This window comes from Perca fluviatilis, chromosome 16, assembly GCF_010015445.1.
Source record: "Perca fluviatilis chromosome 16, GENO_Pfluv_1.0, whole genome shotgun sequence".
Taxonomy (NCBI): Eukaryota; Metazoa; Chordata; class Actinopteri; order Perciformes; family Percidae; genus Perca; species Perca fluviatilis.
The window spans coordinates 30509744-30653922 of NC_053127.1; the positions used below are offsets into that span (position 1 = coordinate 30509744).

At 40.7% G+C, this 144179-nt stretch overlaps 1 protein-coding gene across 5 annotated transcripts; it reads right to left on the bottom strand.

Annotated features, from left to right (window-relative positions):
• Positions 1–980: 980 nt before the first annotated feature.
• Positions 981–114651, bottom strand: dscama (Down syndrome cell adhesion molecule a). 5 transcript variants are annotated; one of them, XM_039777637.1, is made up of 34 exons: positions 113796–114651; positions 90247–90564; positions 89948–90097; positions 72619–72642; positions 48672–48818; positions 47527–47805; positions 47004–47279; positions 45924–46220; positions 44359–44634; positions 42869–43147; positions 41819–41938; positions 39284–39463; positions 29445–29641; positions 28150–28246; positions 27732–27860; positions 27327–27494; positions 25472–25542; positions 24011–24254; positions 23073–23219; positions 18874–19029; positions 18302–18435; positions 17352–17505; positions 15771–15888; positions 15480–15643; positions 12514–12612; positions 12216–12404; positions 10447–10737; positions 8739–8915; positions 8615–8645; positions 8390–8505; positions 7730–7888; positions 5613–5810; positions 4777–5079; positions 981–3022 (listed from the first exon to the last, which is right to left on the bottom strand). In XM_039777637.1, the coding sequence occupies exons 1-34, from the start codon at positions 113836–113838 to the stop codon at positions 2643–2645; spliced, it is 6111 nt and encodes a 2036-aa protein (XP_039633571.1). In that variant the 5' UTR covers positions 113839–114651; the 3' UTR covers positions 981–2642. The 5 variants fall into 5 exon arrangements, with proteins under 5 accessions (XP_039633571.1, XP_039633572.1, XP_039633574.1 ...); XM_039777638.1 differs by having other exon boundaries at positions 7739–7888; positions 113796–114650; XM_039777640.1 differs by lacking the exon at positions 72619–72642 and having other exon boundaries at positions 7739–7888; positions 113796–114650.
• Between the last annotated feature and the right edge of the window lie 29528 nt (positions 114652–144179).

Below are 144179 nucleotides of genomic sequence, written 5' to 3' on the forward strand. Positions count from 1 at the left end.
TAAACTATTAGTGGCATATCTAGAAGTGGTGACATTTAAATGTTCACAGACTTTATGACAGGGGACATTTACCCTCAGAGACCGATGGATTTATCAAACTATAATGGTCAGCACATTTTATAATTACATAACACTGAGATTGCCACGAACATCAGTGAGTAAGTGTTTGAAGGGGTCCCAGTTTGTACGTCTTTGGATATGTAATGTCAGACTAGCTAGCTTTTATAGACCAGCAGGTGGAGCTGGGAGATGTCATAGCTGTGTCTTTCTAATTTTATTATTCATACATTATTTTGTCACTTTTCCAGTGTGTACACAGACTAAAAAACATTTAGAATTAGTGTGGATTTGGGGCACAGCTCCAATAGTTACACACCATACTTCACAACAGCTGCATCGCATTCTGTGTTCGGAATCTTTATTGGTAGATTTCTCAGCTTGTGTTGTCCAAACTTGCTCAGTTATTCATTGATTTCCAAGATCTGCTTTCTCCTGGGTTAAGCCGGTTGGAGTTTATCCCAGCATGCACTGGGAAAAAAAAGATTTGTACCCCCACCACCAAAGAACAAAATGTCCCAGAAATGCAGACTGCATCACCCTGTCCTGTTTCTAAAATGTGTTTTCTTTGAATTTGAATTTGATTCATTTAAAGATGAAGCTTTTTAAAGACGTTGGATGAAAGTGAATGGAAGAGCACGGATTAGTGGGCAACATAACTCTTCACAACTCTGCCACCTGCAGGCATGGAAGCTACAGAATCACAGAAGATGATCTGACTGGCCAATATGAAACATTTCTTTTGCCGAGACATTGCTGACTACCTTTAGGACGTCCCGCTGCTGTCATAATGAAAATAAGGCGAAGGATCCGAGGTCTCCACGAACCAACCAGCCAGAGAGCAGAGCCCCGGCCCGCCCTCCGTCCGTCTGCTTCATCTCCACACCACCATCAGTCACTCATGTCAAACCCGTGGAGAACACTTTGGGGAACAGCCTTTTTATTAATCAAATTTGAACTTTGTGTTAGTTTGTCTTTATTCCAGTGCCACCGTGGTGAACACTCATGTTAAAAATAAAAAGTGACATTTTTTTTTTTTTTTTTCCCGTTAAAATGTATAATCATAATGAAGACAGTTAATCATAGGAACTAATCATAGAAACCGACATAATGACCTCACAGCATTTTGGATCAAACTCCTCTCCCTTCAGGCTAACTCAAAAGAAACAGAAAGAACAGAAATGAGCCAGGGTAGACAGGAACAAAAACAGATTCTTACGTATATCCACATTTTTTTTTTTCTTTTTTTTTTAGATATTTCCCATAGACATTATAGGTTTGGTTTGAAGGGGGGATTCTGCTGGATTGTCTCACGTTTTGTTTTCCCTGTAGAGGAGCATCACTGCAATGCAGCAACAGTAAATCTACTGAGGAGAGTGAGAGCCCTGAAGACTCTACCTAGTGCACTGAGAGTAAGGGGATCTATCTGGACACACTTGAGTTGGGGTGTTGTGAAGTGCAAACCATTAGTTCTCTTAACCCTCCCTATTCTAGCTAACATCATTTACCACCCTGGCAAACAAGCAGTGGTAAACTACACCTGAATACATAGCTGGATTGTGTCCGGCCCTGTAAGTATACTCACAACATAGTTATTTTTCATCATTACAGTACAGTATAGAGCAATAGTTTTCATATACTTTTCATATCTTTTTTTCATATTGCACCATCAGAGAATGGGACACAGAGAAAGATCAACAGAGACTCCATTTCCTAATTAAAACGAGATATGTGCAAACATGACTAAGGACTTTATTAACCAAATCAATTCTTCCCTGTAATATCCACAAATAAAAGTGATTTCTCTTTTTATATATATATTTATAGTAATAAGAATAATAAATCTTCACATTGGATCATTTCATAGTGTGACAAAATGCTCGACTGGGCTGTCCAGCCGCGATCGTAATCCTCATTGTCTTTTTAATTGGTCAGTCCCCATGCATCCATAGGAAATAGATTTTTTTTTTTTTTTTTCTTCAAAAAAAGTAACAATTTGAGAGCAGCTGAAAAGTTTGGACTGGTGTCAATTGCTTTCATTCCAAGATTTCTCCCGAGTTTCATTCAGTGTTTCAGAAGGATATTCCATAGGAAAAAAATGACTCCAAATCGTCATCTTCCACTCCAGAAAAAAAAAAATAAAAAAAAATAAGAAGATGTCCGGGTTCTTATGAAAACATTGCAGTAATGGTGAGAATAGATCATTTGGTATTCGATAATTAATGATCATTAATAGCTGACAACTAACAATTAATAATCACTGATTAATTATAAAGAGTTAACAATAATCAAGAATAAATAATGCTCCCTCGTTACTCAATTAGTTTGGCAAAAACTCCGGCTGGAACCGTTTTCCGATGAGTGAATCTTTTTCTCAAGTGAAACAAACGAAAAGAAAAAGAAATACAAAGAAGAGATAAAAGAAAGCTCTAAAATAAATTAAAGGAGATTAGTAAAAGTGACCCCGCCCTTGGAGAGGTGGGGGCTGTATATACAGAACTACGTGGTGAAAGTCAGTTTACTGCACTTGAGTGGTAAGTCCAGTGTTAGAGTGAGTTCTAGTCCCGCCCCAGGTGCCCCTGCTGTTATACCAGCGTGTAGGACTTTGCGTAGGGGTTGCTGCTCTGTTTGAGGTGTCCTCGCGAGTCCAGCAGGGACTCCTGGGAGGTGCTGAGCTTGGCGGCCTGGGCCAGCTCCGAGCCCTCTCTGTGGGGGAGCGTGGCTGCGGAGCCAGGCTGCCACTGGGCCACTGGGTCCCTGCTGGCCTGAGGGGCCTCTGTGGGCGTCGGGGGCGCCATGCGAGAGGGCCGCTTCAGCGAGCGACTCTTCTGGGGCTCCAGACAGGCCTGACCCATGGCCGCTCTCTCCCCGCTAGCTGTCCCCCTGGATGAGCCCGAGCAGGACATGCCTCGGTTTAATAGGAAGTCCATGCGCAGGTATGGAGGAAGGTGAACCAACTCGCCCCCTGCAGGACAACACACAGACATCACAGTTAGGGTCAGGAGAAAACACATGCGCACATTCCCGCCCGACATCACCTCAACTCTCCCATGTATTTTATTTATTAACTTCAATCTTAAATGTACGGGCTGAAGTTTTTCCAGAAAATTTGTGATGTGATAAAAGTTTGTATTTAACCCGACCCTAGGGGTTCCAAGATTGCCTAATCAATCATCGTAATAAGTGGATGTCTGTAGCTTTTGCTGTTGCCAAAACGCTGGAGAGACAGCAATGCTTCACACATTCAAGACTGGACAGATGCACTGTTGAAAATAGCTAAACTTGAAAAGGTAATCTTCATGAATATAGGCTCTCTAGATGATCTACTGTATCATTTCAAGTGCTCATATTATGCTGATTGTCAGGTTCATAATTGTATTTAGAGGTTTTACCAGTATAGGTTTACATTGTTTAATTTTCAGAAAACACCATATTTTTGTTGTACTGCACATTGCTGCAGCTCCTCTTTTCACCCTGTGTGTTGAGCTCTCTGTTTTAGCTACAGAGTGAGACATCTCACTTCTGTTCCATCTTTGTTGGGAGTCGCACATGCTCAGTAAGTACTGCTAGCTAGTCTGTTGCAGAGTATGAGGGCGTGTCCTGACAGTAGCTAGGTAAGGACTACTAGCCAGTCAGAAGCAGAGTATGAGGGCATGCCACGCTAGCAGCTAGGCGAGCATTATAACGTGTGTTACAAAGTGACGAGTGTTTGTCTCTGAAGTAAAGGCTGGACTACAATAGAGCTGTTTGGAGCAGTTGGTGAACAGTGTTTTCTGTTGGAGATGGCTTTTTCACTTTGTAAACATACACAAAAAAATATATATATAACACAATAAAGGAAAGGGAAAAAATCCAAAAGCATAATATGAACACTTTAAGAAAGTTATCAAATTAAAGTGTTATTTTTCAATGAAACATGTAGTCAGTTCTTTCCATTAGTTATGTCATTTTCATGTATTTCAATCTTAAATATAACATTTTCAAATAGCATCAAACAGCAGTTAAATCAAGTCGCTGAAACATGCTAACACTCCACTTGGAGCTGACTCGATGGCTGTGTCCAGAATGAGTCACTATTCACGTTTTAGGGCGCTATTATGTGTGCAGACATTTTTTCTATAATGCCCGAATTGTAATTCAAATTTGTGCGATACATTTCCTACATATTATACTCTGAAGAATATGCTGGATCTGCTTCACTGACAGTCGATGCTGTACCAAAAATGATTTGTTAGCATCTCTATGAAGTGTGGCTCATTTAGGTGTGAAAGCTCAATAACACATGTCGGTAAAAGAAACAAAATAAACTTTCTCATTCCCTTTCATCACAGTAGCCGGTTTCCTCCCTTAGATTTGGAAGATCTGAAGTGACTACTCATGAATCTTTAGTCAGTGGTGTGAAATATGAATAAATTAATATTTCCGGATGTCCTATCGTATGTAACTTGGACTGAATTGTTGATGTAATGCTCCCCCAGCTTCTCTCTTAAAGACTGTAAGCCTGTTTTAACTGAGATAATCATCAACTTGAATGCATGTTGCGGCACTCCGACTGGGTTCACTGTCGGCATTAGAGTCACAGTTAACGGTTGGATATTAATATTAAAACAGGAAGTTGAAGTTTAGGCATTAGTGTAATCAGCACCATAATGAGGCCATTTGTAATAAAAGATTAGCGTGCGGTCGGGGGTTCAGGCCCAGACCGTTCTGTGGCCTCACCCGGTCTGTGGGCCTTGGGCACGGCCATGTTCATGACCCGGCTGACGTCCTGAGGCTTGGGCGGGGAAGCAGTGAAGCGGCAGATGCCTGACTCGGACGGTGTGCTGGAGGTCAGGCTGTCGGTGTAGTCGTTGGTGCCGGCCGTCATCTGCTCAGAGGAGGTGTCAGAGATGAAGCACTCCGTGATGGTGAATTTGGCGTGGCGCAGCTGCTCCTCCATCTTGGCGTGCTCGTAGGCTCTGGCGAGCTCCTCGTAGGTGGAGGACGCGCTCTCCGTCGACACCATGCTGCTCCGTGCTCGGTCTGGACATGGGCCGGGGTTAGTGGAGGGATTAGTGTCAGGAGTTAGTGTGTAACTTCAGCTGTGTTCAAAACCGTTCCCCTATCGCCGAAATAGTTCCCTACATAGTGTGTGTCGCCATTTTGTAGTGGTGTTCAAATTGTCAGCGGATAATTTCATTCACTATATAGTCCACTATAAAATACCCACAATGCACGGCTAATTTCAGTGTACATACGATGTACCCTACATTTTACTCCTGTATACCACAATGCAACACGGTAGTGTTTTCCCGGAGGAGAAGAAGAAGCAGAAGGACTCACGAAAATGTCAGTGTAGTGTCTGAAATCTCGTTTGGTCATTCCCTATATAGTTCACTATGTAACAAACACCATATAGGGAAAATTGAGGGAGTGAATGAGGGAACGGTTTAGAACACAGCTTTTGTTAATCGTCAGACAGCTGAAACTGATTTGATGTTAGAGATGAAGGGTACTGTTACACTGTTGAAACTTTGGGGCGATTTAAAGCATCTGTGTCCATGTATGCAGCTTACCTGTGTCCTGAGATGGGCTGACGCTGTAGCTGTCACTTTCCTTGTCGACAGAGCCTGCAACTCTGGGGGTGGGCAGCCTCCAGTCAGTGCTGAGAGTGTGGGAGGAGACAGGGGGGTGCGGGCGGTTCAGGGTCCACTGGCTGGCGTAGCGGTTGCGAGCGGCTGGGCCGGCTTTGGCTGTGCGGCGGGCTGTAGGGTCTGAGAACGAGGAGGAGAACATGGAGTGTTTATGGAAGGGAATAGAATGGAATAGATATAGATATTTATTGCCATTTGCACAGGTACAGGGCCGCACAAGCACATTGGAATTTTTGTGCATTTCTCTTAGAGTCAGTTCTACAAAAGATATATAAAAAAAAATACAGTTAAGAAAATACAATGAAAATATAAAGCTATATACATATAAAAAGAAATAAATAAAATATAAAGTGTGACGGCTCCTAAAAGAACAATATAAAGACAAAACAGCTGTAAGATAGGTTATGAGTTATAATTGCAAAAGTGCACCGGAAACATACACTGTATAAAAAACTGCTTGTGAATATAAATAAAATAATTGTACCTAAGATTTTTCAAAGTGTTATTGCAGACAGAAAAACATTATTATGATGGACATGACTAATGAACTGGTCATAATAGCAATGGTATGCATACCTGCATCTAATATCAGTTGCCACCAAAATGTAAGATATGCAGCAATGTGCCAGCAAAGGCAGGGAAGATAGAGAAGACTGAAAGCTAGTGAACAATGCAGGATATAAAATAAAACTCAGCTTTTGCAAATGTTTTATGAGGAAATTGTTTTCGAAATGTTTGTTTACAAGAACACTCCACAGGGCACCTTTATGTACATGATCCCCAAGGGTGTACGTTGCAGTGTGAAGAGTATGAGTGCGAGTGTGGTGGTGTCTCCAGTTGCCTGAATTAGCTCGCAGGCTTCGCATCATTTCGTACCAAAGCAATAAGCATACCAGATGTAAATAAAAAGCCACATCAAAGGTGGAAAAATACAAAATAACTAAAGGAAAAAGTGCTTGGAAAAGGAACATATCTGAGAAAACAACAGGCAGGAACTAAAGCACATGTATGCAAACAATAATGTAGAGCGAGCCTGTCATTATTGCAGATTAGAACCCCGACAGGGTGATGCAGGTCTTGAATCAGCCTGAAGGGGTTCAAATTCGCAGTAATGACTCTCCGGCTGTGAGTGAGCTAAACAAGGAGCTTACTAAAGCTCTGTCAGCACTGATGCCATTAGCGCTGTTAGCGCTCCCTGTTAGCTCCACCCTCTCTCTCCCTTTGTGATCCGCTGATCAGCTACATGATCTGACAACTATTTTATTGATTGTCTGCCAGAGTCTATGATCAGAACTCCGTCCATGGCAATAGAACCGTGGAATGCCGTGATTGACCAATCAGAATCTAGCCGTGTAATAATATATTTTGGGCCCTATTTTAACGATCTAAGCGCACGGCGTCAAGCGCATGGCGCAGGTGCGTTTAGGGCGTGTCCAAATCTACTTTTGCTAGTTTGACGGCGGTAAAATGGTCTGCGCGCCGGGCGCATGGTTCAAAAGATTTGTACTTAGTGTCTTCATTCATTCATAGGTGTGTTTTGGGCGTAACATGCAATAAACCAATCAGAGATCATCTCCCATTCCCTTTAAAAGCCAGCCGCGTTTGGACCTTGGAGCATTGCTGTTATGATGGAGGAGTTGCACCGTAATATTTTTATTTGTAATCTTTTGCATGTTTGTGTGCTGCTGCGCATCCCTGTGTGTGTAACAAGCATAGTGTGCGCGCTGTGCATAAGCCTGGGAGCAGTTTACTAATTTGCTGTTAAAATAACAATGAAATGGCCTTTAGACCAGGTTTTTGTTGGTCAATGGCGCGATCACTTCCCGCTGCCTCAAGATAGCAATACGCCCAGAATGCACCTGAACACACCTCCCTGTAAGACCAGCACCATGGGCGCACAGATGGGCGCAGGTGCATTTGCTATTTAAACGACGCTTGACGGGACATTGACGACTGCGTCGGGCTTCGTGGTGCGCTGCGCTGGGTGCAAGATAGGGCCCTTTATGTGTTATGAAGTTTTAAAAAAAAACCGTCCGTACTGGACTTACTGGTTCCTGGTCTGGCATCAGATACATCTACCAGTGGCCCGGTGGCCTGGGACAGGGACTGGTAGTGGACTGTGTGGGTGACCGTGGACGACTTCTGTTTCTGAGTCTCCCCGAAGTCGTTGTCAGTCAGTAACACAGTGGACCTGTCGTCTGTGGGACAGCAACAAAAACAAGGTCAGCACCACAACAACCAGGTTCATTTTCTGTATGCATTACTGTGAAAAAAACAAGTACAGTGTCTCATTTGTAGGGTTTTGATACCGAAACCCGGTTCCATCCTACGCAACCGGTAGAAATCGGACCGGATTAGAAGGAAATTTATGGTTCCTCATTTCGGTTCCACTTAATGTGTCGACTGAAATATTTTCTGAAATATCACCCTTTTCTCTGTAGCTACCGTAAATGTAGGCTACTTTTAAAATGCCATATTTTCCCCTCTGGGCTCACCAAAACGGACTGTAAAAAGCATATTAACCCTTCACTGATCACTAGTAAACATATTACATCTTTGATGTCATTTTTCAGTTTTTCAAGAATCATTTTAGGAATCAAAATCGTTTTAAAAGTACCGGTTCGGCATCAGAATCGTAAAAATCCAAACGATACCCAACCCTACTCATACGGCCGCAGCACACACATTGGTGAGCTTACCAACAGTTTCCATGGTGTCTCTTTCCTCGATCAGGAGCTGGGCTCTGGGGATGTCGATGTGCATGCGGAGCGTCTGTTGCTGTTTGTTAATTGGCTCTGCTGGACGTGTGTTTTTGCTGGAGAGCACAAAACCAAAAAATAAAAAATTATAATTATCAGAAACTCCTGTCGTAATTAATCAAAGTGCTGTGTGGGAATGCTGAGATGGTTAGCGCCCATTCTCACCTCATGAGCATCTCAGCCAAACTTTTTGCATCTGGAAAACAAACAAAAAACATAAGTTTACTTGACACGAGAGAATGGAGGCTAAAATCTGCCACGTTACGGTAGAGGACCTCGCTCGTCTCACCTCGGAGCCTCTTGAGCCTCTGCTCCCTCCTCCTCCTCCTCAGCACCAGCAACCCGATGAAGATCACAACGATGCCCACCAACACGCAGGAAATGGTCACCATCATCTTCAAACCTTCGCCGCCCCCAGAGTTGTCCTCGCTCACATTGGGCGCCTTCACCAATGGTGCGATGGTACCTGTGCACAAGTCGTAATACGTGTCATGACAGATACTGGTGCTTTAAGACATCATTAACATGGACCACAACACTTGTCGGTGTCGTAGTAGAATCCCAACAACAAAACCATTTCATTTGTGCCATTAAATGATAGCTGCTGATCATATTGTGTAAAAGTTGATCATCAGTAGCTTACAGCTTAAGCGTTTATCATTTTATTTCCAAGCGATCACGTACAGTGTTCCAGCACAAGCTGCTGCGTTCTGTTTATATCAGCACTTGATCTTTTGATGGGCAGTAATGCTGGTTTCCATTCTGCCAAAGCGTACTTAAATGCAAATGAACTCATCCTTCATAAAGAAATGCTCAGCGTGATTATTCTCTCCAGCTCCAGTATGTTAGTAAAGGAGGAAGTGAAGCGGTTGGTCTCGAGAGCTGGTAATGGCAGAAAACCTCTGAACTTCTGGGTTGAAATATGAGCTGGCAGCATCCTTCGACTACATCTACACTATTGCGTTTTCAGCTTTAAGCGGCGTTTTGAGACACAATCTCCGTCCACACAAGAGTTTTAGTTCCAGTAGCTGAACTAATCTCCGTCCATATTAACACGTCTGACAGCACACATCACATGACCACTGACACACAGTGGGAATGTGTGCCCGTGTAAACAGGAAGCAGATTGTCTGACGTAACACTGCGGTTGAAAATCATGGATGTGTGAGTTGAAAATGCAGAAAATACTTTGAAGAAAAAACAATAGTGGTGAAAAGTAAGAGCAGGGATTTATTAGCTTGGACCGACGACGAGGTGGAACTGTTACTGAAAGGTGTGTAAGCGAACCTAACCGATAAAACATGCATCATCGTTTCCAAAGGTTCTCCGTTTGTGCCCGTCCAGACTACACAAGCAGCCCCGGAGTTTTCAAACCACATAGGGGTTAGCAGTGTTTCTTAATGTCTCCGTTTTAGGGGCCCGGAAACGCCGGAGTTGTGTGGACGCGAGGTGTAAACGAAGCAAAAGATATTTGTTTTTAAGCCAAAATGTAGTAGAGCAGATGTAGCCTGTATCTCAAACGAGATCATACAACTTTTTAACTCATGTGGTGGCATTCAGTAGGCTTGTGATGGAGGCTTCACAAGCAGCAACACACAAAGCAGCTACAGCCACTGGAGTCCGCATGAAATGTGCTTCTTATTGCCCAATTCATCAAGGGAGTCTCAATCCCCTCCAGCCTCGAGCACTGCTATTAAAAAAAAAAAAAAGTGATTTATTCTGCTTTGCCTCAACTACTTCGGTTAGCCAGACTCAGTATGCTACAGTTACTGGAAACATAGGCGTTTTATCCCAGACTCTGTACTTGTCCAACCGTCAGAGTGTCAGTGTTCCCATTATACTAGCTCTAGAGCAGCCGGTGAATCACGCAGGTGCACTTCCTCGCTACATTCTGCCAGCCATGACAGATATTTCTAGTATAGTTCAGTGACTTTGCTCCCTGCAAAGAAAAAATGAGTTGGAAACGTTATGCCCCCCCTGTTATTGTGTCAACTCACTGCCATCGTAGCTGAGTGTTGCAAACTTGACTCTCTTCTCAGCATAGCCGGCGCTGTTGTAGACTTTCATCTGCAGCTCGTACCAGGTGGCCTCCTGCAGGTCGTACAGGATGTAGCTCTTGGTGAGGGAGGTGCGCTGTGCCGTGGTCCACGTGGGCGAGTCCACGGCCCGATACTCCAAGGTGAAGGAGGTGATGGGGCACCCGCCGTTATTCCAGCCATTCAGGTTGAGCTTGACCCGAGTGGCGTTGATGCCCGTGAACAGCTCCTGCTCTTTAGCATACTGAGGTTCTGTGGAGAGAGGGGACGCCTCAGTGTGTTAAGATAAGATCGAAAGAATGAAAAAAACCTGCAAAACCAGGGCACATGTGCTTAGTGGTAATGATTTAACTTTTAACAATTGAAGAAGAAAAAAAACGAACTAATTAAAATTATTTTAATCTGATGATTATTTCCTCAATTAATCATTTGGTCTAACAAAATGTACAAAACAAATGCCCATCTCAGTCAAAGGTGAAGTCTTCAAATCATTTTTTTTGTCTGACCAACAATCCAAAACCCCTTTGAGTATCATGCAAGACTAAGAAAACGAGCAACGTTTCACATTTGGACCCAAAACTGGCATTTTACTCAAAAAATGGCTTTTACAATAAATTGATTATCAATGTAGTTGCCTAATAATCTTATGATGATTCATTTCATTAATCATTTCAGCTCTAATCAAAACTTACCTCAAAATTGGTTGAAAATGTAAATGTGATGCAACATGTTACGTTAAAGTGCTCATATTCTGCTCATTTTCAGGTTCATAATTGTATTTAGAGGTTGTACCAGAATAGAGTTACATGGTTTCATTTTCAGAAAACACCATATTTTTGTATTACTGCACATTGCTGCAGCTCCTCATTTCACCCTGTGTGTTGAGCTCTCTGTTTTAGCTACAGAGTGAGACATCTCACTTCTGTTTCATCTTTGTTGGGAGTCGCACATGCTCAGTAAGTACTGCTAGCTAGTCTGTTACAGAGTATGAGGGCGTGCCCTGACAGTACCTAGGTAAGGACTACTAGCCAGTCAGAAGCAGAGTATGAGGGCGTGCCACGCTAGCAGCTAGGCGAGCATTATAACGTGTGTTCCAAAGTGACCACGTTTGTCTCTGAAGTAAAGGCTGGACTACAGTAGAGCTGTTTGGAGCAGTTGGTGAACAGTGTTTTCTGTTGGAGATGGTAAGTCCCTTTGGGGGGGACTTTGGGCTTTTTCACTTTGTAAACCTATAATATGCACAAAAACATATATAACACAATAAAGGAAAGGGAAAAAGCCCAAAAGCATAATATGAGCACTTTAACAAGTATCATTACATTTTGCGGTGTCCTGTTCATTGAATAATCAATTACATTATTAGTAAAGAACATAGCAATATGTTTCTGAATAAATTACTTTTATTTTATATTATTTATATTCATAATTAATTCTCACAACAGGCGTTTTTCTTTCCATTTAGAAGGATGTGATATCATGTTTTAAACAATGAGTATACTATGCTGTATTGATCACATGACTACATGCTTACTAAGAATAAAATCTAAATCAATTGCATTGTCAAATGTTGAAGTTTGCTCCCACTAGATATATAAATCCTCCACTTGTAAGGATAATAACATATTGTGAGGGTGCAATGACTTAAGTTAAAAAAAAAAAAAATCACTGAAAATATAAATGATCACCTCTAATATTATGTTCCTCTCAAAAGTCAACTTGTTAGTCTATACCTTTCCCATGGGTCTTTGCTTCGATGATCTCACTGATGCGTCCTGGCCCCACTGCATTCTGGGCTGTGAGCGTGAACTTGTACCAGGTTCCACACTTGAGGTTCTCCAGCCGATAGGAGCGCTCACTGGGACTGATGGGAAAGTTACCCCACTGCTCGCTGTTATCCTCAGAGTACTGCAGAATGTAGCCTGGAAAAGAACACGTGGGGAAATGAATGTTAAGGAACAGGAAAAACAACAACAACAACAACAGGAACAAAAACATTGAAAAAGAAAAACAGGGTTTTGTCTGTCTGACCTCTTATGGAGCTGCCTCCGTTGTCTCCAGGGATCCAGGAGAGGGTTATCGAGGTGGTGGTTGTCTTGGTCACTGTGAGGCGAGGCTGGTCAGGTGGAACTGAAGGAAAGGCCCAGAAATTAGTGATTGTAAGTGCGAGTCCTAAAAAATAAAAAGGTGTAGAACTAAAAGAGTGTGTAAATGCATCAACAGCAATCCACAGGTGCAGTAGGCTCATAACATCGCCTGTGTGTAGGCGTTATACATTCTGATGGCCACTAGTTTTTACAGTAATCTTGGAGATTCTCATTAAAATAACGCCTGTTAAGTCACTATCTATCGCCAAATGAGGTAACACAATGTTTATTGAGCCTATGCACCTATGGTCCACTGATGAAAGCCCTTGTATTTACAGTATTATTACGAACTGGGTGTGTGTGGCGACATTCTCAAGGGTTACTATGGCCGAACAAACAAAGAAAAGAGGATGACTACAGACTATGAAACTTTAAAAATTCAAGTCCAAAGAAAAATAAACATCAATCAGAAGAAGACAACTGCCAACTGACTGACGTCACAGAAGTGACACTGTTCCGATCTCTGGGAAGTGAGATCTAAAAACACACCTGCCATTGTAGCTTATCGCCAGGGGTGCCGGCAAAAAAAAACGAGACCGAGATCTTGGAGACCATGGGCACATTTCACCATATGTTTTGGGAGTGTCCCCCTGTTGCACGGTTCTGGCAGAATGTTGCCTCAGAACTGACGACATTCGTTTCTGGGACACTTCCTGCGACAATACCAGTTCTGCTGCTGAATGACACTTCTTCACTCTGGATTTCTAAATGTCAGAAAAGGATAGTCCTTGCTGGGCTAACAGCTGCAGAGAAAATGGTGGCAGTGCGCTGGAAGCCATCACACACTTTGACCATTAAGCAGTGGCTTCTGACCTTTCTTGACATAGTTTATGTGGAACTTTCAACAACCTGCATCAATGGAGCTAGACACGTGAATGTGGATATGTGGCTTTTAGCGGCAGAGACATTAAAAGGCAGACTGTGACTGCAGTTGCCAACCCACGGGGTCCTGGGGAGGGTGGGGTGATATTGTTTTGCGTATGGGTATATATGGGTATATGATGTGTATATGTGTTTATATATACAGTGCCTTGCGAAAGTATTCGGCCCCCTTGAACTTTGACCTTTTGCCACATTTCAGGCCTCAAACATAAAGATATAAAACTGTAATTTTTTGTGAAGAATCAACAACAAGTGGGACACAATCATGAAGTGGAACGAAATTTATTGGATATTTCAAACCTTTTAAACAAATAAAAAACTGAAATATTGGGCGTGCAAAATTATTCAGCCCCCTTCAGTTAATACTTTGTAGCGCCACCTTTTGCTGCGATTACAGCTGTAAGTGGCTTGGGGTATGTCTCTATCAGTTTTGCACATCGAGAGACTGACATTTTTGCCCATTCCTCCTTGCAAAACAGCTCGAGCTCAGTGAGGTTGGATGGAGAGCGTTTGTGAACAGCAGTTTTCAGTTCTTTCCACAGATTCTCGATTGGATTCAAGTCTGGACTTTGACTTGGCCATTCTAACACCTGGATATGTTTATTTGTGAACCATTTAATTGTAGATTTTGCTTTATGTTTTGGATCATTGTCTTGTTGGAAGACAAATCTCCGTCCCAGTCTCAGGTCTTTTGCAGACTCCATCAGGTTTTCTTCCAGAATGGTCCTGTATTTGGCTCCATCCATCTTCTCATCAATTTTAACCATCTTCCCTGTCCCTGCTGAAGAAAAGCAGGCCCAAGCCATGATGCTGCCACCACCATGTTTGACAGTGGGGATGGTGTGTTTAGGGTGATGAGCTGTGTTGCTTTTACGCCAAACATAACGTTTTGCATTGTTGCCAAAAAGTTCGATTTTGGTTTCATCTGACCACAGCACCTTCTTCCACATGTTTGGTGTGTCTCCCAGGTGGCTTTTGGCAAACTTTAAACGACACTTTTTATGGATATCTTTAAGAAATGGCTTTCTTCTTGCCACTCTTCCATAAAGGCCAGATTTGTGTATGTGTAGTATACGACTGATTGTTGTCCTATGGACAGAGTCTCCCACCTCAGCTGTAGATCTCTGCAGTTCATCCAGAGTGATCATGGGCCTCTCGGCTGCATCTCTGATCAGTCTTCTCATTGTATGAGCTGAAAGTTTAGAGGGACGGCCGGGTCTTCGTAGATTTGTAGTGGTCTGATACTCCTTCCATTTCAATATTATCGCTTGCACAGTGCTCCTTGGGATGTTTAAAGCTTGGGAAATCTTTTTGTATCCAAATCCGGCTTTAAACTTCTCCACAACAGTATCTCGGACCTGCCTGGTGTGTTCCTTGTTCTTCATGATGCTCTCTGCGCTTTACACGGACCTCTGAGACTATCACAGAGCAGGTGCATTTATACGGAGACTTGATTACACACAGCTGGATTCTATTTATCATCATTAGTCATTTAGGTCAACATTGGATCATTCAGAGATCCTCACTGAACTTCTGGAGAGAGTTTGCTGCACTGAAAGTAAAGGGGCTGAATAATTTTGCACGCCCACTTTTTCAGTTTTTTATTTGTTAAAAAAGTTTGAAATAGCCAATGAATTTCGTTCCACTTCATAATTGGGACCCACTTGTTGTTGATTCTTCACAAAAAATTACAGTTTTATATCTTTATGTTTGAGGCCTGAAATGTGGCAAAAGGTCGAAACGTTCAAGGGGGCCGAATACTTTCGCAAGGCACTGTATATATATATATATATATAAATATATACACTCCTTAATTCATTTTAATTTATTAATTTAATTTATTTGTTTCTAATTTAATTTATTCTTAATATTAATATCATTTTTTAAACCATTTTTTTTTTTTATCACAAAAAAACAGAGATCTTGGAGATTGTAGGGGTTGGTACAAAAAAAAAAATGCTTGCTTACCTTGAACCTGCAGGTTGAGGATGGTTTTGTCAGACCCGAAGCTGTTACTGGCCACACAAGTGTAGTTCCCAGAATCCTCTGCTTTCACCGTGCGAATAACAAGGCTGCCGTTACCATGGACGCTGCGCCGGCTGTCGATCACAACAGGCGCTGGGGTTCCATTGCTGAAACGTAGATGTCGTCAGTGTCACACGGTAACTTTGAAGAGACAAATCGAACTACTGCTGGAGACTGTATACATGTGTAGCCATCTATCACGGCACCTACGGCAACAGCTTTTACTGAACTCACATCTCCTTCAGCCACTTGATGGTCGGGGATGGATCCCCCACTGCTTTACAAGGCAGCACAATGTCCCTCATCCAGGGAGTCGTTACTGTCCTGTTAAAGGTCAGGATCCGAGCTGGAGCTGCAAAAACACACACACACACACACACACACACACACACACACACACACACACACACACACACACACACACACACACACACACACACACACACACACACACACACACACACACACACACACACACACACACACGCTTCATCAGCACACAGGAGAGATGCAGTAACAAACAGATGTGTTGCTGTTTGCTGAATGATTTCAGAAAGAGTTTCTTTCATATCGTTGGGCTTTCATTTACTCTGTAACCCTTTGGCTCACTGACCCTTTCACATATGCACTGCAACCCTGAAATAATTTAGACATTGCCCGGCAGAACTGTATGTGAGAACGCAAATGTCTGCATCAGTTGGGCCGGACATTAAAAACCCTCTACCCTGCCAACTCCCTAGTACAAGGCCTGTTGAGCCCATGTGTGAAAACAGCAGGTCATTGTGCAGAGATTTGTGGGCAGGTTGAGGGCCGTTTCTATCATTTGGCGGTGCAAAACCGGAAGGAAACAAACATCTGAGACTGAAGATAAAAGTAATTTACACTAGAGTCATTTACACTAAGACCACAACTAAAAGGTCTAACTGGAGGGACAACAAGGTTCGGGAACTTCTGTCGGTAAGGGTCAACGGTAGACATATTCAAGGAACGGCAAGAGACTCGCTTGTTTATGACCAGCGCCACCCCTCTTCGGAGTATTTCCATTAAGTGAGAACAAGTCCGACACGGACAATCTCCTGTTGTGTGCTACGTGTGAGAAAAGGATAACTCCGGACCTTGTCCTTATGAGGAAAACGGCTGGAGTCAAGGATACAGGCTCAGGGGCCACAGTCTGATGGTTTTCTCTCTCCATCTAAGCAGTGGAGCATCCATCACCTGCTGTAGACCTCAGACAGGTCGTAATAGGAGCTGTGGGTCCTGACTCCAGACACCATGGGGTCTATCAGCATATGCAATCAGCTTATCAGCTCTCAGCAAGCATGTAAAGTGTCGACAGGGCCAAACACAGAGCTATTTACATTCAGCTGATGCTCCCCTACCTGTCTTCCTATAAGGAGATACTGGGGATAAGATCATGTTTTTCACACATCTACATGGGTGAAGTTAGTTTTGGAAAGAGGATAAAGCAGGGTAGTCCCCAACAAGGAATCTTGTGCTGCAGTGACTTTTAAAAATGTTTTTAAAAGTAAAAAATAATAATATCTTTACATTGTACACTGTGATTTCCTTCCTCATTGCTATTATAGGACTTGTGTTTCAAACTGAGAGTCCATTTTGCATTACAGTCCCATCAGGCACTACACTGGGACACCGTTTGCCTCTTATTCAGACATAAACCTTCAGGAGTTTACTTCTCACTTCATTTACCAGTAAATCAGGCAATCTGAATATAGATCAAATGTGGAACGCAGCACAGTGCAGGTATTTCATCTTTATTCGGCACTTCAAACTGTACCAAAGCTCAGCTCCACCTACCCTCTGCCATGGGTTTGACAGTGATGATTTCACTGGCGTTTCCACGGCCTGCAGCGGTGACGGCCACCACCCAGATACTGTACTGGCGGTTCCTGCTCAGGTTGGGGATGCGGTAGAAGAACACATCCGGGGCCGCTTCAAATTCACTGCTCACCTGGCCGAGGGAAGACATTCAGGGACGTCATTCATATCATCATGTTTTCCATCAACATTAAATGCTGACTTAATGTTAAAGGATAAGCCTGGTGACATTCTATATTTCTCTTATTGTCAACACATCCCATAAACACATCAAAAACAACAATGCATGTCTCCTACTAACAAATATTGTGTGTGTATCCAAAGCCTGGTATATCTTTTTCCAAAACTGTAAATGAGCTATGTAGTTCTATTATTAGTGAATCGTACATAGCCTTTCCATCCATGATTTAAATATTGGTTATAGCTGCTTTAAGTTACGTTTTAACCAATGTCCACCGATCAAAGGAACATTCGGTTACACTTTACTTGAAGGTATCTACATAAGAGTGACATGACACTGTCATGAACGTGTCATAAACATTATAAACAAGTCATAAACGTTTATGACATAACGCTTCTTTTAGTTAGTGTCATTCGGGGTTTTTTTTAAGTTATGTTTAGGGTTAGGGCTAGAGTTAGGTTTGGGGTTCATGTGTTCATGACAGTGTCATGTCACTCTTACGTAGATACCTTCAAGTAAAGTGTTACCGAAAATTCTTTAGCCTCGGAGCTGAGAGCCACAGACAGGGTAGGGAAATCAGAAAGCAGTGAGAGACAGACTAACACATTGTTGATTTGGTCTTTTCATAGAATTTGTTGACAATAAGAAAAGTATAGAATAATGCCAGCCTGCCAAATGCTAACTTGTTCATAGACTTTAATTATGGCATAGTACTGAATGCCTAATTTTCATTTTTTATTAAACCTACCGTGGGGTGTGGGTTGGAGCAGAAAACGGTGTATTTCCTGATGATGCCGTTCACTTTGAGAGGAGGAAGCCAGGATACAAACACCACTGAGTTCGATGCAGCTGCTGCCTTCACACCCGCTGGAGGCCCAGGAACTAAAAGGAAAAGATCATCTAGTTGATATATTTTTCCACATTAAGCTAATATTATTCCTCGGAAGATTTTTACGGTGCTTCTTACACTGATTATAAAGCAAGATAACAGATGGCAAAATGTCATATTCCGCAGGACTTCCTGCTACATGTAAGTTAGTTACATTTCTCCACTTAATAAGCATGTTAAAGACCCTACTGCTCCCTAGCCTCTTTTGTTTTTTACCACAGGGCTTCATTCACTGCTGAGCAATAGTCTCAACTTGGCAAAGCTGCCATTTCTCCATTTAATGTTAAGAACAGACATGCTGTAATTCCTTGAGGCCCTACAGCAGCGAGTCAAACTCAAGTCTAAGCATCTCTTTGAAACAGCTTGACTGCTGCCCTTTCACATTACATGCCCTTGTGATTTAATTTGGAGTGGTGACTTCATCTTCCTACCGTCCTCCTTGGTGCGAGTATAGATCTGTTCACTGCGAACACCGTCTCCAGCTCTGGTGAAGGCCAAGACCTGGATGCTGTAGTTGGTGTACTTCTCCAGTCCATCCAGCTCCAGAGAAGGCTTCGAGGTTGTCACATTCCTGATCTCTCCGAGCTCTGATGGACAAAAAAATAAAGTAACATTTAGTGAAGACACCACAGGTCAAAGGCCTTAAAGGTCCTATGACATGCTGCTTTTTGGATGCTTTTACATAGGCCGTAGTGGTCCCCTAATACTGTATCTGAAGTTTCTTTCCCGAAATTCAGCCTTGGTGCAGAATTACAGCCACTAGAGCCAGTCCCACAATGAGCTTTCCTTAGGATGTGCCATTTCTGTGTCTGTAACTTTAAATGCTATTGAGGAGGAGAGAGGTGGGGCAAGGTGGAGGGTGGGGGTGTCACCTTGACCAGCTTTCAGCCATGGTTGTAGCTCTATTTCTTCATGGGCGGGCCAAATTCTCTGGGCAGCTGTGGGTAGTGGACAAAGCAGAGAAAGGGGAGGTAACCTTGCTCCTTATGACCTCATAAGGAGAAGATTCCTGATTGGCCCATCTGAGCTTTCATTTTCTCAAAGGCAGAGCAGGATACCCAGGGCTCGGTTTACACCTATCACCATTCTAGCCACAGGGGGACCATAGGCAGGCTGGGGGAACTCATAGTAATGTTAAAAAACCTCATAAAGTGAAATATCCATGCCATGGGACCTTTAAGCTGCCTACTCATGATAGGCGGCAAAAACCGCTCTGCGCTGGGCTCAAACAATTCCACAACGTTCCTTCGCTGCGCTTTGCCTCTTTGCTCTGCGCCCTACCTCGCAGTTTTGTTGTAGATCGTGTGTAGGCAGCTTTAGCCAATGCAGGTTTCTTATTACAAATATAGCCAGTGATATGACAAGCTGCCACTGGTCCAAACATGGTGACTAATGTATTATACAGCAGGTCACATTCATAAAAGTAGATGTCAGGTCCAAGGGTGTCATAGCCCAGCCTTGGATATAATGTCATATTCAATCACAAAGTCTAAACAACTCCAGGTCCAAGGTCTGCTGTGGTGGCAGGCCTCCACTGGCAACCTGCTACCCTCAGCTACTGGGGTTTGAATTATTGATGTCTCTCTGTGTCACTCCCTGGCCATTTCTCTTCTTAACAATGTTTCTTCACCCTTTTTTTTTTTTCTCTCTCGTCACTTCTCTCCAGAGATATATGAGCCCAGCTGCATCTCTTCTTGGAATTTCCACAATAAAACTTCACTGAGCTTATTCCAAGTGGCAAAGAAAAAGAAGAATTTCAACCAGAAGTGAAAACAAAACCAACTGAGCTGTAAACTTTTATCACTGCTCTTGGTGAGTTTTGTGGCGCTCAGTAGTGCTATATGGATTCGAGACAAAACAAATGTAATATTTTATTGGTCTTTGTTTTGACTTTGCAAAACAGAGTCAGTAGCCTGTATGTGTGGCAGTCCATTCGGATGGGATTATTCTATTACTGTCTAAAATCAACCACTGTGACACTGAGCTGATTCCAACAACACTGGTGCCATAGACATCTATCACTGGTGCACTGATACAACCGGCACCACTGTTTGTTAGAAAGGGCTTGTATCTCCCTCTGCTGGTCAGTCACATTACATCCCCTCATACTGATGAACTGCTCTGTGATTGGTAGAGATATAATACTAAATAGAACAGTTTGATTGCAAAAGATACATGTGAAGTGACAAGTGTTGACCGTCATGGTATATTTACATACAATACAAGCCAAAGCATTTATAAATAATAAAAGTGACATTTAACTTTTAATGATCTCCCACAGAGCTACGGACTGTTACCATGCAAACTAGTTGTGGCTGTCAAGTCTGGAGCGTTCATGTTGTACAGGCAGGCCAACATGAAGTGACAGTGCAGGGGTCAAAGGTAATCGTGCTGTCACAACCAATCCCACTGACAACCCCGGCATGTGACAGTGGCATGGCATGCTGTCTGACTTCCACAGGGCCAGGCAGAGTTTTGGCCAGTACTCAATTCAATTCAGTTTATTTATGAGTATATATGTTAGTCAGATACCCACAAATACACTTGGGTAACTATAAGCTATAGCTTACTCATTAGCATCAACTATCCTTATTACATTAATCGTTATATAAACTTAGCACTACACAGTTTTTAGCTCATAACCTTTGCATTCAGCAGAGATTACTGGCTTGACTCAAGACTGGACATCAGCAGTGAGCAAAGGAAGTAAACAGATCTGATGCAGTTGAAGTATTTATGTTTGCGTTTGACCCAAGGTCCCTCTCTCTGGTCTCCTCTGTGTGGGAATCTGCAGCAGTTTTCTACATTTATTAGTAATAAAATAATCACTGAATTGCTAGTCAAAAAAACATTGCGGTGTGACCTCTAGCTCACTGAGTAGAGTGTGCGCCCCATGTGGGCTGAGTCCTTGGCAGCGGCCTGGGTTCAAATACAACCAGTGGCCCTTTGCTGCATGTCGTCCTCTCTCTCTCCCCCCTTTCCTATCTACACTATCTAAAAAAAAAAATGCACTACCAAAATAATCTTTAAAATAGTATATATTATATATTATCATTAATTGTCTATCTTTTTCCTATATGTTCTTCTTCTATGTAGTAGTTTCAATGATTGGCCTAATTTAGGACTGTCAAACTCGTTTTAGTTCATGGGCCACATGCAGCCCAATTTGATCTTTTGGTAGAACCAGTAAAACCATCGCCATGATGAGTCTGATAGGAGATAGGAACTGGTCCATTTTTCTTGGAAAACCCAACACTGTGTCTACTTTTCTCCTTTTTCCCACCGGTGGCTCCTGCATGAAAAGTAGCCTGGCCTTGACAGGGTTTTGTCAAGTAGCCTGTACGTAAGCACTTGGAATCTATAATATTGTTTTGTTTTTACTATGCAAAGTCATCCAGTAGAACCCTTTCGTGGGCCAGTTCTGGCCCTAGGGCTGTATATTTGAGACCCCAAATTATCCAAAAAGGAACCAATTAGGTCCGAATTGTTTCCTTTTTGGATAATATATGTAAATCATGTATTAGATTTTACTGAATCGTTGTGATGTACTGTATTAAAATCAATATGTTCTCATATAATCCAATTTTTCTTTTTAATTTTTAGAAAACACCATATTTTTGTTTTACTGCACATTGCTGCAGCTCCTCTTCTCACCCAGTGTATTGAGCTCTCTGTTTTAGCTACGGAGTGAGGCATCTCACTTCTGCTCCATCTTTGTTGGGAATCGCGAATGCGCAGTAGCTATGTAAGGACTACTAGCCAGTCAGAAGCAGAGTATGAGGGCGTGCCCTGACAGTACCTAGGTAAGGACTACTAGCCAGTCAGAAGCAGAGTATGAGGGTGTACCCTGACAGTACCTAGGTAAGGACTACTAGCCAGTCAGAAGCAGAGTATGAGGGCGTGCCACGCTAGCAGCTAGGCGAGCATTATAACGTGTGTTCCAAAGTGAACACGTCTGTCTCTGAAGTAAAGGCTGGACTACTATAGAGCTGTTTGGAGCAGTTGGTGAACAGTGTTTTCTGTTGGAGATGGTAAGTCCCTTTGGGGGGGGACTTTGGGCTTTTTCACTTTGTAAACCTACAACATGCACAAAAAAGATATATAACACAATAAATGAAAGGGGAAAAGGCAAAAAGCATAATATGAGCACTTTAAATGGGCCCTGTGGGGTTTTCTTATAAACAAACTTAAGTGTTGTTTACTGTACATTCAGTGTAAGTCAGCAACATGCATCATGTGTATCATTGAGGTCTAACAAATGTGTCGAATGCATCCCACTTGTAGAAAAACAGCTCCATAGCACTACTAAAGGTCTAAAACTCCACAGGGAACTTTGACTCATGCAGATCACAACCACCTGAGTGATGAATGTGTATGTGTATGTGTCTATATATATATATATATATATATATTGTTATGCTTTGTGATAACAATGCCTCTGTTAAATCAATGATAGAGTCAAGATTGTTATATTTCAACTAAACTTCAATGCCTGATTAAAAATACAATCAAGCAGCTTTTAAAATTTTTCCTTGTAAATATGTTAATGACAAAGCGCAGATTCCTGAGGACAATGGTACTGTACATAACAGTTAACGTTTTTAGGAAGTGTGCAGATAGAAGTGTGTACCTCCATCAGGCAGGTTGGCCCAGTAGATGACTCTGAAGCCCAGCAGGTTGCCGTTCAGAGCGTCTTTGGGAGGGGTCAGCCAGGACAGAGAGATGACCTCCGGAGACGTGGCTGTGGCCTGGACGTTCTCCGGAGGACGACTGGGCACTGAGGGGAAAGAAGCAGGAGGCAGACTATAAAAACAGTGGACTCACAGTAGAAACTATAGGACTGACCACGCGTGGCAGCACCCTCTGGTCTCCACTAGGCTGTGATATAACCTCACAAATCTCTCCAAAATGAAACCACGCTGTCTGCCTCTTTGAGAACAGGAAATGCACAGTGTTGTGTTGGCATCACCCATGTTAGGAATAGTGATAGACTGGACTTTTTTTGGCAGTTTGAAAATTATCTGTATCAGTGTATTATTTGCCTGATAACTGATAAAAGTTAATGAATTAAAAAGTGCGCTACTTTGGCTCCTCTACAGCTCTGTGTCTGTCCCTCTGCTTCGGTTTCACTCACCTCTGAGCCCAACTTACTGTCCCCCCCCACAACACTATATAATGTATTAAATAATTACTTAAGGCAATAAGTTTGCTTTACTTAATTTTGACTTATAGATTTTCATTTTCACTGTATATGCATATTGGATCCAAATATCTGTATCGGTTTTATTAACTACTAATAATCGCTATCAGTATTGGCCTTAAAAAAACAGTATCAGTCGATGCCTAGATAGGACACAGTTATCATCAATCCAAATATACTGATCACGTCTATTAGCTTTGAATACTCGGTTGGTTTTTGCTTAGTGTTCCCTTTTAGCAAATGTCTTTTTATTATGTTGTATCCGACTTTCTTTACTTTAATGTTTTCTTGTTATTTTTAGATTAATTCACAATATTCTGTCTGCCATTACACTTCGGTCTGAGTTTGGTATTGTACTCCTTTCTTACCGTCTTCCAGCGTGGTAGCAGCCACCTCAGTGGACGAGGGCCCGGTCCCAGCGCTGTTGCTGGCTTGCACCACGACTCCATACTGGGTGAACTTCTTCAGGTTGTCCAGCACCAGGCTTTCGGCATTGTCCCCTGTGGTCTCCACGCTGATCACACTGAACTGGTAGTTTCCACCGGAGCTGTACTCCCTGAAGCCCACCTGGTAGCCTCGGATGGCTCCATTCTGGAGGTGCTTTTTGGGCGCCTGACAAGGGAACGACGCGGCTTATGTGAGACAATGGGGTTGAACATCTGCGCTCTTTTTATTTGAGTGCAAAAGAATCACATTTTACGAGACAAATTAAATGAGTCAGCGACTGATGAATAAAATAGCACCCTCAGGTCAAGCACAATTTTGGTGGATAAAGAAAACTCTCTGTTCAGTCTCCTATGAACTTATGAATATATTACATTACGTTCTGATATCACAAAGTGAGACGCCACACATAATGCACAAATACAGTATGGTGTTAGCTTGCAGACACTCACCTAGATATATATACTGTAGACCCCTCCCCCCCCCAAGGCCCTCTTTTTAGCTATCTCGTTTGTTTCCCACACGCATATATCAAGAAAATGAGACACCCCCAAGGTCTTATAACCATTCTGTCCGGACAGCGTAGAGCCACTCTCACGTCAAAGAGTGCAAGAGTTATCAAACAGATACATTAATAGTGATTCAGCAATTTACATATACACGTCATGAATTTTCTACCACAGAGACTAAAGAGAGAATATTTCAAATGACACCAATTTGCCAAAAACTCTTATAATATGCTGTTTGTGCTCTTCCTCTGAGTGCCTTGTATAGTCCAGGTTAGCTACTCTCTTTTGTTTTTTCTCTCATGGCCCTGACAGCATCTTGAATTAATGCGATCACATCTCAAAACACAGCCAACACAGTCCTCTTCTCCAGCTGCTTGGCTGAGGGAAAATGTGCACTTTTTTTTCTTCCAGAATGAGAGAGAGGAAGTAAAACGTGATTACAAGTCATCATTCGACGCATATGTTTAGATGCGTTCTGGTGCCACGTGTAAAATGAATACGCCTCCTTTGGATCTACACACAATTTGAATGAGACCAAAGGCCAAAATGACTCTACACATGATGGAAATAATAACTTGCGACGTCACCAAAACTGCTAAATTACTGTATATACACCCTCATTTATTCAGTAACAGCCAACCAAAGAAACCCCTGGCAGCTGACTGGTCCAGCTTCAGTAGCAGGTGAAATGTTGAGTTCAAAGACTCATTGACTTCGAGGAGAGAACAGTGTTGGATTTCTTTGGGGATTTAAAACTTCAGCCACAAGCCAGACCTCAGCGCTGTCATCCCTGATTGTACCTATCTGGACACAGCTACATACTCACCTCATGCAAATATACACACATTTCTAACACACAGGGTCGGATTAACTTACCCGCCAAGTGACTCGGATGCTCTGAGAGGAGAGGGCTTCCAGCTGCACTTCCTGGGGTGGTCCATCAGGAGCTGAGATCAGATCGCCCAACATGTGCATATTATTATTAAGATAAGAAAGATAGAGAAAAACTTTAACATAAAAGATACATATAGAAACAGTGTAAAAAAAAATCGTTGACAGTACAAGCGTGTAGAAATGCAAAACAGTGAAAAAAGAAGCATGGATGTACAGTCTGTGAAAAAATTAGGACACCCATGCTAAAGTTGAATAAAAAGAGGAATAAAAAAATCATCTTTTGGAAATTGATGTTAATGCCTTAATTAAAAAAATGAGGAAAAATCCAACCTTTAAGGACACCAAATTTCTTTTTGAATGAATAATGTTTAAATAAATAAATGTTATTCCTTAAAATACAGGGGGCATAAGTATACACACCCCTATGTTAAATTCCCATAGAGGCAGGCAGATTTTTATTATTAAAGGCCAGTTATTTCATGGATCCAGGATACTATGCATCCTGATAAAGTTCCCTTGGCCTTTGGAATTAAAATAGCCCCACATCATCACATACCCTTCACCATACTTAGAGATTGGCATGGTTTTATTTCAGTTAGCCTAATAGCTGGTTTGATTTGCATTGAGAGATGATTTTATGGAAAGTACCCCATGCCAATCTCTAGGTATGGTGAAGGGTATGTGATGATGTGGGGGGGCTATTTGAATTCCAAAGGCCAAGGGAACTTTATCAGGATGCATAGTATCCTGGATCCATGAAATAACCTTTAAGCCTTTAAAAATAAAAATCTGCCTGCCTCTATGGGAATTTAACATAGGGCAAATTTATTTATTTACGATACATTATTCATTGACACAGAAAATTGGTGTCCTTAAATATTGGATTTTTCCTCATTTTTTTTAATTAAGGCATTTAAAGATCAATTTCCAAAAGATGATTTTTTAATTCCTCTTTTTAGTCAACTTTAGCATCGGTCTCCTAATTTTTTCACATGACTGTAACTGTTGGATATGTTGTCTATGTATGACTGTTTAGTGTGGAATCTAAAACTGTACACATCCGATAACTTTCTCAACTATTTTTTTTAGAAAGGCCGTTGCAAACAACATTTTTGTTTACAAAACCCCACGAAACAAATGTCCAGAAGTGATGAGTGTTGGATGTGGCTATTTTAACAAATGTGATAGTTGTATTTATAGGTGTCTGCTGAGGGTGAGGAGAAGTGCTCTGTGGGGGGGTGGCAGAGTGGGGGGGATGAAGGGCTAGGGGGTGTGATTTGCAGATGGGGTCCAGCCTCAGTCTATTGACCGTGGTGTGACATTTACTACTGAGCCTGCTAATTGAAAAATTCTGCTTTTAGTGTGGGGTCAGCGTGTGTTCAATAATGCAACAGAGCCAATGGGCAGATGTCACCGGGCTGTTAATGAATTGACTCAGTTGGCCCTTTACCTCTTTTTGCCTCTCGTCTTTCACTCTCCACCCTCACTCGTGTGTTTTTGTTACTCTGATTTGTTGTCATAGTAACAAATTACTTTTCTTACTGTAACTGTATATGATTTATGTACATGAAAATAAGAGTGAAAAGTGAGTGTCAGGAACATATATATATATATATATATATATATATATAAAACGTAATTTGCACTAACTCTGAGTCTGTAATAATGTTGATAATGTTAATGTGTTGTATTCTTAATCTACTGAGTATGTGCACTGTTTATTGGAAAGCAATGACCTACATTTCATTACATACTATATGTGCCTGCCCATTGTGTCAATGACTATAAAATTGAATTGAATTGAATTCAGAATACAACACTGACTCATCCCTCTCACCTGCTTCGTCAGTGGTGATGGTGAGCTCGTTGCTGGCCTCGCTCTTGCCGATCAGGTTCTTGGCGAACATGCGGATGTTGTAGGTGGAGGACGGGTGCAGGTCGATGATGGTGGCCTGGTTGAGCTGAGGGGACACGTCTTTGGTCTTCTGAGCAGTATCCCAGGAGGCTGTAGAGGGGACAGGGCAAGGTTTATTGGGGTTGCTAAAGTCAAGGGGAGAAGTCAAAGCTAAGTGCATTAGGACAGGCTATGTTAAATCATAGTGCTGAGACAAAGTGAATGCTGGGATAATCAACCAAAACACATGATTCGCTCTACACATTTGAACCAACGCTTTGTGTAAAGAATGTGTCTCATTGTCCGATCATACCATCTAATCTTAAATATACATTTCTTTTCTTGTACCTGATTTGTTCTTGCTTTCAATGTCGAAGCCTGTGATTGGGCTGTTGCCATCAAAACCCATAGTCCAACGCAGTGCAATGGTCCTGTCCTTCACTTCTCTGATCTCCACCTCTGGGGGGTCCGGGGGCTCTACAAGGCACAACGTTAACCAACACTTTTTTTAGTGTTACTGAACTTTTTTGAAGAAACAGCTTGCACATCCAAAAATTCCTCAGTGCAGGTGCGTCTGGAGGGACCGAAACGTAGTTTTTTTTGTAAATAAACGGTGATGTTATAGCAAGAGCAGAGTGCAGGATTTGTTCCTTTGTTTCCAAGTGTTACTGAACTTAAAATGGCAGGTACAAATATGCCATTATCTGCAATTGCTCCGTTACAGCCTTTTTTTTTCTTTGAACAGTTGAAGCAGGTGAAGTTTTACCTTGCACTGTGAGCTGTATGATTCCTCTGTCTTCACCAAATGAGTTGATGGCATGGCAAGAGAAGAAGCCGGAGTCCTCCCTCACTGTGGGCATGATCTGATGGATGCACAGGAATCAGAGGAGTTTCAATAAAAAAAAATACTATTCAGGTGGCTGCCCACTGGTCACTGGTCGTGATACTGATGTCATCAAATTGATGCCAACATCTGAAATTGAATGCAGAGGTATTCTCTCCAGTTGTGGTTCCCACAGCGTTTGACTTGTGATCCAATGCAATGAACCACCGGTGTGAGCCCTCATCACACTTCATGGCCTTAGTGTAGACATGAGTGGTGAACAGTTCAACCAAAGACTCTCTCAAACTATGTCATTAGAAGGATTTCACTAGCCTGACGTCGTCATACTCAGATTCTAGTCGGAATATGAGTCTGATTCCGCTCCATGTGGGGCGTGTTTCAACCGAACCAGGAAAGGAAATGCCTCTGCACTCAATTGGATAGACCAACAACCAATCAGAGCAACGGAGACAGAAGTCACAGAAGCTGCAAGTCAAAGGCGTTGCTCCACAACGGATCAAGTCCAGACCGAACTTCCCGACCTCAAATGTTGTGGGCGGGGCTAAGTTCGACTGGCATCCAGGCTAGGATTTCACAGGATGTCACGGTAGAATCCATTTTAGGATTGTAAGGTTTGTTTTTAAGGCCGTTAATGGCCTGGCCCGGGCATATTTGGCAGAGATTTTAACCCTTTGTGAGCACAACAGGTCATTTTTCATCCAATCAACTTATTTTAGAAGTCCACACGTCGCGGTACAAATGGTTGGCTGGGTTAGGGCCTGATATTAGCACTATTACAGATGTAGCTCTTCTGAAATCTAACCTAAAAACTTATTTTCGTAGGATGTTTTTTAATACATAGTAGTGCTGGGACATTTCTTTCTTTCTTTCTTCCTCCTGCTTTTCAGTAACCTTTTCTGATTTTACTGTATGTTATGTTTTATTCTTTTCTGATTTTACTGTATGTTATGTTTTATTCTTTTCTGATTTTACTGTATGTTATTCTTGATCCTTGATGTAAGTAACTTTGAATACCTGCTGGTTCCTGTTAGGGCTCTATAAATAAATGCTGATTGATTGACTGACAGGCCTGAAGAGGTGAAAGTATCCCGCATTTAACAAGAAAAAACAAGAAAAGTCAGAATAAATTAAGAGAACACATTTGCATGCAGTGACTTTATATACTAAATAAATATGAACAGTTAGATTGTACACTTCCAAGTGGCACAGCCTCCTACCTGCAGGGTGGAGATGACTTCATCTCCCACCTCCTTGACAGAAACCACGTAGCGGCTGGTCTCGGGGTTGATGATGCGTTCCTCCTTCTCCCAGCGTACCATGATGGGCTTCTCACCGTGGGCCGTGCAGCTCATCTTCTTCTCTTCTCCCTGCGTGGCCAGCGTGGTGTTGGGGTAGGATGTGATCATGGCAGGGACTGGTGCGGAAATAAGGTAGAGAAAAAGAGAGGAAGATATCTTGTTACATTTGTTTTCTAGATGAACCACATTGGTACTTAAGTTATGACAGATAGATGTATTGTTCAAAGAAACAACACAAGCAAAGGACTTTCTCCAACTCAAATAACCTTTGATTAAGCCAGTATCTATGGAGCCCCAAAGTGGTCGATATTAAATAATTAAATAAGACATTATAAAATAAATAATCATATAAATAAATAGTCAAATATATAAACCAATGAAATGAAATGAAATAATGGAAGACATTATTAAAACTTAAATCATTATTATGAAAAAATTTAATTAAGCATTTTTATTTTACGATGCACTTTTTCAAAAGTCCGCTTTTTGTCCCGTTTCCTGACACAGTGTTCTTTTAATGACACATTGTCATCACTCTCCCCCCCCTCCCACCCCCCAACTTTCAGCCAATCACAAGCCCCTCTTTTTGTGAGCTCAACAACAACAACAACAACAATCTAGCTTAGTTAGTTAGCTAGTTAGCTGGCAGTTGCTAAAGGTGCAGAGAGAATATGATTGGCTGAAAGGTGAGTGGTGAGAGATGACTGGTGAGAAATTCACTGTCATGAAAAGTGACATCATGAAATAAAATTCATTGTCTTTGGGAACAATAAAATACAAAGAGGCTTTTGAGAAAGGGATTTTTGACAACTAGAGTGTCTACAAGGAAACAGACATGGACACCAAAACTACTCAGCATCAAAATCACAAATGTATTGGTTCTATGACATACATACATTATTTATTCATATCATATTGACTTAGGAAACCTTAAGGAACATGATTTTGGCCCTGTTTAAGCGATATCCAAGTATGCTAAACAATCAGAAGCAATGCTGGCATTTTAATCACCAGATGTGTCGTAACCGTGTCAGTTCAGCTATTTATCTCGCTCTAATGCAAAAATGTACCAACTGTCTTTCGTAAAATGAAAAGAAAACATTTTATATCAACTGCGTGGAAATAAAACTTGCTTACATCAGATCCACAGATAATTCCCAGCATTGTTAGTGTACTGTAATTGAACGTACAGCTTCTCTATAAAGTCTCTTGCATCTGAGAGTCCTAAATGGTACAGCGATGCTGTAACAACACTCTGAAGACAGCACACTAAACGCACACTAACGACATACATGGCTCATTACACCCACAGCAGAGTGTATAACAACCCTCTGTCCCCAGATGCTCACACACACACACAAACATTCACACCCATGTACACACACAAACACAAACACACAAAGCGTGACTCCAGTGATGTGATAGGAAGTGTCAGGCAAGAGGTTGCAAACATTTAAGCCTCATCTCTTATTCACTCTGCAGCCATTTGGGGCTCGGCGGTGAAAAAAGAATGCTGATTTATTTTGCATGAAAAATATGAATTTTTATGTGAGACACATTTGGAAAAGTGAGGGGGAAAAAAACAAGCCCAGGCTTTATTTAAACGTTATCGTTTTAGTGCACAGCTACTTTCATTTTGCATTGTAAGTGGCTCAGAGGTGGCCCACTCCCGGCAGAGCGGGACACTGCGCTCGCCTCGGTGACAAAATGCAAGGACGGTGAGAAGATCAAGACAGCTCTCCGTCCGTTAGCTGTGTGTGAGAGAGGATGTCTGTACTGTAGGCTTTAAAGACATGTCAGCGTCTTGGATCTGGAGGGGAAATACATTAAAGCTAAAACACATTTGTGTAGACAGCACATTTTTGCAGTTCCCATTTATTTTTGTTACAGCGCAAAATATACTGTTATTGATAGGCTGATACAATGGGTAAACATTAAAAAAATAATGCACTGGTTCAAAAATCAAAAAACCTAATACGAAAAATAGGATTTAGTTTTTAAAAGGAAAATATTTAGTAATAGGTAGTGTGATATTTGATGGTTTTCTGCTCTAATAAAAAAGTGACACCTCAAAGGGGCAAGTCTGAGCATGAGCCGCTGGTGATGTAGAAATGCAAACCAACTGGACTGGACCAATCATCAGAGGGTTATGTGGAGGGGATTGAGGGGGTTGCTTTTGATCTCACAGCCAATCAGAGCAGAGGCTGACAGCCAGTCACGCCCGAATACAGCTCTTCAGTTGGGAGAGGGGCAATAGAAAACAAAAAGATTCTATATATATATATATATATATATATATATATATATATTTTTACAATTGTGTATTGATTGAAATGCAACACAATCATATGATGTCTGTAGATTCAATCCACATCTGAGAGCGTTGGTACATTTAAGGATGCAAAAAAGCACATATGTATTTTCAAGTTCACTAGTAAAAGCTGTGATAACAATATGTGATTAAGACATTTTAGAGGGGACAGATTCATTCATAAATAAGATACTTTTTATTCAACTAATGAGGGAAACATTTATTTCATGTTGCATTATTAATCATCATCCCTGTTCATTTGTGTTTCTGAATCATGTTACTGACATCAGCATATAGAAAATCAATTTGCAGATTTGTATATTATTGTATATGTGATCCTCTGACTACTGAAGTCCCAGTTTTGAATGTTCTGCAGTTAACATGTTGCAAACATCAAACTAAATCTAGTTTACAACACGGCATCTTGATATTGGAAGAGGGCAGAGACACAAAAGCAAACAAATGGGAGTGTCTATGCAACATGAAGAAGGCTCAGAGATGAGGCGCATGAGGTCTGTACGCCTGTGTCTCCGTGTGTTAAAACACACATCAGCTCGTGTCTATGTAAATGCATGTGTGTACAAACGTGTTTGTGTGTGTGTGTGTGTGTGTGTGTGTGTGTGTGTGTGTGTGTGCAAGCAGCCCAGCTGAGCCAGCCCTGAGGCACAATTTGTGGCCCTGTAATTGTTGTGTTGATGTATTTCTTTAATATCCAGTGGAATTATGGGAACAGGACTAGGGGGGACGAGAGAAAAAGAAAGAAAGAGAGGAGGTGAAGGAGGAAAAAGTGAGTCTCCTGTCTCATTAGGCATCAGCTCCCCTGATATCTAATTCAGCCTTGAACACAACACATGGGGCAAAGCACATAGCACACATCCATCCATCCATCCATCCTGTCTTATATCAATCACTTTGAATCATCATTCATCACTCATTCATCTTACCACTGAAATCTTTGTTTATGTGTCTCGCTGGATTTCAGTTTTAGTAATAACTTGCTGTATGCACTTAAATCAATTATATAGATGATTAATCTCTCGATTATTTTCTCGATTAAACAATGACAGTAGTTGTTTGGTCTGAAAATGTTTCCCGAAGCCCAATATGACGACCTCAAATGTCTTGTGTTGTCCACAACTCAAAGATATTCCGCTAACTGTTACAGAGGAGTGAAGAAGCAAGAACATATTCACATTTAACAAGCTGGAATCAGTGTATTTTTTTTTTTTTTTTACTTCTTTTCATAAAAAAAGTTTTAAAGCGATTAATCGCCTATCAAAATAGATGGCGATTACTTTAATAGTTGACAACTAATCGATTAATCGATTTCTCTTTGCAGCTCTTACACGGACATGCTCAAATGAAACATAAATAGTGAGCACTTTAATAGACTAAATGGTGCTCACTGTCTTTCTCACACACACACACACACACTGCTCCTCTTTAGAAACCAATACGATGTGATGTGTTAAAGAGGAAGAGGGGAGGAAGATGGCAGAGAACGCTGTGAATGTCGGTGTGTTGCAGTCCTAAACATGTCAGTTTTTCATCCTAACATTATTCCTCGAAATCCGGTGCAGTATGTGTAGCTTACGTTAGTAAAAAAAAAGAAAAGAAAAGAAAACATGAGCATTACAGCTTTCAGAAAGTGTTGAGAATAAAAAGCAGAGTGTGTAGTGTATGTTTCCTGCACAGCACAAAGTGTCTTTTATGTGGAGGTGAGGAGAGCCCTGTTCCTCCACAGCAACCCAGAGGGCAGTGATGATACGCTTAAGCCTGCAGGGGATTGTGGGGGATAGGCTGGCTGCTGATAGGCTACTCCCGTGAGACAAAAGCCATCCCCCCCTTCTCCCAGGCTCCCTTTCACCTGGCCAGGTTGCCATGCCAACCGGCATCGGACAGTCTCTCCTCTCTCTCTCTCTCTCTCTCTCTCGCTCTCTCTCTCGCTCTCTCTCTCTCTCTCTCTCTCTCTCTGGTCTCTACTCTTAGAAAAAAAGGGCCATTTCTAGTAGCCAGGAATAGAACATGGACCTGCCATTGATTTTCACAGGAGTATGATGATGATTACACAATCACGCCCTGAATGTCGCAATGCAGGGCCAAAAAAAAAAAAAAAAAAAGAAAGAAGATACAAAAGGAAAGTGTTTCTAGTGTCTCTAACTGGTGGTGCCAGTGATGTGGAAAACACAGTTAGCCAAATGGATCACATAGTTATAGCCGAATGGCTACAGTACGTCAGTGTGGGGCTATCCATCGATGATCAAAGAGAAAGGAAGCAGTGAGACCATCTCAGAGGTTCAATGAGATGTGATGATTTTTCAGAGGCATCATTTGAGCCAGCTTAATTGTTATTAACAACAAAAAGGAAAGGACTGAAACATCACGCTCCATAAGAAAAATGTGCAAAATAGAAAAAGGTTGATGATGATGATCATTCGGTCTACAAACTGAGGTCATGAGCTTTCTGATGTTTGCAATGTACTAAACTGTATGAGTTGATGTGATGTCATTTTCTTTGGGCTGTATCTGAACTGGGCTTGTTGTATCCAATAAATTATTTTTCTAAAGATTTTTCAAGTGCCGAAAATGTTTAATTGAAAAATAAAATAAAAATAAAAACTCTGGTGTGCTTTCTTCTCTCCAGATGAGTATCACCCATGCCGAGAACACTGGGATGCCAGTCTACATTTCCCTCCACACCGTGTCACTGGCTGCCCGGTGTAAGCCACAGGGCACCCTGGCTCCACGGGGCCACGAGGGCCAGACAAGACAAGACGAGCTGAGATGTGTATTAGCTCCCTGCCCTGGAGGCACACTGCAAGTTTGCTGGGGAGGGACGGTAGGGGGGGGAGGGAGCTCTGTAGCGCAAAGATGACTGGTTCACTGGCCGCCTGCAATGTACTGAAATAATTCCCTTAGCTGCACAATTGGCTTGGACATGGAGCATGAACCGATGTATGCTTGCAGACTGGGTGAGCTTCTGTGCGGGGGTTGGGAGGGAGGGAGGCGGGGGTGGGAATGAGGGGGGGGCTTGGATGCAGATGAGTAAATAAGATGAAAGAAAAAGAGATCAGAGGAAGAGGGGACTTCCTTATGGTTGTCTGAAGGACGCTGTGCTTGGGAGACTGCAGTGACCACAGGAACATTTAGCTCTTCTCTTCAGCGGAGCCTCATTAAGTGCTCTGGCCTCATCACTGTGTCTGCCAACATTATGATGTCTAATAGGCTTGATTGGTCTTAATTGGCTCTGATAAACAGTGAGTGGCTGTTGACTGAGTCTGATAGCATCCGCCGTGGACTGGTAATGAATTGACTGAATTGCATCTGTTTTGGAGGTAGGAATGCATGACTGGATATTGCATAAAAAAAGCCTCCACCTGCAACCAATGTCGGGACAGAACCAAAAGTCATTACTAGGGAAGTAACGACTCATTTCACGATTCGACACGATTCACGATTCTGCTGACAAATGACTAAAACACATTCCTTTATTTACAGTATATAAACTGTGCAAAACAACAGATGTGTCCTTTAATCAAAAGTGCAACTGAAATTGTATTTTATCTTAAATAACAAAAATCTATAACAAATAATTAGATTTTAAAACAAATCCAAATCGAAATAACTAAATACATGGGGAAAAAAATCTCTTCAAACAAATGTAGTGTAATGTAGTGACATCTGCAGTCAAACAAGAGAAATCTAAAGTAGGCTACGCACCAGACTGTTTAAAAATTGCATCGCGATTCATTTTTTAGCTCAACCGGTTGTAATCTTTACACATTTATATCAATTTTTAACCGATTCACGATGCATGGTTGCATCCCTATGTACACACTCAGACATGCACAACCTAATCCTGTTGCAGTGAGTGCAAGCAATTTCTACTGGCCGTTAGTGCATTGGCGGTGTTCATGCAGGATGATGCATGGTGTATTATGACGAGACATTAGCCTATGCACAGACACTCATAACAATGAAAGTGCCAAGCTAGGACATCACAATAGCTGCGATTCATTTCCTGGGCAGTCCACCACAATAGCCTGGCAGAGTGGGATCTATCCAAGCACTGCATTAGCCCATTACTCTTAAGGTAATGGCTGCACTGTATCTGCGCCTTTACATTGTGTCTTTGCATAAACGTGTGCACTGCTTTGTCTGTCTCTGTGTGTGCTAATGAGCTTGTTTGCTCACCTGTGTAACATGGATGACCCTGGCCCGCATATTCCCCATGCGTGTGTCTGTGCTCTACATCTCAGAGTTTCGGATTGAATCTATTGATTTTCCACTGTTTGTTTACTGATACATCAAGCCACACTTGGACAGCCAATGATACACGGCGAAGATCATACTATCCATCACATGAGTACTTCAGCCTGCGTCAGCTTGTGTGCCTCCCTAATTGGCTCCTAAGCCTCTTAAGTAGCTGCCGCTGCTCAAGTGGTGTAGGCTGGCCTGGATAAAGAACATAAAAACAGGACAGAGTGTACAATCACAGTGTCCAACATTACTGAGCATTACTGCCTCGGACGTTATAGTGCACTGCAGAGGCTCAGCACTGTGCCCATTATGCACATGGAGAGGCAGGGACACACGCACGCGCACGCACACGCACACGCACACACACACACACACACACACACACACACACACACACACACACACACACACACACACACACACACACACACACACACACAAGGGAGATAGGATGAGGTGTGGCTCCCCTGGCGCTCATGGAGATTTGGGTTACTACAGAGAGCAAAGAGACACAAATCAGGACAGCACAACTATCACAACAACAGCCTGACTCTTTAGAGCATGCACCTGAGGGACTGCTGACACACCCACACACGCATACGCACGCACACACACAGTCGGTGTATGAAGAAAAAAAAAAAAACAGGAGTCTGGTTGATATAGAAATCCATCCCAGCAGTGAAACTAGTTCCTATAAAAGGTGTTTTTCTCAAAATGAGAATGCAGATGCAGTTGCCTCCACTGGGTGACCAAAGGTGGACAGCTTTTAAGACTGTGAAACCTTTGCCTGTGCCAAACACTGTCTGCCCTTTTAGAATACATGTGGCTTGTTTGGTCTGACCAAAAGAGAATGATATAACACAGAGAAAAGTAATAAATCCTCACATTGAAAAAATAAACAAATAACTAAATGTCTTTTTTTTTTGTCTCCAAGTTTGGGAGGCTGCAGCCTACTCGGTAGGCTAATTCATGCTAATAATTCTGTGCATGTTACAAAGACATTTTTGCCACAAAGAGCCTCTCTACTTGTTCTGTGGTTTACCACTTTGCGGCCGTTATTGGGGGTTTTATTTTCTTTGTCAAAGCAACAATGAAATACTACCTCTGAGTGCTCATTCAGCGCTCTGACAGTGTGTCAATTTTACGAGAAATCTGACATCTCTGATCAGCCTGCAGACCACATACGATGATCTTTTAGAATTTTGTAAAATGAAAAAAAGGAGGACAGGAATTCAATCTACGCTCAGCTATATTATGTTTTTAATGCAATTAAGAATTGGAATCAAGAGGGCTTGAAGAGTGAAAACTTATCATCAGTGGGTATCAAAACGATAACTTCAAATGGATATCTTCAAGGATATTGAATTGTAAATCACACTTGTATGACATAAGGGACTGCGCTGCGAGTTGGTGCCTCTGTGTTTGTGCGCATGTCTGTTTGTCTGTGAGGCAGCGTGATAGTGCTGGAGTCAGACAGGAGGGCTCGTGAAGGAGTGGTAGCTTATTTGGCTGTGGCTGGCAGACAGAGAGACACTCAGCAGGGAGTAGTGTGCTCTGGCTTGATAAGCGCCACGGGGGCATAAGCCTCATCTAGCAGTGACTGATCAAAATGAGAACCCAGCCACAGCGACTGGCTGGAGATCACACTCACACATGCAAATCCATCACGTGCACAAGCAGGAACTCACACAGAACTGTGTATTTTATGTGGAGTTCAGATATATACTTTATTTGTGACATGGTTGCTTGTCACATAAGAAGAATAAGTATATGGTATCAAATCCCTGTTTTTACTGTAGCATCTCTCTTTTTGAGAAGCTATGGTGAATTATTAAATCATGTAGTAGATGCTCATGGTTTATTTTTTCATCCTGAAGAGGGCAGTATTCCTATTAGGGGGGGAAAAAAAGGGTGATATTATGATAAAAAAACACTGAGCAGTAAGCAAACAGTGACATGTCTGAGAATTGCATGAATTCAAAGGAACTCTGCCAAAGAAAGTAATTAGCTTCTGTCTCACGTACGTAACGACTGTGTTTGTGCAGGACCTATCGCAATAATATTACCTGAACAGTGATTTGTTGGTCCTGGTGATGATCTGTAATTGGTTGAAACTTGATAAAAAAAAAAAAATCCATAGCTATGTATGTGTGAGCGTGATGGGTGTTAGCTCCAATCCTTTGATAACGTCAGGGAGATTGAGAACATGGCAAATGTAATATTGGTCAGGCACAAAGGGAAGGACATGTATATATTGTAAGCAAGGGTTTGAAAGAAGAAGACATGGATAACCCATTCAACCCCCTTTTTTTCCCATCCCTCAGCCCTCTTTTCCACATGGCAGCTCCTGCCTGCATGCAGAATTCAAGGCTTAATGGAGGGGAGCTAAGTCCCTGGCCACACAGCGAATACGTGCTGTACGTTCTCCAAGAGATGCGGTGGCGGTGGCTGCGTGTGTTGCTTTCGTGGGATTGATTCAGGCACAAAGCGCGGAGCCAGCGCCGTGACGGCATCTTGCCGGTGGCCTGACTGTCACAGACAGAGCCGAGTCCTGTTCAACTCACTTAACCTTTGTGCTGCAGTGTTCACTTTTTTTTACTTGTTACCAGCAGCACTTGGGCTGGGTATCGCCAATGATTTCCCAAATTGATTCGATTCCGATTCACAAGGTCCAGATCCAATTACATTTCCGAGTCGATAATAGTCGATATAAATTAGGTTAGGCAAATTTCAGTTGCAATAGCGAATTTGCTTGGATATAAAAGAGCTTCTCAGAGAACTTATGCTGTAAATTGTACAAGCAAGAAGCAACACTCTAATGTGTTATTTTATTTACCAGGTTACATTAAGAATTGACCCCCCAAAAGTTTGTAAAATATAAGGTACTTTTCCATTATGAAAAGACATATATTAAAAGATCAAATTCTGGTATTTATTAATCAACATCACATCACTCAAACATCAGTTTAAAATGGAGAGTTGATTTTAACGCAGCCATAAGCAAAAGGAGAGTTGACTAGATAAACCAGGTGTGACTAATAATTATTTATGGAAAGCTGACAATAAGAGAGTAAACTGCATACTCTCAACACCCTAAATACAGAGATAATCTGTCTGCAGCACCTTAGATGCCCATTTTAATCTCACATTCATATCGTTTTAGGTGGCGTTTTCTCATTAGACTTACTTTTGACGTTGAGATACATGGACTTGCTGACATCAGCCCCGACGTCGTTGCTGACTCTACACAGGTAGAAGCCACTGTCTTCTTCCAGCACGTGCTTGATGAACAGAGAGCCGTTGACCAGCACCTCGATCCGAAAGCCTGAGTTGAGGACGATGGGTTTGAACTGAGGGACCCCGGCGCCTGTCAGAGAGCACAGAGTGGCTGTTGATCAGACTTAGACCAAAATACAGGAAAACAAACACTGGCTAGTTAATACGTTACTCCCTTTTTACAGAAATGTCTGAAAGTTTACAGCTAGCCCAATCACAATCCCTGAAGTTCAAACACTACTACAATATGTCTGCTATAAAAAAAAAGGGTGGTGCATCAATTTTCTATGAGCTTATGCGATATGTCAACACATGGTCTTAAATTAGCGTGGGGAAAAATACATTGTGAGGGGTTATTGAAGAACAACAATGGACCATATCATGTTGACATACACAGCTGTGTGTGAGATAACTCACATTTCCTCACACATTACAATATTGCACTATTATGCTACTTGCACACTGGTTACTTCATATTTAATATTTTACATATTTTATTTTGTTATATATACTATGTACAGTAAGTAGGTTGTACATTTTATTCTACACTTGTACAAATGTACATTCTACATTCAAGTATATATTTTTTCAATAGTTGCTCTGGCATCTCATTCTTTATCTTATTTATTATTTCTAGTATATTTCTTGTTTTTTTCTGTATGTGTGAGAGTGAGTATGTGTGCATGCAAGTAACTTGCTGCTTGTAACCAATTTGGGATGAATAAAATCCATCTATCTATCCATCTATCTATCTATCTATCTATCTATCTATCTATCTATCTATCTATCTATCTATCTATCTATCTATCTATCTATCTATCTATCTATCTATCCATCTATCCATCTATCCATCTATCTATCTATCTATCTATCTATCTATCCATCCATCTCATCATCAGATAGGGACTGTGAACTTTTCTTGTATTTTCTTTGTCCATTCTTAGTTGTCTTAGTTATGGTTAAACCTACTGTAGACATTCATCTTGTTTAAAAAAACAAAAATGACGATACCAGTAAAGTAATACTGATGCCAATAATATTGAAATGGCATTTTATGCATTTATTTTATTAGACGCCACAGGCGTGTAGTATAGTCATACTTTTGAACATTTTGGTGGCATCTCAGCACACTGAACTGCCAGCTCCGTCAAATACACCACCCTGGACTTCACCACACCACAGACTGTATGGGTTGTAGCTGCTGGGGTAGTGGGCCAATCACAAGTCGCATAAAAGCGAAGAATGCTTGAGGTGATTGGCTGTGAGCAAAACCATAGAAATTATCTTTTTAGATCTGGGTACAAAAATGATTGAATGCAGGTATCATTTGACTGGAGAAGTCGTAATACCACTCAGTACTGGGTTATTCGGTCCATACCTTCAAGGTATTGAGTAACGATTCCCAGCCCTAACTGTCCCAGATGCCAACATTTATTTATTGATTTATTTTTCATTGTTTGCTGACAAACTTCTAAAAACTGTTTCAGCACTTTATACGGTTACAATGTATTCATTAGTGGAGATACAGGGGTCTGTGGGGTGGGTTGAGGGGGTGATGGATGTCTGCAGCCATGCTTTTGGCTCTGTGAGCCTGAAATCAGACACAGTGGTGCTTCGGACACAATGTTAATGTCAGCATGCTAACATGATCAACATGTAATGCTAATAGCTGATGTTTAGCAGGTATAATGTTGGTCACCATCTCAGTTTACTGTGTCAGCATGCCAACATTTCTTATTAGTACTGTAGTAAACACAAAGTACAGATGAGGCTGATGGGAAAGTTATAAGTTTTGCAAGTATTTGGCCGTAAATCAAAAGTATTGGTCTAATTAAAATTTTGACCTGACGATGGTGCTAGAGGAAAAGTCAGAGTATCACCAAAGTCATCAAGATTAGCTTTAGATAAGCATTGTGTTAACAGTTATAGTGTATGAGCCTCGGTCATGAAGTAAGCAACGAATGAAAGCAATAGATATTCATATCCATACAGATCCTGTTTGTTTTCAGGAATCACTGTTATTGTGTCCAGCCAGGATGGGATCATGTAAATGTAGCAGTTACATAATCTCCCACCTATTTCCTACTTCCAGCGGAATGAAAAGCTCTTCCTTGAACTGCTGCTGTTTCTCGTCTCACAGCGCTCGTTTGGACTTGAGGTGGGTGTTGTTATGCATTCAAGCTCAGGGCTGTGGACATTATAGTTTGTTGTGTTGGCATTGGCAAAAAGATGATCTAGCACAGAGAATACGCTTGCCGCAGGACAAACAATCTTAACATACCATTCAGCATGGTTGTCAAAAGAAAAGACAAGGCAAGTTATACAGTTCAAAGTCCTTGTAAACCTCTAACACTTTCACCGAACCTGGAAGGGACAGTGTGTTACTACAGTATGTAATATGTGTGTATGCACATGCATATTAATGTGTGTCATGCTGTGCGTTTACCTTTAGAGTACTCCCACTGGATGGTAGGAACAGGATAGCCTTCAGCTGAGCAGTTTAGTATCACTGCTTTTCCATAGATGCCATCCTGGTCCTTAGGTTGCACCACAAATTTGGGAGGAACTGCAAGTCAAGAAGCCATTAGATTACAATTATTAATTTCAAAATCAAACATATATGTCTACTGATCGCTACCAGCTTACATTGAAAGAAATCTCTCAAGGTCTTTCACTAACCAATCGTCAGTGGGAAGAGTATACATTTTGGCTCATAGCATTTTTTTATTGTATCCAGGGAGAAAGATCAAGGACCAATATTACCATACAGATAACAGTTGGGTGAACAACTTCAAGTCATTTAAAGATATGATACTGACACTCACCACTATCTTAACTGTCACCAGAATTCACTTTGAGTGAGTCCCTAAAACCTTTAGTACAGTAGCAAACAGGGCCTGAAATTAACACCCGACCACGTGCCAAATGCGGGTGAATTTTGCCATTGGTGGGCTGAACTGTCAGTCTACCTGCCGCGTTGGCGGGTAGCCAATGAGAATTGAGTGATTCATTAGTTGTTTTTTGCCTCTGTTGTTCTTTAACATTTCAACCAAGTCCTCCAAGTTTCCTTGGAGCAGAGGTGGAGGAAGAGGAGTGTGTCTGCTGCTCTTTTGTGGACTCAGAATAGCAGTCAGTACATGATAACTGTCTGCGACAGGGGAAAGCAATAAATAAAAAGATGAAATATATATTCTAAGAGTCATTAATTGCATTGATTAATTTGTTAATAACTTGACAGCACTTCAATGTGTATTCTGTGAGTTCAAGAACGATGCTCGTGCATTTCCTGTATTTCACCCGGCTGGTAAAAAGGTTGCTAGTGGATTTTATAATCCATTAGCAACAGTGGCTGGTTGCCAAAAAAGTTAACTAAAAGGCCCTGGTAACAAATCATATAAGACACAAAGATCTCTGCTTGTGTATTACACTTCAGTGCCTTCTCTTTTCCCCTCATCACCTCCACCCCCATATCTCTCACCCGTCCCCCCTTTCTCACCTCGGACGATGAGCTGGCTCTGGTGCTCTACGGCGGCGGCCTGGTTGCGTGCAATGCAGGTGTAGTTGCCGTTGTGCATCAGTGTGAGGTTGGAGATTCGCAGGGAGCTGGTGAAGTCGATGTTGTCTATGGTGACGCCCAGGCTGGCTGCGATTGGCCGACCGTCCTTCTGCCAGGTGATGAAGACGGGTTGGTCGCCGGACATGACCACGCAGGGGATGAAGACTCGCTGGCCGATGGAAAACCGAGGGAACTCAAACGGGTGGATGGTAGGTGGAACTGGGGATGAGACAAATTCAAATTCATTTTCACGTCAGGAGGTTTACATTAGACCTGTGGGTTACATGCCTATTATTTAGGATTAACAACCGCAAAATGATCATAGCATTTACATACAAAAAAAGGCAACATAGGCCTATGGCTGAGTACTTTATAAAGCACTCCCATAGCAACTCATTATTCACAATTCTCTCTTTATTACCTTGTTCCAGTATATAAGCATTAGTGATTTTGCAGAAATGAGAGAAATATTTCATTACCTCTACCCACGTAGAGCGGAATTCTCACTCAAACTGCATGCATATAACATTCTCTCTCACTGTCTTTGGCTCTCTGGGGACACTGTAGCCGCCGTGAGAACCAGATGCTTTGAAAAATTAATGATTTAAAATAACATTGGAATAAGCTGCACTTCAGCGCTTATTTAATTCACAACAAAATAGGCATAATGGGCTCCTGGGGATTCCCTCTCGGCAGCGGTGGAATGCTAAGCAGCCGAGAGGCAAATTAGCCGAGGCGGAATGGCGGCATAGCTTTGTCTACGCTGTGTGATTTCCCCCTCGCACACTTGTTAGCACGTCAAGACCCGCCAGAGAGAAAGGGGGGGATGCCCATTCGACATCACAAATTATGCAACGTCATTGAAGAGAGAAAGCCATCTGAGGTTATCATCATCTGACTCAGCTCAGCGCCGCTGCATATTCAGATGAGCCCCTGATAAACTGGCTGGGATGATGGAGATGGTGCTTTGCTATCAGTGATGTGAGTGTGTTTTTTTTTTGTTTTTTTTTTACAGGTTGTGGTTTACAAATTTCCCTCTGCATATCTGTGTTTTCTGCGACAAGGAAAGGTAGATACTGAGGTGATGTTTTCATGTATCTTTTAAATGCGACGAACAGCATGCACGCCAGATGGAAAGACAGAGGGTAAGACTGATAAAGTGATTCTGTCTTAGTATCCACAGACTGAGAGATTAATGATGGAGTTGCCATGAATGTACTGGAGTATGATACAGTGTGTATGTACATCTCAAATAAATGGCCTAAGATGCTTATTTGACACTTGAGATCCTGATGGAGTACCCGTGATTACACACAGCTACAGTGCCTAAATCTTAGGCAATTTCTCTAAATATAAAGTCCAGGCTTTACAATCCAGTGTTGAGTCATGAACTGCAGTTATCAGAAGACAGATCAGATTGAGGTTCATACCTTTCACAGTAACATAGACGCTCTGGTGTGTGGAGAGCTGCGGCTGCACCAGCACGTTGCATGTGTATTCTCCTTCATCCACATCCTTCTGCACATCAAAGAGCTTCAGGGTGCCGTTGTTCTCAAAGGCCCGCTGGCGGTGGTTGTATGGCAGCAAATTGGAGTCCTTGTACCACTTGATGGAGTAGTACGGGTAGCCAATGACACGGCAGTGGATGTACATGTCCCGCCCAGCGATGGCAGTGAGGTTCTTCATTGGTCTGATGCTGGCAGGCCCTTGAAGGACACATTGGAGAGACAACTCTCTTAAAATGATTTTGAGGTGGGGGGGTGGTATAAAATATCGCTGTGCTGTGTTGTGTGTGTTTCAAGACATCACAAGCATGCCTTTTACATGCCTTGATCAATTCTGATAGGAAGAAATACAAACATTGCCAAGATGTCAGACTGTCCGATATCCTTGTAGTAACTCAAAGAACAGGAAACCCGGCTCAGAATCATTACCAGCGGACCCATTCTGCTCAGTTTTTTTGCCTTGTCAGAACCAGGGACTTGTGTACCCTTCTATGGGAGCTTGTAGTGAATATTACATTGCGCTCCCACCTCTTCTGGGCCGGCTGTGATTGCCTCTGACAAGCATTAGAGTGAAATGTTCCCTTTCCCCACTCATGAAGCTATTATTGAAACCATTACTCATGTTGCCAGCTTTCGCACACACTTGTGAAAAACCAACAGAATAACCAATAGGCTTCCATAGCTCAGTGTCTATCAGGGAAATGGACTATTAGGCTTCTCTTTAAAGCACTATGAGGCTCCGTAGTGTACTTTGAGCACAAGCATATCCTAGGTTGCTACTCTCTTTAGCACGATTAAGGAGCCAACGATGTGAGAAACAGTCATTACACTTTCTCTGCAACGGCACCTGTAGAGATTTATCTTCATTGCTTAGCTGCATTCGGCATCCATGAACCCTCGCTTAAGGGCTAGAGGATCGCCTTATTTAACCTTACAACATGCAAGAATGAACACAATCAAATTAAACCAACCAGTGTACAGAAAGTACCCTTCCCTCTCCACAATAGAGAAATACTAATAGCCTTGCACCAAGCACAGAAAGCTTGAGTGCCCCAGTGTTACCGCTACATGACAACAGCAAGCCAGCCAACCATGTCCCTGTAGAGAGCAGATAGAACTACAGTCATACACTGGAGCTAACAGTAAATCAGCCTAATGGCATCCCAATGCAAAGCTATCAGCAGGTGTTGGGTAGGAAGTGGGCATTATAAAATGTAATGCTGACAACGTTGACGGATGAGTACAGGATGCTGTAGAAGTATCTGTTGTATTATGAGCACTAAATCTACAATATCAGGTTTCTAAATGATAAAAAAAAAAAAAAAACTAACACATCTGATCGCTAACAATAAAACCTGGTTGACAAACATCTGCACATCCAGGCACTTTTAACGTAGCCAATTGAAAAAGGTATATAAAAAACAGAATAAATCAAGACATGTTGATGTGTATATGTGATGGTGTGTTGGAAGAGTTGATCTGACAAGCACCTCTTACGTTTATTCGCGCCTGGTAGGAGACTGTCCCGGCCGAGTTGTTGCAGATGCAGCGATACACCCCTCCGTCGGGCACCTGGGTCTGGCTGATGTTGAGGTGGCTGACCACATGGCCCTCGCCGTTGGTGTAGTGGGAGATGCGGTGGCGGCTGTCCCGTACCACTGGCTCGTCGTCCAGAGTCCACGTTATCCGGGGCTCCGGCGTGCCCTTTACCGTGCACGACAGCGACACAAACTCATTGATGTTGTAGACCTTCTCACTGAATGAAGCCAGAATCTTGGGAGTGCCATCTGGGCAGTGAAGGGAGATACACATGGCAATGTAAATTGTATTATTCTGCACGGATTAGTGTCATATTAGATAATTTTTCAAATGAGAATCTATTCTGAATTTCTTTTCATCGCAATACGTTCATGTCTGCTGTATAGAGAGAAGAATCAGAGTGTAAAGCAGATAAATACAGTGCCTTTCTCTGGCTGCACAACATCATTGATTATCAATGTTCTCCTTACATTGGCGTGGTCATGGGAGGCAGACACTGCAGCAACCCAGCTTGTGGAACAGTATGCAAGCCTCTTTCAGAAAATCTAATAAAGCTGAGCTGTACTGCAGCACTCAATCCCACATACACAGTCTGGATTTGAACACGAACACACAGCCACATAGTTTGGATTCACATCAGCATTAACAAATACATGTAAACACAACATAACAGTGTATTTCCTAGGTTTGTGGAAGGCTTAAGTGCACGTATTTGGACAGGGGTCCAAATATAAAAGTGTAATGTCAAATAATTTTGGACAATTATTATTACCATATCGGTGTCTAAAAGGTTGGAAAAGCTTGAGCAGATAATCAATAAATATTACTCAAAAAGCTTTTAGACAAAACTTGCTAAATCATTAGATCTGAGACAAGTCATTTAGTTACATAAAATTGGCTTAGGTGGTGCCCAAAATGGCTCGGGTGCTGTGCCTAAGCCTTATAATGATAGGGAAAACCCTGCACATAATGTAATGTATAGTAACTGCTCCCACCCACACATCTCCAGTGAGATCACTGTAATTTCTGACCTTCCAGTATGACTTGAACAAAGTCCTGGGCGGACATCTTGCCGTGTCTGGCGAAACACTGATAGGCTCCTCCATCACTCTTGGCCATACCAGCCATTACCAGGTTCTCCCTGTTTTGGCCTGTCATGCGAACGCTGTTACTGGGGTAGATGAGCTCTCCGTTGCGGTACCAGGACAACTGGTACTCCTCAGAGCCGGTTACGCTGCAGGACAGCGAAACTTGGCTTCCCACACTGCCCTTCACCTTCCGCGGGCTCACCACGACTTTCAGGGGCTCTGTAGGTTAGGGAAGTAAGAGGTCAGTGGCTGGTTTTTGAAAGAAGATTGGAATATTTGGCCTCATTTGTTTTTTTGTAGTTTTATCATCAGTATTATTTTGCCAGTGAAGGATTAAAAACGCTCTGTGAAGCATCTTAAACATCTGAATCAGCATCTTTAGATTCCCAACTTGTCCCTGTTTTGAGGCAATATACCACTGATAAAAATGAACCCGATGACTAAACACCAGCCCATGGGCACTGACCTTTCACCAGCAGCCTGCCAACCACTTCAGCATTTCCATACGCATTCCACACCTCACACACATATGTGCCTGTGTCGCTAGGCTGGGCCCTCTCTATCAGCAGGCCTGTCACACTCTGTCTGAAGCGAGTGTCGGGCTCTAGCGGCCGGTTGTCCTTTAGCCAGCGGTATTTGGGTGCGGGGTGACCGGAAGCCTTGCAGGGCAACTCCACTCGATGAGACGACATCACCTCACGACGCTCAAAGCTGTCCAGGATGTGGGGTGCTGAGTTGGTGGGATCTGCATGGGGGAAAATAGGGTATAGTGAGAGAGTTATCCTTGTTGTCACTTCTGAACAATTTCCAAAACCACATTTTGACGCATACTGTATCACATACCAAAGGGAGTTTAAACTGGGATGATTATTTATCCCTGAATGCTGGTTTTCTGTCTAAAGCAGGGGTCTTCAACATTTTTTAAGCAAAAGACCCTTTAACTGAAAGAAAGACGGAGCAGGGACCCGCTACTACATATATTGTATAAGTCGTATTTAAAAACTGGGCCTACAATAACGTGTAGGGTGGCCTAAGGCCTTTAAAGATACCTTTTTAGTGCATAGAATACTAAGCTATTAAAATAATAATTGTTGGCATCATTTTATAATGTTAAACATCCATGTGGCACAGAGGTGCCACGAGCATCCCCCAATCCGAGAGATACTCGTGATGGGTATCTGCTCAGACTTTAGACAGCAACAGAATACAATATATTGTGTTTTGCGACATGTGAAATCGGTCCCTTTAAATGGTTTGAGGTAAGGGAGGGCATTTTCTGTCCTGAAGCCGTCCCCACAAACTGTGTTTGCACAGTTCTGATGACCTTTATCACATGTCATCCCCTCTTTAATTCATGTGTTCTTCCTGTCACTCTCTATTCTATTCACTTTATCTAGATCCTTTTCTACAAGCACAGATTTATTTCCATATGCTCCTCTGTCACTTTGCACTATTTTTGAAACCGACCAAGATCAACAGTATACCCAAATGTTACTTGTGTTGTGTCATTTACAGTGAAGAATACAGTAAATGCCTTATAGATACAGCTATATGTCAGGATTTGGTGCTGATGCACAATTTGAACGGTGCACAGATTGGTGTTCCTCTTACCTGAGACAATGAGGCGGGCACTATTGCTCTGTCGGGTCTCTCCTGTGTACCGATGGCGAGTCATACACCTGTAGTTATACAGCCCGTCTTCCATTTGCACATCCAGGATATACAGGGCTCCCGTGGATGTGATGAGAAACCGTGACACTGGAAATAAATAAATAAAATATATTAGGTCACTGCACTTCATTGATGTACAGTAGGGTGCAATTTTAAACAGCTACAGTACAGCTCTTAATGAAACCAACAATGAAAGCAAAGTAACATTTCAAAAATGTTGCCCCACCGCCCCAAAACCAATCAATGTGATCCTGAAAATGCCCACTTGGATGAAATGCACTGTGTCTCCATGTTTTTCCAAAAGCGGTGTGTGAAAACAGTGTGTGCAACACATGAAATGAACAAAGCATCAGTTGCCTCCAGATTTCATCACAGGAGACAACGAGCATTTTTACAAACAAACAATATTCCCCAGTCATACTGTGTGGATTCATTCGTATGCGCTGGAATCACTACCTTACACATTCTAAAAGAAGACTATACAGAAAATCCAATTTTAAAGTCTCTTAGCAAATATTTGCAAGTCAAGTGAGGTGCGCGGCTCTGTGTGGTTGCAGTCACCAAACATCTGCTGCAGCCCATTTAGCTCAGCACAGCTCGGAGGCGCTGTGACAAGGCTGTGTGTTGTGTAGCAGTGTAACACAGCTCGTTATCATGTAGCTCATCGCTTCGCTCTCTCTCTCTCTCTCTCTCTCTCTGTCTCTCTTGGGAGAAACTCTCTCTCTCTCTCAGTTTCTCCTTCTTTCTCTGCTCCAGCAAAAGTGCAGGGAGCCGGGGATCACAGAGCGCTTTGATAGGGCATGGCTGCGCAGGTCGGTTGTGCTAATATCATGCTAATGTTATGCTAATTTGCGTGAACACATGGAAGTAGAGAGAGGTAGTCAGTGTTTATGAGGAGTGATGTGTGCTGTAGCCGGTGGCTGCCGGGTATTTCATGTCACAGATGATGGAGAAGCCAATCTGGGATGGGGATCAAATGGGGCCGCCGTACGGCAGGGGATTCTGGCAATATCGGTAGTGATATCATAATGCAGACTTTATGGAGTGTTGAATTACTCTCATTTAGTCCTGTCATGACAGTTTAACACAGATTAAGGCTGCTGGTACAGGGCCCTTGCATATTGCATGCAAGGATAATGGAAAGAGGTGTAAAGCGCAAGCTATGATCATTGTGTTATCTGCAACATCTCAACAATTAATCATTAATTAACTGCAAACATCTTCAAAATGACATTTGGTCACTGCCGGCCTCGTTATGTTTTGAAAATCACAAGTCTTTCTCTTTAGGGAGACATAACTATCTTTTAAAATGAGCTTTAGAGAGATTTGGGGAAAACAATCCTCAAGCTTACAGTCGCAGGCAGCTGATGGAGTGAATGACAGAAGATGACTTCCAACGTGTTTACAGATTACAGTAATGGTGCAATGAGAAAGGATGAATGAGAGGACAGAGAGAAATGGGGGGAGAAAACAGAGAAGGAGGAATGCACAGGGGAGGGTGGTGAGGATTGTGAGCAAGTGATGACCTAGTTAGAAAAGAGAGACCACGGATTTGATATCCTGAGGGCTTTCTTGAGCTTGTGGTCGAGATATTCTCGTGTGTGACAACCAATGGTAAAAGGAGGGGGGACAGGAGAGGTAGTCTGTAGTCCTTAATCACATAACCACAGAGACAAGCAAGAATATTACCAAATTTGAATTTAGTTGGTTGCAAATGCAGTTCATTTTCAAGAAAGGAAGCAATTAAGAGAAAGCAGATATCAAAGGAAAACAGCAGAGCAGGCTGTCTCTCCTGTCTTTCCTTTCTCTTTTTTCCATCTTCTTCTCCCTTTTTTTTCTCTCTGAAAGTTGTCTGGCATCAGAAGTTGACAGGCTTATGAATGAGAGGAGCTTTCATTAGAGCAGACTGGCTGTCACTGTGACAAAAGGCCAGGGTTGGGAGACAGGAGTATGCCTGTGTTTTAAATGCACGGTCCAACAGACACGTATACACACTCACACGTTTACATGCGTACGTGTGTGCTTGTCTCTTGTCTACCGGCCAATCAAACTGGCTCTGGATGATTAGTAGAATGGGGTTAATTTAGTGGATGATATGCTGGCCTATGTTTAGTATTGGAAACATTGCACTTTTCACTATTACAACGGAATAATATGGTATAGTTTAGGAAAAAGGAATAGACACTAGACGCCAAAGGAGACTTTAAGCGTCAATAACAAAGCCAAAGGCACATGACCAAGCGTCCGTATTTGATGCGATGGGAGTGAGAATGTGTTGAATACTTATAGAGGTAGGAGATAGTTAGCATAGCTTAGCATTAATACTGGAAGTGGGGGGAAACAGCTAGCCTGGCTCTGTGAAAAAATACGTCTGCCTACCCACCAGCACCTCTAAAGAGATATAACTTGTGAATTAATGAGCTTTAGAGGTAGATTTCTTTTACCATTTCTAACCTTACCAGACTAGCTGTTTATTTTGGTTTCCAGTCTTTGTGCTAAGCTAATCTAGCTGTGTCCTGGCTTTAGCTTTATATTTAGCGTACAGACATGAGAGTGTTATCAATCTGTTCATCTAACTCTCAGCAAGATAGCAAATATGCATGTATCCAAAAAACGCAACCGTGCCAAACATCCACCTGTTTCTTCACTTCATTACTTGACTGCTTAGAATAGAGTTTGACACCTTACACTTTTAGTAATGTATGCCCAATTCCCTGAAGTAGCCCAAAGTAAAGTAGCATATTGGTACTGTGTTTTTCATTCTACCCCCTCTGTGCAAACACAGCACATTATTATCAAGCGTATGAACCTAAACTACTACGACTACTTCCTGAGCTCAACTAAATGTGTACAGCTTCTACAATAGGTCTGCTGTAGTTGCTGACCAATCTAGAAGTTTAGTGAAGACGACACTTGTGTTTAGAATGCTGTAATCTGAAATGTTAAGTGTCACCATTTGGAAAAGTTGCTAATAGACCCAATCACAATGTTTGTTTCCAATAACTTCTGGGTAGAAAACCCCCTGTGTCATGTACATTGTACATACAATTGAATGGCTCTGGGCAAACATGGATGTGGAACAACTGGATATACTCTCGTCTCCTTCATCTAAAATGCATTTTTGATGTTTTTATATGTCAACACTTTGGTTACGTTAGCCTGGAGAGCTAATGTACCTGTTAGGCCTGTAAATATTATATATACAGTCTATGCTTGGGCCGTACACTAAAGAAAATGACACCACCCAAACTAGAAATGGTCGACAGGTTGGACCTCCGTGTTTAACTATATATCTTTAAACTAACGGCTGAAAATGAAAACAGAAATAAACAAGTTTAAAGAATCCACATATCTCCGCAATTCAAAACAACCAGCCATTTGTCATACCTGGAAGTGATTTTTGTGTTAGCGCACACAGTGATTCGGTCTATAACAAAAGCAATCAGAGCATCTTTTCAGCAGGAGGTAAATTAACATGTAAGTGAAACAGATGGTGCATTTTTAGACCACTGCAATGAGAACAGGAGGTAGAAGTGGTTGCTGTTCATTTAAAATATAAAAAAAAATGTCCAGGGCCCATTGTAATTAATTACATTCTTGATTCGTGGGTAGAGTCCATTTCTTTCTTCCAAGCTCAGACAGGATCGATTGTCTCACACAGAGATACAGGCCTACAGGACTGGATTGTATTTGCATGTCCTTGTAAGCTGAGGGCATTTCTGTGTATGCTCCTACCACTGCAGTTATGTCAAATCCCACTGGCTTGTGCACCCGCATATCAAAGTCTTTGCGTGCGTCGACATACTGTATGTGTTTATATGCGTGTGTGCATGCGAGTGAGTGTGAATGTGTTAATGCAGCATACTGCTGCATGGAGGAATGGTCAATAATAACGATCCGAGGCTCTCCACTACGCTTTTTCCCTGCTCCACCTACTGCATACTATCACCGCCTGAGAGACGGCATCCACTGTTCTTGCAGTGTTTGTGCGTGTTAACATGCTAGACATATGAGCATGCGTTTGTGTCCACACCTGGATCTATTAGTGTATATTTCTAAAACTGTGGCTTCGCTTCATCCCAGGTGGCTTGCTGGACCATCAGTCGTCTCCTCTTCCCTTCCTTGGGCCGCCCAGCTGCTTTGGCATCGAACACAAGTCCCTTTCTGTGGATCCGCACTAAATAGCTCCAATTAATCCCCATATAAGCCCCATATGAGCCTGTGAGTAGACTCTTTGGTCATTCAAATTGGGAGACTTTGCAGTTTTTCACTGAAACCTGAATTGCGTGCGAGACATAATAGAAAACAGTGAGAAAAAGGCTGAAGCACATCCATATTGCAACGCAATTGTTCCACTTTGCACCAAGGACAGTTTGAACTGGTGTGGATGTGTTATCGCTGGACACACAGGTTAACGTGTGACAGGGACTAAGAGAGAAGGATTTCCGATAAGGTTGAACACAGTGACACATGGTGACACAGCTGAGTACTTGACCTACGCTTGCTGGGCGACCATCTGCCCCAAAACAGCTGAAAGAGTCACTGCGGTTGCCTGAGTCATTTCAATATTCTATAAATGAGACATGAGTGGAGGAAAGATGAGATGGGAGGAGGGGGAGGAGAGAGAGAGAAAAAAATAAAGGATCAAGAGGGAAAGAGCACCTCTGGGATACAACCACTCTCTGTCATCTAAAAGGAGCTACAAATTAGCTTACAGCTATGCGCTGCCAGGGATGGAAAAAAAAGAAAAAGACACAACTTTCATATGTTAATTCAGATCATGGCTAGGAAGAGTAATTATCAAAAAAAAAGTCAGCCCTGTCTGTCTGACAGATCTCAACAAGAACCCACTACCCCTGTCTGTTTCTTACACTGTCTGCTGTCTTCCTCAAATCCAGTACACTTTTGCAAGAGCAGCACTGAGCCTAACACGATGTAAAGATATTGTGACAGTGACAAACAAGAACATACTTAAACTGAACACTGTGTATATATTTGCAGCTCTGCATGTAGCACAATGCTCTAAGTTTATTACTTTAACGATTTTCATTTATTATTTTCATTGTCGATTAATCAGTCCACTATTTTCTCAATTAATCGATTAGTTGTTTGGTCTATAAAATGTCAGAAAATTGTGAAAAATGTGGATCAGTGTTGCCCAAAGCCCAAGATGACATACTCACATGACTTGTTTTGTCCACAGCTCAAAGATATTACTGTCACAGAGGCGTGAAGAAACTAGAACATGTTCACATTTAAGAACCTGGATTTAGAAAATTCAAATTGATTAACCCATTCTCAAACTAGTTGGAGATTAATGTAATAGTTGACAACTAATAGATTAATCTTAGCAGCTCTAAACAATGTGCTGTTAAAAACATGAGAATGTTAGGGCACACAGTGCTCAGATGTACACATAGACTGTACAGTACATTTCCCCAGCAGAAACTCCATTTGTTTACTGAGAAGAGACTTGATTATTTTTCTCTTATGACCTCGAACACCTCCACCTGCACTCTTCTGACTCTGAAGAACTTTGAAGCGTCTGAACAATCAACACCAACAGTCTGGACGCCACTTACAGGGAACTCATGGAGTCAGCTAAACAATGCAGATAAAAATTGCTTCCTCATCGCTCTGCTGGCAGTGTCCCCGCTGTGCAACTGTCTTGGAGTGTATTAGTGAGGGGAGTGTGCTCCCTGGAGACAGTGTCACCGTAACCTTGGCCACTCAAAGTCATACAGCTTGACCAAATAAATAAAAAATAAAAAGATAATGCATGCCGCTAGTACAGTTGCACACTAACAAAGCAACACCTATAATATAAATAAATCTTATTGCGGTGGTAAATAAATAGGAAAACAGAATGTGTGTTGGGTGATTGGGTGTACAGTAGGTTCATTTTAAATATGTTCCTTTTGAAAATGTCTTTTAACTTGAACCCAAAAAGACATGGAAGCCAATTGTGTATAATGTGTAGAGTTGTTCCAATACTGATACCAGTATCTGAAATGCCTCTGATATTGCCTAAATGCTGGAATTGGTATTGGCAAGTACGCAGGTCTATGCAGCGATCCGATACTACGTAATTTAGCCCCGTAAAAAAACTACTTTGAAGTAGTTAATTTATGTAATAATTTATATGGTTATGACCAGTGGCGATTTTAGACCCTTTAGAAAAGTTTGTCTATTAGTGACAGAGGACCAACAATTACAGGTTCAAAGAAACAGGTTTAATATCCTGTGTCGCTGCCGCCAATGCTATGCACCTGTAACCCAGTCAAGGAAAGTAAATGTAATGTTTTATTTATTTATTGTTTACACCTCATTATCATTTCATTTGATTCTGGTACTCCTTTTTTCATTTGTTCAATAAATTGCATTCATCCTCTGTTATAATAATAAACACAAATATTCATTGCTATCCAGTCAAATTACTGATTTAGCAGGGGGGGTAAACACTTTCACAAGGCACTTTATCTGTGTCATATTCTCATTAGGGGCTGAGCCCCCCCTAAAGGTCTGATCCTAGACTCGCCCCTGGTTATGACTGACTGTCAAACTAGACAATAAAAAAGTTCCATGGAATTCATTTTCTGTATGTTTTTGTTCATAAAATCACAAAGGCTTTAACCTGAGCCAGCCCCATACAACAATTATAGCAATCATATCACCTCCATACAGGCTTAGTAGTACACTGCTGTGAAAAAAATAATAACGCACACATATATACACATATATATATATATATATATAAATATTTTTGCTTTGTTTTACACACTGGTAGTGGATTGGTACTTGGTATCGGCCGATATGCAAGTTCAGGTATCGGAATTGGTATTGGGAAGGAAAAAATGGTATTGTAACATCTCTAATAATGTGTGTAATATTAAGAAATAGAACAAGACGTGTGTTTTGGGTGGAGTTAGGTGTTGCCGTTGCATTTTCGGTTTCCATTAATATTCGTAAAATTTTCACTGACATTGTTTCTGTTACGGATCATACAGGAGAACAAATGTATGAAAAAAAAACAGGGGTTAACAGTCATTTTTTATTTGGTTTAGCCTATGTAAACGGTTACAAATGTACCAAATGTATTCTTGAAAAGCACTGTCAAATTGAATTCGCATCTAGTAAAATGGAAACCCTGCACCTGTTTAATTATGTGAAAGTGTAGCCATGATACCGCCATATGAGACGCCACATTGTTTCCCACTGTGGAAATGTCACACAGTGACTGGCGCCAGAATTGCCTGTGTGTAATCTGTGAGTAATAATGAGTGTATGATGAGCCCAGGAGGGCCCGTGTTGTAATTAGGCCTGGTCAGAGTTATTGGCACAGTGACTCCAGTTTGATCAGGCTGGGATAAGCATCTCTATGGAGAGGGAGATCCCTCCAATTTAGAGCCCCTCTAATAAAAATCATTTGTCATTCTTACAGGAGGCACACTGACAGCTGCTGGGGTTGGCATGGCAACACACGGACCACCATTCGCTTACCAAGCAATATTCCCAGCATTGTAAATGGTGGAGAGGTGGATACACACACACACACACACACACACTCACACACACGATTGTCCATAGTTAACTTGCGATTAATCACAACTTAATTGCACATTTGTTACCTGTGCGAAATGTACTTGAAAAGGGAGTTTTTAAAGCTCAAGTGGTATTTGAGACTCAACGTACATCGACAGTACAGTACAGACAAATACCTTTAGTCTCGTGGCGAGAACCATCTGAAAGGGCTTTGAAACTCAACTTACCATTCAAAAGACCCTTTTCTGTATCCATTTCTGCTCAAAAAATGGTTTGTTTCTTTTCTTTTCTCTTTCTCCCCGGGATGTTATCACGGAGCACTTCATGGTTTCTTCTAGCCATCTACAATGCTACTGCTGCACAGCTTCCTGATTTCCCAAACTATGGCACGGGCCGAGGCCCCAATCATCATTTTGACAGCCTTAATTAAAGATTATTTTTTGGGGCTTTTCCACCTTTAATTTTTGACAGGACAGCTTGGTGAGAAAGGGGAGAGAGAGGGGGAAGACATGCAGGAAATCGCAGGTCGGACTCGAACCCTGGACCTCTGCGTCGAGGTATAAACCTCTCAGTACACAGTACAGGCCAAAAGTTTGGACACACCTTCTCATTCAATGTGTTTCTTTATTTTCATGACTATTTACATTGTAGATTTTCATTGAAGGCATCAAAACTATGAATGAACACATGTGGAATTATGTACTTAACAGAAAAGTGTGAAATAACTGAAAACATGTCTTATATTTTAGATTCTTCAAAGTAGCCACCCTTTGCTTTTTTTGATAACTCTGCAAAACCCTTGGTGTTCTCTCAATGAGCTTCATGAGGTAGTCACCTGAAATGGTTTTACCTTCACAGGTGTGCTTTGTCAGGGTTAATTAGTGGGATTTTTTCCCTTATTAATAAAAAAGCAAAGGGTGGCTACTTTGAAGAATCTAAAATATAAGATTTATGTTTAATTCACTCACTGTTAAGTATGACATATTTCATTCATGATTGCCTAGGAGATCCTCTAACAATGTAAATAGTCATGAAAATAAAAAGGAAACGCGTTTGGATGAGAAGGTGTGTCCAAACTTTTGGCCTGTACTGTATGTGCGCCTGCTCTACCACTGAACCAACCCGGCCACTTGACAGCCCTAATTAATACAAATAATAAATTGTGCCAAAATGTGTATTATAGGAATTGTACAGTTTGTCCTTCTATTCTTTATATATTTACAGTCTACCTACATAATATTGTCATTCAAATGTTTTTATATATCATGTTACTATTATTATTTCAGTCTACTCCGTACACGAGTGCATCTATTGCACTGTCTATCCATGCTGGAAGAGGGAGTTCTTCTTCTTTGTTGTTTCTACCTTTTTTCCCCTGCTAAAGTTTATTTTTTCTGGAATCTTTCCTTGTCCATAGATGCCGTAAATCTCTCCCTCCCTTCCATAAAGAGGTTGCAGTACACTGGGACCCCATAAGTACACAAATACAGTACTGCAGAAACACACACACACAAACCAAGCACCTGCCCTAATTCCTCATCACACCTGGACTTCAAACTTGATCAGCATATCTGGGTCTAGACCCTATCTGCTCGCTACAGAGTTGAGTCAGAGAAGAAGGCGGAGATTTTTTATTACCGCTCCTAATCAGCGGCAGCATCCCTCTGCTCATTAACCAGACACACGCTAGCCTGAGGCTAACGGCCTCATATGTCAACCACAGATAAAGATGTCATCTTCTGCTTGACTGAATAAACCGCTATTAAAACTAGATGCAAATAGACGTTGAACGATATTCAAATCAGGAGGCAACAGGGAAGCTTAAAGCCTGGGGCGCTTGGCCTCAGCGTTGCCCCACATTCTCTGTCGTGTTAAAAGGAGGAGAGATTTTAGATACTATCTGTCTTCAGAGTGATGTTCTACAAGACATCCCGCATCGCTACAAAACTATTCAAGGAGATGAATAAAAAATCAGTAACGATACATGATAGACAGTTTGAAAAAGCAACTGTTCATCTGTGTAGGGTTTAACATTTGAAGGCCACAATATTAAACAGAATTGGAGTTCTTTTTAGGGAAACTTTGCTTAAGACTACATTTTGGACACACCAGGGGACACCTGCAATGTCAATCCAATATGAGAGCCAGAGTGACGGCTGCGAGTTAAAACTAAATAAATAAAAATGGATCCAAATCGATGCAGCAGAATCAGTGATATCTTTTTTATTCCACACATTCTGCTTTCATGTCAAACCCTGCTTCCTACATTAGCCACAAGGCAACTCGCTTTGCCCAGTTCTTTTCACTTTGCAGTGACGAACATCTGTAAACTTGTCGGTGTAAAATCGGTGGAGCTCAGCATGATGAAATACTGCTCCTAAGTTCAGCAAACTGTCAGTGGTGGAATGTAACTGAGTACATTTACTCAAGTACTGCACGTAAGTACACATTAGAGGTACTTGTACTTTATTTGAGTATTTTCTTTTCATGCCACTTTCTACTTCTACTCCGCTACATTTCAGAGAGAAATATTGGACTTTTTACTCCACTACATTCATCTGTTACAGCTTTAGTTACATTACAATTTAAGATTGTTGCACATAAAACACATGCAGTTTATAAAATAGGATGTTATATTGTAAATTAAACTACCCAACAATATAACGGCCTACAAGTCCAGCTGAGATGATTAACAACACAACTGGTTGGATCCTTTACACTTTTCTACAATGGGAGGACTTTACTGCATTGAGTACTTTTACTTTTAATACTTAAATTACATTATCCTGATGATACTTACATACTTTTGCTTAGGTAACATTTTCAATGCAGGCCTTTTACTTGTAACAGAGTATTTTTACAGTGTGGTATTAATACTTTTACTTAAGGATCTGAATACTTCTCCCACCACTGCAAACTGCGGACACACAACTGGCTGTGTACACAGAACAATGCAACTCTATCTCATCTAAAAGAAACAGAATCAAACAATGGACAGTGTACGAATAGGGTTTATTTGTACAGGATTTATTTGGCAGACATTGACATACTATGACAGCATGTCTCTATTCTCCCCCAGACTGTTTCGAAGGCAGCTGTGCAAGCACTTTTCTTTCTACCAGACAAATGTTTGTCTGCTGAAGTCACAACTGAGGAGGCATATCAGCACCACAATAGCTTTGGAATCAGCGCCTGTGTGTTTCTATCAGCAGTGTGTGTGTGTGTATGGCTGTGTGTGCGGTGTAATTAGCCAGCACTGGAGTCGAGCTATTAAACCCCTGATGGTTGTATGTTTACAATGCTATCATTGGCCTCTCTCTGGCCAACACTAAATGAACCAGTGTTGAGCCTCAGCTGTATAATCATGAATATTCATCACTCTGTCTGTGAGAACCTCTGTGTGTGTGCGCACGCGCTGCACTGGCAGGCATTAAGGAAGCTGTTACTATCTACTCAATCACAATCAGTCACTTTGTCTGGATGATAAGTCAAGCTGACAACAATTCTACTTATCGCCAAAGCCAAACACAACCGCCTTTTGTTTTTTGGGAGTGAAACACAGAGCAGAACCTGTATCCAGCCCTGCAAGCTTTTCACTTCAAAGTGCAATGCGGCAGGTCAGGGGTATCTTAGTGCCATACAATCTTTCCTCACGGTTTTGTTTCTTTAGACACATGCTTCCCCTCTCACTCATGCTTGATGAAAGCTCAGGATTGAAGACAAACAAAAAGGTAAAGATTGAATACACTTTTTGCCACCTGGGGGAAGAGAAGTAACAGCTGCAACCTTGACACACTCGGAAATTATGTTCGTGCACACACAAGGGCCATTTTCAATGCAAAGTAATGTGGGTTTCATGCAAATGTACACATCTCAATGTGGTTGTTTAATTACAGGCCCTGAGTGAGAACGAAGCAACCCTTTAAGCACATGCTAAACAGTGTTAAAGAGTTACTCCCATAGTGCCGTTCCCTTGGGACTTCATGGCACCACATTCCTGCTTATGGAAAAGGACTTAAATACAGTGCTCATTGGTGTTTAATGGTAATTTGCGATGGCAAGTGGAGCAGGCGATGCCGCTCTGTGAGTAAAGCAGAGGGGGCAAGAGGAGGATTAGATAATCAAACAGTGTGACACTTTAAATAATCTCTGGCTCCTCTGGGGGAGGTGAGACTTAAAGCCAGAGCCCTTCTGATTTAATTGTCTGATTTCCCCGTCATTACAGTAGAGGGCCTCAGTAATTCAGGCTTATTAAATATTCAGGAGCCACACCGAGGAGGGGAGGGACGGAGGGAGCGGTGGGAGAAAGATGAAGGTGGAGAGGAGTGAGAGAAAGAGAGTGGGAGGAAGTTGTGGCAAGACGGGATCCTTTGTGCACTGCTTGACAGAGATCTACTTTGATCCCCACTGTGAAGAAAGACCTCTCTTTTGTTTCTTAAGGAAGTCTGTACGGGGAATGTTTTCGCAAGTAATGATCGGATGTCTTAACGTTGGTGTGGATTTGGGTAGATGAATTGTTTCAAAGGATGGTGTCATTTTTACTGTTGCCATGTTTGTGCGTGTCCGGTAAAAGCTGTAATGTAATCATTAGTGCTGGGTATGGCTAATAATTTCCCAAATTGATTTGATTGCGTTTCACAAGCTCCCGATTCGATTATATTTCTAATTCAATATCAATTAGGTTAAGGAAATTTCACTAACAACACCAATTTAGCTTGGATATAAACAACATTCTTAGAGAACTTAGGCCATAAATTGTGCAAGCAAGAAGTTACCCTCAAATACTTTTTATAATGCACCAGGTTAATGTTTCCATTAAGTATTGCCTCCCCCCTAACTTTTGATTAACATACTTTTCTACTGATACATTCACGGTAAAAAGGCATATATTAAAAGCTCGATATCAGGATTTTATGAATCGATAACAGCTCATTCAAACTTAATTCAAACAAAAGATTGATTTTAATTAGTGAATCAATTACTGTAACCCAGCCCTAGTATTCATGTTAGCACTTATACAACTGTGTATATTGCTAGACTAAGAAAAAATGTCCCTGCCCAATTGGCAGTTATAGAAAAAATTTAGTAATTTATTTAATATGTATTGATCTAGATTTAATTTTGGACTTTTTGTTACTTTCAAGTGATTAATTTTATTATTAACATTGAGCTCAATAGACAACAAAACAAAACCTCAAAAGCACCACAATTTCCCAATATAAAATAGAGAACTATTTTAGTCAAACTGCAAAGGGAAGATGTAAAAACTAATGCTCAAAATGAAATGTTTGGCCAGGTGACTCATTCTCTTTAGATGGGAAGAGCCTCTACCCCCTTCATATTCTCAGTGGATTAGAGAAGTTATGCAATATCTTAAGATAAGATACTCTCTCCAAGGGTCTGTTTTGACATTTCATACTACTTGGCAGCGTTTCGTGACATTTGTAGAGAAAATGGAAGCAAAGAATGTAACCCCATAATACATAGTATATGCCTATGTTATTGAGTTCACATTATTATTATTATTTTTTTTAATTTTATTCTTCTTTCAGTCATAAAGTGACTAGCTTTTATTTAGAAGTGTTGTAGATGAGTTAGATGTTTGGGATTAGTTTTGATTGTTTGTATTTTGTTCGTATCTTGTACACTCTGAAAACATTTAATAAAAAGACCTTGATAAAAAAAAAAAAATGAAATGTTTCTGTGCAGACCCCCCCACCCCCTGCCCAGACTGCGGATGAACCAGACTCCAGTGCACCTCCTTATGAACACATTGAGAGGAGCTCTCCATGGTGCTGAACTACGCTGCTGAGCAACAGGCGATAGCTGGAACTACCCAATGTACACAACTGTTTTAATATACATATATAACTTAAAACAGATTATTCAATGAGAGTAAGGACTGTGTATAAGCTTAGTGGACAGGAGACATAAAAACAAAGATAGAGAGTTAAATTACACATTAAATGTCATTCACACATTGGGAAATCCATCTTCCTCTGCTCTGTATTAAACTGACAGTGCTGACAGACTCAACCTGTATTTTTACTTACTAATGGAACTAGTGTAAAATTCTAAAAAGAAAGCCTGACAGGTTAAAACCACTCTGACATGCTGTGGGTATGAAAGTGTACAAATGAAAAGAGTGCAAACCACATTATAGTGATTGTGAAGAAGGAAGTGAAGAGACAGAGTGCAGCTCTCTAATGAGTCACCCTGTCTGGTCATGGCCTGGGGCTACAGCCTCCATCCACAACATCACACAAACTACATCTGAACATGACATTTAGCATTCAGTCCGTCAGTTTGTTCATAAAATTAGAGTCTGACAATGGAGCGACATCATTTTACTAACCTCGAATGCTAATCAGCTTGTTTAAAAGGATTTTCTGGAATCAAGTGGCATTATCCTGAGCCCAATATCTCGGTGCATTATTCAACTATTGTCATTTATTAATACATACAATATATAAAATATATATTGTATGTATGCAAGATGCACATTTCCAGGATAATTTCCTGACATCCTGATCATCGGCTCTCTGTGTGTTGTCGTTATTAAACTCTGTTCGATTTGGAAAACAACAACAAACTTCAAATGGCAAGCGACATGCTGAAAATGGCAAGTTTAAAAAAAAAAAAATTGGATGGTGCAGGGAATGATTTACAAAGAATATGTTTACTCCCTAACTGGGACGCTTTTGGGAGCGATTGGTGGGACTGCTGTAGACAACGTACACACGGCGATACAATGGTAAGAGCTAATGACTTTTAACAATGTATCCAGCTGATTTAAATAGCTCACCTTACTGTATTGTGTGAACAGTTCATTTCATTTAAAATCAAATATCACAATATTTCTGACCAAATACATCAATGTTGATATTGTAGTGATATTGTAGGGCTGACAATTGGTGCTCTCACAAAATATTAACACAATCAATGAGAGTTTTGACAAATAATCACCAATAATGGGGATACAATGACGTGGGAAAAGGCAAACAATAAAACAACTAGAACTCGTGGTCTGGTAAGTTCAGAAAATGACATCACTTTAATGTAATGCAGCATTTAAAACCAGGAAAAGACAACACTTGTGTCGTAGCACAATATTACAATATCCAAAATGTAAGACAATATCTAGCCTCATTATCGATGCTGATATAATATCGATATATTGCCCAGCCCTAATGTGGCGTTTTCTTTTGCAGGGTGCAAATGTTTCACCAAAACAACTTTCTCCCCCAGAGTCCATTTTGCGTCGCTGCGTCTGGAGCTTAGTGCCGCCAAAGACAACTGGAAATTTGAATACTCAAGTACAACTACAGCTACAACTGTAATTAATGATAGTACTTGAGTAAATGTACTTTAGTGTAATTACATCCCACTTCCGGCAAATCATGATAAACACAAACCCTGTGGCTGACTCACACAGACACCTTAAATCCAATTTCCTCTCACCAACCCCTTAAAATACAGACGTAATAATAACATTTTTCAGTTTTAACCATGTGGTTTTATATGACTACCCCAAAACCCCAACAACATATAAATATAAAAAAATATCAATAATATTTTACACAGGTAAAAGCTCATTTTTAAATGCACAGCTGCAATATAGACTAAAGGACTAAATGATTTAGTGCTTCACAATTCACACATGCACTCTTGTCTGTGTAAGCTTATTTCATCAAACTAATGTACGCATTTTTCTCGTACTCAGAAAAAAAGTGAGAAAGCAAGACAGAGACAAGGAGGAGAATGATTAAATGAGCATCTCAATCTCAAAACAGCTGATTATCAAGCTTATTATATTGTTTATACAAACTGCTGCCTGGTTTACCTACCTGCTGTTTCTGATTAATGAAGACAAAACCTGTAGCTGCAAAACATTCAATATTTATGAGGATCTGCTGGGACATAATTGCATTTACATGTTGGAGTAATTATGGTTGATGATGTAAACTGATAAACTCCTTACAGACAACACATTATGAATCTTCTGGAAAGTCCACAAATAAAACGTGTTCTCCATATGCACAGATAAAAGGCCTTCGAGTAGATGCTCCTCTCTCAGCAGGACTGGCTTTGGACCAACTTCCTTGTAAAGCTTGCAGAATGTTAGATTACGAGGTGGTTTCACTGAGACCTTCATTCATTTATTAGTCCAGCTGGATATTTAGAAGGAACTGCACACTCACACCAAGATCTGGTGCACATTAGTGGAAAAGAACAGGGTTTTCAGGGAGATTAAAGCATCTTATACACTAGACGCAGCCCAGCTGGCGCGTACAAATGTGACGTCATGGGATCGCCGTGAGTATTTATACCCGCGCTGGTGGTCGCGAGACTAGTTGCAGTCTTCTCCTGAACAGCGGTGGCGCTAATGAGCAAAGGCTACCGATGTTGCTCTTTCTACAGACTAGAAGAAGAAGAAAAAGGTAAACAACGGCAGAACTGGCAGCAGCATTGCCGTCAATGCTTCGATTTGATTGGATGACCTACTTCGTCGGATCAAGCCTTTCATTCGCCATAAAAGAGCTCATCTTAACCCAGTAGGTTTACATGAGAGACCTGTAGTCACTGTGAGAGTCCTGACATCCGGTTGTCGGCTAATTCAGTCAGGCCTCCTGTTTCCGCTTTGTCGCGCGCCGCTGAAGAAAAAAAAAAAGAGCCGTGCGCGACCTCAGCTCGCGAGGCCATAAATCGGGCGCGCCGGCAGGATATTGCATCATTTTGACATCACGATGGCGCGCGCCACCTTGGATGCGTCTAGTGTAAAAACCCCTTTAAGACATCAACAGGTTTTGGACTAAGGCTTCATTCACACTGGTCTGTTGGTCACACACACACATTCACACACACTTTCTTTCTCTCCTGTGATCTAAAGCTGCCTTCAAGTGCGGTCGGACACGTCGAGATCTATAAACGATCAGACGGTCGATTGTGGTCTAATTGTGAAATATAAAGTTTACTGCTACATTGGGGGGTTAAATAACACAACAGGACGTCTGTAAAGTGACACTCCCACCGCCGCACAACCCTGCGACAAATCGCCGGATCGCTTTTTATTTTGGTCTGAGCATGGCTTAAGAAAAGCTGAGGACATAATGTTTTGTTATTTTCAATTTGGACATTTTCATATCAAAGAAAAGGACAACATGTACAAAAATTGAGTGGCATCTAATACAAATTCACATTACAGTAAATTTAGGCCAAGGGCTTCAGGCAACTACAGTGAAATTGGAAAAGAACATAAAATATATGCAATTAAATCATCATTTTAACTTCATTAAAAGAGCATGAACCAAACTGAAGAAGTCTTATAAGAAGACAACCTGACTCCACACACCGTTGATCCCCTTTACACCTCAAGAGGAGAGAATGGAGACACACGCCCCTCTTTTACGACTTGACTACCATGTAATCAAATTCTCACAGTGGCCTCTACTTTTCCTAGAATGGCTCAAAATCACAATAAAATATTACTCTCCTTCCCTTTATATCATGGCTTTTCAATTTCATCTCCCTCATCTCCCTATCGCCTTCTTTGTCGTTGTCTCCTTGCTTTTCATCTCTTTCCTTTTCCTTGGTGTTTTCCTCCCCCACTCTCTCCCCGTACAGCATTAGCTTGCAGTGGTCAGGCCACTTGACAGCTGCTCCACCTGAAGAATACCAATCAATGTTGCTGTGGAGACAGAATCACACTCCCCTCCTTTTATTTTCCACCCTTCCATCGTCTTGGTTTTGCATGTGTTTGTTTGTTTCTCTACAGTGGAAATGTGATCATTAAGCTCACACAGGGTGTGAATATTTAGATACTATTTAAGGTCTTCAACTGATCTATTACAGCAAAAGGTGCTAAAGTGCATCCGCTGCTAATTTATTTGAGGTGTGACTAATTGAGTTGCGGATGCAAGCCCCGCGATGTCTTAGACTATCGCTCCAGATGAGCCAGGCAGACAGGCGTGGGATGGAAGTGTCTATCCCTGCTAACACATGACACAAGAGTGAGCACTGTACAAATCATGCTGCTCAATATAGGAGCACACTCAAACCGCTACTAATCACCATTAAGGGCTCCTCTGTTCATCCATGCAGAAAACAAATTTGTGTTGAAATCCCGTTGTTATATATTTCTGTTTTTATTTTGCTATTTATTAAACGGAAAGCTCAAATCAAGCAATCTGATTGGTTCAAAGCCATGATATAATATTAATATTCAACGGCTATGACGTCTAATTCCTTTGGACAATAAGTATCAGTCCCCACTGAAAAAACAAAGACGTTAGACTTACGAACCGATAACTGGTGCCACGAAGGGAAGCCATTTATTCGCACACATGACAAAGAGCTTGTTAAAAATCTGCAAAGTATTTCTTTAAGTGTATGCTATATTTAGAATATATTCCTTTATGACAGGGAACTGGAGCTGACCAGACTCCATTGACAAAAACAGTCATTTTACTTCGCAGAAAACGGGAGTTGCTGTTCTACCGCTACCTCGATCGCTTCGTTGCTGGTTAGTGTCTGGAATAGTTAGTGTTATTGTGCGCCTTTCTTTAGGGTTAACCAGAAGCTAGCTGCTAGTGTAGGCTAGGTACCTGCGCTACCGTTCATACTGTAGCCACTGCCTTGGTATGTGCAGGCACCCAGCCCAGCAGGGCCTATTTTATTGTGAACATGGTTATTTATTAATAAAAAATCTATTTAGATTGGAATTAGACTTTCATATTGCTGCACTTCATGTGCCCATTTTATAAAAGCAATAGCTCACTTCCGCCCTGTGATGAGCTGTTGCTTTGGCTTTTGTTTTGAAACGCAGTAACCAAATTGTTTTTATAAAAACATAAATCCTACTACTTTGAAAATAGGTTTTGATTACATCAAGCAACAATTCCTCCTTGATAGCCAAACTGTCAGGAGACCAATCACATTCTTCCCTCTAATTGCTCCAATCTACCTTCCCATACACTCCCACTTTGAGCCTGTCCCCAAACATGGCCCCAACCCTGCTGCTACACATAATACTGAGCAGTGAAATGGCTCCCCACAGACCCATCGTCAGTGGCACTACTGCCAGGCCCGCCAGCCGAGGGTTAAGTAAATATTGGGCAAAGCAGCTGCTCTCAGAGTGCCATCGTCTGCCTGTGTTCCTGCCTGGTCCCAGCCTGGTATAAATCACACACAGCAATTAGTGCCACGCTGTCCCCCTGCCCTCGTTAAACAGCCCTGCCTGCTGACGAAGCCCATAAACACCAGACACCAGCCTGCATGGCTGGAGAAAGGAGGGAAGAGATGGACGGATGGCTGGATGGATGGATGGATAGATGGATAGATGGACACTTAAGAGAAGGATCACTGTTTCAGAGAATTCATTGCAACATAAACCAGTATTTACTCTGGTGCTAACACCTTAACAAGACTAAAAGTCTGCAGCCGCGCTAGCAGCTCTGACAGCCGTGCTTGAGCTAAATGTTAATATCAGCACGCTAACATGCTCACAATGACAATGCTAATATCCTGATGCTAAGTGTCATTAGTTTAGGTATTTGGTCGTAATCCAAAGTAATAATGTAAAATGTTGACTGTTGACATGCTGCTGGTTGCACTAGTGAAAACGTGACGGGATAGCCAACGTCTTTAGTATTAATGCTCCGGGGACAATGGAAGTATGTTCCAAAATGTGTGCCAGTCAATCTTGTAGATGTAGAAATACCTTTCATTGAATACAGGTGAGCGAAAGTTAGTTTGGCCTGATGGTGGCACTATTTGAAAAGTCAGGGGATCACATAAGCTTTTAGGACACATTGTCTAAGCACCATGGATATTTGTACTACATTTTATGACAATGTTTCAAGTAGCTCCTGAGACACCTGCTGGTGGTGCAAGATGTCAGGGGGATCAAAGAAGTAATTAGGATTTATCCTCAGAAAAGCATGAATGTCTGTCATGACCATGCATCCAACTCAGTAGCTGAGAAGATATTTCTTTCCTGACCAAAGATGTTGTATGGCAGACCAGCAGACCAACATCCATCCTTAGAGCTACTATAGCTAAACATCTATGATGTCTCGTCACTGTCTGAGGCATTATTCTAAATTCTAATGTAACAGGTCTGAAGTAAATATGTTGGGTTAGGAGAAATCCCAATTCCTTGCAACACTGTTTCTGAAACCACACTGTTGCTTTTGACAAGGCAAGTTCACTACTACATGGACTTTGGCTGGATGTGTCTGGATATGACCATTAGAGACGACTAAACATAGAAAAGGACCTTAAGGAGGAGCTGATTCTGTAGCAACAGTTGGAAGACTTGGCAGCAAAACCAGTGACTGACCACATCACTGGTTGTTTACGGAACACAACAGAAACACTCATATGACAGGATAGTTGGTGTCTGTATTTTCAGTTTTAGGCTTGGCACACCAGGATTTTTTATCCAAAAAGGAAATAAAATGGGACCAACAGGACAAGATGAAGGATAACTGAATCCAGCAGCAGGTGATTCTTCCGTGGCTATTTTCTTTCAGACCCATTAATGTGTGAGGCCTTCATCGAGGAGGAGAGTGGTGTTTGGCAAAAGATCAACTGTGCAATTAAAGCATTGGTGTGTGGGCAGAGTGGCTGCACTTTGTTCACATCAGCGCGCTCGGAAAGAAACTGGACCAAATCAGGAAGGTGTTCTGAGACAACAGGAACACTCATGTAGCCAAAGAGAGAGACAAAGACAAGCATAGGCAGGTGCAGCTGTGACACTGAATGGATCATCTTTTTTCAATTATACTGTCATTTGTTACAGTGAATAGAACCATTGCAGTGTCAGATCAGAATTTTATGAAACGAAAAAAACTGAAATTTGTTACAGTTTAAGAAGACACTGACAAGTGATGTCGTCCTGCTGACAGGTTCGTCAGACAACAACGTTTTCATGTTAGAGGGCATTTGTGTTGTTTTATTTGGAAGACTTGTTCGAAAGAGAGGGATGTGGCGACTGGATGGAGGCTGCATAGCTAAAAACATTCCACACACCAAATGAATATATACATCATAGTACAAGATGTGATGGACTGGGCAATATATCAATATTATATCGATATCAATACATGAGGCTAGATATCGTCACATATGACACACGTGTTGTCTTTTCCTGGTTTTAAAGACTGCATTACAATAAAGTGATGTAATTTTTTTTAACTTACCAGACTGTTCTAGCTGTTCTGTTATTTGCCGTTACCCATTAGTCATTGTATCCACATTATTGGGGATTGTGTATCAAAACTTGTGGTAATATTTTGTGAAAGCGCCAATAGTCAACCCTTCAATATTGCCGCAATATCGACATCAATGTATTAGGTCAACAATAATATTTTTTCCATATCGCTCAGCTCTAGATGGACATCTAACTTTCCATGGAACACAGAAACGCATCCTGCCTTGCAGATTCTTTACGCCAATGGCCATCAGTTAGTGTGATCCGAAACAAGCAACTCAATCTCATTTCAAAAGGACAACAAGGCATTAGAATACGTTTCCTCTGAGCTGTGTGCAGTCTATTGTATTTGTATTTATTTATTTTACAACTAATATACTGTGTATACACTATAAACTGTGATCAGTTGAGAAGATTGTCTTAGCTTGGCAGTGATAGCACACAGATCGTGCCTTTAAGAGCAAGTGTGCCCTGCTATTCTTACTTAGCTTATATGAATAAAACAGCATGAGCCAATGATGGTCTAATTTATGATACATGCTCTGAAAAGTGATTATCAATGATCACTGAGCTGATTTTTATAATTCATCAACTGTGATGCCCGTGATCTATAATAGCCAATTAAACCTTCAATGTAATTTAGCTCCACAACAGCAAATGAAAGGACAAAACCAGCGTCTGGTGAGAGGAGAAATAGCCATCAGCACCCCTATTACCATATTCCTCTAAATTGCTACACTCACCGCGGGAGCATTTAACATGCCACCACCCAGTGAAAAAAAAAAAGGCCCACAAATAGCGTCAGAACGAATGTAACTGATTTACATTCGGCTCTCTTTGTGATTGTGCTACCAGTTGCTGTTGTGTCCAGGCTAATTAGGAGGTAATGAGGGTGTAATTGGGCATTGCATTGGGCACATTTAGAGACAGAGGGATGACAGACAGACACAGACAGACAGACAGACAGACAGACAGACAGACAGACAGACAGACAAACACACACAGACAGACTCAGGTGCTGAATGACTCGTCTAAGGGATGACGCTATATGGGCAGACTCACCACCACCACCTGAGTGCCACTCACAGACGACAAGGCAGAGGAGAGGGGGATGAAGGAGGTGGGAGGACTGATATGGAGGAGGGGGATGGGGAGATATGGCTGGAGCAGGTGGGGAATGCTGCTTAGCAGGGGTGCTAATGGTGCTGTAAATGTAAGAGGGTAAATTAAAAAAAGGTTGTCATTCTAGGACCGTTGGGTTTGTACACATGTGGTCTCCCGGGTATTCTTAGTCAGAATTCTCTTTTATTTCATGTCTTTATTCCCTCCCGTTTTTCCCCCTCGTTCTTTTTCTCTCGCCTGGCCTTGTCTGCTCTGTGGTGCGTGCATAGATAAGAATTGTAGAAAGGAAAGGACAATTGTGCAACAGCATTCTTTCTGAAATATGTGAGCTATTTTTTTTTTTTTTTTTTTCTGGTGGGAAAAAGTGGTGTTGGGGGGTTTTGGTGGGGAGAGAGAGAGAGAGAGAGAGAGGTGAGCTGGTTACTGTGGCAACCAGGAGAGTGACTCTTAGGCAATGGCATATGCATAGGGGGGGGAGAGAGAGAGAGAGAGAGAGGAGAGTGCTGGTGAAGGGATGTAGTAGAGGGAGGGTGGTGGTGGCGTTGGGGTGGAGGAGGTAGAGTGCAGGAGGCAGATCAGAGGGAGGTGTCAGTGGGTTACTGCGCAGAGAGATTCAACCTCTCTTTCTACCCTGGCAGAAGAAAGGGAGGCAGAAACAAAAGGAGCTGTCTTTTGAATGGTCGCTGTGCTGGATTGGACTGTCAGCGCTTCCTCCTAACAACCTCACTTAGCTTGCTGCTCCCACTCCCAGACACTTCCTTACTCTATGTTTCTGTTTCTCTCTCTCTCTCTCTCTCTCTCTCTCTCTCTCTCTCTCTCTCTGTGTTTCTCTTTCAGAACACCACACGCTTCAGACTATTGCAGGTTATTCTCGGATTGAAATGTACCGCTGATAAATGTTAATTGTTGGGACTCTGCTGGATTTGAGCATTAAAAATGATAAAATATACTCCACACTTGCACACATTTTGTCATACACTTGATTGTAAAGAATTTCAATTAGGGCTGCAACAAATGTTTATTTTCATATTCAACTAATCTGCTGATTACTTTCTCAATTAATTAATTGTTTATTCTATAAAACATCAGAAAACCATGACATTTTTTTCACGTTTTTCCCCGAACCCACGGTGGCGTCATCAAATGTCTTGTTTTGTCTCACTAACAAACCAAAATTCAAAGATATTCAGATAACTATATGTTAATACAAGAAAAAACAGCAATTTCTCACATCTGAGAGCCTGGAAACATCAAATGTTTTGCATTTTTGCTTGAGAAATAACTTAAAGCGTGCCTAAGTAGCTTTTGAAAGAAGAAATAACACATTCTTCCTCTTACAAATGAAAAGTCGAACTTAATCTTAAATGCACCATGGCTCAATTCAACACATTTCATTTGTTTATGGTGACATTTGTCTACTAATGTCACTTGTGGCTACAGTGGCTGCTGTAACAAAAGTTACATACTGTAGTCTCTCTTTGAAGTCTTTGTAACTTTTGCTGAACAGCAGCCACTGTGGCCAAGTGACAATTGTGGGATAATGTTAAATATTAAAACATAGTATAACACTAGCACAAGTAGAGAAGAGTCATCATGTCACCAAACTGGCTCCGTAATGTCACTTACACAGAAATATCTACCTAAACTTTGCTAACATCAGCTAATATTAACCATGATAAGTTACTGGTGAGTACCAAGTGAGTCTGTAGCAGCGGAGTGCACTGAACCGAGTTTTGTTGCTTATTAATTCAACGTGTGTTGAGTGTGTTATTTTTTCCTTCAAAAGTCACATAGTGCCACTTTAAATGATTCACCGATTTTCAAAATAGAAGCCGATTCATTTATCGATCTAGTAATCAAATAGTCGACTAATCGCTGCAGCTTTAATTTAAATAATCAATGCAAATCTTCTGCATGCAGGACAATTTGATCGCAGATTTTTTCCTTACCTGTCATGTACCCTTGCCATTTTTTTGCTTAGATAAGGGCAATTAATTCGGAAACTCTTACCAGAGGCGTTCTGACTTTGTCGGCCTGGAGTGAAGACAAGAGGAGGATAATAGTAAGTACCCTCTGACCTTATGACAGGAGCCCACAGAGAAACAGACTGCCAAAGACAAACAGAGCCATGGGGTGGGTGTAATGAATATGCTGCCCCCTGTGGTGGGGATGACCTTATAAACAACAACAAACTGTCACTATGGCCAGGCCTGCTGGGAGCTGCCCTCTGTGCAAGGGCAAATGGCCTGGACAGGCAGGACTGCCAAGGCTCACAGAAGAGACTCTTATTGGATGGTGTAACACAGGACAAGCTTTTCGGCTGCATGGATTTATTGTACACCGGTTTTAACAATCAGTCAATCGTTGAAATTCATCCCTCGCTCCTAGGTACCTTTGTGCTGGGGAGAGACGTGTATTCATTGTCTATTCTGTTATTATTTCGTTGTATGGTCTTTAATATTGTAGTTGCTGTGTCATCTTTTCGTGATGACGAAGGGGGGCTGGGGGGATTTGTTATGTTACAATTTGTATGTTTTGTGTGTGGTGTTAAAGTAAAATAGAACTTACATTCAGCCCTCAACCAGCTGATATGACCACGTGAGCTCTGTGTGTTGGACGTGGTACGCGTCAGTCGCGTTTCCCTTTCACGACAAAACGTTTTTCCAAAGCGAGGATGGCACATCGTGAGTTATTTGTCTTTTCGCCCAGGTGGATCATCAGACGTCTCATCGGTGCCGCTGTGGTATGAATGCGCTCCCACTGTGTCGCGTAACGCTAAGTGACTGCTTTTATTATACACGACAAACGACGCTCGCAATCGCTGTGATCTCAGCCAGGCGTTGGGAATCAAACAGCAGAGGAGAGACATCCTCGCGTTTCAAAGGGGGACTTTCATGTCACCATGAAGGAGACGGGAAAGGGCGGCGGTGGAGGGTTAGAAGTCAGAGCGAGGCATATGGCATGTCGAATTTTTTGGGCTATGAGAACTGACAGGTTAACTGAACATTTGGCAGGGGGTAGCGAATGGTAGGGGTGCACAGGGAGAAGAAGCGTAGAGGAGAGGTGGGGAAAAGAAGGTGGAGGATGTGTGTGTGTGTGTGTGGGTTCTTCTAGTAAATGTGTGTGTGTGTGTGTTTTGGATGGGAGGGGTAGGTGGGTAAGCTTGCTAAACACTCCCATCTGTTCGTATCCCGAGGCGCTACCAGGGCAGTTAGCTACTGTCTTATGCAGATGAGGTGTTGCTGTGCTGGCTCCTTCCTCTAACAGCAGATAAATAATGATATAAATATATAAATATATTTGAATAATAGGAATGGCAGGATGGGGAAACAAGGAGTAGCAGGGTCAAGCGGTTTCCTAGGGAGCGTTTGCTTTTTACCATGCGATGATCACAGCTCTCTCAGGATGTGTGAGCGCCGTTAACTATGTCCTCATTAGGCTTTGCCTTCCTCACTGTCCCAGGAGAGAGCTCTGCTTAACAGGGGTCCTATATGCACATTGACATGCATTATATGAGCTATGAAGATATGGTGGAGTTTTAAGCAATACTGATAATGTCACTGTCGACTTTTGTGCTGCGATTTTTTTCAGTTGATATCAGTGTTCAAAGTATGAGCATACGGTACTTTCTTTTTTACTAGATGTTAATATACTGGATATAAAAACCTGTTTTCTTTCCTACCAGTGATACACCGTGACCCAAGGCTGTCTTAATCTATTATAATAAATCTGTAACCAGTTAATTCAACCATTTACATTCATTATTATAAACACTGGGTAACTGGTTGGCCTTTCTCGGGGGGAAAAACACATCTGTGTAAATATACATTTTGGGTTTCTGTTAACGGATAAGCAGACGAAGATGGATGGATGGGTTTCTGTTAACAGTGGCGTCTGGCTTCTTTAGAAGAAACAGTATTAGATAGTCAGCGCGAACAGTGACAGCCAACACGTTGAATAGGAAAGAATGTCACCGACATCGCAATATAATAGAACACAATTTTCAAATCTCAAAAGCTGTGATAATAAAACAAAACAAGGCCAACCACAGGGCTTTTAGTGATCAAAATGTGTTCACACCATGGTCAGTGTGCACTTTAGTTTCTGTGATTTGTTACTGTAACTGACTGGAGATCAGTAAGATTCATATTTTATTTTTCATATATTAATGTTCACACCAGGCCTGTCGTTCTGCAGCGCTTTGTTGTTCCTTTTTCAAATTTTATTTAAGTTAAGTCATGATGATTGTATTACATGTTTACAAGGCTTGAAATCACAAGTTATAGCATTCTTCTGTGATTGAAGGTTTTTACAATTCAATAGCTAAATAAAAACTATTTATTCATATCAATTTGTACGTCAGTTCCTCTTATTTCATCATAACATGTAGGCCTTCATGAAAGAGCAGTTAATATGTTGAATGTATCCAATGTTGTGTTGGTCATTCTGTAGAATGATTTATTGCTTGTATATAGTGAATAGTACAGAATGAACTAAGGAAAAAAATCACATGCAAAATCGCGATCGCAATACTGGTCTATAGATAAATCCCAATTTGAATATGTTTCCATATCGTTCAGCCGTAGTGGTGATTACCAGTTTATAAAATGGAGTTTGCTTTATAGACCCTCTGATCATTAAACTAGTAAAATGTAATGTAATATAATTTTTATTTATATGAACATACAGTGTGGCAGCTTGTAATTTGTTTATTTATTTCATGGGATTATTATAAGTTACTAATCTTCCTGTTTCTCAACATGTCTATAGTCCCTTAAACTTTTGATTCCAACCTACACTACGGACTTTTCAGATTGAATGGGGTTTTAAGGGGTAATTAAGTGAGATTCTTGCATCACCCACGTCTCTGTTCTTAGATACAGTCATGTTATCCCGCTGAATGATCGCATATTCAAACGAGGATAAGGAGCTTTTGATGGAGTGAGGGGGGATAGGAAGAGAGAGAAAGAAGAAAAAAAGAGGTTGAAGAAGTGGAGGAAGGAAAGCAAAGCCCGGACTGATTTGAATCTGGTAAACTGTCAAAGAGAGGGATTACCCCCACCAAATCCCTGGCGAAAATAGAGGCCCCGAGTTATTTACTAGCCTTACAACCAGCTGCAAACCATCTGTACTTAATTGTAAGACACAAACTTTATGGAGATCAACTGGGGATTTGGCTACAAAGCCTCTTACGCCACTGAATTGGTGTCCCTGCTTCGAGGGAGAGTATGGGAGGGCACTCGAGACATGTCACATGTTCTCCAAGAGACGGACTCCACTGTTCTCTCTAGTATCTATCAGGGCCCCGTCCTGCTATATCCATAGACAAACCATGTGGAATAAAATGCAACACCTCTGCTTGCTTAGACAAACCCCTATACAAGACAGAAACGTGTCCGCACACATACACTTACACACACAGATATGCACGTGACTGGCCATGGCCTGCATCAAACCATTTAACTGGCTTGAGCCTGAATTTCTTTTAGCATTAGGCCAGTCATGAGATCCCGATTAGCTGCGTAATTGACCTAGTAACTTACACTTAGCCATGGAAATTAGCATTGGGAAGACAATACCTAAGCTACAGGCCCCAGTACAAAACCTGCATGTGGCACATTGTTTAATGTAGGTCGCTGTGCTTTATGTTGTTCCTGGCAGCCACCTGAAGACAGGAGATAAGAAGTCCTGTCCAAGCCACTGAATGGCAGGTAGCCAGCTTAATCCTATTTAACAAGATCTGGGCTGAATCTGGTGTGGGGAGCGTTGGTGGGGTCACACAAGGAGCCCGTCGGGGTCAGGCTGTGGCTTTGTGGAAGGTTTGGTCCCGAACATTGTGCACACCACGCTTCTCTGCCTGTGCTCATCCCTAATCACTGAAATAAATGCCTATCGAGTGCTTGTGAACAAGAACAGTTTTAGTTGTTACTTTGCTGTTAAGTGGCAAGAACTAAACAAAGGGGAACAGGCTTTCCTCCACGAGTGCGTCACTCACAGAAGGGTCACCCAGGAACAAATACCGTGGTATCTAAGCTGTTGGCCGCTTTAACTCATTTATTTTCTTCCACTGCGCTAATTCCTCCCATCTCCATATGTTAAGGGTGGAGAGGGAGGGGTGGAGTGCGTGTGTGCGAGTGTGTTGTGTATGGGCATCGGGGGTGGGGGTGTCAGGGATTAGGCCATCCTGTCTGGACATATGTCTTGTGCAATCACGCTGGAAGGGCTGGTCATTGTGCATCTCTGTCCAGTCCAGGTCTGTGGGCCCTGAATGCCCCCCCCAAAAAAAAGAAAAAGAAAAGAAACACTAACATAGGATGTATTATGTTGTAGAAAATAGAGAACTATCCCAGCCTAGGTACATGCAAATATAAAGTAGACAAAGACGCTGTGAAACTTTGTCTCATGTAGCATGAATTCAGAATTATTTTTGTGTTTCCATGTTGTTTTAGTGGAAATTTGGGAATGATATGTGGAGATTTGCTAATGCTGCCATAGGCAAGCTAATGAGAGTAGTACTAATTTCTCTGCAACTCCCTTCAGAGTTTCACAACAAAGCAATCTGTATCACATACACTAGGAACTATAAGGGGAACATCCCATAAATCACAATAAACTCTGTTCGATATAAACCAGAATTCATGAACTGTCAACACATGCAGTCCCATGAGTTCAATGAAGGACCTGTAGTTTTGTTTTCCACTTGGTCACATCATAACTATAATAAACCTTCACCCCCCCCCCTCTACCCTCCATCCTCCACCCCTCTTCATTAGTAGGTATAATCCCTGATGGCCCATCTGCCAGACGCCAAAGCCACAAAACACAGAGCAAACAAGGCTGGAAGAAGCTGGCCATTATGGGGCCTCTCTGAATGGGCCGAATGATCACTTACTGTACATAGACGGTGTGTTTGCGAAGGCCCTACATGCGCACTCTACAGCGTCCCCATTGTCACACGGATAAGGAACTATTTGAGCTTCACTACAAGGATGGTAGCTGATGGCCAGTCTCTGAAGAGGATAGGCATGTGTGTGTGTGTGTGTGTGTGAAACTAGACTGATACTACCCAAGCATTCATCTGCACTTTGTGCTTTTACTTTACAGTGGGCTATCTAAGGGGCCTCCACCACATTAATAATTCAAAGTTCAAAATGTTCTCTTTCTGAGCTCAAAAAAAAAAAAGCCTTGGTTAGGAATCATCTTTTCAATGTTAACTGAGAACCAGCGCTGTTCTACTGTAGCAACGCAGACTGACGGACACAAAATGGCTGCCTTGGACTGAAAGAGGCAGTGAGCCAGAGCTGCAGCAGCCTAGACAGAGGGAACCTTTTACTGGTCTCTCTCTTCCCTCACTCTTATTGAGAGAAGATTAACAAATTGCCAGTAAACCATCACTTGATTGCTCCCACCACACACACCCCCACCCTCCTCCAATATACCCACATTTGGGGGTTGCATTGTGACCCCCAGGCCGCCCAACCCGCATTACATTGTGGGAATTTAATCCTGGTTTGTGGGCTAAAGGGATCAAGGCACTGGAAGACACAATGTAATCAGGAAGGAACGTCTACACCCCAAGAATCAGACGGCAAGATTTATCCAAGCAGAGCTTTATCCTCAATGTCAATTAGAACATATGTTGGGACACATTAATTGATGCCTGACACACTTACTGAATGTCGGCCGCTCACGCATGCCGAAGACAACACACACATTTTGAAAATGTATCCTTACATTTGTTAGTAAGTGCAAGTGTGTAATTACACACTACTTTTCACAGTCTCATCCAATTATTCATTTCTTTTTTAAGAAAAGGAAGAATTAAAGATTATATATCTAGATTTTTTTATTTCATGGTTGCAAATCGTAGTTTTTTGTAGGAAATGAAAGAAGGCTAATTTCAAAAACATTTTATTGAACCATTTACCTCAGACGAAGTCAGATGAAATATCCTCGTCACTTATTAAATAATTGTAAAACCCACAGACACACATAAAGGTTGACCAATAGCATTGATTTATGAAGAAAATAGTTCTAATGAGGAAATATGGAGATATGCGGTTTCTGCCCGATGGAAAACGATATATCTGTGCTCACAAGTGTAGGAGGGGGAAAAAATGTGTAAACAAAGCTGATGAACTGAGGAAAATGTTTGTGTGTGTGTGTGTGCGTGCGTGCGTGCGTGCGTGTGTGTGTGTGTGTGTGTGTCGATCGTTGTGTGTCCCAGATGTGTCTGACAAGCTGCTGTACCTGCACACATGCACAGCACTGCAAAATGGAGACCAGGGAAACACACACACACACACACACACACACACAGAGCTGTTAGCTACACATTGAAGAAACCTACACCTCACTAACACTGAGAGCACAGAGGTGACAGCTTAGAAAAATCAAGTCAAAGTGAAAAGCAGCAGAAACTGGCTAACATACAGTGAGCTTAATAGCTGCTGAGAGAGAGAGGAGCTTATCTTCCCACCACAGCCAATATGAGCTGCTCAATTAGATGAAAGGCTCTCTCCCTTTCTCTAATTTTTTGTTCAATTTCTCCAGGCAATTTATTTAGGGTGGGGGGAGAAGGAAAAAATAGGAGCTGAACCCGAGCAAACCGTATTGGCCAAACGCACGACGAGTCATAGCAAGCTCCAGCCAATCAGGCGGAGCTGACAGCGTCAACTCAGGCCCTCAGCAACAACATGACTATTTACTGTGTGCAAGGGAAAAATCTATTTGGGGTTCATCACTGCTCGTCCAACAAACCACACACACACACACACACACACACACACACACACACACACACACACACAAACATTTGTCTTTTTACATGAATTTCATATGTTTATTTGATTTTAGTTGCATTTTAAATCTGCACAATTTGGGAAAGTGCTATGTTAAAACTAAACCTATAATACATATGTAATACATGTCATACATTGTTCATATTACATAAGCCATATTTATGCTGCTCTTATAACAATGCAGTATATTTCTTGTCCTGCCTATGCACCACCTGTCTATACTGGAATATCACATTGCACTTTTCTGCTTTTTTGCACTTCTGGTTGGACGCAAACTGCATTTCGTTGTCTTTGTACTTGTACTCTGCACAATGACAATACAATTTTATCTAATCTAATCTAATCTAATAGTAATATTATTTCTGACGGCTGCAAAAAGAGCAGTAGCACCGAACATTATTAAACATGTTTCCTTACTGTAGCTTTCAGAAGGCAGTCAGAGCTATTTTAAGACAGTTTACTCTGTATTCTGCATTATGGATTACTGTAACTCAGATTATGCAAAGGACCCTTCATGCGTTCACTTATCTGTTTAATTTCTTTGTCCTCTGAATAATTTTTACACAGACTCCCTCGGTATTGTATCTCTCTCTATTGTTGCAGAGTGGAACTAAAGGATTATCCAAGCATTTCCAAAAAATTCCGTTTCCTCACATTAGACAAAATAATGTAAAGAGTTGGTTGGCAAGGCCAATAGAACCTTTTCTTTTAATGATTTATTTAATACCAGGAGTTTGCATGTAGAACTAAATTCTTTCCAGCCATTCAGTTCAAACATATAAATATATCTTGAACGAAATATTGCATAATTATTATTTTTTAAATCTGGCATTTAAATAACAGGAACGTCTTGGTTATTATCACAATATGTAGCACTAGCATAAACCTAAATCTACCTGTTTTAGTTTTTAATTGTATTAACAGAAACATAAAGATTTTATGATTTAATACATTCCTAAAATATTACAATATTTTACTTTAATAAGTCAGATGAATCCTACATTTTAGAAAAAAAAAAAAAAAAAAAAAGTGGAGCTTTGCAATTTCCTTTTTGGCCTTGAACATGTAGCACATTTGCTTTTCATATTTTTTACAAAACATTTCTCAAAAATATCGAAACTTGTATTCAGATAGTAAATTCAAAAAAATCTTTATTGTGTGTGTAATTATGATATATCTTTTAATTCACAATAACTAAATAACTAAATGAACGTAATAAACAAAGCATCTACTGTCTGTAAGTTCAATCAGTTTAGTTGATAAATGAATACCATAATGGTGGAAAAAACCTTAGATAACAAAAAGATAAAAAAAAAAAAAAAAGATGAGGAATATCTTAGATCCTATATCTTCCTTTGAATCACCTTTAATAAACACATGAATGGCCTGTCTTGTCTCTAGGCTTCCCAGACCTGCTGATTCTTAATCATCCCTTCTCACCATCTGCTCCTCCACTCTTTTTTTTTTTCACAGTCAAGGTTACACATCACAGCTCCAAAGATACTGCTGCAGGAGTGCAGCGATACATGACAGGGCACCTGGGCAAAGACAGGCAACGCTTGCAACATGCATTGCTTTGGGGATGTCACTTCCCTGGCTGCCTGAGATGTCCATCTATCAAGGTGATTTCCCAATGGCGACTCGTCTTGGAAATACCTCTCCACAGGTCACCTTTACACCTCGCACCACTGAATTAATTCACTTCATTATTTGTGGTTTTGATTAGCATCACCGTGGCAGGGGGAGGAATCTTCATGGCTGTTATCTTCTGAATGACTTGTGGGACAAGGCTAAGGTTGGTGCCTCCTTGCAAATTCTGCTCCTAGTTGCTTATATCTAAATTCTTATGCAATACATTCTTTTATCGAGCCTACTATCTTACAACTAAGGTGATTTTGTGCAGAGAAAACAATCTGATTCAAGTCAAACTGAAAGAAAAATATCCTGCTGAGCTTTCCAACGTAAACAGCCGTGATTTATTGAAATGGTAAAATGTCCGTGTCAACAAAGGGAGGCACCGGCGTTCCCCTGGCACACACAATCACATTTTTTTTTTTTTTCTTTGGGGGTTTAATGAGGGCTTTTGGTTTAAATTGAGGCCTGCATGTCATGAGTCTGCATTAAAGCTCAAGTCATGGTGTTTTCCCCTCTTTCTTTTGCTCACTTCCTTGCTGTAAAATGCAGCACAGACTGGGATAGAAAGAGAGAGAGAGAGAGAGGGAGAGAGGGAGAGAGATGGAGAGAGAGAGAGAGAAAGAGAGGGGGAGAGAGAGAGAGGGAGGCTGTGAATAGGCAGAGTGAGTGGCATGCATGGACAGCCCCTCTGTCTCTCAAAGACACTGCAGCAGCTGCATGCACGCGATAAGAGCAACCATTCACAGTCAAACCCCTCCTTTCCCTCCTCCTACACACAAACACACACACACACACACACATACACACACCAATACACCCTTCTTCTCTTCCTTTCTGTGTCTCTACCACACACACACGTTTATATGCACATCCGCCTCCCTGCAGGTTCCTGCAAAGATGCTGAGATTTCAAGCAGCATTTGTCGCCAGTCAAAGGTCTTCCCTGCAAATCATTTTGTTTTTGTCAAAATGTTCTCTGACGTCAAAGTGCAGCAGGGTTGAACATGGATGAGATGGAGAGGTGGGTGTGGGGGGGGGGGGAGGGAGGGGAGGGGGAATCACCTTTCTTTTTTTATTGCTAAAAGAGAGCAATCACGTAGCGCTCAGCAGGTAGCAACACAGGTGTTTCTACAGCGCTGTGACTGACGCTCATCTAGCTGTCCGCCACATCCACCGGCTGAGTCAGATTTCTGATTTCTTTAATCTGGGTTGGCTCCAGTGATCTCACATACAAAAGAGGATTGGTCAAATGCCTGAAAATCACTGGCCAATAATGACAGCAAAATGTTTGAATTACTATCTGTGTTCTGTACTTGAGGTCCTGTCATCTATGTCTGCCATAATTTGCCGTGAAGTGGGTAAAGATCATTGTCTCTGCACCAAAACTGCAACTTGCATTATGTCACCTTGCATTCCAAAGATATTTAGGCCTGAATGCATCATCCATGTCATGTTGCTTCCTCCCACCCAGACAGAAAGTGTTCTCTATGGACTAATATCTAGGGCTGCAACTAACGATTGTTTTCATTGTCGATTAATCGGTTATTAATAGTCGGTTATTTTCTCCATTAATCGATTAATTGTTTGGTCTATAGAATGTCAGAAAATGGTGAAAAATGTTGATCAGTGTTTTCCAAAGCCCAAGATGACGTCCTCAGTTTACTGTCACAGTAGTGAAGAATCTAGAACATACTCACATTTAAGAAGCTGGAATCAGAAAATTGTTACTTGTTTTTCGTAAACAAATTATTTAAACCAGTTAATCGATTATCAAAATAGTTGACAATGATGTAATAGTTGACATCTCATCAATTCATCTTTGCAGCTCTACTAATATCCCTCCATAAACACATACAACCTGCCTCAGCCCACTCTGAGCAATCTAATGTCCAGCATTCAGGCTTGTGCTTTACATACAGCTGGAGCATCAACGCCTTATCATACATGCAACATCAAATCCCCCCCAAAAAATTCTCTCCAATATTTGACACATGAATATGTCTAACCAGTGACATCAATGCCAATCACTTTGATCAACCGATAACATCCAGCCCCAAATCCATACAGTCCACAGAATGTCTAAGTGCCAATTAATTGGTGGCTCCTTCCACGATTAGCTCATGTTGCACTTATAGCTAATCTGTAACTTGGCAGGGAGCCACGCATGACCTGGCTTCCATCCAGGTCTGGGAGCCGCGGAGGAAGCAGCCATGAGCTAGCCCAGCGCAGCACTGAGCAGCCTGGAGAAGATGTGCCAAACTGCAGCGGCACAAAGGAGACCTCACTGTTTATAAAAGATTAAGCAGTGTTTAGTATCTCTCCCCCGACCCTCCTCCTGCCTGTGCTCATATATATATATATATATATATATATATATATATATATATATATATATATATATATATATATATAATATAACAACGCACCTACACACACACACACACACACACACACACACACACACACACACACACACACACACACCCACCACCACCACCGCCAGCTCACACCCTAATTGTTCCCAGCCCTGAGAGTTTAATAAAGAACATATGGGGGTTATTGGTGAGCAAACAGCACAGTACGGAGGTGGGGGTGTGATCATTGCAGTGCAGTAAAGCGACAGAAAGGGCATCAGCCAATTTAATTAGTATCTCTGTCAGTCTCAGGCTAAGACTGGAGAAGCAGACTGTGCGGAGAGAGATGTAGTGAGCACACCGCACAGAGAATAATCTAACGCTGATGTTTTACAGTGTTGCCGGACACATTTCTTGTGATTCTCACTGCAAAATCATATATACAGGCACGTGTTCTACCTGTGATGTTGCAACTAAGCATGCATAACATTGCTTCACTGCAGTGTAAGGTCTGACACAATCATATTAGCCTGATAGCAGTCCAACCATGACTTATTAGACGGTTCTGAAATGACTACAGCTGTTGGGGGTAATTGAAGAAAAATAATCATTACTTATGCTCTGCTTGCTCATATTTTATTTGTGGAAGGGTGGACAGTTACAATTATTACATAATTTACCCACTCAAATTCACACATGTACACTAGCTGTAGTAATATTACAATACAGTATCTTATTTAATCTTGTTAAATATAATACTACTACTACTACTACTAATAATAATCTTGTTTAATCAATTTGTAACTTATTTTTAGTAGTAACAATTATTTTTGTATTTTTATTAAGACAGTTTTATTCTATCAAGCATTAGAATTCATATCCATAACCCATTATTGCAGCTGCTGCTAGTGGTCATTCTTACAAAAATGGTTTACAAAAAAATAGCTGTAGCAAATAAATACGTATATCTATCTATGCACTGATTGATGCATATCTCATCTTTTAAGTAACATCATTTTATATTGTTTTAATGAGGCTATTTTACCCTGTAGCTTATCATGCTGCCTGCAACCTGCCAAGCCAAAGTGTATGTACCGTCATGTTCCCATAATGCTTTGTGGCAGCTGCAGCCAGATTCATGCACACAGGTATTGATTTTCTTCCCAGTTTTTTTTTCCTTCAGTGCAACCCTTTATTTATCTCGCTAAGCCCCTGCCGCTGGGTGTGAGGAGAGAACCAGCGTGCAGCTTGTGAGAGGACACAGTGAATCCAACATGAGCGACGCTTTGCCACATAACCTGGATTTATTTCCATGTGTATGTTATTTATCTATCTTTATCTAGTATAATCCTGCTCTGTGTGGGATCCATGTGTAGGTATGCATGTGTGTTTGTGTGTGTGTATTTGTGCTGTCCGTCTATCCGTCCACACAAACACTCTCATTCTCCACAGGCCACCTGACCCATTTTTCTGTGTGAATAACAATAGTTCAGCCAATCATGGGCAGACAGAATGGCAAATGCTGGAAAACAAAAAAGACTCTACATCCAGCCTGTCACACGTTAGAGTCCCAACCCTGCCTGTCGACAGAGCGAGGCAGGGATGGAGAGAGAGGAAAGGAAAAAGAGAGAGAGAGAGAGAGAGAGAGAGAGTTAGTAATCCTCTCTCTTCTCTCCCCCTCCTTACCTCCCCTCCTTCTCCCTCCACATCTCCACCACAGAGAGACCAGTAAAACCATTCCCCACCCACCCCAGCCCGCAGCTCAAGGTTGTGCTGCGCCAATAGCTGCGCTTCCTACATAGCATGCTAAGAAAAGGGCAAAACCGACAGCAAGCGAAGTGCGAGGCTGCTCCCAACAAAAGACATTCATTATACCACACTACCTCTGGCTACAACACACAGTACATACTGTAGCAAATGATTACCTCCCTCTCTACCCTCTAGACAAATGTTTACAGTAGGGCAACAGTGAAAGTGGAAAGTCACTATACATCTAAAAATACACTTTAGCTTTAATGCAGGAAAGCAAAGCATTTAAATGTAAATACATAACCTCCCTTTTATTTTCATTTGTGCTGCTATTACATGTCGAAATGAATTCAATATTTATGTACACTCAACATTTAACACAGTGTGGCCAAACACTTCTGCCTCAGTACATCTCAGGGTTGACTGAAAGCATCCATCGTGACAAGGAAGAGTTGAAAATACACAGGTCAGCTTAGCTGTGCGTCCATCAACTGTGCAACCCCAAATTCACAGACATCTGCATGGCTCCGCAGCAGCCCAGGCTTTGTAACAGAGGAGAAAGAATGGAGGAGAAACTGTGGGCACTGTGGAAACACATGATAACGTCCAGCAGCTGTTCGATAGGAACTCTTGATATTTACTTCAAGGGCCCATTATACACAGCCAATTAAACCGACATAGTGTGGCTGGCTCTTCTCCCTCTCGGCAATGGCCGCGGGCATCGAGACTGGCTGCAGAAATAACTGCAACACACATCCCAAATGTCAACAAACATGAAAGAAACTGTGAAAATGTGCGAGCTGGCTCAGCAAATCGCTACACTGAAAGTGTTCGAGCAATCTGCAAAAACCCTTAAACAAGCCTCTACACCCAGCAGCACTGGGGATGGCTAATATAAGATATTAACTGGGTAACCTATAATCACTCAGAGTTCACGAGGAAGAACTAAGTAGATGTTAAAGGCGTGTTCACCCATGTACAGTTTGTATGTGTGTGTATGAGATAGTGATAGAAACACAGGGCAAAGCATGAGCAGAAAAAAAAAGACAAGCTTGAAACAGCGGAGGGATGAAGGAGGACTGAGCAGAGCAAAGAGAATCTGTGTGATGGCCGACGGCCCTTGTGCTCAGCTCGTGTGCTGAATGAAAAGAAGCCTGTGTGTGTGCATGTGTGTGCGTGTGTGTGCGTCTCTGCAGTAGTGCTGGGGGGTCGGCTCCCTCTAAGCCCTACTGGTGCTGAATGCAGAGCAGGCAGCATCAGGGCCAAGGCAAATGACTACAAGGCCTCCTCAGTGACTGCAGCGCAGGCTGCACCTGGGGAACGGCCCTGCACAGCAACACAGCCGCAGCCAGCCACAGGCCATCACAACGCATCCCAGAAAGCAACCCTACAGGAAGTACACACAATTTCACCAGGCATGGTCCACAACTAAACTACAAGGTTTTAGATTGAGGTGATTTTTAAATGTCTTCCTGCTGAGATATGGAAACGATAAAGCTTTCTTATCTTTTTTAATTGCAGACAGTGCTACTATACTACTAAATACTACTATACATGTAGTTATTTTAAAGGCATGCCAGCCATTTGTAATTTAGGACATCCATCCGACAACAGGACCCTTCACACAGACACACACACACACACACACACCCACACACACACACACACACACACACACACACACACACACTGTCTTCCTCCACTTGTTTCCACCATTACCAACACCAGCCATTTCAAAACAGCTCTGGCGAATTCCACACATACCGTACAGGACACAGTTTCTAAGCACCAGTTTAACATAAAGCCAGTGTTACGAATCAACACAATTCTGCCAATTTATTTTCTAGCCTATATAACTCTCATCTCAAATTCATTCCTGCCAATTGGTTTTCCTTTACGGCCTTAAACAAGAAGGAAAAAAAAAACAGCTGTTCACATGTACATTATGTGTTTCCATACGTCCTCATTTACTTATTGTATGACTGACAGGTTTGATTGTCCCACAACAAATCCCCTGCTCATCCGCCTGCTGTGACGTTTTGGGTGTCAGAGTTTGCCACAACCACATGAGCACACCATAAAGGTAAATCAGTCTGAGCTTTTAACTGCACTACCTCAGCAGATCGGGAATATAATCAAAAACAAGATGTCCACAGATAAAAGCTAAATAAAGCTATCTCACACGTTTCAAAATACTACATCAAGTTTCATAATGTTGGGAAATAGACAGGAAACAACCCATCTCACTGCCTGTTTCCTCACTGATCCCTTAAATTCTCTTCTGGGCCCTGAATTCTGATCACTGTTTCTGATCATCTCTGCTGGTCAAACAGGATGCAACATTAATGTTGGGAAACTGATGTGTTACTGGTGCTTGTGGTCTGGGCTTTTGATAAGCCACACGCACCATGTTTACACCAACAATGGTAGAAATAGTCAAATTATTACAACACGTTTATATCATGCCAACAGAGATATTATATTGTCAGTAAAGTAAGTATAAAGTATGCATAGGTGGCGCCAACCATAGACAACAAGTTGGAACTTTGCCATTTTCCTCCCTCCTGACGAGGGGCCTTCTTTAAGCCTTATTATACAATGACATACTTCCTTCTATTGTGTCCATAAACCATAGTGAACCAGTAAACCCATCATAATCAGACTTGGTCCTGATTGGCTGCTCTCTCTAAACAATAACCAAAATCCTCTTAGTCAGGACAGTTTGCAGCTTTTAAAATTGTGCATTGGCCCAACTTGTCTTGATATTCATTGAATTGCCTTGAATACAGATGCTAGTAGCAAATGACACACAACTGCTTCCATAGTTAGCCACAGGCAGCTAAGACAGACTGGTCATTGTATACTTGGTAATTTATTTGGACAAAGTGATTTATAAGTCCTAGAATCTAGATTATAGCTGTACATTCGTGGCTAACAAGAGATTACCCTTATCCTGGCTTCGACACATTTAGTTATGTTGCTGCACAGAATAGAATACAAAACTACAGTATATCCATCTTTATTAACAAATGGTTTAGTTTGGTACTGTAATTAGAAAAATGTGTCCAGTTCAGTGACTTAATTAAACTTGTTCCTAAAGCAAATCAACTTGTTAAAAAGTTTCTTGATTACAGATATAAGGGGAAATACATAAGACAAATGAAAATGTGCTGCCTCATTAGCAGATGTTATCTTTTGGTTCAGCTGGTAAAACACGTTTGAGTCAATATTAGAGCATGGACTGGATATTTTCAACAGTGGTTCTGTTAAAACCCCAGACCATGATAAAAACCACTATGCAAGACAGCTGTACTACACTGTTACTTTTATTGGATGTCCTGACTGAATGCATTTTTCATCATAATTTTCCATTTTTTTTCTAATGGACACCAGGGCTCTTTAAGTGGTTCTTTGTTAATCTAACCTGCAACAACTCAAAAAGGTCTGCGTCCAGTGAGACTTACAGAGGGCCTGTCTGACAGCTGCTGCACATCATGCTTCACCTTCCCCAACTAAAAAACAGCTCAATTATTCATGGCAAAGACAGAAAAGCTATATTTCACATATTTTTGTTTGAGTGTTGATATTATTTTTATTCATTAAAAATTTAAATTTCGAAGCTCGGTCATCGAGATGCGGGGTTAAGCCATCTTGCAGTGAGCTGTCAGTTACTGTGCATATAGACTCACAGACATGGACACACATAGTGCACTTAAAATGTGTGTAGTAGAGGATAAGGGGAGTGGACGGTGCGTCAGTAGGATGCGTGCACTGAGACGTGAATAAAGACCATTTGCTCGTGCATTCATAGGCTTCCGTCATCCATTATTTAGCATGGTGAAGAGCAGTGGATTGGTGGCTGGATGATTTTTCTGACAGCGTTTACATGGCTGATGGCTACAGATGTGACGATTTTTTACGGCTCAAGATAAACACTTTGTTTTGACAGTGCAGAAACCTTTTTTCCCCCTTAAAGATCCAGCATTCGAAAATACTCAGTTAAACGCTGCAGCCATACTGTAAAACTATTTAACAATGCAGTTATAAGTTCAAAAAGTCCAAACATACAAACGTATTCAAAATGAGAAACCCTACAGTATAAATTCCATCCTTGTAGGTACCCATATCTGAAAACACGCTTGCGGCAAATCCATTTATGGACAATTAAGAGATTGCTATAGATTTCAACATGGCCGATTTCGCCTCAGCGGACAAATGTGAAACGTCAACAACAAAAAAAAGAGTCGCTAGCCAGCATTTGCCCTCCATCCAAAAGTAAAATGACATTAGCTCTTGTCTATTGAGTTTGCTAAATGTCCCACATAAAGTGAATTTGCCCCCCAGGGCTGGGAAACAATCACGCAGGCGAGCGTTCCATTTAAGTGATTTGAATGATCGGAGTGCTGCAGTGCTTCCTATCAACCAGAGAAATGGGTCAATACACTGAGACTAAGTGACATGGCTGGGCAGCCTGCGCTCTCGTGGAAGACCGGGCAGAAGAAAAGGGAGCGGGACCTCACTGTCATTGGGTCAGACAGACAAGGATACACACACACGCACATTGAACTGGCTAGCTGGTACTAGCAAGGCCTTTGTGTAGGTTCATGCCAGAAGATCCGTACAGTTAGCTCAGCCCACACACACCTCTGCTGTCACAAGGCTCATCACAACTCAGCACAGAGGCCAACAAGATCCTCATCAGCGACTTAACACTGATGCCAAATTTTTAACCATAATTGTTGATGCTGACTTTTAACTTTTCGCAGTAGTTACTGTAGTAAAGGAAGATGCCGTGACTTACTTTCAGCGTTGATTGACATTGTGTCTTTCTCCCAGGAAACAACAGTGATGTAGGCCTCCACTGAGGCAGGGATAATGCACTTGAAGACCGCCACATTGCCTCTCATGGCTTTCTGGTCCTCCACCCGGACAGTGTAGGGCTCTCGTAGGACTGGGAGGAAGGGACAGAGAGGTGTTCTGTATCAGACGGAAAACTGCTAATACTGAACTAAGACATAAGCTGCTTCTCATAATGGACCATGACTGTTTAGACTGCAACAAAGCAACAAAGTGTAGACATTCATGTGCAGAGAAACTAACCGGCCTTAATGTGGACATCTTGGCTCCTGATTCTCCCTGAGGGGTTCTCCGCTGTGCAATAGTAGGTGTTGTCGTGGATGAGCTTGCTGAAGCTGGAAGGGGGGATGTGGAAGATCTGAAGGGTGCCATTGGGGTGCACATGGCGGATCCCTGGCACATCATAGATCTCCTCGCTGGTGGCCAGGTACCAGCGCAGTGAGATAGGGGGCACGCCTGCGGCGGAACAGGGCACCGATGTCCCTGTGGTGCTGGCAAACACTACCTCTTGCACAGATGCATTGACAAAATATAAGCTGGAACGTAGATCTTCACAGAAAACTGCATGGAGAGAAATGAGAATAAAAACAGAAATGTTAGACAAACTTTTTTACTTCCTATCAAAACTTTTACATTCCATTGGCAGAGGTTTTTAAATAATTAAACTGGCAATCTCTACCCGCTATTGTTAAATGCCACCACATACAAGAATAACTATCATATCTGACACAATTGTGCTATCCTGCATCGTTGTTTTTCTATTTAGTATTTAGGCCGAGTGTGTGACCATTGTGTTTCACTGCAGTAGAGGGATGTTGCAGGAGTGTGTCTCTTGTTGTCTCTGAAAAGACATTGCAGCAAAGCTCTGGGAGAGCAGCTATGGATGTGAAATAAAAGAGCTAGCAGAGCGCCAGACCTCATGCATGTCTGTAGCCACACCCTTCCTCTAAGACATGCACATCTGTGAACACTAGAGCTCAAACGATTCATCAACTCCATTCACAGAAAATGTACCTTTTTTGTGAAAAAAACGCTCTCTGGTTCCAGCTTCTTACATGACACGATTTTTCTGTTTTTAAATAATTGTAAACTGAATATTTTGGGGTTTTGGACTTTTGGTTAAACAAAAAATGTAATTTGACAGTGGCAGATTGGGTTTTGGGAAGTTGTGAGAGTATTTTTTAAACTATATTTTGACTGTTAATAAGCTAATCGATTAATCAAGTAACCATATGATCTGCAGACTTATCAGCCCTACAGAACACCGGTGTTTCCACTATAGTTGCACACCAACGGGAACCCCAGCCAGTTCATTGTGTTTCCCCTATAGGCCGATTCATTTTGCAGCGCACCGCCATAAGTCAATGAACGAGGCAACTGTCTGGGGTTAGTTCATGTCTGTAACAGCAGGACAGTCGAGTGTTTTATCTAAACTGACTAAAGTCAGTTGAACAGGTAAAGTGAACATAATGTTGTCGGTAGACTAACGGTTACAAAAAGACTCGGTAGTAAATGGTGGTAAAGTAAGAGCTAACGGGTCCGGTGTTTTTGTGTCTTTAACGGCGCTGGACTGGAGAATATTCGATTAAAACAGATCAGTGTTGCTGTTCTGCCCTCATTGTTCTCTTTGAAGTTTGCTGGAAGTGATGTAATGTTTCATGTGGCGTGAGCATAAAAAATAGTTAAATAGTACAAATGCTATATTGTAAGGAAAAAAGGGAGTAACAGGCAAACCAGCTTAAGAAGTGACACATTTTCCTTTAAAAAAAAGTGCTGTGCGGAGGGTCCAATGCTTAATATTAACTAATCCATATTTAAAGGATTTAACTTTAAAGTGTTAAATACAACACCCATCCGCCAGGCTAAAGCAGTCAATCTAGGTAAACACACACACATATACACATCCACAATCCTTTTTTGCACCAACCGAAAAGCTCGAAGGGCAAACACAACCCAACAGAGTTCTCGGAAAGCCAGTGAGGTCTTGTTGTCAGTGGCCAGGGGTCATTTTCTATCAATAGAGGCATTTCTTGGTAAATGTATGTAGGAAAATATCATTATCATTCAAGCTTAAGTTATCATTCTAAACAAAAATAGTACATGTATGCAAGAAGTAGTTTCATGTGATAATGTTACAATAATGTTTACAAGATATTTTGGTGTTTCCAAGGTTTTTTGTCTCTTTTGTCTGTTTACACTCACAACCAAACGACCATACATTCTCTCCCGACAAACTAATTTGCATCTATGCTTTCATCAGAATTAAAAGCTGTCGTAGCTTCCGTTCCCTTCAAAAGGTTTCCTCTTGGATCTAAAAAGGTAATCTATCATTGTAACAGTTATATTGTTGCTGTAGTGTCAAACACTCACTGAGAATCAGTTTCCATAATTACAATTTGGACATTGGCAAAGAAATGACCCTAAAAGCTGGTATGCAGTCAATTTGTCATGTTCATCTACACAGTGTGCAGCAGAGGATGTTTCCAAGTCATCTTAACTAATAAAGCAAGTCAATGTAATGCGATGCACTTCCCCTGTACTAAGTTACTGTGCTGGATAAAAACTGACAATGCAACTCTGTGCTTTAATGGACAACCCACACTACTGGCACCACGCCAGGATATATAAACTGGCTGGATCCCAAGGGGTGGTGGGGGCTTTTTTAAAATATATTTCCTGTTGTTTGAGTTGTGGGGAAAATAAACAGTTATAGTAGTAGATAACTCCGGCCCCCTGTTAGTAGCATATTACTATTGAAGATTCTTTCTGTACTATTGTTGTAGTTAATATCTGTATCTGTCTTCAGGACAATCTTAAATGTCTCTACACTTTCATCTTTTCTTTACTTGCCTTTGGTCAGTTGTTTTGTATTATATTTTGTATTATTGTTTGTTATGTACTTTTTATTCATGTAATGTTATTGTATCTGTATTGAGGTAGATTTCAAATCATCTGCCTTTATTGGGAAGCACTTTGAATCAACTTCTGTTGTTTTAAATGTGCTTTATATATAAAGATAACTTGACTTTCTGATGGACAGATAACTAACTCATCAATCATTTCTGTATCGACTAACTAAATTAATAGCTTATCAATCATTATCTCTAAAGGTGCCAGTACATCCAACCACAATAGTGTTGTACCTATTGGTTTTAAGGAAAAAAGGCAAAAACAATCCATGGTAAACAATTAACCCTCGCCCCATTATTGTAAAACAACCATTACTATATTGCCTGTGCAAAATATCAATATTATTACCTTTTAAGAACCTGCATGTTATTCTCGTAGATTTTTCCACCAGTCCTATCACCAATACTAATTCATGAATGAATTGCTGAGATCTGAGGACCTTAACATAGACAGGATGTAGATGAGTTAGTAGACTGTATGTCAGTTCCACTTGCATTATAAAGATCAGCTCGACTGTCGAACAACCAGACTCTGGTAAATAACGTTGGGGTGCTTTCACAGCGGTCTGGCAATTCTATGGTTTATTAGTACGGTTAATCTCACAGCATGCTACTAGTAGCCTCTGAGCCAAGGTGCTAGCTGCCACTGAACTGAATGAATCGTGTCAAAGTGAATTGTTGACGCTGTGTCACGCACGACTTTACGAGGGGGACTGGAGGCCGCTGGTCTGTGTGCGCTCTGACATTACATTGTTGATTTGGGAGAAAAAAATTTTTATCTACCTGGACGGGTCTCAATCTTGCCCAAGCAGAACCTACGTATGGGAAACACTGCAATCATACTCATGGGCCCAAATGTAAAGCAGTGTCTACTATAGCACTGGCATCACTTAAGATATATTAGCTATTAGGCTGGTGAGTAAAATATTGTGGTTTAAAATATTAAATCTGACTGAGTTCTGTCTTTGTAAGGCCATACAAGGACAATGGTAGCCTGACAAGCCAGACCCACATCAAGATGTTGGGTCTGGGAACTAACCATTGGCAGGGCTCAATCCAAGAGGCGGGATAAATGGTTGTATTTCAAATTCCCTCTGCACGCCAATAGGATAGCGCTACAACCAACCAGAGCAATGCTAGTTGATAGATTAAACTTTTGCCGTACCCAGTCGGCAAAACTCTGAACACATCTTCCTTTTTTAAGAATGACTTCAGTGCCGTTCTTTGTTTTTTCTCAAAGAAAAGCTTAACTGCAAGTCTTCCAGAGTCGCAGCCAAAGCCGATTCCAAAGACCGCTGTTCGCCAGCAGCAGCAGCCATACACCCATCCACCGACTCTATGCACGATATGATTTGCCCGGCCAGAGTTTGGTTTTTCCTGCTAGCAAGCCAACGGAGAGTTGCTAGACCACCCTGGCTGCAAATTACATTTGCTGCTGCTAGGGTGCGTCTATATTTCTAGGCTAGGACAATGGCAGATTGGTACTGCAATGAAAAATTAGCAATGTGGCTAGTTGGAGGAATCACAATTTAGAAAGAGTTGAGTTTGATGTAGCTGAAATACTACAAATGATGGGTGGCCGAGCTGAAAAACTTCAGTATGTGTCATAGATAAACAATTGTTTTATTGAAATCATCTACATCTTAATTTTTTAAATGATCAATCCACAGTGAAAAAACAATGATACGGGTAAAAAAGAGGTAGGTCTACAGTATGAAGTTCCATGAACAGCCACTGCCAGTCACTACTGTAAATATTTCAGGCATTTCCACTGTATCTCCACAGTCTGTGCTCTGTCTAACGTGGGCTCTCCCCTCCTGTCGCCAGCCTGCCTGTGTGCGACAGCTGCCAATCCCCCTCCCCGGAGACCAGAGAACGTTTTAGCGCTTCATAAATTCCTAATGAGCGCGCTCAAATCACCGGCCACTTCCACCCACTGGTCGTTCAACCTGTTACGACAAACAAACACCGCGGAGTACACATGTTTCCGCACATTTCTAGCCGCACTCACTTCACACATGCAGTACTCTGAGGGCCAGGCCTGGAGGTGTTGAAAGACAAGCAGCTGTAGTAGTTTCTTATCCAAGAGGAGGTAAAAAAAATAAAGGTAGAGCCATGGCACACGTCAGTTATAGGGATTTTTTTTAATTGATTGCCAGTTGGGCCATGCTAAAACCTAAACATTAATTACCTCAAAACACTGATCGTTAGATGGGCGTATTGCTATCTTGAGGCAGCGGGAAGTGATCGCGCCATTGACCAACAAAAACCTGGTCTAAAGTCAATAGCGCAACATTTCATTGTTATTTTAACAGCAAATTAGTAAAATGTGCCTAGGCTTATGCACAGCACGCACATACTATGCTTTTTACACACACAGGGAAGCGCAGCAGCACACAAACATGCAAAAGATTACAAATAAAAATATTACGGTGCAAATCCTCCATCTTAATAGCAATGCGCCAAGGTCCAAACACGCCTGTCTTTTAAAGGGAATAGGAGATGATCTCTGATTGGTTTATTGCATGTTACGCCCCAAAACACACCTATGTATTAATGAAGACACTAAGTACAACCCTTTTGAACTATGCAGCCAGCGCACGGACCCTTTTTTCCGCTGTTAAACTAACAAAAATTGGATTTGGACACGCCCTAAACGCACCTGCGCAATGCGCTTCACGCCGTGCACTTAGATTTTTAAAATAGGGGCCTAAGTGTGAATGTATGATGTTGTATTTCTGTGTAAATATCCTGTTTTCAATCAATAAAATCAATCAATCATTTTTATTTGTCACATGAAATTGTAAGAGGTACAAATTCCAGTAAAATGCAGTCCAATCAGCTCCTTAAACTTGTGCATGATTCATAATAAAGCAGAATATGGTCGTCAGATCTGCAAAACAACAGTTTGCAGTTGACGCGCAGATTAATAACCTTCAGCTTTTATCGTTCTGTCATCACGTGGCTGAAATTAAATTTGACAGCTGCTATAAGATTACTAACTGGGCTACTCTTAAATAAATCATTCATCACCTTGGACGGTTCCTTTAAATTATGTTGGTTACTAAGCGTGGGTCCATACTGAGCATTAATCATCACATAGACTAATTACTTTTATCACTTTTTCTTATTTCCTCAAAATGATACATTTGATAAACGCACATTTTTAATGTACCTGCATACACAAAGAAAAACAGTGGGGAAAAAGCCAAAATTCAGAGAGACAAAGCAAAAAAAAGTCCAGTTTAATGGCTCACTACCCATAATGGTACATAAAGAACTTATCAAGGGTTAATTTACAGTCATGTAAACACACAGAGTAACAGCTTGTCAGTGGTTTTCTTAAGTAGGAAAATCTGCCATCAAGATGATCATAAAATCTCAGCATCTGTTATGATTAGCAGGGAGCTATACTGTGACATATTAGCTCTTTGTCATCTGCATTGAATTACATTACATGTCATTTAGCTGACGCTTTTATCCAAAGAGACTTCCAATTAAGTGCATTCACCCACTTTCAAAAAGAAAAACGATGAAGTAAGTCTTAACTGACTCTAAATAAAAGCAGTGTAACTGTGAATGGTGGAACCAGAAGAGAACGTTTTAACAGTGTGATGGTGGCTGCAGTAGTTGACACTAAACCAGGACAAACAGCAATCATGCAGCCTCTGGTCTGAGCGGGTTTGAAAGGTGACTGAGCGAAGAAGAGAGGCTGCCTCATGAACTCCTTTTGTCTGAATCCGCTTTGCACCAAGTCATGAAAAATTGAGACCCCCACCACCACCTCCACCTCCATTTCTGGGTGGCTGATTCCTTAAGATTAGAAAGCTTTGATGGAGGCAAAACCCTGCCAGATCCCAACAGTTCGGATAGATACCGTGGGAGTGCATTTATTTTTCAGCGCAGTGCCAAGGAAAACAGTGAGGGCGGGGTTTGAGAGGGGAGGCGGGAAAGCTGGAAAAGCACTCCCGACAGAGACACGCAGGCTGCTATTAACAGAGAGAGAGACTGTGAGAGAATGTAACGAAAAGGAAAAGCATAGGAGATGCAACGACAGAGGTCAAAAGTCCATCACAGGTGTTTCACACAGCCTCCTTCAAATGGTTACTTTCTTTGTACCTTGTTCCTCTTCTCTACTTTCATTTTTTCCAAGCTCTGTCTGTATTCCCTTCTAACCTCCATCTCTCCTTCACGCTCCTCCGACACTGTCGCTCACATTCTGACCTGCTCCACCTTTACACGAGGATGCAGGTGCAAAAACAAACCATGCATGTGAAGGCAGAGAGCCAGGGAGGAACTGCTGACTTATTTTGCTGATCTGTATTTATCATCCACTGGACCTTCATCAATCCCCTGCAACTGAAAAAAACAGCACAGTCTAAAATCTTGGGGTGAGAAAAAAAAAATCAATTCATGTAGGTATCGTGATTTTTTAGCGGCGATTTAAAAAATGATATATATATATATATATATATACACACCTAAATATTTTCTGCTTATGCGGTACAGACGGCGACTACATCATATCCGTTTCCAGCAAAACAGAGCAAAAGCAGAAAATGCAGAAAATCCATGTTATGTTCTTCTTTGAAGAAAAGAAAGAAAATCACAATACTCAGTAGTATTGAATCGTAATACTTCTAGAATCGCAATAAATGAAAATCGCAATACAAATCAAATCTGCACCCATGTATCGTGGGACAAAAGCATATCGTCCCAGCCCTGTAGGATAGGATACAGTAGGATACATATGGAGAATAACACAAACATGTTGCTGTTTCCTGGTTAAAGAGTAAAGAGCGCTGTTGGGTAAAGAGGTTTGATTTAATAACAAATCCTCCTTTATGACACGTTGGCCTATTTGGACCAGGGCTGCTCCCTCTTAGTCGTTTTGGTCTTAGTTGACTAAGATTACCTTTGTTGATTAGTTAGACAAGAAACAGTTAGACAATGAACACATCTCTGGTAAACACAAGATTTAAAGTGGGGCTTTTGCATGATTCTTTGTGGAGAGACTCAGTTTTACAGATCTGTCGATTAAATCAACTTGTTATCAACTTGCATTATGAGTATTAGGAGACTAAGAATGTCTTTAGTCGAGGACCCCCAAACTTGGACCTTGTGTTCAAAAATGCATTCAAATCAGTGTGGAAACTCCTTGCAGTTTATTTCCTTCAACTCTTCACTCAGACTAATAAAGCAGAAAAATGACATGACCAGAATTTGTATTTTGGGGGGGATATTATATGAATATTTAGTTGTAAATCAATAGCACAAGACAAACCAGCCCAATTTATCATAATTCTTGCTTGCTTGCAAGCAAAGGAGACAGTAAGTGGGTGGCTGTTGGCTGCCATCAAGTGTGTTTATGTACAGCACCATTACATAATAATCTCATTAACGGCTGTCATAAAATAATAAGATGTAACACATACAAATGCGCATCTCAGAGCTGTGTAACGCATTGTTTTTGCAGACTGAAGAGGCATATTTGAGCAAATCTATTGATAACACTGGGAACACAGGGGCAAGATCAAAACAAGAGCAGGCTGAATCTTGAAATGGGAGATGAAAGATTTATGTGGACCCTATCGATAGTCGATCAGCCGTCAGCCTGCTTGGCAGATTAAGGCTGCAGTCTGCAACGCTTTGGTCCACAAAGGGTTTCTGTCTCTGTTGATAATGCTGCTTTTCTGAATGAATTATCTTCTTAAGATGCTGCGACTGATAATTGAGTAGAACTAAAAACTATGATTGGGCTTTCCTGCCTTTTATTTAAAGTTCCTTCTCGTGTCCTGAGATTTTGGACAAAACAAGTTGTTGCATTCTTATCTTATATTTAATTCCTCAAATGTGCAAACTGTTCAAATCCTTAAAGTCATTCTATCTCAGTCTTCTTCCTTACACACCTACTATTACAATATTATGCTGAACCCCCGACGCACTCCCATGCTTACCACCCCCCACAACACACACACACACACATACACACACACAGTTTTCCAAGAGCCAAAACCACAAAGAGGAAAAAGTGATATCGTTCAATTATGAATCCCACACATGTATAATAGATGCGTTCTCTTATTTTTCCTGTGCTTTTGGTCTTAGCAGGGCTAAGAGGAGGGGCAGGTAAGGGGTGGCCTGTTGGGTTAGTGAAGTGGGTCCCTTCTTCTCCCAGAGTGAAATAATGCTTGGCACAGTCCTAGATGTCAGCACCTATTGGTGGCAGGGCCTGCTGAAGCCTCTAACCGTGGATCGCAGGTGACTCCCAATGCAATCGTCCCATTGTGGAGCCTCTGCTGCTGCATTTGGAGCTCAAGGGCACCAGACACGCTTCGGTCAAGGAGAGTGCATGCGGGCGTGTCGGAGGGATGTGAGGGGGGATGAGCGTTAATGTCTAGGAGCCCACAAACATGGAGGCTGACATGGGCTTGGTTGACAGGTGAGAGAGTGAGGAGTCAATGCAGGGAGTAATGTTGCTGCTTTAGCCTGCCGCCATTACAGAGAATGTTGTGAGAACAGGCACCAGTTGCAAAGATACTTAATACTATTCCTATTCCAGAAGAATGAACAAGCAAGCCTTTTATGCCCCAGTAAGACCCATGAACCACCACTCTGACAATGGCCATCAGTGGTAGCTTCCAAATCACAGAGGCAATTTATTTAAGTAAATGTCTGATCAATACAGGTCCCGCTAACACAACATAAATAGGCCTATGCATTAGCCTGTGCATTAGCGCACTGATGTGTCAGGGGCTTTTTGCTCAGCCTGTGTTTACCTCAGCCAAACACCATTAATCAACCTTAGATGAATGTGCTCGGGAGCCTCTTGTTGAAATGACAAAAAAAAACTCATTGATACATTGGTTGACTGCTTTGTTTTCTGCAACAACATTCTGATATTCACCCTTTCTCCTATGATTTTATCACATTGAATTAGCTAGTAGCCACAACATGTCTGCCCTGCACAATGCCGCTGATGTATATACACATTAGAGTCCAATTGGCTCTGAGCCACAGTGTGGCCTTCACCAGGTCAGAGATCTCTGTGGTTGCTACAGTGGGCACCAGGGCATCAAGACATTAGGGCAACTCCATTGGGCCAAACAAGCACTGAGCCACACTGACAGCTCATGGCAGGCGATGCAGGTAATTAAGGCAGAGCTCTGCAGAGAGCGCCTAGTTGAGGGGAGAGTGGGGGCTGGGGGATTGCAAAAAGGGGAGGGTTAGGGAGGGGTGGAGATGGGGTGGAGGACAGGACGGCCTCTTGATGACAGTGAGTAAGCATCCGAGCCCCCCTTCACCCCCACAACCTCCACCCCCTCCTCTCCTGGCCTAGGGGCTTACACAGTATTCGGTAAAGAGAAGCGGGCTCTGATCAGAGATGCACAGATCGGAGAACAGGGGTCCCCTCACTCTCCCAAATCACCGGCTCCCATTTTGCCCTCATGAATAATGTTGAGCGGTGCGCTTAGTGCCATGCAGCCGCTATGTAAAACCAATGATACCCTCCTCTGATGTCAACTCTCTGGAGGGCGAGACGAGAGTCACTGTGGAGTGGGTTAGTTGATGCATATGAACGCTCATTTACATGAGCGCCAGCAGGAGAGGAGGGAGTTCCCACGTAGTGGGTACTTTGAAGACCTTAATCTGTTAAATCACCAAGGTGGAAATGCACAAATACTACAAATTGACTGAGACAGAGGGAGAGAGAGAAACAAAAGCGAGGGAAATGACTAAGGAGTGAAGAGGAGAACCTCCTGTAAATAAGTAAACAATCTCTAGCTAGTGCCATTGAAGCTAATTTGCAAAGGCACATCAAGAGAAAGGAGGTAAAGCAACCATATGAAACATTTATAATGCTTCATTACGCTTCCTAAGTGACACAGCATTGAAATGGCAGGATGCTTCCGACAAAGCAACTTTTTATATTATTTCACATGAATATCAAAGTGTGAGTCAGAGCTTGATGTAGACTCTACTTCATCAAGCTCTGATTCACACTTTGATATTCTGGAGCCACAGAAGTTAGCTCACATTACAGGGCCAATTAAAACCTATAACATACATGTATGCCTGTCCTTTGTCATCTTCTGACATTAATCGAATCTGGGCCACAGCAACGGACTTAATGAAAACCATGCTAGGGGCACCGCGCTACTGATGGCAATTTTGGAATGCCGGTTGGTCAGTCCACCACTTTTGTCCAGACTGATATAACTCAACTATTGGATAGCTGCGATGGTGAACCTGATAATAAGTAGGGCTGGGATGATAACCTCTTCACCGCAACAACGCGGTGACATGACACTACCGCGGTGAAGACATCATCACCATTCACCACTTTTTATTTTAATTTTTTTCGGATTTCATTGATTTTCTGGTGAAAGTTACATGAGTGCATATGTTGTGTGATATGAAATATAAAAAAAAAACCACAATAATCATCGTTTAGTTATCATTATTGCCTATCTTCTCTCTTATGTTTATGTTTAAGGGGATTATATTTGGGTGATTTCTTTTGTGTGTCTGATTATTATTTATTATTTCTACTTGTGATATCCACGGATATTGTTCACTTGAATATATAATACACTGTAAGGAAGGGAAGGACTCAGCCAGACATTTCTCTGTTCTCAGCTGAGATGGACAGCATAGCTACGCAGTTTTTTACCACCATGCACTTTACACTGCATAAATTAGCCTAGTGATCAGAGTTTCTCTATGCAAATAGCTTAATCCCGACAAAACACCCCGTTTGAATTTCAGCCTGCATGCATGTTTTTGGAGCTTTAACATTGTTAAAACAGAGCAGCCTATATTGGTAGGGAGAGCAACAAGGTAGCGACCTGCACAGCGGCCCTGTCTCTCGGCTCAGCTGCTAGCCCGCTGCACTGCCGAGCCTCTGCTCCGGCTGTGTGTAGCACAGCCCTGCATGAAACACTTTTTTTTTTTTTTTTTAAATCTTGATTGACAATAGAGCTTTCTGAACCTTCTGTGAAAAAGGTCAAAGGAATGGAGACAAAGCAGCGTGACCGTAAATGACAGCGAAACGCAGTAAAGATTCAGACTGAGCTGAAAAGGAAAACTGTACTGCGACATGTCTTTCAGTTTATAACAGGTGTTTATTCTGTTTTGTAAAAAACTAGTTTGGTGCCTAAAATGCCAACAAAAAAATAAATAAAAATAGTTTGAACACAAAATGCCTTACTGAATCTTGTTTTTACACTTGGCTTTAAAAATGAGCCAGATATAAAATTTTAATTATTGAGCCTTAGATGTGCTGATTTTGCACCTTTTTTGAACTTTTAAACAGAGACAGGCTAGTTGTTTCCCATTGTTTCCACTGTTTCTGCTAAGCTAAGCTAAGCTAGCCAGCTGCTAGCGGAAGGTTCATATTTACAATACAGACAGGATGACATATCAATCCTCTCATATACAGTAACTCTCGAAAAGAAATTGAATTAGCGTATTTCCTGTATACTTTTCCTTTGGTTTTAGCATTTTTAAATGTTCCCTTCTGCGTTTATATAACTATAAATCACACTATTAAAAGAACAATGGCAACATTTTAGTTCTTGTCTTGTCATTGAACAAAGTGCAGGAGTACATTTTTAGTTAGAGCTGTTAGTTATTGACTTTCTTGTCTGAACGGTTCTACAGTACTTGACTCAAATTTGTATGTAATATAGCCATCGCAGCACAATATGCACTGTGCATGCTTTTAGAGAGTGGAAGAGAGGCATTATTTCTCTTTCAGTAAAATTCCTCCCACCTCTGCAACTATACTGTCAAGTGCAACTCTGACTGAGCTGACAGACAGAGAGAGGGAGAATGGCGGTGGATCTCAGGTGAGCCGAGAGGGAGGACATTAAACCCAGCAGGGAGGGATAAACCAAGAGATTAGCTGAAGGAGGAAGGCTGACAGCTTGAAGATCATCTACATTATACTACAGTACATTACAGGAGCCTATAGCCAACATCAACCTATCATATAGAATAATTCTAATATTAAATACAAATCTGAGCAGAGTTTCTCCTGGGAGAGTTGTAACAGTGCAGCAGAGCACAAACTGAAGAGAAACCTATTGAATTAGCCCACTCTTCTAATGTGCACTTGTATAAACAACTCTGTAAGTTCCTAATGACTAATCAGTTTTTTCTTAAATTGTTATTTTTTTATGAATAAATTTGACTTGATTTGACATATGACTGAAGGCAAGTGGTGACTAACATGTTGACATGAATGACTGAGAGCTAAAATGCAACATGGGTGGTGAGCAAACCACGGGCCAAGAATGTGAATGAGAAATGTTCAATGGAGTTCAGGCAGCACTGATATGTTTAGCCAGTCTGTTTAGTTTGACTCGTTTTTCGATGAAAACTGTCCATTTAGCGCTCAGGTGATGTGTTCATGTCCGCCAGATGTGGGTCCATTTAGACAGACAGACAGAGAACATTTTGGAGAGGATTAACTGGGAACTGAAGAGGCATTTCTTGCATTTAATGAAATCCAAAACAGACCAAGAGAAAGCAATGCTCTCATATTTCTGTCCGATCAGTGCACTTGCACCATGCAAGGCACCTCTCCACCATCACAAGTGTGTGGGATATGAAAACTCTGCTTATATAACAAACATACATATAGCAGCTTCTTTGGGCCTTGTTTGAGGCTGTGAGCCATTAATCCATGCTGGAGAAGCAGTGAGATGCTGTACTCATAAATGAATCACTTGGATAAGAATTTGCCATTCTAGAATACATTATCACTACGGCGGTAGCCGACTAAATTCTTTCAGTAGTGCAAAAATGCAAATATTCTAACAAAAAAATGTGTTCATCATTTCTATTTTGCAGTTTTGCAGTCTAGCACCACTACCTGAAACATGTGATGTTTATGCAAACTTTAGCACTGAGTTACACATTTTGGATGACACATTTTTGCATGCAAGAGTGTGAGTGTTGCCCTTGTATTACTTACATTGATTTCTTTACATCCAAATATAGGTGAGTGTCCTGACGTAACGTCTGTTAGGATTTGACACTATAAATTTAATTTAATTTATCGCCCAGCTCTACCTACATCTTAATCACAGTGGTGTTAATTTTGCATTGCATTAGCAAGTTACTACATAAGAATATATCTACTGTATATAAATCTCAATAAAAGATAGGAGACATTGTTGAATGCTTTTATTCCTTTGGCTCTGTAATAGGCTGCAGTGGGAATTGCCGTGTTGTTCTGCATCATCTCGAGGTGGTGAAAATAAAAGCCATTTGCAGGAGGGAAACAAAGAGGCGAAATAAGCAGTTGACAGTGGAGGGCAAATCAAAGTCCTGGGGTTAAATGGGATTGTGGGTCAGATGACTAGACACCGTTGCCTTTCCGCCCATAGCCATCCCCCCCTACAACACTCGCTCCCTCCATCCCTGCCTCCCCTCCTCTCAACAGCCCTCCATTTCCCTCAAAGGCAGGAGTTTTTCATCTTCAGTAACCCCATTGCAGGGGAGAGTCCTCTCTTATTGCTACAACGCAAACACATAGTCAGCCAATCTATTACATATGTGAATCTGTGTCTGTTTCTTTTTTATAAGAAATCTTGAAGATTTTTCTTGAACCTAATTTACCTTCAATCAAGACAAAAGCAAATCTGAAATCACAGAATAGTCATAATAGAAATACACCTTGGGATGCCAGAGTGGCATTGAATGCTATAGTGGGCATTCATAATAGGGCCCTCATTATTTAGTCCTACAGGAGCCTGTCTATACAGCCCTATTATAAATCACCCTGATGGATACACGGTCAATTGAGAGTTACAGAGAAAGGCAATGGTGAGAAAATGGCAGCGCTCTGCATTAGAGCTGCACTCAATCTACACACAGACGAGAGGGATCCTTTATTAATCATCATGTTTTTCTTTGATTACTAGATCGTACATCAAAAACTGTGTTCATAACTACCTCCCAATGTCGCCATGCATACATCTCTCCCTGTCCTATAACTGGATTGTGTGTCTCAGACAGCCTGCCTGGTGACAGGGGGGCTCTGCCAACACTGCCAGGCAGCAAAATACACATCAACGCATTCAGAGCGTTTAGTGCCCAGGATTAATCAAATTATAATTTAATCATCTGATCAAACAGCAATTAGCATAATCACTTCTGGGGAAGGCCTGATAGAGAGGAGACTGGAGCGGAATGGAGCTGGGGGCTAGCAACACTTTAATGAAACATTTGCCATAATGTTTGAAAATGTTCCACATCTCGGGCTACAGGAACAGAGCTGGATTTTGAATGCTAATCAGCGCGGTTTGGTTATGCCTAATGAATACGTCCAGTAGTCAGCCACAGGGGAGGAAATTGCCAGTGAGGCCCTGATTCTATAATTGATTGTTGGTAAAGTTTTTTGTAGTTTAATATTCAGCTTTTCTTAACAAAATATTAATTGTACTAATTGTACTGTAACTGTTTATGTTTTATTATTGGATACAGTATATCTATACAGTATATATATTTGGACTCTAACAAATCACATTATATGCGTGTATGTCTATGACTTAAGCAATGTCAGTATCTTATGAACAGGGAATACAGTGAAGAAATAGGTTATTATATTAGTGGCATTATTGTCCTTATGAATTCTGTTTTACACATTAGAACTAATTTACAAAATACCACACAAATAACCACAAGATTTACAGTATGTGTTGTTTAAGCCCCTTGAATACTACAGTATATTTTACACTTTTACATGTTCAATCTTTAAAAAATGTTAAGATAATTATTGCTGAGTGAGTAGTAATCATGGCAATGCAAAACAACCGTTTCTTTTGTACATCTCAAAAGACAGATGTCGGAGGGATTTAAAATGTTTCACAAGTACACCGACCCTCTGTTAAAGGCCAAAACGTTTGGACCTTGGAAGTGATATGAAACTATACAGTATAAACAGAAGATGGTGAGAAACACTTAACTGTGAGATATACAAATGTCTCTATTGTATATTACTGATATATCATTATTGTAGTTAAAGGACTGTTGAATTGTCACAGGTTTTTATGCAGTGCAATATTGCACATGCTCACATAGCACCATCTTACTCTACATCTAGTTTAAAGCTGTTTTGGTTGTACTTGAACATTGAGAGAAGGGATGGGGTCTCTGTGTCAGTACTTTACTCACATCCCTCTCTTCTTAGAGATACACAGAATGGACATTTTTCACAGCAGACATTTTGGACTTGTCATAGTAGGAAAAGCACAGCTGAAATTGATAACCTTAACGATGGCTCAGTTCCATCAAGCGTCCCAGTAAGTTATTTCAGTGAGTCAGCATGCACAATACCAGGACCTCTCCTAAGTGGAATGCAGCCATCATTAATGCTTTTGAATACACCTGTGTTTTTCCTAGTATGACATGTCAACATGTCTGCCGTGAAAAAGGTCTATTAGTAATACAATTGGACACAAATTGGGCTGATCTCTCTGTGCATGCAGACAGGAGTCTGGACATGAAGAGACCCCAACAGGGCGAGTCTCTGTTTGGCAACACTTGTGACCAACATTTTCTTCTAAGGATAACATTCACAATGCAACTACAGTGTTTTGTATTAGAAAAAACACATTTTGGAGACAATGCAACATCCCCTTATCAACAAATGAGTCCAAATATTAACATTGAACATGTGCAAAAGGTCCACTGGCAACATATTTAGCAGCTATCTTCAATGTAAACACAATCAAGATACACAAAAGGTTCAATATCAACATTTGCTGATGCACCAACGTTTCTCAAATTTTGATTCCAAGAAAGTCAGCTCAGGGCATCTAAAGCGTGATAAGGGTTTAGGCAACTAAAAAGATTTTACCAGATCAAGGAAAAAATGTTGCTGGTTAAATATGTAAATGTCAATGCAAGACTCAACACAAACCCTGATCTGCGGAGGAAGATCAAGTGCTGTTTGCCCATTCTGCAGCGCTTTATGAATGTCACCCTGCTTCTGACTAAACACTGCCAGTAAACATAAATTATTTTTGCCAATTGGTTGGGTATGACCATTATTATATTCATGTATTTATATCTGACAACAGCAGATAAGCAGACCTCTGTTCTAACTTCACTTAACAGAACAAAGCTCTGTGCATGTCTAGCTTTATAATGGCTGCGTTTCTCATGATCTCAAAAGGGACCATGACTGCAACAGGGTCTATAATGATAAAGGCTGTACAACAGATATTACATGTATTCAGAGGTTCCTCTGCTATTGAATAGTTGCAGTGGGTGACTTTAGCTGAGCTCGAGCAGCCAACCAGTCTAAAAAATGTCCATGCTTGGGTCTGTGTAGATAATGTCATAATCTGCTGTTTGTCGTAATGACAAGATGTTGAATATGACAAGAATAACTAGCCTGTTGGTATCTTCATCTTTCATGTTCATAGAATATATAAAAGAAGTAGAAAAACCATCCCGGTCTTAAAAGTGAAGCCAATGCAGAATTGCCTTAAATCTGCATTCTTTCTAATTGCCAGCAGTGCACTGGCTCCAAAAATAAGTCTGTTTCTATGAGAAAATGACCCTACTTCTTACTTGCTTTATTTTCATAATGAGTTTATGGGTCTCAGTTGCTAGTTTCAAGTCTTATTCAATCCAGCATGATTTTCATTTAGTAAATGATGATCCCATTTTTTTTTAAATAGACGATTAAGCAGTGGATGCTTTACGGCGTGGCCACCTTTTTGATAGAGGCGTAGCAATGTGTATCCATGGTACTGTGTACATTTAAATAGCCGTGAAATTGTTTTTTGCCCATGTTTTCATCATAGAACTTTGACCCTTTCATAATGTGTTTTCACTTTATGAATATTAATTGGTACATTTAGTTTGCCTAAAATGTATTGTCCAGCATACTAAAAGAAACTTTAAGGAGTCGGCTGTTTTACACATTTGTTTTGCTAGCCGAAATTAGCATTTTTTAATTACACATGCACCTTGCTAAACAAGCTAGCTAGCACTAGCATTAGCTGGTAACTTGGTATTAAGCTTAGCGCTCCTCAACAGCTCCACCCTCCCATCCAAATATTGTCAATTCTGGCTCCAAAAAAAACAAGATGGCAACAACTAAAATGCCAAACTCAAGGCTTCATAGACGATACAGTCAATAGTCATGTTAGACATCAAGTGTTGACTAGACAATGAGTGAAGAGCAATGTCCAGGGCCTTTTATAGAATGGCCTAAGCTCAACTTAGCTTACGTCTTACTGTACCTGCATGGCCACAACATTAACCTACTGCATGCAGTAGGTTAGCCCTATTTTATGATGAAAGCTTACAGACACAAACAACACAACTAATTGGCACCTTGTTAAGTCATCAGCCCAGTTCACAAATGCAAAAAACTCCAAAGGTTACATAGTTTACTCACCAATACTGTATTACTGTCTTAGTGTACCAATGATATTGTGCGCGAACACTGGCAATACATGTCATACAAAAAGTCAAAGTATTTCTAGTAATAATAATAATAATTACTATCAAACTAAATTGTAGTATTGTGTCTGTCAATAACCACCTAATTCAAATAGAAAAAGTAAAACAAACCAAAAGCAATATTCTGTCCAAGTGTGCTTTCTGGCTGTGGATGCAAATTCAGTCAGTTATTAACAAATTAAAGACCAGTAATACGTTATTGTGACATCCATGTGAAGTGGCAGATGTAAAGCAAATGCCAGATTGTGGTAAGCATCTATAACATGTTCATTTTATCAATAAAACATTCACAAGCTTGGAAGTCTCTTAAAAGCTGTTGTCATATCTGGCTTTCAAATGATGGCAGAACGTTTTTCTACCCCATTTGCCTTGACCTTATTAAATCCAACTTCATATTTTTCTTGACACTGAATAAATCCTCACACTGTTCCCATGTCTGTCACATCAGTGATTGTTATCAAAAGCAGTAGAACACTTATAAAAGTAAATTGTGGCACTCAATATGTACTGTGGGCTATAACTAGGCAAAAGCTAGTTAAAGGTAAAGTAAAGTAAAAGCTTTGTCTTTTTCCTATTGGATATACAATAAACATTGTTGAGTCTTAATCAGTGTCCAACAATATAATGGTCAGATATGTTGAAAAGGGCCTAAAATAGCCTTGTTTCTGCATGGAAAATCAGGTTGATTTGATATGATTCTTTAAGCTTTAGATACCACATAACACAAGCTGACTCAGTGTCCCTTTTCCCCCTCTCTTCCTCCTCTTTTTCTGCCTCACTACACACTATCATCTCCTCAAGCATTCTGGTCTGGGTTAAATGAAACCTTTAACAGTTCAATGTGCACCCATTAACATATGCTTGAGTCTACTCTCGTCTGAACAGCCAAGCTAAGGCGCAAGCACACACAGTGGGGTGACACAAAAATCTTGACCCGATGGCACTGACACATCCTGGTGTGATTAGTGATTCCATGAAAACAGCATGCCACTAATACCTTCTTATATTAATCCTTATGCATGATATTAATTAATAATGAAGATAAAAAAAAAAAATCTAAACTTCATTCAAACAATCCAAATACATGTTAATAAGTCTATTTTACTAATTATTGTGGAATTAGTATAGGAATCTTCAGGAAATTGAATTCGTTTGATTTTGTGTTGTGATACCACACTGAATTATAGTGAAAAAGGAATTGCCTGTGGTGACTGCAAATTATCATAACATGTAAAAATGTGGGTTAAATGAATGTATTAATATTCTACCGCTGTCAAAAATCAGTATATGATGAATACACTGGTATCATCAGTAAATACAGTCACTCTGTTCAGAACCAAAACAAGACAAGACTACGACTTACTTAAAAAAGAATAATCACAGTATTTCCAGTGGCCTACATTGTGTTGACTGGTGTGTTGATATTAATGTGCTGCTGAGGATCTGAGCTCAGCTGTTGTTTGCTGATGTGTGTTGCTGTGACCCTGTCAACCCGTCCTGACTCTATGTGAAGTGACAGATGTATACCAAAGGACACCAGTCTGCACAAACCTAGTTTCCCACTGGCCCTTATGTGACCTCTAAGCAACGCTGGTTTGACTGGTGATAATTGGCCAAATCAATAAAACAAATAAAACAAACTTACCAATGTATGCAACATCAAATCGTCAAACTCCTCTTAAAGACAATGTTTCACTTTTAACAAACAAATGCAGTGCTGTATCTTGATGAAATGTCTATAATGTTTGTGAATAAAGGGTCTTAACATGGTGTTCAAACCCTAACCCTGTTTCCTAGAAAATACAACTGCATACTGCTAATTTGTTTGGCCAAACACGTTTTCAGGGAAACATAATTGCAGCATGGATTATGTTCACTGGCAACATTTTGTTTTGAGTAAAGGAAGTACTACATTTTTGTGCTGTACGTAAGAAGTAAGAAGGTGGTTGGGGTGGATGGTGGGTGATCAAAGTGGACTTAGACACTGCAGACCATGGTGAGGTTGAGGCAACAAAAGCACTTGTGTAAAGGTTGTGAAGATTGTGGCCTTGGTTAAATAAATAAAAAAGTGCTTTAAATCCACCCAGTAGACTACAGACATCTATTCAAATAAATGAGTTGCTCTTAATTGGTAAAATGATATGGCTACACACCATTGAATGACGTCCACATGTGTGTCGTGTCTTCATTGCAAACCCAGCTCTCCTCTCTGTGCTTGACTTGATTATAATCTCTATCCTCATCAGGGTCAATTCCGTGCCTTGGTTACTCCTGATCAAAATGAACAGTCTAACTGCCGATGACAGGTATTCAGATGCTCAACTGTTTTTTATCTTTAATCCTCCAGAATTGTTGTTCAGCATGAAGGAGCTAGGAGACAGTTTTCTGTGTTTAATTTGTTGCTATGATGATCTGATCTTTTTTTTAGAAAGAAACTGAATTCTGCTCCTACATTAACCATGTTTGAAGTCTGGATCAAGTCAAACGGAAAATGCTTATGTTTTAATAAGTGGAGGTACCTTTTCTCCAGCAGCCCCTCGTCATCCTAAATGGAAAGCTAAAAATACACATGCACAGAGTGATACCAAGAGCCAATTGAGGAGCTCCGCTTTATATTTACACAGCTTATTAGCGTCCAATTGAGCATGTGTCAGATTCCCCCCCTCCCCTGAGGTAGCTGAGCAAAAACAACATTATGCCATTTCCCCAATTTTATCTCTTCATAACTAGAATATGTTGCTCCCATTCCATTTAGGTTTTAATAGACACTTCTGCAAGAGCACTTTAAAAGCTCAAGCACCTCTGGAGTGAACTCTACAGCAGATTTTACCCTCTACAGCTGTGAATTGTTTATATCTGCTGTAATGAGCTTGCAAATGTGTCCTCAAATTGGCAAACGGCAATTCAGAGCAAATTGGAATTTGTACAGTTGATACTATTCATAAATGACCACTGCAAAGCTAGTGGTTGTAACCTTCTAAAGATGTATTCTACTAACAGGCAATGCAAATATCAATCTCTACATAAACAGCCATGAAACCTAAACAGACAAAAATCAATTTCAGCATTTGAGAAATAAAGCATTTCAATCAGGTCATGTGTTGAAATGACATGTGGCTAGATTGTTATGGGGAAAGAGTGACGGGCTGAAATCTACCAGGAAGCATTGCCAGGGTCACCTGAATAGAGTGCAGTGTTGCTCAAGCCCAAAGCCCACACTGCAGCAACACTCATTACCCAGGTCTCCATAGAGACAACCTCAGCAGCCCGTACTGGCCCTAAAAGCCTTTATTTCAGCAAGCTACATCTCTCTGTCCAGAAGAGGTGCAACATGTACAATTCTGACGGAAGCTGCTCATTAAGACTAATCTTTGCAGGTCTGTTCGGGGAAAATAAATGTGCAGCAGAGAGAATACCGTCTAAGATCAACAATCACAATCACTTTCATTTTGCCTACAGTCCATTTAGCATGGTAGAGAAAGAAGCAAAATACAAAGAGAGGATTGTCATAATGCACTCTGGGTAATTCTAAATGCTGCCACAAAAACCACATTTGAATCTCTGAATCAATAGAAAAGGTCAGTGTCAAATGAGCCGAGTATGTCGATATGAATGGTAGTGCATCAGCGGCGACCACAAACGTAGCATTCATCACAATTACAAGTGCTGCTGCTGCCATTCAAAGTTTCCATGTAGATGTCTCTAGCAGCAGCCATTTTGAAACGCTGTTGCCTGGACCAAAGCGACTGAAAAAAACCATTCAAAAGCAAAGCAATGGATCGTGCTCAGCAAACAGAAATTTCAGCACAGCATGAGATTTGAAATGGACATCAGTGTCCTCTGTTTCTTGAAATTGTCTTGCCTCAGTTACAGAATGGAGTCTTTGCTACACCACCGTCACTGCTTTAACTCCATTCTCTCCTATAAATAACAACTGCCTTCATTGGACCCTTCAGCATGGCCACAAAATGGTTTTTCCTGTCATCTAAGCTTGACGCATTGCCATCTACTCTCAGTTTGCATTGTGTCCCCTTTGGATCTTTTAAATCCCTTTCCCTTCGTCTACCTTTCAAAAGAACAACTAAATACCCCAATTTTCTTTCGAGCTGATTTCTGCCCCCCAACACGCACATCCCACCCCCTACCACACAGCCCCGTGTCCTCCTCATTGCCCCCCCTTCCTCACACACCCTTCTTGTATTCGCTGTAAAAACCAGTCACCTTTAAGTCCAACAACAAATACAATAGGCACTAATAAACCTATCTTTTGAGGAATTCACTGCACAAAATAGGATCTGGATGCATTTTGCAAGATGTGCACATGGGCAAGGGTGATAAGGGCTTGTCTCTTTTTTTCCAATCCAAAATGACTCCATGCCTGTGCTTCTAATATGGCGGGTGCAATGCCAGAAAAAAAGCACAGCCAACCTATTTAATCCTTTTTCTAGAAGAAGTACTCGACAGATCTAACAGAAAGCATGCAATCATGCTTGCATGTCATTTAATACTTAAAATAAAGCATGTACTTTATATAGGCTATTATAATGCATGCAAGTAAATATATGTATTTTTCATTAACATACTTCATGGTTTAGGAGTGGATTTGTGAACTGAAAAATTATTTTTAATCTTCATGAAGAAATTATTTCAGTTCCATGGAGTGAATAACTGTTCTGTTTGAATGTAATTCACGGGCAGGTTTGAGATTTAAACAAACAAATGGTGAATGCACCAGGTGTACATGCAAATGTGTTACAACAAAATGATTCACAAAAAGATCGTTTTTAATAAACCACACGTGTGAAACAGTGAAAGGTAAACTGTTAATATGCACATGAAGCATCTAAAAATGAAAATGCACTCAGACTGAGGCCCAGTGCAGTTTGATGAGAAAAAATAAAATAATCCTTTATTGACAAACTGAGAATGAAGCAAAAATAATTTAGAGGTTTTATCTTGGGGCCTACAATTTCCACACAAAAAATGAATTGCACAGAAACTAAAATAACAAATATTAAAAATGCCTCCTTGCTCATGCAGTACAGACTGCACCTATCACTCAACCTACATTTCTCCTCTCTCCCTCTCTCTATTTGATAAAAGGGTCATCTTAAATGTTGAAAATGCATGAGTGCTTAAAGGTTCACACTCTTCATCTCTTTAAAGGTTAATGTGTATAACTATCCGACACCCAAAAAGACCCACTGTCTGTGTCAGGACATAGCAACAGCCTGTTCAGGGTTTAATTTTCCAGGACAAAAAAAAATAAAAATAAAATCTATCTCTTCAATGTGGGAATGCTTACAGGCTATTTAGGATATTATTTGTACACTCTGTCCGGCCGGGATAATTAACATACACTTATAGTTAAACATGCACAAATGCATCACCTACCATTCAAGATGCACTGGGAAAAGATAAGAGCCAATATCCACATGCCCCGCTCCGTTCAATATCCAAGCTTATGCTTTTTCTTCTTCTCTCCCCGCACTCTTTCTTCTTATTTCTTCCTTTTATTTCTTCAACAAGTCAATTGCAATGAAAGAAAGGAGAGCTTGCAAATCTCTCTCTCTCTCTCTCTCTCTCTCTCTCTCTCTCTCTCTCTCTCTCTCTCTCTCAATTCTTCACGTTGGGAAGAAGATGAAGAGGAGGAGGTTTGAGCGTCTTCCTGCTGCTGATTGTCTTCTGGTACGGCGGGAGATAGTGTATGATCCACAACTATGCGTCTCCCCTTCCTTTGGACTGACCGCACCGCACCGCACCGCACCGGGCCTCAGTGCAGCCGTCCCCCCGTGTCGGAGCGCTGCTCTGCTTGGAACATGAGGGAGCTCGGCTCGGTGCGCTCCGTTCCAGGTGAGCTGTGCCGCTGCTGCTGCTGCTGCTGAGTCAGAGGCTGGAAACGCATAGGACAAACGGTCTATGCGCACACCCAACTCCACGGTTAAACAATTAAAAGAACAAACCAAAAATTCGGAATAAAAGAAAAATAATCAATAAATAATAAATAAATGAATAAGTTAGCAATCTATGCACTGACAACAGCCAAACATGTCATCTCAGGCATATGGGAAAAAATGCGTAAAAGTTGAATTTTTTTCGAGGATTAAAAAGCGCATGGAGTTGATTGTTAGCTGCGCTGAAAACTCATTCTCTCTTCGCCGCCTCTCTCCGTCCGGCGAGCAACAAGCACACGCATCTTCCCCCTGCAGCCGCACACACAAACTGCGCACACTGGTCCCTGCGCTTAAAACCTGCCCTGCCTCAGAGCACTGTGGAATAAACCCTCGCCTCCTTCGCAGCAGATTTTCTCCCTCTCCATTGCCTTAAAGGTGCAGGGGTGGGGAGTAAGGGGGCGCACAGCTGAGCCTCAGAGAAAGCATTATAAAAATAAACTCTTTTGTTTTGACACAGAGGCGGGATCAAGGTGTTCCACTCAGAGAGGAAAATCTGCACATTAACTTAAGCAGGAGAGAATTAGCCAATGCTGGACATCCTTCTATGGTTTGCTGGTACAGCTGTGGTGTAGCAAGCTGGAGGATGGATGCTGAGGGAGGGAGGGATGAATGGAGGGAGAGGGAGTGATGTAGGCTACACCTGACTGGATACAGTGTAAGCATTTGGTGAGGGAAGAAAAAAAAAGCAAAATTATCTTAATTGGAGGAGATCAGATCCTGTCTTTTAATGTGCTTTCTGGATAATTTATGAGCCCCAGGGGCAGTTTGGGGATCCTGCCAGCCTTACCCCTGCATTCATTAATTGACCTTGACAAATATAAGCAGCGACCCCCCCAATGCACCAGGGGGCATCAAACAGCGGCCATGTCAGACATCCACAGCCCCCTGCAGGAGTTCACCTCCATTCAAGCCACAAAGGAGGAGGCTGCAGATTAATATATGAAAACTAAAGTGCTCCATGCTAAAGACTTAGTAGTTTCAATATATTTAATTTAAAAAAACAATTACCAAAAACTGTAGATTTTGTCAATCTAAAAATGTTTCCTTTTAAATCTTCAGCGAGCAAACATCCGTGTTATGTTTTTCAGGCACAGTGTTGTTATAAGAAAGTCCCATTTACATTATATGTTGAATTTGAAATTCTTCTGAAGGCACTGACACAATGGTAACTCCATGTGACTGTTTGAATCTAGCGTGGCCCATTTATGTTCAAATACTGGAGCAGGCGAGCCAGGCTTTAGCCCTGCACCCAGATACAGTGTCTGTCTCTTAGATTTAGCATCCACATCAGACCTGCAACATGAATATGCTCTGCACCAGGAATACAGGACCTGTCACTGCCTGTCTGGCCCCTGCATGCGCTTCCAGCCAGGCATCCCCAAAATAAAACACATCATTATCACTGATGCCAACCATCCGAACCGAGATGGCAGGGAGGAAAAAATGCGCTATTCCTCACACATTAAATCCAAAGTATTTTTTGGTTTATGTTGAATTTGCCTAATCCCCCTCCCAGTCTCCTTGCCTCCCAGCAGTGAGGGCGTTTGTTGTTCTTCCAGTTCTGCTGTTGTGTTTCTTGTAATGCGCACGCCTCCTTTTACTCTGCTTGCCGCTATACAGCACTGGTCTGCAGCACCCCACTACCCTTTTCAAATTATTATTAGAAACCACAGTGCAGACATTTTGCTCCAGTTGTAGTCAGTATAGTACCTATAGACTGTCTGTGAATATGAGGGAAGTCATTAGATAAACTGGCTTACACATTGAAAATCATTGATATCTAAATTCACAAATTGGTGTTTTTTGTGTATTCTGATGTACTGTTAGATTGCCACATTTTGGCCTTATCTCATATCTCTCATCAAGTCAAGGAAGTTTGCTTCAAGACTTGAATATCATCTAAACCAACAGAAAGTCTCAGACAGACAAATTCAATTGCTCCAATATGAGCAAATGTGAATTAGCTAAATCCAAACAACTAAATGTAACCTATTTACAACAGACACATATAGTTACTGGTTTGTACTGTTGACCAGATACACAGACAAAGCCAAGAGTACCACTTACAGTGCTCAGCATAAGTGAACACAACCATGCTAAAGTTGACTAAAAAGAGGAATAAAAAAATCATCTTTTGGAAATTGATCTTAATGCCTTAATTAAAACAATTAGGAAAAATCCAACCTTTAAGGACACCAATTTTCTTTGTGAATGAATGTTTCGTAAATAAATAAATGTTCTTCCTTAAAATACAGGGGGCATACATATACACACCCCTATGTTAAATTCCCATAGAGGCAGGCAGATTTTTTATTTTTAAAGGCCAGTTATTTCATGGATCCAGGATACTATGCATCCTGATAAAGTTCCCTTAGCCTTTGGAATTAAAGTAGCCCCCCATCATTGACATGATCGGCATGTTTTTATTCCACCCTAACCAAATAGCTGGTTTGATTTGCACGGAGAGATGATCTTATGGAAAGTACCCCATGCCAATCTCTAGTTATGGTGAAGGGTATGTGGTGATGTGGGGCTACTTTAATTCCAAAGGCCAAGGGAACTTTATCAGGATGCATAGTATCCTGGATCTATGAAATAACTGGCCTTTAAAAAATAAATCTGCCTGCCTCTATGGGAATTTAACATGTATTTTATGAAGAACATTTATTTATTTACGTTACATTATTCATTCACAAAGAAAATTGGTGTCCTTAAAGGTTGGATTTTTCCTAATTGTTTTAATTAAGGCATTGACATCAATTTCCAAAAGATGATTTTGTATTCCTCTTTTTAGTGAACTTTAGCATGGGTGTGTTCACTTATGCTGAGCACTGTACCTTGGCACTGACCCCATTCCTCACCAGGCTTGTTGATTTTTTGCCTTTTTTTTTTTTTTGTCTTGCTATGTCCAATAATTTAGCCATATGGTAAACAATTCTCTTTAGGGTTCATCCTAAGAGGCTGTTTGGGTACAGAGATTGGATTAAAATCACTGGCTCTGTGGTCATAAAGAGCTCAAGCCCTATTCTCTAATCCCTGCTTTAACTCCATGATACATTGTGAGGTTATGATCAAATCAAAAGGTATTATCCTCTTTAAACCCTTCTGTTATTTAAACGTCAAACCTTTACAGACATTTCTGTGACTTCTTTTTTGTTCTGATGAAGTGGTGCACTGTGCTGAAAATCTGGCACAAAAAACTGCTTGGTAAAGTAAAATACAAAAGAAAGTAATTACAAATAAGAGAAATTTCAACTTTGGCAATGTTTTCATGTTTTCAACATCACAAATATCGGTAACAAACTTATGAAACAAAATTATTGTTTCATAAGGAATGAATATTTCTCTCAAGTATTACAATATACAGTGTGATGGTGAATTTAATGTGCTATTCTACTGGCCTCGAAGGAATACTTCATCTTCAAAATGATCATTTGTTGTTTTTCTCCAATGCCTTCACAGTGAACGAAGAATCCAAAAACGGAAAAGATTCTTCCCTCAATGTGGAGGCATGCGAGAACATGTTTCTTTAACCCTTGTGTTTATTTGAAAAACTAATTTAAATGGTTTCAAAACATTATCCTGACTAAGCTTCGACATAAACCAGTCTGTAATCCACTAGACATCCTCTGATCCTAACTATAAGTCAAAATAAATTATAATTTCTGCTTTTTTTAAACTAAACAATTAGGCATTATGTCATATAAATTAGCTTTATTGACCATGAATTGACCAACTAGTGGCAAAAATGTAAAAAAAGTGCCAAAAAATCAATCAAAGTCAATTTTGACTGTTGGCTCAGTTGGTAGACAGGCGCACATGTATAGAGGTGTATACCTCGACGCAGAAGGTCCAGAGTTCGAATCCGACCTGTGACGATTTTCCTGCATGTCATCCCCCTCTCTCTCCCCTTTCATATCTAGCTGTTCTTTCCATTAAAGGCTGAAATGCCCCCAAAAAATCTAAAAGAAATATATATATATATATACACACACATTTTGAACCGAAAGGACAACGAGTCTATGGTCGACGGAAAGATAACACAAGGGTAAGGAATTCTAGGTAACACGGGGAGAGTAATTAAAATATACAAATGATCATTTTGAGTAGTTATGATGCTGCAGTTTACTAAGAATAAATGTCAGCAGGGTGCGAACTACGTGGGAGCTAGGGGGAGCTCGGCTCCCCTTAATAAGAGAAGGGCTCCCCTGAAAACGTGATTTGTGAAATTTTGGTGGGTTTTTAAAAATACTGACAATGTGTCATTGACGTGCAATTTCAGTTTTGTGAAATGTGATTATCGTGGATTATTATGTGTAAAATTGCAAAAATATCATTCATTCATGCATGACGATTTAAACCTAATTCACTTCAATAAAGATAACTATACATGCTATTCTTGTTATGAGCATCAAGGTGTAGCGGTGCTGCGGTGCAAATTCAACTCATGTTTAGTACATGTTAACTCAAAGATTCGTAGAAAAAATATAAAAGTTGGAGGCCATTAATTGGCGCGCAAAGTCCTTGAAATCCACTCTGCAGTTAGCATCATATAGCCATGGCAAAAAGAAAACAAGGCAGTTTAATTCATTTTGGTTTTACTAAGAAATTGTGTAGTGATGACGTTAATAGCACGACCGATGCACCTGCTGCAAGCCCTGTTGGCACACCTCCCAACGGGGTGACAACGCAAGAAGAAGCTGAAGAAATAATGTCCTCTCTGGCTGAAGATGATCCTAACCCCTCTTGATCCTCTCTTTCCCATTAAATTGGAACAGCCAGCAGTGGAGAGACTGGAAGAGCCCGTATACGTGGCTGTTTGCTAAGGATGGAAGCTTGGGGTGCGTCGCTAAGGTCTAATTGAACGGAGGAATGATGGTATTCTTCGGTAGCCTGAGTAACTTTAACCGTTGTTCATGTGAAATCTCAAAGACAGCTTGATGCTTTGTTTATAGACTATTTGTGGCTGGCTGTTTGCTGTTTGACCTACCAATTCCTGTCGATAAATTATGATAGGGTAAATCCTGTATAGTGCATACACTTGTAGCTGTTATGTATCTTTGTAAGTCATTGTAAGTCGCAAGCGCACAACACCCCCCCCCCGTGGAAAAAAAGGTAAAAGTGGGCTCCCCCGAAGGCCACTGTATAGTTCGAACACTGAATGACACGTTACCTGCTGTTCTTTCAAGAACTTGGTCAGTCACGTCTGAGAATGAAACATGACATGTTGTTTCAGTTTTATTTGTTTCATGTAGCAATATCTAGCTCTGGGGAGTTTACTCCCCGGAGTCCTTATGTTTCTTCTTCTTTCTTCTTCTTTCTTCGCAGGATGCGGCCGGGAATTGCAGAGAATCGCAGAGCATAGCTCTGCAATTCCCGCCCATCCTGCTGCGTCCTGCTGCGTCCTGCTGCATCCTGCTGCGTCCTGCTGCATTCGCCGCATCCACCCATGCTCTGCAGCGCTACGTTACATCCCGCAACGCCCTGCTGTGATGTTCATATGCACAGAGTAGTCAGGATCCGGTATAGGAGACTGCACTACTCAGTATGACACGATGTGCCCTGCTATGACATGAACTTCCACGATGACCTTCGAAGTCACTGTTCCATCATCTTTAATGTGACTGTTATCGCCACTGTTCATCACACCCCCAACCGGCCCCGTCAGACACCGCCTACCAAGAGTCTGGGTCTGCCGAGGTTTCTTCCTAAAAGGGAGTTTTTCCTCGCCACTGTCGCAATAGCCACTGCTAATGCTTGCTCTTGAGGGAATTACTGTAATTGTTGGGGTTTTGGAATTTATAGAGTGTGGTCTAGACCTACTCTATCTGTAAAGTGTCTCGAGATAACTCTTGTTATGATTTGATACTATAAATAAAATTGAATTGAAATTGAATTGAATGTATAAACTGGACAGGACTAAGACTCTACAGCCATGCTCTTTACACAGCCTCACTTTAGCTACATGCTAATGTTAGCATGCTACGATGCTCACAATTACAACAGTGTTTAGCAAGTGTAATGCCACCCGTCAGGTGTATTCCCACTGGTAACTTCATTACAGTTGTAGTAAGAAGAGAACAGAGAGAGTTGTGAAGATGGTAGTCATGGAGGGATTCTTTGGACATATGTATATTCTCGTTATAAAGTTTTATATTGTTTACTATATGCACCATCTTAATTCCCCGGACGGTACGTGGCTGTCCACTGCTCCTAATGCAGGGATTTAATTTCACTACATTGTACTGTGCAATTGTATGTTCTTCTTTCTTTCTTCTCATAGCCTGGTAGCATTTGCTAAGAGAGTGATGGATGTCACACCAATCCACCCGGTAGTTGTTACAAAGATATTTTAGTTTGGCATAATGTGGTGAACCAAACCACCGACATTGCCATAGATACAGAAATGTAGAATAGTGCTGGTGAAAAGCAGCAGGGGGGAACGTTTACTAAAGGGCTAGTTATACTGCGAGTGAAATGTGAGTACAACAGCAAGTCTGAACTCATTGTTAAACACAGAGACCACAGCAAAGTCTATAAATATCCCACAATGCACATATTGTGACAAACACTTGTCAGGTTTATTTCCACTGGTAACTAGATTACAGTTGTAATGAGAAGAGAACAGAGGAAAACGGGTTGTAAAGCTTGTAGTAATGGAGGGACTTCCGGACAGGTTAATATTCCTTTTTATGAAGCTTTATATTCTAGATTTTCACAATTAGGTTCCCTTAAACTATTTGTATAATAAAGGTGTCCTGTTTACTTTCATTCCTCTGCATGGTTCAGGTTTTTAGCAGCTCATTTAGAACATAATATATGTACATGAGTTCAACAAGAAGCTAGTGCACATTGGGGAATATCTATAAATCTTAACAATAAAGAGCCGGATTCCCCAAGGGGAACTTGTACTCAAAAGTACTTTGATTATATTCAAACAACCCAATAAAATATATATCTGCTAATGTCTTAAAGATGACCAAGGATGGCAGGTTCATCTCAATCTGTGACCAATAATGAATAAGTGAGCTTTGCTGCCTGGGTCAGACTGCTGAATAATTCAAACCACGTTATGAGGTAGAAACGGAGGAACAGTAGTCTAACGTACATCCTGAGACCCTCATTTTATTAGATCATCTTTGAATCCTTCTCTCTGCCCATAAATCCTGAACAGAACGTGAGACAAAGTCGCAATTCAAGTTTAATGAGTCGACATGTCTCCAGAATAAAGAAATGGAGAAATCGTGTTCCCTTTAAGAGTAATTCCTTGCCATTAGAGGGTGGAAAGTTCTGTGTCTGCTTGAAAATAAGCTATGTGCCATAAGCTTTCAACTGCAGGTTACACAAAAACTGACACTCTGCTCTCAAAGCCAAAGCAAAAAAAAGCATCTATAAGGACACATTTAGCCTTCAATACTCTCAAACAGTTTATATCAATCTGTTGACGTTCCTCCAATCAGGACACATCTGCAGCTTTTCCCCAAACATATGGTGCTACGTTATATTCTACTGAGGTCACTACTGATAAAAAAAACTTAAAAGTGGTGAAAGCATGACATGATGGCACCATGAATGTACAAAAGTGCATGTCAATGTGTTCAGTCATCGTCAATATATTTCAGTCTGGACCGAAATGGTGGACTATCTATAGAGCTACGCCGCTAGTAAAGCTAAAGAAAAAGTGGAAAAAAGAAACTAAACAGTGACAACTCCAGGATTACTGTCTTTAATCTGACGTCAGACTACCAAACAAATCCAGAATACGCTGTGCTTTCAGTTTTATTGTATTTTTTAGATTACTGGAGTGCCAATCAAATATTTCATTCAAAAATGACTCCAATCTGCTACAGCTATAGGGCCTTAAACCTATTTGCTGCAGTATTCCTAATATGCATGGTATTTAAACCATAATCATAGTTGTTTTTAGGAATGGAAAACAAAATGTCTGGTAGAGCCCTAGTTAACATGGCTGAAAACCACTAATTATCCCTTATTGGTTTCCATAATCAACCTTGCCTCGTACAGTAGTGAACCAATTGAGGGGACAGAGCAATGCTCCTTGATGGCCCACCTAGTGGATCTATACATTGATTACACTCATTGACTAGATCTCACAGCTCAATGCACTCTTGTCCAGTCCTGATTGAGTGGACAGCAGGGTCATCCAGAGGTAATTCTAGAATTTTAGGGAGTAGCAGAATTTATAACTTGCAAATAGTGCACTCTAGTTGATTATTGAGACACTGATTCATAAAATTCCATTTTGTACGTACAGGACATTGCTGATGGTTGTTTCCAGAATCTTCGAAAAACACAGTAATCTAGATATTGTACGGTAATTTCCAAAATGATTTGGAATACCTGATTTATAGTCTATATCCCGCCGGATTTCACTCATTTAGGGCGGATATCCGTTGCCTTGGGCTTCCTTTGAGTTGGCATTTTAAACTCCGGTGGATTTTTGAGGACTATGATTAACTGCTCCTCAGATCTCTGCAGGGTAAATCCAGACAGCTAGCTAGACCATCTGTCCAATCGGAGTTTTCTGTTGCATGACTAAAACTACTTTTGAACGTACACATGATATAATCAATTATTTCTTTAACAACATTGATTCTAATACCATCATGTCCTTCAGCAGAATTCTTTTAAATTCATAATTATATCATGGACTTCTTTGGTATTGGGTTGCTCAAAACTGCAGAGTGGAGGAAACTGCCCTTTAATGAAACTACATGGGTTCACATCAGCGTCTTTACTGTTTGATGCCAGAGAGAATCCAATGTTTGAATATTTACCACCACCATCAATTCCAAGTATTCCTTTTGGCTTGAAATGTTACATTTGCATTCTCATGAACTGGGGTAGACGCTCCATATTCATGCTCCATCTTGAAATACGTTAGCCGGTAACGGACATACAGGATATACTGCTCCACCTTTCACGTTTTCGCTGTCACATGATAAACTCACAGGTGCTGCTAATGCTGCTAATGGGTATCGTAGCTTATCGGCCCCGGCAAGTTTGAAGAAGGAAACATGGAGGACCACACGTATTCAAAATTCAAAATTTCAGGAACAGGAGTCTTCTTCTTCGCCCAGAAAAAGAAAAAGGATATTGAAAAGAACGTCATCAGAAAAAAGCAGGAAGGCTACCGTAGCTGTATTACGTACTTTGAACTGCGTGGCGCGTGAGAGTTAGTTAGAGTTAGTTACATTCAAGCCATTGCCAAATGAGTTGCTACAACGCTAATTAACACACAGCTCCACACAACTCTCTCTGCCAGTATGGCTATGTTCAGAAGATTGTGGCGTCTGGTGACTTTCGCACGCAGAAACTCGAGTGAAGATAATGACCTCTTCTGAAGAGTCCATCATGTTTTTTTAATCCTCCGTGTCCTCCTTGGCTACTAGCAACTGCGTGGAGAAGGTGATGGAAGGCGGTCATGGAAGGCTTGTATCATGTCGACAGTGTTGTTGTTATTACTTAGAATTCCTCATGAGGTGACAGAAACTAAGCACTATAGCTTTAATGATTGCATGAATTTATTTTTTTATTTCTTATAACTTCTCACATTTAAAAAAAGGTTGGACTAATAATCTGATTCTTTCTTTTTTTTGCCAGGGAGCTTTTTTTAAATTCTTTAGTAATCAGGGGTTTTCTGTTAGTATATTGTTTTTTATATTGTGTTGTAGTCAGTGGAAAGCATTTCTTAAAGACATAGTTAAAGAGCCCTAAAAATGTCTGATAAACTCCCAAGACACTCCTTGAAACATCTTTAATTGAAGACTTGAAAGACTTCTTTTTACAAATGTACGGAATTTACTTTTCTCCTGGATGTTGTTTTTACCTCTGATGTGCATATTCGTAACGTATGTATGAATTGAAATGAAGGGAAATGATCAGAAATATCAGCTATCAATAAACCTTCAGGAAATTCAAAATTTAGACAGTTGATTAAGATGTTGTCAATAACTGTAGCTGAATAACTTGTTATTCTGGTAGATTTATGAATCACATGATAAAAAATATGTGGAATAAAGTACATCAAAAAAGTCATTTGTAGAAGGCTATTCACTTTTAAGAAGATCAATGTTCGAATCATCAAGTAACAAACACGTTTTGCTTCCTTACATACAGTATCATATCCATTGTATAATAAAGGGCATCAATAAAGCTCCTAATTTCACAGTCAGGAGGTCTAAAGATACACCCAGTAATAATGTTTTTCCCATAAAAAGGTCGGCAATCAGGAATTTCAATTAACACTGAATCCACTGTGGTCTAATCTAGGTATTGACTAAGCTCTTTTTTTCAATAGTTATAATTATTTATCACATAAATTGTGACTCCACCTCATACTGTATCCTTTCTGCAGGAGTAGATAGCATTAAATAAATGCTGTATGTGTTCTTATCTTATTGTGACTGTGATACTACACTAACCAGAGATGGGAAGCACTGTCATTCACAGAGCAACAGTAAACATATTTGAGTTTGACTCTTCTGGTCCGTAACTGTCCAACATGGGGTGGCAGTGTTGCTTAGTAACCACAGCACATGACTGACCTTATCGGTGCGGTCATAAAAATGTATGAAGTCCTTTTATTCATTTTCCCTTCTCTGCTGTGCTCTCTCTCTCTCTCTCTCTCTCTCTCTCTCTCTATCTGTGTTAGAGAGAGAGAGAGAGAGAGAGAGAGCAGCAGCGGGGTGGTAATGAAGGGCTATACCTGACACATGCCACAGACTGCATCAAGCAGCATGAAGAAAGTAAGGTGGGGGAGAGCATCCAGTGGCAGGATAATCAGCAGTCACAAGCCACACAGGAAAACAGCAGAGGATGCAATTGTGAGAGGCGCTTCACTTTCACTGAAATATCTTTATCATGCCACTAAAGATAAATCAAAAAAACATGCAAGGGATGCAGATTTAAAAAAACATAATGATATTTGGATTATGTATTGTGCAACCTATGATCTGATGTTTTCGGTATCGCATCACTGTGATCTACTTAGTTCATCTAAATCTGTCTAGTTTACAGTGTCTTAATCTGGGTTTAATCCCCAGAACATATTTATGGAACTGGCAAAGTATTATGCAGCGGTGGCACCGTGTGTGCGACAGTTCAGGGTTTTTCCGAGGCCTTTAGGAGCCAGGAGCAGCGCTGATGATTCCATGCAGGACATTAAGCACCCCGTCTGTCAGCTCATTGACACAGTATCACAGGGACTGGCTATCTCACAGAGTGCTGCTCTGTTCTTCCCACAGGGAGCACAGATGTTAGTCTTGCTGTCGCCGCCGTCGCCATTTCTTTTTTTTTTTGCCCTGACAACATCTGCACAGCTGTGTTGTCGGCTGCCACGCACAGGCGGGGAATGCCACAACCATGCTCTTGAACTGTTGACAGCTAGGGGCAGGTCGGCACAGATGGCAGGAGGGGGTGTCAGGGGACTGGCACCGGGTGGAGGAGGGGGGTGGCAGGTAGAGACTGTGGCTCCCATCTGGCCTCAGTGCTGGCACTCTGCCCCGGGGCATCTTCAACGTTTAGTCGACAGAAAGCCTGTCAGGAGTTGGAAGTCACCTTGCGCAAAACATTGTACTCTCTGGGCGGTTTTATGGTAGTTGAAGATGGCATGGGGGATCAAATGCTGCAGTCTGACACTGGAAGGAAAATAATGGGAAGTAACTCATTTATCCCAATATAAAGTAGGAATACAAATCTGTCTGTTTTTGTTGCTTGACAGAAACTACGCACTATAGACCTTTTTCACGGCAGACATGTTGACCTGTCATAGTAGGAAAAGCACAGGTGTATTCAAACCCATTAATGATGGCTGCATTCCACCTAGGAGAGGCCCTGGTAGTGTACATGCTGACTCACTGAAATAGCTTACTGGGACACTTGATGGAATTGAGCCATCGTTAAGGTTATCAATTTCAGCTGTGCTTTTCCTATGACAGGTCAAAATGTGTGCTGTGAAAAAGGTCCATAGGTTTCAACAAACAGAAAGAAAATAAATAGTTTTATGACTGGACTGAAATAAGAATGTTGTTTTGTTTTAATTTAAACAAAATTATTTTTCTAAAAAAGGTACAATTCAGGCTCAAATATATGGACACCTATCACCAAATATCCAGAAAACTGCCACACACAAAAACTGACTGAAAAAAAGCCACCACCTCGAACTGATTCTAATTCTGTGGTAAACACTGTTACGCATGGCAGTGGGTTTGGAACCAAAATCCTGAAGAGGGACTGGACTCTCTCCTTTTCTGGAGTTTCCCACGGTGAGAGGCATCTGGCGGATGTATACAGTAAAATGACTCATAGGTGTACTTTTTTAATTAATTAATGTACTATTAATTTCTGTGGGTCAACATGATTAGGTACAGGAAGTACATCAAATAAAGGCAAAACAAAACAAGAAAAAAAAGCAACTATTTCAGAATTTCATCAAAAAAAGGGTTTTGTCAGAATTTCATCTCTATTTTTACATACTATGCTTCCCTCAATACTTATTGATTATATCGACTCACCCTTAGCAACCCACCTCCCTTTGTACCATCTGCGGTCTAGGTTAGGGTTAGTTAGGGTAAGGTTAGGGTTAGGGTTTGGGTGAGCTGTTGGAGAAGACCCCGGATCTACAAGACCCCAAACATAATATTAGAGTTAAACTGAGATGCGGTCAAAGAAGTGTAAAGATGGCAAGAAATCAACAACAAAAAACTACACTCTCTGGACTGTACTCTAATATACAACCTCAACAGAAAATCAACGTTATGGGCAACCTTTCTGAACATGATCATATAAGAGAAAAATGTGCTGAATCCTGAAATTGCTGCACATTGGTGTTCAAACTTTTATTACACAGTTGAAGGTTCTAATTTGTGTTATTAGCAGACACAAACGGAATATGCAGATATCTATACAGTTTTCAGCTGTGATCCAGTGTAAATTTAGCGGACTGTTTTTCTGCTTGGGGTGGAGAAGTGTTTCAAACATTCTTAGTTTAATTTTAGTTCATTTTTAAATCCGCAGAAACTTCTGCAGAATTCAGTGCCTGCAGATTTCGTTTTTTTTTTGGTTTTGGGTTAATCTACCCTCATGCTTTAAAATTCAAGACAATGTTTTAGCGCTGAGTAAAGAATTAAGATACAGTCCTCCCAGGACCCGCTCTGGTCACTCTCCAAAGTGAATCATCAGACTAGAGGGGCCGACTGGGGAGACATGCAGATCACAATGGCTGTTGACTGCAGCATGGGGCATCGCCCAGTGGGAGCTCTGGGTTTGACCTGGACTGGCTGTCCAGGGCATAGGGCCAGCACTCAAGAAAAGCGCTTTACGGATGGAGCATGTGGTAAGGTCATCTCTTCCCCTTCTCTTCACCCCCTTCACAGCTCCCTCTTAATCCCAGCCTGAAGCTTCCTCCCTTCCTCCCTCCTCCTCACCTCACCCCCTTCCTATCCAGTATATCACGAGGAAATGCCAACAGATGCCTAGTGTCTAAGACAGGCATTATGTTCTTAGAGGATGTCCTGGTAATTCTGGTTTTTGCCAGGCTGCTGATTATTGCCACGCTGTCTAGAAGTAGTGAGAACGAGAGGCAGCGCAGAGGACAACAGGTAGCCATCTCTGTGGCTGCGTCACGTGGTGCTGCAGTCTATGCAAAACAAGATCTTCAAGACCCAGAGGGGACATATGTCTGTTTGTAGTATATGACAGAGTGAGGGGATTAACATTAAGGGAATAAACAGACGGATACAATGCACAGATAAACAGACAGATTGTTAGAGAACTGTAATACCATTGTCATTTATTTTTAGTAATATTATTAATGGAATCCAGGCGATAACTAAATGGTATTCAGGGATTATCTAAATGAGAGTGCACCAACAGCAGCGTTTAGTGTTGTATTTTATAACATGTTACTCATCAAGAATTTAAAACCGGAGGAGCAGGACTTCATTTGCGATAAGAAAATGTGTCAATCATGGGGACTCGGGGAGAAAGTGGTTTGTCAGACCCTGAGGGGGCCACACTGACCTAAATACAAAATTGTCAACAGCAATCCTACACTGACCAACCAAAAGAGAACACTGGGGACACAAACATTTAACTCTGCAAAGATTCCATCAGTTAAAATAGCTCAACTGAGAATCCATATCTCTGAAGGCTATTTCAATGTTTAGTAGGAGAAATACATCACCACTGCTGAGAACCACAACAGTAGAGAAAATAAGGTTAATACATTTTCATCTTCAGTAAAGAAGATGGACATGGTGTCACTGTACAAGAAGATGAGGTTATTAGTAAGTAGCTGGCTTATTGGTAAATCCTTTTGTTGTTACTCGTTTCCTTGTCTGAGGGGTTCAGCCAGATGTTTTTGCCTCATTGTTATTGGCGTATGGTTTTTACATGACGGGTGAAAAGACATTGTTATGATTAAAGTTTAACCCCTTCCAGTAAAGAGGATTTCTGTCCATTCAGATCATCAGTGCTGCTGAAGTCATGGCCTGAGTCAGTGACGACTGATGCCATCATGTGGTCAGCGGTGGCGTTGCTGGTGGAACCCAATATAATTCCTGCAGTATCAAGACTGTTGAAATGAACCTGTATGTTAGTTGTTTTTTTTCTTCATCACATTTAGTCATGTTTGAAGCCCTAATTTGCAGTCTTACTATATTTAGTATTTTTTTGTTATTCTGTAAATTGTCACCCTCCTCTACAGAAATAGACAGAACTGTAAATGCATATCTTTCTTTTCCTATGAAAGACACTTAATCATTACAAAAAAAAATATGTTTGGCATTTAAAAAAGTATTTTGGAATTTTCCTAACAACTGTATATCAGGGCCGCTGATCCAATGGTTGATGCAAGCAGTCAGTAGGTTCATATTAGCTTAGCTACTTTAGTTTTGTTACTGCCCATTATTTATTTTGTGTCCATCTTATTTGATAATCTCTGCTGAGCTGACAATGAAAAGGACTTACTGAATTGCATGGCATTGGCTGTGGGTTTGTTACGCTCTTGACATGTTAGCCACTTCCCAGAATGCACTGTGCAGTGGCGAAAAGTAACTAAGTACATATTATCATGTACTGTACCCCAGTGCAATTTTGAGGGGATTGTACTTTATTGGACTATTTCCATTTTATGCTATTGTATACTCTGACATTTCAGTTTTGTTTTTTTCTGATTTCAAATATAGTTAATATGCTTTTGACTCAACTACATGTTAATTTTGGAGGACTGCATAGAAAACATTAGGACTGCAAATTACTGTTACTGTAGTTTCATTATTGACTGTTTGGTTCATTATTTGTTCAATTAATCATAAAATTATTTGAACAAATAATTGTAAGGTGATGGTTCCTCTCCGGGAACCATCACCTTATCGTGGTGGAGAGGTTTGTGTGTCCCTATGAACCTGATGGCTGTGTTGTCTGGAGCTGTGTGCTCCTGGTAGGGTCTCCCAAGGCAAAGTGGTCTCAGGTGAGGAAAACTCTGAATGTTGTTTGTGAATATGCACCAAACAAGAGTTTGGAGTATTTGGCCTTCTTGGAGACCTTGAGTGGAGTCCTACATGGGGCTCCAGTGGGGGACTCCATAGTTCTGCTGGGGGACTTCAAAGCGCACATGGGCAATGATGGAGATACCTGGAGAGGCGTGATTGGGAGGAACGGCCTCCCTGATCTAAACCAGAGTGGTTGTTTGTTGTTGGACTTCTGTGCTAGTCATGGATTGTCTATAACGAACACCATGTTCGAACATAGGGATGCTCATAAGTGTACCTGGTACCAGAGCACCCTAGGCCAAAGGTCAATGATTGATTTTATAATCGTTTCATCTGATCTGAGGCCGTATGTTTTGGACACTCGGGTGAAGAGAGGGGCGGAGCTGTCAACTGATCACCATCTGGTGGTGAGTTGGGTCAGGGGGTGGGGGAAGACTCTGGACAGACCTGGTAAGCCCAAACGGGTAGTGCGGGTAAATTGGGAACGTCTGGAGGAGGCCCCTGTCCAACAGACTTTCAACTCACACCTCCGGCGGAGCTTTTCGTGCATCCCTGTGGAGGCTGGGGGCATGGAACCCGAGTGGACAATGTTCAAAGTTCAAGAGTTAACAAGAATAAGTTACATTCTACACTTTCATATTAAACATGTTAGGGTTTTAAAGGCTTACTCTCGTATTTTTTAGACCAAATTTTACTGTTTTTAGTATCCAGTATCCATCAGCATACCTGCCACCAGACCAGTTATTAACACTTAAATAACAATAAATAAATAATAATAAATAATAAATAATTTCTATTTATTAGACCAAAAACACAAAGATATTTAATTTACAATGATATAAAACAGAGAAAAACATTTGAGAAGCTAGGGCCAGCAAATGTATGGCATTTGTGCTTGATAACTCACCTAAATAATGAATCAATTATTAAAAATGAACAAAAAAAGGGCAAATCATTTTCAATCAATATCAACTAATTGTTTTAGCACAACAAAATAAGTAATCAGTTTATAAAATAGGATGCACTGTTATAGATTAAACAATGCAGCCAGCAGTTTTTAAAGTAGTTCAAAAACGAATAATTGAATAAATGTATTGATCGTAAACAAAGGGTAGGGTCAGAAGCTTCAGCTTATATCAGCCCCAAAAAAGAAAAAAAAAAAAAAAAAAAAAAAAAAGAAAAAAAAAAGAAAAAAAAAAAAAAAAAAAAAAAAAAACAACTAAAGAACATATTTTATTTTATAACTTTCTACATACATGCATACACTGTAAAAATTTTACTGTAAAATTTACAGTAACTTACTGGCAACAATTAGCCAGTAAGTTACTGTGAATACTTTTTACAGTAAGGGTACTGTACTTCCATTTACAGTATTTTATGTATAAACTGTGAAATCAAAAACAATTAAATACTGTGATTTTAGTTGTATTTACAGTAACTTACTGGCTAATTGTTGCCAGTAAGTTACTGTGAATATGTTTTACAGTAAGGGTACTGTACTTCCATTTACAGTATTTTTTGTATTAACTGTAAAATAAAAACAAACACTGATTTTTGTTGTATTTACAGTACTGTTTTACTGTAGAAGAAAAATAAATACTGTGATTTCAATTGCATTTACATACAAAAAAAACAGTTAAGCATTGTTTTTTATGTATTGTATGCAATACAGTACTAAACAGTAGATAAGTGTTAATCACTGTAAATTCAGTTTCTCACTGTACAATTTAAATACTGTATCACTGTGATTTAAAATTAGCCATCATTGAAAGAATCACCCATATTCTAAAACATTGCAATCAACTGCAGACAATAAGAAAATTGTTAACAGTTAGGCTATTTATTTAAAAACATTTAGTGAACAGGAATGACAAACAGGTACAACATAAAGGGATAATGGACACTGGACAACATGCCATTATACCATCCAAAGTCTTAACCACGTTCTACGTTTGTAATGCAGCCACAATGCCCAGCAGAGCGTGTTAACTTTGGATAGTCTAATGGTGTGAAGTCTGTTATCCTGCTTATTCTACTGTTGCTAAATTTAATTTACGACAAACAAAAACAAAACGAGGCTATTTCATTACAAGTTTTGTAAAGTTATAGAGCAAACTGTTACTAGTTCATTCACTAGTTCAGCATGACTGGTTGCTATGACGCAACAATAATACAAATTGAAACAATACGGCAAAGAAATTGAACTACTTTAAAGCCGTGCAAATAACAGATTATTACCACATTCTAAAGAGCAATAAATAACACTATGGCAATATTAAAATAAAATAAAACATTCAACAATAAAAAAATTTAATATTTAACATTTCATGAACATTTAAAACGGAAAGGGAAAATAAACTTCCCCTGCCACTTGTCAAAGATCTATGGCCTCTTGCATGCTCTGACCTTGGAAACCTAGAATCCTAGTTGGAGCCCTGAAATCAAAGAAGAAAACACATTAGATTGTATGAATGGTTTCGAAAACGGTAAAACTCAACTGTTCAACTCTGGGACAGTAGTAAAATGAGCCTATTTCCAAAAAATGTGGAGTGTTCTTTTAACAAGTACAACTTTTTATTTAAATAATGTAGGCTACTAGTAAATGGTGAAATTAACATTTAGAAAGATTAATAAATGCTGTAGAAGTGCAGTTTATTAATAGTTAATGTTAACTAATGTAGTTAACTAGAGTTTAATAAATGGAACCATATTGTAAAGTTTTTACCAATTTGTTATGCACCCGATTCAGACGTCTCGTGAGTTCAGTGTTGGACAGAGCAGTTGTTTTAACCATTCATTAAATGTAATCAGTTCAAAGGAGTCATTTGAGTATCGAACACGCTCATTGGCGGACTACGGCATGCGTTTTATTATCCCGGGAGTTTAGGACATTGCACAAGATTTTTGTCAACACAGGAAACATTTCATCACTGGATAGTTTGTTTTTTAAAGTGTTTTTATTTCAGCTGGATTCCGGAATTAGCAATTTGTTAGTACATAAGCAACGTGTGCCAATCAATGTATCTCAATTGATTTTGATTTAATATGCCTGAGTGAGCGACAGAGAGCAAGACAGTTTGAAGACGATGAGAGTGTGAACGCCAGACAGGGCTCTCTCTCTCTCTCTGCTTCGTTTCTATCAGTAACACGCGTCCTGTCACAAGCGCAGCAGTCATCTACATCACACCATTCAAATGGCTTTAGTGGGACAAAAATTTGCTTTGGCGGCTGAGAGAAATGGAGGAGGTTATTCATTTACTTTTAACACCATTTAAAAATGAATAATGAAATGCAATGTGGCAGGCAGCCGGTGTTGATTCTGTGGCGCACCGCCACAAATAAGTATGTGTGGGAAACACAGATTTTCAAGTTTTCACGGCTTTAATAGGGCTGGGCAAAAAAATTTTGATTTTTCGATTAATTGTTTTTTTTAAAGTGGTCGATTCAAAATATATATTTTTTCTATATTCAGGGCTCTAATTTTTGCGTGGTATTTCACACATCATTTTAATTTTCCTTCCCCTCGGCCGCCCCAAAGTTTACACACACCTTCTCATTCAATGCTTTTCCTTTTATTTTCATGACTATTTCATGATATAGATTGTCACTGAAACCACATCAAAACTATGAATCACTGTGGATTATGTACTTAACAAAGTGTAATAACAGGTTTTATATAATTTAGATTCTTCAAGGTAGCCACCCTTTGCTTTTTATTAATAAGGAAAAAAATTCCACTAATTAACCCCTGACAAAGCACACCTGTGAAGGTAAAACCATTTCAGGTGACTACCTCATGAAGCTCATTGAGAGAACACCAAGGGTGGGTTGCGAGAGTCAGCACCAAAAGCAAAGGGGGGCTACTTTGAAGAATCTAAAATATAAGACATGTTTTCAGTTATTTCACACTTTTTTTTGTTACAGTACGAAATTCCATGTGTTCATTCATAGTTTTGATGCCTTCAGTGAGAATCTACAACGTAAATAGTCATGAAAATAAAAAGGAATCACATTGAATGAGAAGGTGTGTCCAAACTTTTGGCCTGTACTGTATAATGCAGCAAATTCCTGCAAACATTGATTCACTTTAGCCTGTAGGTTGAGTATATTAATCCACACAGATTCTAAAAACAAATCAGTCATTTTAAAATGTTCTCCGAGACACAATATCACAAACAGTGTGTAGCGGTGTTGCTCTTTCTCTCTGCACCAAGGCAAGCGCTTGAGGAGGCGTATATACACTCTCGCGTTTCTTAAAGTGAACGTAGTCATATATGTCTGTCATTAATTTTGTTTTTGAAACAACAAAAGACAGCTTCAATTGTTAGGAATCAGAATTTATAGCCTAATATTTAATTTAGTCAGGACTAATAGACATCCAGTGTTATTTTACATTTAATCACTTTATTCAGTTTCTGTAGTATTTATGAATACTAGTGTTAGACCAACCCAAACACTTTTATCTTTATTTGTATCTTTATTCTATTGTAATTATTTATGCTACCTTTTCCAATTTAATTCAAAGATTGAGATTCAAGCTTCCATGTGTTACATAAACTCTTAACAAAATTACCCGCCGCTTGGAAACATCATCTCATGAGCATATTTTTATGCTATTAAATAGCTCTTTTTATTATTAAACGCCTCCGCAGTTTAGCATTAGTAGCCTATACTGCATTTGACGTGATACAGATTTCGATAAGTTGTACTCTCCTTTAACAAACTTTCAGATGCTCATTCATGTTTATCTACGAACGATAATGATATACGATACACATACAACTTTTGTTAGCCAAGGCGCTGAAATTCTTTGTACATCCCTTGCGGTACCTCCCCCCAAAAACACCAAACATACATAAGATTAATACCACCAACAAACATACATGAGACATTACCACAAATGACAAACTCCAAAAAGGAAACAAAGAAAACATATGTAACAACAGTACATGACATAAACATACACACGGACAGAGTCTTGGAGATGTATATCCCTGCAATAAATATTGCACTGGGTTTAATGTAGCTGGTTTAACAATAGGATAGATTGATGTATGAAGGAGTTTTTAAGTCTAATACGATTAAAAGAATGAACTCTAAAGCGTCTGTTTGAAGGCAGAAGCTGATATTCACTGTGCAAGACATGTAAAGGGTCATTTGAAATATTTCTGGCTAGTCTAAGCATACTATTATTGTGAGCCTCCTGAAAGGAGTACACTGCAGGTAGTCCTGTAATCTTTTCGCAAATTTTAATCTGATTAAATAGCTTTGTTTTATTTTTTAACTGAGAGGCTACTTAGCCAAGCAGTACTACAGTAAAGCATCATACTCTGAATTACTGATGTGAAAAACAGAGAGATGATTTGACTGCTAGCTCAAAAGATCTCAATCTACGAAGAAAATAAACCCGCTGTTGTATTTTTTGCGCAGATGAAATCTAGAGGTGAGAGGTCCATGAGAGATTGTCGTCTATCATGACACCCAAATATTTATAGACCGAGACTTGACTAATTTCTGAATTATGAATCTTCACTAGGGGCAGTTATCTCGCGCTGTAACTGCTATTATTAAGGTGGAAGAGAAGATCTAATGCGGCTCGCTGTTGCTTATCTATTCTTGAGCTGCGCCAGAGACCGATCTCACGCCACACAGCACCAAAACGGTACTTATGTTTTAAGAAAATGGACGTAAATTGAAATCTGGGACCGTTTCATATGAATAGTAACAAAACACAAAGATTATGGCGAAGTTATTGGATGGGAAGCGTGGCTACAATGTTCCATTCATTCATCAACTGAAAACAGGATGACTAATCGATTCTTGGGGATTTAAGAATCAATATCGATTTTCTAAAAATGAGAATCGATTAAAAAAAAAATCTATTTTTTTTTTTTTTTTTTTTTTTTTTTTTTATATTTTTTTTTATTTTTTTTTTTTTTTTTTTTTTTATTTTTTTTATTTTTTTTATTTTTAAATAGTTTGTTTTTTTTTTTTTTTTTTTTTTTTTTTTTTTTTTTTATTTAATTTTTTTTTTTAATTTTATATTTACCCAGCCCTAATATACACGGTACAATTTTTTTTTTTTTTTTCAATATAATTTTTTAAAAAAATAAAAAAAAATATAAATTATATAAAAAAAAAAAAAAATAATATTTTATTTTTTTTTTTTATAATTATAATAAAAATTAAATAAAAAAAAAAAAAAAAAAATAGTTTAATTTTTTTTAGTGTTTGGGCAGGTGCCAAGTCCTGCTGAAAGAAAATGAACTCAGATCTCCATAAAAGCTTGTTTGAGCGTGAAGAGGGACAAGAATATCCTGGAAGACTGCTGCGTTGACTCTGGACTTAATAGAGCACAGTCCAGAGTCAACGCAGCCGTCTACCAGGACATTTAGAGCACTTCATGCTTCCCTTCAGCAGAAAAGCTTTATGGAGATGCTTTATGAAGATGATTTTCCAGCAGGATTTTCACCTCGCCCACATTGCCAAAATAACTAAAATAAACTAAAACCTGGTTCAATGACCATGGGATTACTGTGTAAGACTTCTGTGTCATTTCATTTTTTTTCTGACATTTAGATTTTGTGGTTTTCACAAGCTTTAAGCCATAATCATCAAAATTGTAAACAAATAAAGGCTTGCAATATCTTACTTTGCAAGCAATGAGTCAATATAATATATTAGTTTCACATTTTAAGTAGAATTCTGAAATAAATTAACTTTTCCATGATATTCAAATTTTTGGAAAGGGTCTGTATGATTTAGTCAATCAAGAGCATTCAACTAGTCTCTCTCTCCTTGTCAGTTAATGTTGATAAGCTACATTATGTCTTGTTTGACTTTCTTTGCCATTTACATCTGAGTGAACTACAAACTTTACAATGACGTCTGGTTAAAGGGATGCACTCGACCAGCTCACGCGTCTGTCCTGCTGCACGCTCAATCCACGGCATTATTTTTCTTTTATCAGCTCAGGCACCAAAGCAAAGTTGTTACTATATTTCGGTTTAATATTCCACTAGTAAGACAGATTTACTTCATAGACTGCCTTTTTTATCCCCATTATACCCTCTATTGTCAGTGTTTCTTTTTCTATAAACACAAACACTGTTTACACGCCTCGGTATCAGAGTAAAAAATATTTTTACAAGTACGAAGTACATTGAGCTCAGTATTCGCCCAATATCGATACCGTTGCATCCCTAATAATTATTATTATCAAATTATGATTAATTATATTATACCCACATATACCTATATTATTTATTACATTATAATTATTATTAAAGCTATTATCAGAACCTCACCTGTTTCTAGCCAGTTAGCAAATAGAACTCTGTGAAGTCCCTGATGAAGGAGATTACATGGGGGTTCATGTATAAAGTCTTCCGCGCACCACCTCTCCCAGTCGTCTTGCTCATCTGCTCCTTGGCAGTGCATCTTGTTGGAGTCGGATTAATCCTGACTGAAAACCTATGAAGATGAGTATAGGAGTTAGGGGTGGACAATATGTACATATTAATGAATAACTGTAAGAGCAGTGAGCATTGTAGAATCATACATAAAGGCCTGCTGACAGAAGTATTTCACATCTCAACAGGAGTTAGTCAAGGCTGTCTACTTTCTCGATAACCATTCCTCTGTAGACTGTAGATCTAGATCATGCGCGACTAGGTCAGCGGCAAGCCACTGACAACAGGCGCAATGGGATCCAATGGACCCCATTTACAGTTGTTACTGGACAACCTAGACTTTGCTGATTATATCACATTACTGCCCCAAAACCACCACCAAATGCAAGAGAAACTGAGAGAGGTAGAACAGAAGGCAGCTGAGACAGGTCTCCACATTAGCACAACAGCCAAAGTGCAAACAGAAAGACACTGGCCAGCTTGATGGTTAACCACCAACCACTAAAGGAAGTCAACTCCATGTAGGTAGCAAGTGATGGTGGATCAAAAGGGATGTAAAGAGGAGAATAGGCAAGGCAAGAGCTGCATTTGGCATGATGGGGCCCAAATGAAGAGCACGTAACATCACACTCAAGACCAAACTACAGCAATTCGACTCAAGCATTAAACCATACCCCTTTAAAGATCTGAGATGTGGAAAACAACAAAAAACCTCCTGAACAAGCTACAATTCTTCAACCACTGCCTAAAATGTATTCTTAACATCAGATTGACTGAAAAAAAAAAAGAAAAAAAGAAGAATGTATGGATTGGGTGAACTAATCCTTTATGCAGCAGTAACTGGTTTGGTGATAGAAAAACAATGAGTGATACAGGCATAGCAAGCAATCTGAAATAGCAATCATGACATAGCTAGGTGGCTACAAAAGATGAGACAGTACTCCACATAACTTAAGTTTTTGAAGTGACTGCTGTTCCTGACTGGGGAGGAGGCAAGAATGACACGACACAAACTGCATTCACAAGTGTTTTCCAGAAACTTTGCTTTGCATGTGCCCTATACATTCAAAGCATTCGTTAACATTGAATGTGAAACTTACCGAAGCATGATGATGGGAGAGACAGCTGGGCCTCTGCGTCTCGCGGGAGTGGTAGTCTCCTATGCCAGCAAAGATAAGAGTTACTTGAAACAAGGTGGTATATTATCTCTAGGTAAAAAAAGCTTTTTGAAATTTGATAAGGAAGCAATTAGCCTTTTTTTTTGTTGTTTGTTTTTTTTTTCTTTTTTTGGTTCGGTGACGCGTAAAGTTATTTACTGGTTTTCTGCAAGTCCCAAGCAGTTGGTGAAGGATCCGCGAATCCAAAATGGAAACTCCGCCAGACGCAACGGGTGAAAAAAAAAATAAAAAATCTTCTCCTGTCTATCGTGCTATCGTTAACTAACGTAACTGTTACCTGTAGCATTAAGTTAAATTTAAAGGCTGTGAAAACGTCTCGTCGGGGCTGAATTCCCTGAATTCCTCTCAGGCCAAAAAGTGAAAGATATCAACACGAAGACGAAAACAAAATAAATACAACAAGAAAAAGCCGTGTATAAAGAAACGTACATTTGAGTATTAACGGAGCTTTTCTGTCAACGCTAACGAAGTCAGAAATTCAAATGATGCTTCTTCGCGCTTTTTCCCCCACAGATTCTAGACTGGGTAAAAACCCCCCCACTCTGTCGGCGCTTTGATTTTGCCCCTGCAGCTCAGAAACAGCTCAGGAAACTTGCATGTTTATCTCTCCTGTCCGAAGAAAAAAGAGGATATAACACTGATTTTTTTATATTAAAATCCCATCGGACGTATATATGAGTTAACCAGACAGCCTCAATTTTGGCAAGTAATGCACATGACATAGCCTACCCAAAATAAAATGGAACTGCTCATAAGTCATTCTGAATAGACACATAACCAACATATTTAGAATGCTTGGGAGTTTTGGCTCAAGTCCAAAAAACTCAAAATTAATCAGATGTTATTAATATTGAGATATATAAGCTCAAAAATTAAAACAACAAATATTAAGAATATATTTATTAAATGTATAAAAAATATTAATATTTTAATATTAATATACATAATTATGTGAATGTACTATTGCAACTTATAACCAAAGGTCATGCTTCATTTAAAATCTGAGGATGATATCTCAAAAAAAGATGTGTTTATGAAGCATATATTTTTAGACCATGTCAGGGAGGCTTTGGAAAGTTTAAGATAAGGCTTATCAAATATTTTCATTTCCTGTTAACACCCATTTACACCCAAATGCCCATTTACAGTCACAAAACAAACAAACAAACAAAAAAATATTCTTCGGAATCTTATGCGAATTCTTAAAAATATGGAATAGAAAGCTCCAGGTGCATCAGAGTACAAGTACATGAAACATTTTAATTTATTAATATTACACTTTTACTTAAAGCTCACCATCGAGTATTTATATCATATTCCGGTAATGAAACAATAATCTGGGGCCGTCCATGTAAAAGGGGTACAAAGAAAGATATGATAAAAAAAATTACAGTAATTAACTTTACTATTTACAGTAGTATAGTGGCTAATTGTGATTTTTTTACAGTAATGCTTTGACTACTGTGATGTCAACTATAATGCAACGACTACTGTGATTTTTTAGGCCTTACTGTAAACTTTACAATATTCTACTGTAAAAATGTTATACAGTAATGTTACTGGGAAATCTACAGTAAATAACTGTAGATTTCACAGCCATTTTTTACAGTGTACATACAGTGTGTTTGCATATGCATGTATATACTTACCTACATATATACATACATACATACATACATACAGTACATACACGCCTACATATACCCATAAGGGTCAGTACCTATGTACAGCACATTGCCACCATAACGTGAATAATATCCTAAATAATGATGATAACCATAATGATAATAATGTTTATCATCATCGTCATTATCAACATTCTCATAGAATAATACTACTCAATGTCTAAACTTATCTAGTGTCATGTATTTGAACCCTTTTCTAAATTTGAAGACATTCCTAATATAGTTTAATTTATCTGATAATGTGTTCCATAACTTCACACCACGACAGATATGCACCTGCTTTTCATCACTGTGTTAAAAAAGCGTGTGCTAATACTATACATATTTTTACTTAAGCAAAACCATGTCAATATTTCTTCCACTAGTGGCAATGTGTATCTCAGCCAAAATCTTCTTATAATGTACAGTGAGTAGTACATGCAAATATGGTAAGTAAAAATGTGGATAAACTGTGATCTCGCATCAGTGCTAATCATATGTGATCCACCCATATTAACCAAAAGCTAATGATGCCTTTTCAGAATTGTTGTTTTTCTTTCCTTGATAGACATGTCATGATAGATGTAGGATATGTCAGCATAAAAAGGTGAGGAAACTGTATTTCACAAGCAAAAGGTGCTGAGTTTACTTGTTTACAATGGATTAGGAGAAATTAGACTTGCAGCTTATTGTCAAAAAAAAAAAAATCAATGGAAATGTTTTCTTCACCAACTCCAGCCAATATCCCTGCCTTTTGTGAATCGAGTTTCCAATGTGACCTCTGCTCTGTATATGAAAGCTGTGCACATAGGTACATGTGTTGTGAGCTGGGTTGCACCCGTTGCTCAATACTGGTTGACCTACAAAACCAGTGAGAGTGCTGATGTTCATCACAACCGCAGGACCCTGGTGTGTCGTAAAGACTCATGCTGATCTGAGAGTCTATGAGGCTTGACGTGTGACATCAACCTCACGAAAAGAACAGGGGGGGATAAACACATAACTGCCCAGTAACAAGGGCTCTTTCCTCATTGGCTGCCGAAGAACGTTGCATTGATCATACTCTTTGTGCAAAAATGACACATGTGGTTTTGATCCATGCACACACAGGCAGGATTACAGTATATGCTCACACACACTCAGCAGATTGTGAGTGTGCATGCACAGTCTGAGGCTTAGGTGTGCACAAACGCACACTCTATCACCCTCACGCACACGTGCACACAATTCCACGTACACAAATCTCAAATTCGCACACTGACAGTGTTGGTGAGAACTAGGGAAGAACCACACCAGTAAGCCTCTTCTTTTTTTTTTTACTTAAATATTCTTTGAGAATTCAGTTATTCCTCTTCCAAGATTAGCACTTAGCTCCTAGTAACAGTGCTGTCATTTTGTTGTTACACGTCACCCACCATGGTTCATACTTAATGACACGGTTTCCTCTTTAATAATTGGCTGCTTTTCACAGCAGCACATAGTTTAAACTTTTGACTAAGAAAATGTCTTTTGGCTGACATTTCTATGAATAAAAACAAAAAACATAGACATTTCAAATTATGTTGACCATGGCGGGATTGCAGCTCACTGAGTATTGAAAATTGGGACAACACTATTTGTAAAAAATAAATAGTTTAATTCAAAAAACTGTTCTTATTTAAGCAAATAGTTTGCTTTCACACCACACTTATCCACAAAACAATTCTCAATTCTGACATTTTAAGCACTCTAACCTAATCAACTCATCATTTCAGCTCTAAAAGAATGTATATTAATTAGGGCTGTCAGTTTAACGCGTTATTAACGGCGTTAACGCAAACCCATTTTAACGCCGACAATTTTTTTATCGCGTGATTAACGTATAGACAGTTAAAGGATTAACGTTCTTTTGGATCTAGCTAGACCGGAAGCAAAATTACGAATCCCACTATGGCCACGCCAAGACCCGCCCTACGAAGCAGCTCGATTGGTTGGAGTTAGGCATTTCACCTCAAGTGGTTAGGATAGCGGATTTGTCAGGGGATAGGACCTGAACAAATGGAGTTACGTTACCTTGGACACCTGGCCAATAGTAGTGATTGAAGGGCAGGTCTTGGCGTGGCCATAGTGGGATTCGTAATTTCACAGACCGGAAACAAAACAGACACACGCCGCGGCCGCACACACTTGTTTGGGCTTGCGAGCCGCGTAGCTAGTAGGCTCGTCATGGCGATTAGCTTCCGAGCGAGTAGTGACTCTAGAGTCAGTGAGAGAAACAAAGTGTCTCCTCTGTTCTTTCTGACCACGGTGGGAAATCTGGAGCAGGAAAAGTAAACCCTCTCCTTGATTTTACGTTGGTTATGGAGAACGAGAACCAGGAAATGAGTCGAGGGAAACCATAGTCGCTATGACGACCAGCCACACTCGCCTCAGGCATGAGGCAATACTATCTGCAGTGGAAAATGGAGGTAACAGTGTTACGTTATGTCACAGATTATTAGTTCAAAGTGAGAATGTTAGTGTGAAATTGAACACTACGTATATGCCAATGTTGTTTTCAATAAAAAAAAACATTTGCACAAAGCAAGCCGATCCACTTTTCCATGTTGATAAGAGCATTAAAATGAAAAAAATATAATGGGACAAAAAGAAATCAAGGGACATTTAGAATAGATAAAAATGTGTGATTAATTGCGATTAATCGTGAGTTAACTATGACATTAATGCGATTAATCGCGATTTAATATTTTAATCGTTTGACAGCACTAATATTAATTTAATCACGTTTGTGATGAGATGGATGACTGTTGTGATCACATGTGAAGATATTATTTGACAGTTAAAAAAACAGTGGCTACAGTGTGTGTGGGCTGACCAGCAGCACTACAGAACAAGGTCGTACTGTACATACTCAGTTAAGTTGCAATAAGTATAATGTGCACACCTTTGCCCATGCAGTGAAACGCCAGAGGAGAGGAAAACAAACTAAAACGGACCGGTGCTCTTGTTCATCTCCGCCAGTGCTGATTTTGCATACCTTTACCTGGGATATTCCTTTCCAAAGTATGTTCACTGTGCAACAAACTAGACAAACTCCAACTACTGGTGGGGAAAAATAGAGACTTTTACAGACATTTTACATTTTGTGCTTCAGGGAGACATGGCTTGGTGGATCTGAGTCCGGTAGCGATCAGGTATCAGAGTGGATCGTGACACCGAGCTCTCCAGCAAAACGAAGGGTGGAGGAATTTGTTTTTGTACTAACATTGGTTGGTGCAAGGATGTAACAGTGATTCAACAGCACTGTTCTCCTGATCTGGAAACTTTCTTTTTAAACTGCAAACCCTTCTACTCCCCTGATGACTTTGATTTATTTATACTGGCTGGGGTTCACAGCACCGCAGGCCAAAGTGCATAATGCACAGCGCACGCTCGCCTAACAGATACTGTGTTTGGATAAGACTAACCGAACTCCTTAGCTATTGTCCTCAGTGACTTTAACAAAAGGTAATTTTAGCCATTAAAGTGATGGTTCGGAGTAATTTCACCCTAGGGTCCTTTGCACCATGACCTCGAGCCAAACACTCCCCCAGAAGCTTTTTTCACCTGGGTCGAACATTGGGAGAGTTAGCGTAGAGTAGCGTTATCAGCTGAATAGCTTAGCGCAGGGGCTAATGGATCCGAAGTGTCTCTTAACATTACCCCACTAATAATGCCCGAAATGATACCAAACGTCTACAGTAGTACAAATAGGTTATGCACTCATAAAACGATGGATTGTAAAGTTTGTAAGTACACCAGAAGTTTATGTAAATAACACTTGCCTGCTGGCTTCTCGTCTCTGCTGCTGCTGCTGTTACTACCGGGCAGTAAGGCTTAGGGCCGTCTACAAATTACAACACCGAAAATATTTATTAATTTAATGATTAAACAAGGTAATGTCTCCAAACTTACCTCAATTATAACTTGTCTCCTGCTAGTTATTCTACAGCACTTACTTTAAAAAATAAGTTGAATTAAAAAATATTTTTGTTGCATCTCTTTTTGGTGTTGTAATTTGTAGACGGCCCTAAGCA

Coding starts and splice junctions, on each gene's coding strand:
- dscama (XM_039777637.1), bottom strand. CDS start 113,838: ATGTGGATATTGGCTCTTATCTTTTCCCAGTGCATCTTGAATG. Junction 24,255..25,471: donor GCATCCGAGTCACTTGGCGG/GTAAGTTAATCC, acceptor TTCCCTTGTCAG/GCGCCCAAAAAGCACCTCCA. Junction 15,889..17,351: donor TGTCAAACCCATGGCAGAGG/GTAGGTGGAGCT, acceptor GTGTTTTTGCAG/CTCCAGCTCGGATCCTGACC.